At 46.4% G+C, this 139,344-nt stretch overlaps 11 protein-coding genes and 1 long non-coding RNA gene across 19 annotated transcripts in view; 4 read left to right on the top strand and 8 right to left on the bottom strand.

Annotated features, from left to right (window-relative positions):
- The window catches only part of LOC146678044 (CD81 antigen-like), a 28,607-nt gene extending 9,847 nt beyond the window's left edge, over positions 1-18,760 (bottom strand). The window contains exons 1-2 of the mRNA XM_085416736.1: positions 18,625-18,760; positions 8,474-8,588 (exon numbers count right to left, since the gene is read on the bottom strand). Coding sequence (XP_085272862.1) covers positions 8,474-8,588; positions 18,625-18,690 — 181 coding nt within the window. The 5' untranslated portion in view covers positions 18,691-18,760. The remainder of the gene's footprint in view (positions 1-8,473; positions 8,589-18,624) is intronic.
- Positions 18,761-29,791: 11,031 nt separating this feature from the next.
- Positions 29,792-38,588, bottom strand: LOC146678043 (tryptophan 5-hydroxylase 1-like). The gene is made up of 10 exons (XM_085415515.1): positions 38,433-38,588; positions 38,100-38,283; positions 37,912-38,012; positions 37,768-37,835; positions 37,484-37,680; positions 33,425-33,560; positions 33,119-33,245; positions 31,054-31,149; positions 30,521-30,654; positions 29,792-30,379 (listed from the first exon to the last, which is right to left on the bottom strand). Exons 1-10 carry the CDS (start codon positions 38,586-38,588, stop codon positions 30,202-30,204), a joined length of 1,377 nt encoding a protein of 458 aa, XP_085271641.1. The 3' UTR covers positions 29,792-30,201.
- A 3,514-nt stretch (positions 38,589-42,102) lies between these two features.
- On the top strand, positions 42,103-56,652 carry LOC146678042 (AP-2 complex subunit alpha-2). Of its 3 annotated transcripts, none has more exons than XM_085413659.1 (22): positions 42,103-42,317; positions 44,207-44,275; positions 44,907-45,049; positions 46,035-46,228; positions 47,140-47,269; positions 47,393-47,494; positions 47,576-47,684; positions 47,780-47,934; positions 48,576-48,740; positions 48,906-49,043; positions 49,127-49,309; positions 49,870-49,967; positions 50,228-50,459; positions 50,554-50,718; positions 51,093-51,229; positions 51,974-52,056; positions 52,195-52,285; positions 53,155-53,277; positions 53,635-53,751; positions 53,989-54,058; positions 54,564-54,698; positions 54,808-56,652. In XM_085413659.1, exons 1-22 carry the CDS (start codon positions 42,251-42,253, stop codon positions 54,883-54,885), a joined length of 2,784 nt encoding a protein of 927 aa, XP_085269785.1. In that variant the 5' UTR covers positions 42,103-42,250; the 3' UTR covers positions 54,886-56,652. The 3 variants fall into 3 exon arrangements, with proteins under 3 accessions (XP_085269785.1, XP_085269011.1, XP_085270590.1); XM_085412885.1 differs by having other exon boundaries at positions 42,104-42,317; positions 47,780-47,930; positions 48,572-48,740; XM_085414464.1 differs by lacking the exon at positions 44,207-44,275 and having other exon boundaries at positions 42,161-42,317; positions 47,780-47,930; positions 48,572-48,740.
- A 4,718-nt stretch (positions 56,653-61,370) lies between these two features.
- Positions 61,371-62,512, bottom strand: LOC146678041 (protein C19orf12-like). The gene is made up of 2 exons (XM_085410599.1): positions 62,425-62,512; positions 61,371-61,680 (listed from the first exon to the last, which is right to left on the bottom strand). The coding sequence occupies exons 1-2, from the start codon at positions 62,510-62,512 to the stop codon at positions 61,442-61,444; spliced, it is 327 nt and encodes a 108-aa protein (XP_085266725.1). The 3' UTR covers positions 61,371-61,441.
- An 8,106-nt stretch (positions 62,513-70,618) lies between these two features.
- On the bottom strand, positions 70,619-71,654 carry LOC146678040 (protein C19orf12 homolog). Its single transcript, XM_085410585.1, has 3 exons — positions 71,614-71,654; positions 71,326-71,507; positions 70,619-70,965 (listed from the first exon to the last, which is right to left on the bottom strand). The coding sequence occupies exons 2-3, from the start codon at positions 71,489-71,491 to the stop codon at positions 70,736-70,738; spliced, it is 396 nt and encodes a 131-aa protein (XP_085266711.1). The 5' UTR covers positions 71,492-71,507; positions 71,614-71,654; the 3' UTR covers positions 70,619-70,735.
- A 3,938-nt stretch (positions 71,655-75,592) lies between these two features.
- On the bottom strand, positions 75,593-77,550 carry LOC146678039 (uncharacterized). Its single transcript, XM_085410574.1, has 3 exons — positions 77,306-77,550; positions 77,129-77,221; positions 75,593-76,291 (listed from the first exon to the last, which is right to left on the bottom strand). The coding sequence occupies exons 1-3, from the start codon at positions 77,474-77,476 to the stop codon at positions 75,980-75,982; spliced, it is 576 nt and encodes a 191-aa protein (XP_085266700.1). The 5' UTR covers positions 77,477-77,550; the 3' UTR covers positions 75,593-75,979.
- Positions 77,551-80,501: 2,951 nt separating this feature from the next.
- On the bottom strand, positions 80,502-83,677 carry LOC146678038 (protein C19orf12 homolog). The gene is made up of 3 exons (XM_085411678.1): positions 83,437-83,677; positions 82,151-82,336; positions 80,502-81,192 (listed from the first exon to the last, which is right to left on the bottom strand). Exons 2-3 carry the CDS (start codon positions 82,308-82,310, stop codon positions 80,927-80,929), a joined length of 426 nt encoding a protein of 141 aa, XP_085267804.1. The 5' UTR covers positions 82,311-82,336; positions 83,437-83,677; the 3' UTR covers positions 80,502-80,926.
- Positions 83,678-84,832: 1,155 nt separating this feature from the next.
- LOC146678037 (tumor protein p53-inducible nuclear protein 1) lies at positions 84,833-86,208 on the top strand. Of its 3 annotated transcripts, none has more exons than XM_085409241.1 (4): positions 84,833-84,953; positions 85,474-85,617; positions 85,692-85,836; positions 85,955-86,208. In XM_085409241.1, the coding sequence occupies exons 2-4, from the start codon at positions 85,494-85,496 to the stop codon at positions 86,181-86,183; spliced, it is 498 nt and encodes a 165-aa protein (XP_085265367.1). In that variant the 5' UTR covers positions 84,833-84,953; positions 85,474-85,493; the 3' UTR covers positions 86,184-86,208. The 3 variants fall into 3 exon arrangements, with proteins under 3 accessions (XP_085265367.1, XP_085266993.1, XP_085266182.1); XM_085410867.1 differs by lacking the exon at positions 84,833-84,953 and adding an exon at positions 85,065-85,088; XM_085410056.1 differs by lacking the exon at positions 84,833-84,953 and adding an exon at positions 85,089-85,224.
- A 363-nt stretch (positions 86,209-86,571) lies between these two features.
- On the bottom strand, positions 86,572-93,125 carry LOC146678036 (uncharacterized protein F13E9.13, mitochondrial). Of its 3 annotated transcripts, XM_085408268.1 has the most exons (7): positions 91,484-92,424; positions 90,990-91,153; positions 89,900-89,982; positions 89,636-89,816; positions 89,398-89,548; positions 88,719-88,846; positions 86,572-86,816 (listed from the first exon to the last, which is right to left on the bottom strand). In XM_085408268.1, the coding sequence occupies exons 1-7, from the start codon at positions 91,663-91,665 to the stop codon at positions 86,626-86,628; spliced, it is 1,080 nt and encodes a 359-aa protein (XP_085264394.1). In that variant the 5' UTR covers positions 91,666-92,424; the 3' UTR covers positions 86,572-86,625. The 3 variants fall into 3 exon arrangements, with proteins under 3 accessions (XP_085264394.1, XP_085263872.1, XP_085263054.1); XM_085407746.1 differs by lacking the exons at positions 90,990-91,153; positions 91,484-92,424 and adding an exon at positions 92,988-93,125; XM_085406928.1 differs by lacking the exon at positions 91,484-92,424 and having other exon boundaries at positions 90,990-91,232.
- ccne1 (cyclin E1) lies at positions 92,502-98,923 on the top strand. Of its 2 annotated transcripts, XM_085405678.1 has the most exons (12): positions 92,502-93,360; positions 93,829-93,879; positions 94,050-94,131; positions 94,549-94,611; positions 94,714-94,880; positions 94,991-95,126; positions 95,408-95,554; positions 95,644-95,739; positions 96,329-96,463; positions 96,581-96,692; positions 96,778-96,935; positions 98,092-98,922. In XM_085405678.1, exons 2-12 carry the CDS (start codon positions 93,866-93,868, stop codon positions 98,260-98,262), a joined length of 1,281 nt encoding a protein of 426 aa, XP_085261804.1. In that variant the 5' UTR covers positions 92,502-93,360; positions 93,829-93,865; the 3' UTR covers positions 98,263-98,922. The 2 variants fall into 2 exon arrangements, with proteins under 2 accessions (XP_085261804.1, XP_085261172.1); XM_085405046.1 differs by lacking the exon at positions 92,502-93,360 and having other exon boundaries at positions 93,367-93,879; positions 98,092-98,923.
- An 11,559-nt stretch (positions 98,924-110,482) lies between these two features.
- LOC146678034 (uncharacterized) lies at positions 110,483-112,082 on the top strand. The gene is made up of 2 exons (XR_014911512.1): positions 110,483-110,985; positions 111,818-112,082. It is a non-coding gene; the product is annotated as an uncharacterized LOC146678034 (long non-coding RNA).
- A 36-nt stretch (positions 112,083-112,118) lies between these two features.
- LOC146678033 (uncharacterized) lies at positions 112,119-113,874 on the bottom strand. The gene is made up of 2 exons (XM_085403079.1): positions 113,581-113,874; positions 112,119-112,692 (listed from the first exon to the last, which is right to left on the bottom strand). The coding sequence occupies exons 1-2, from the start codon at positions 113,838-113,840 to the stop codon at positions 112,422-112,424; spliced, it is 531 nt and encodes a 176-aa protein (XP_085259205.1). The 5' UTR covers positions 113,841-113,874; the 3' UTR covers positions 112,119-112,421.
- Positions 113,875-139,344: the final 25,470 nt, after the last annotated feature.

Here is a 139,344-nt window from a genome sequence, read left to right as displayed (position 1 = left end):
GCTTTGTGCCGAGATCTTCTCAGATGTTACAGACAAACGTCCGCAGGAAGAATCCGTGGTTTCTCGTTTTTATTTGTCTGGAGAAAACAAAACTGCATCTGTACAGGCCCCTCGCTCCCAGCTCCACTCCTTCCTTGCCAATGAGATCGCCGCAATCCTCGGCGTCATTCGGCCATCTTGGACAGACTCCACCACCTCTGCGAGCTGCAGCAGGTGGAGAGGTGGTTGTTGAGCCACTATGCCGAGCAGAACCAGAACCTGGACCAACGGAAGGACGTGGAGCCCGCCAAAGAGGGACCGCTGTCTCTAATCCCACAGGAATGACTCACGGCTGGTCAGAGTGTGAAAGCCAAACCCGACACTAGGGCTGTGCGATATGACCAAACGCTCATATCCCGACAGACATTTCTCATCCCGATAATGATATAAATCCCACAATAATGCATTTTCTGTAAATTCTGTGAATCTCGGGCAGCTCGACTGGCGTGAAGTGTTTCCAGCTGCGCGTCGTGTAGCTGGAGTCGAGTGTTTTGACCGATGCAAACGGCCGCCGTTCTCTTAGTGAGTGTTTATTACACGGCGTGCTGCAGTCTGAGGTTTATTTTTTAGCACCCGACGGCTCTTTTTGCTTCTCATCCATAAACTCTCTGTATACTCTGTCATGTGATTCTTGCGCAGGTGGTTGAAGAGGTTTGCAGTGTTTGAGTCTGTGGTGGGGGCCGGTTTCCTGCATAATTTGCATAGTATCAGTTTTCTGGTCCGTGTTTCATAACCAAACCACGTCCAGTATAGGGCTGCCACGGTTACGTCGACTATCAAAATCGTCGACGCCTAATTTAATAGTCGACGCGTCACTTGAAGCTTTGTAAGATCCTGAAAGACGCAGGAATAAGTAGGTTGTAAGAGTGTAATAAAGGACTGAAACAGAAGATGGCAGCACTGCATCTACGAGGATGCCAGCTGCCGTTAAACCCCGAAGAAGAAGAAGAAGCAACCTCCGGCATCGTAGCTGTGTCCAAATTCAGGAGCCGCATCCTTCGGAGGCCGCATTTGTAGGCTGATTACGTCACAGCGACACGACGAAGACTGTCCAAATTCAAAGACTCCTCCCAATCCTTTCCCCCAGATTTGAAGGATGGGTCTGGTGTAAAACCTTCGTGACCCTTTCCATATCCCAGGATTCATAGCGCGGCCCAGCCAATTCACGTTTCCAACAATGGCAGCAGCGAGTTAGTTTTAAAATTACTCTTATTAATCTTTCTGGGTCACAAAATAAGCTTTTGACATATTTTCAGGCGAGAAAGTAGCTGTGTAAACATCAAATATCTGCTCGGTTTATCAAGACACCGCATATTTGCAAAAGTGCTTCGACGTTTTCGGAGACGTCTGCTACCCACCAGCTCGACAGCTGACCGGGAGCTCGAGGGTCACTGAAGGCGCCCGAGAACCGCAAACTCCCAACAAATCGTTTTCAGATCACCGCCGTCTTTCGCTACTCAGGTTAAACGTGATATATAAGTCACTTAGACAACCTAAAAATGTTATTGTTGGGCTTTTTTTAGGGTTTTATTTGTTTGTGAGTAAATCGGTTTGGCTGAGATTAAAGTTATTAGATTAAATAAAACTTTATTAATCCCCCGGGTGGTTTTCACACAGCTGTGGCAGCCCTGGTCCAGAACCAGAACAGCCTGTGGACGCTGTCTCAGGGTGTTGGCCTTTTGGAGCTTCAGGACTTTGGTTCCTTTACATTTGTTTCGTTCCTTCATCCAGTTAAAAATGTAACCGTGGTTCCACTTTCAGACTGATGGGTTCCTCTCCTAGTCTGAAGTCCCCCCACAGACTTCTCCTGGAAACCTTTACTTCGTCTGCTCCAACAACTTTGATTCAACCGTCCAGAAAACAGACGGTACCTTTGTGAGTCCACAGACGTCACCCTTACAGTCACTGTCTGTCAGTAGAGCCTGTAAGCTCTGCTCTTTGCCTCTGCCTCAGTCTGATTACAGCGGCACGACCGGCTTCTCCCCTGTGAGCAGGACTTGGTGGTGGTGGGTGGAGATCTGCCTCCACCCGGCTCTCTGTGGGTTAGCCTTAGATTTATTATCATTTGTCTTTTCTGATGAGCACAGAGTCGCTGCTTCCGCCGTCGTCCGTTTGTTTCTCCGCTCGCTGCTGAAAATAACCTCGGAATTTCCCTCTGACGATCAAGCCTTTATAACCCAACCTCCAAATATTTTACCCATGTGTGAAGTCATCTGGGGATTGTTCATCGTACGGTGGAAACCTTCCCTTCTGCTGCTTCCTGTTACTTTTTTCTTTTATTACAGCTATTGTTAATACAGTGGTCCAGCCTCGGGAGGAAACCCTGAATCCACAATGGAACAAGCGATAAAGACCTTTAAGGTGGAACTTCAAGGTTGATGCTAGAAACGCAGACATGGCGGTGCCCACACTTCCTGCCTGAACCCTTTCCCCCATAAAGACGACCTCAATGACAAATTGTGAATCCTCAGCATGCATCAATAAAGTCGTGCTTTGGCGACCATTAGAGCAGTTTGTGCGTTTTTCTCGGGGTATCTGCAGAGAGCACCCTCGCTCACTCCTGAAGCACAGCCAGTCGTTCTGGTCTATAAGCAGCCTCAGGAGAGCGTCAAGGGTTACTGAAGCCAGTCTTCAAGAGTCTATGACAGTCGACGGCATTTTAAAATCTGTGACTGCATTAACCAGCTGCAGGCAGCGCCTTCACTCACTCAGTGAAACCAAAATTACACAAACAGCTGCGATAAGCAGATGTGGTTTCTTTGGTTGGAAAAGGAAGTAGAACAAAAAGCCAAAAGGGGAATTTCTGATGTAATATTTGATTTCGTGTCATTTAAGAAAACTTCTGTATTCCCAAGAACAGAAATGACAAACATTTTTAAAATCCTTTTTAAACAGCGATGACGTGATGCGTGGGCATCAGCGAGTTTCCATAAATAAATCTGCACGTCTTTGGATGTGCGTTCCCGGGAAAGTTTAATCTGGAGGTTTCTGCATCAGAGCGACGAGTCTCCTGCAGATCCACCTGCAAAGGTTGGATGCTCTCTAATAAGAACTAGCCACAGTGACGCAGTCACATGACTAACCCGGTGGTGGTTTCATTTCTTTATTCCCAGTTCATGATGCACCATTTTTGTACCTTTGAGCACGAACCCAGAAAGGCACTAAAAATAAAACTACAGAGCAAAGTTAGTGGATGTGACGCAGGCTGTTGTCAGGGGAGGTTTTCAGTAAACGAATTCCCCACGTAGTGGAATATTTACCACTGCTCCATTTTGGTCCCTCCCGTGAATGTGGCCGAGGGCCGGGACTCTTTGGGACTTCCTGACACGTCGGTGTCATTTCAACTCTTGTGGGAGTCAACGTGAAACCAGGGGGCTCAGTTTACTCCTCTGGGTGCTGGAGGGGTCGCTGTGTGAGTGACTTGCTGCTGAACAGGAAACTGAGTGGAGTCAAGTGATCTGAGAGCACGAGAACTTCCTGAAGCCCCAGTGTCCTCAGACATTTACTGGAGATTTTAAAAAAAGAGGGTTTAGAGGCTTTTACTGTGAAAAAGGTGCATTTCAGGAAATGCTCTCCACATTTACCTGGGTACAGCTCAACTAGGCCCCGCCCTACACATTCAGCATTTTTAAATTCATAAAGTTTATTGCAAATATGAAATGTTATGTTTAAGATAAAGGAGAATATTTGGTTCCGAGTCATAATTTAAAACTTTCGATATAAACAAACGATCTATCTGCGCGACTGTCATCAGGCATCTGTTTCCACAGGATGTAATCAGAGTACGTCAGAGTCACCTGTCGACAGGTCTTTTATCGTGTACACGCCTGGTTTCTGTGAGACTGCAGTACTCACAGAGGGCTTTCATCTTCCACATCAGTGTCTTGTAAGAGTCGCAGAGACCGAGGACGTTTGTGCTGAATGACAATCAAGGTGTGAAGATCTGCGAGAGCTTCAAAGCTCACGATGGAGTCCGTGAGAGAGAAGTTCAGACCAAAACTTCAGCCGTCCCTGACCGAACGTTCGCCACGAGCCTCTGCCGCTAACAGCATTCACTCACACTGTCATTATAATGATTATTACATCATACACGGGCCTCGCAGATGAACTAAGAGTAGGTAAGTAGCTTACTCTTGAACTGAAACATATTCATACCGTTCTTCTACATGTGCGTCACAGCGCCATTAACGCCTCGCTCCAGAGCTCCGAGCGAGCGCCATGCTAACTTTCCATCAGCAGCAGCTGAGCTCTCAAAGACGACTTATGCAAAGAGGAATTATTCTGATCCACGCTCTTACTCTTGGACTCTTACAGAGCAGCTTTGCATGATTAACAGTTTGAAATATTCAAAATAATCCTCTGACACTGGGCCTCAGCTCATCCTCCACAACACGCCATTTTAGCTCCTCCCTCTTTGAGACAACTTTCTTTTAATTGGCTACAACTCACAAAGAAAAAAGGGTGTGGCTTCTATCCCGTTTCTGTGACATCATTCAGATCCAAGAGTAGAAAAAACACTATCAGAAACTTTATGTCTAATTGGAACATCTACCACTGGAACAGGAAGTACATGACAGGAAGTCATTTCAAAATAAAATTCTCAACGTTCCACTTCGTGACAAAGACAGAAGAGCTGTTGGGGACGATCCAGTGCAAGGTTTACAAAATGAATCTACGTCTGACTCATCAGGTTACACTTCTTTATTCTTTCCAGTAAGCCTGATTTTTAAAAAAGGCATTTGTACGGTCAGATAAAATTCTTACTAACTGTGCAACAAAAGATTACCAAACCTGCAGGAAACCAAACCCCTGACTCCTCATCACTGAGAAATCTGCAGTACGGCAGTGGAGGAAGTGAGAAATCGGGTTTGAGCAACATTCGTTTCTCCAGAATTCAAGAGAAACTCATTTTTAGAATCATGAGCACATTTCAAGGCGACTATTCAGGCGTCTGCCGCTGCTTCAGAACACAGTTTAAAGTGTGTGCATGTGTTTAATCGTGTAGAAAGGCGAGAGGAGGGTCACCGTGTCTGTGAGCGCCGGGAGAAAGGAGAGAAACAGATGTAGGGGAAAGATGGCGATCGAGCCGCGGAAAAATAAGTTGAGTTGAACGCTAAACACAACCAGATGGGGACGGAAAGCAGGAGCAAGCAAAGGAGAAGAAACTCTCGCAGAGGACGGGGGAGGAGGGGTGGGGTCACTGAGGAGGAGGAGCAGGAGCGAGTGAGGAATTTTTTCCTATCCCGACAGTGTTTTTTCCTCCCCTCCTCGGGAATGAGAGGGAGGCTTTATGTAATGCGAGGGTGCAATCATCGAGGCCGCTGCAGAGAAAGTCCCTGAGTGGATCCTCTCTAATGAGCGAAGCTTTTCCCCTTTAACAACCGCAGCCCGACGGCGCCGTCCAAACAGCCACGCCTTTATTTTCCCTGCGAGACGCTTCCTCACTTTTACTTTGCTAAATCACACCAGTTCTGCTTTTCCTGTAATGCCAGTTTTCATCTCTCTACTCCCTGCAGATGACTCACAGACGGGGGAACGACTCGGATCTCGTCACAGCCGTTTTTAAACGGGATCACGTGACGGCCTGTGTGCGCTCCATCAGCGCTGATCACAAGTAGCTGTTGGTTTGGGCGCGGCGGGCTGAGCTCTCAAAACAGCCTCTGACCTACAAGTCATGAATACCACAAGAAGTTGAGAGCGTTCAGCTTCACTTCCACCTGACTGTGTCACATGACAACCGCATTCATGCTACGAATCCCACGTTCCACCCGAGTTGCAACATGGCGCCGTTACAAAACCTATTCGTGTCGTCCTCTGATGGTTCTGTCAGACGGCAGCACGGCCCCAGGACCTGCCATGATACCTGCGCCAGCACACACCTGGCCTCCTCCTCTGGATGACCACACTGACTAAGTTACAATGAAAAGGAGGAGCTGTTGGGTTGCAAAGCAGCTTGCAGAGGAAACAGCAGCAACTGCAGGGAAGCTGAAGCAGCTTAAAAAGTGGGCTCTGAATGCTCCACCAACAGGAGTAGCTTCCATACTGTGTGTTTGTGACAGAACTGCACAGCACGAATGGGCCCGCCTCTCTGCACTGGACTCACTGGGATGTTCAAAAACCAGTCTGGCTTTCGCTGCGTGAGCATTTTCCTGCAGCCATTAGAGAACGGAAAGCCGTGTCCATAAAGTGATGCACATCATGGTGAGCAGCAACACTCTGCCTCTCCCTGTGGTATTCAAACCATGATTGATTGGTACAAAGAGGCCTGCAGTGGGCCAAGAACCCCTCCCCCCTCCATTACTGCAGCAGCTGCAGGCGGGATCGACATGCTCTGGCTTCACAGATCAGGCACGTCAAACCCTGAATCTGTGCGACTCAGCAGGAAATAACATTCATCATATCAACTTTTTCCATCCTCCAACTGTCCAGCGTTTCCTGAGCCCGTTCCCAGCTGACGCTCGACACGATACCGTCATCGCCGCGCTGCAGCGCGTCGAGCCTTTGCCATTGCTGCTCTGCAGCAGCCTCTCTCTCATCTACAAGGCGTGGTGGCCACTCAGAGTTCAGAGCTCAGTGTTTTTATTTCCGGTGACTTAAACTCACAGCAGCAGCCTCAGAAACATGTGAGAAGGCTTAGAAGCCATGCGGTCCAGATTCATGATTTCAGTCAGAGAAAACTGAGCTGCAAAAATCCACGACTGCAATTAAAGAAGCCGAACATTTGGAGGACGAGGATGTTTTAGTCGTGTGTCGGGAGGATTTAAAGTTCTGGTCAGGTTCCTTTGTTGGTTCTTGGTCCAAGAAAGAACCACAGGAGTTGATCCAGGAATCTTTGGAAGCACATGGAGAACTCCACACAGCGGGACCCCACCGGCGTTCAAACCCAGGCCCCTCCTACCACGCTACAACCTCATCTGGACGTTCTTCAGAACATCTGGACGTTCTTCAGAACATCTGTTGCACGGCTTTGGTCCAAAGTTTTAAACCCATTCGATTTCATCTCAGCTTTAATAAGAGCGAGGAGGACAACGGTGAGCTTTCATCGCAGCGAGCTGATGTGTTTCTCTGATAGATCCACATAAACTATTTATGCCCTGATAAGTGGAACTACTTCAGTCTGTGAGGCAGATGCACGATTGATTCATTATTAATGTTAAAATAACAACGTTAAACTTTGATAGTGCCTAATAAATAGGTATAAACTAAGTGTTAGGGACATGAAGGCTTTACTCACTAATATATTTAATCATGAGCTCAATAAAACTGGCACAAAACTGACCAGGTGAGCAGGTGCTCACAGAGGACAGTCCTAACCAGCAGGGGCAGCAGCGAGTCAGTCCCCATAAACATGTTTACAGCCTGAAACAAACTGTTTGGTCTCTGTGGATCATTTCCTTCCTCATGACTTCTATAACTCACCTGTTTAAATTGTATTAAAGTTTGCATTATTAGGGGCGTGGCCTCTTTGACAGATAGGTGGCTGAAGCTGCTAGCGGTTTGCTAGCTTCACCTGGACCGTGTTTGTGCTGTTGGAGCCTTTTCAATGACATCATGTGACCAATAATATGGCTGCTGTGAGGTCACTGCACGAACAGGACAATTTTGACTGGAAGTTACTGAGCTGCTAAACACCGAGGACATTTTCACACCTGTAGTTGGTTCACTCTGGCTCGAGTCCCGTGAACTCCAAGCGAACCAAAAATGCGTCGCTACAAACCATGTGACCATGTTCAGTCTGCTCACCGGCCAGATGTGTGGAGCAGGTGGATGTAGCTCAGGAGGTAGCTGGTCACCTACTGATCGGGGGTTCGATCCCTGGCTCTTCCAGTCTGCATGCCAAGTATCGACCCCAAGTTGCTCTCTGATGCGTCCAGCGGAGTGTGAATGTGGTTAGACAGCACTCAGTTTAGAGTCAGTGCTGGTGTGACTGGGTGTTGTATAGAGCACTTTGAGAGTAGAAAAGCGCTTTATAAGAATCGGTCCAGTTACCATGTGTCTGGGGTGGGAGCAGCAAAAGTAAATACAGGAGGAAGAATACGGAGAATTATCCTTCATCTCAAGGCTCGTTGCTAGCTAGCATCTGTAGTTCACACGGGATGTTTTTCAGCTCCAATGTCTAGCTGCATGCTACACAACCAGGTGCATCCTGGTTCAGATCGGTGCGAATCACACCTGCACCGAGCTAATGTTTCACATACATCCTATGATTGTAGCACTAAATGAATCCTTCTGCTTTCATATCTGCGGGCTGAGAATATCTAACAATGAACGACGGCAGGAAAGTCCGCTGATTTGTTTTTAACTGTTTTGACCTTTGCTGCCATGAACCAGGGCAGTGAGATTTTACCTGGACAAATAAAAGATTCATAAACAGACAGGAGCATAACGTGGTGAGCACACACGTGACATGAAGCAGACACAGATGAGTACGTACTGATGTAGAAGGTGCTGGGGGCGTGGTTTCCATCATATTCGAGACCCAGCAGGGTGGAGATCTTGGGGTCGTGTCTCAACCACAGGGCCACTCCCAGGATTACACCTCCAGTAAGCTGCAACGCAGAACACGGCACATGTAGTCATCCACATGAAAGCTGTTTGTATGCATCCACACTGAAACACCAAACTCACACAGCTGCACAAATCAGGGTGGAAGAGCAACAAGTAAAGTAATGGCTTCACTTCCTGTCTGACTGCAGGTGAAGCACTGAAAGTTCTCAACACAGCATCCACTCTAACTAATTCTTTCAGGGGTGTAAAATCCACAGTAGTCTACTTAGGGGGCGTGACTTACCCCCACCTGTTGCAGGTAAAACACAGACTGTAGATATGAGGCTCAAATGAGGCTCCTCAGAGAAACTGAACCATCAAAAACAGAGAAAAGTTGAACGCATCTTCATTCAGCCCATCACCTTCTGGTGTACACTCCACCATCGGTCTGAGAAACAAGTCCACACATCTGCAACCGATCTGAAGCGACACGTTCCCCCAGTCAGAGGAAATCTCTGTGAGGGCCTGATAACAACAAGCCGGCAAAACACACGTTTCCATTTCAAATTAAACACACACGCAGACGAAGACGACTGCAGGAAGAAGCGCCGTCAGAGTAAAGTCAGAGTGAGGAGGAAAGTTCAATGACTGGTTTCCTTCCTGTATCCATGACAGTATGTTGGACTGATGTAATCTCCAAATTCATCCAAAAAGATCAAGTCCTGATTTCTATAAACGCAGCTGTGATCTACACGAGGACAATAAGACCAATCTGCTGAAGCTGTGAAGCTGAAAAATGACGCTCATCATCTCCATTTTAAACTCAAGCTTCACTGAAACCAAAACAACCCCCATCTTCCTCCTCCTCCTCCTCCATTATCGAGGTCCATTCCAGCTCTACAGCATGCTGCTGCCTAGCAACCAGATCAACACCACGACACACGCACTTGGAGCATGACTCAGGGAGGCTAAACGGTCTCTGAGCTGTTTCCTAAGAAGCACTTAACTCTTTACCCCTGACAGCAGCAACCCCACCAACAAGACCGGTTTACATAACGGGTCAGCAACAGAAGTGAGCGAGGGTGGTCTGAGGGTACGAGCACGCCCTCGTTACGGAGCGTTTATTCGTTTCAGCGTCAGAAACCTGACTGAAGTTTGTTTAAAATCAGATGGGAGACGGCGGTCGGATTCGTAACTTCATTTTTCCGCTGCTGTTCCTTTTCTGATGGTGATGTGTCCTCATCTTTCACAACACGGGAGTGAAAATGTGCAGAACGTTCACATCTTACAGCCGTTTTTAGATGTCGAGCAGCTGTTCGACTCATTTACTGTTTCGTGGAAACTGTCGGTGTGACGTTTGCAAAGACAGCAGAAGCTCCGAATGTGGAAAAAGTTACCTTTATTGATGAGAGTCGCTGGACGCGCCCACCGCATCCTCATCGCAGTGTCACAAGTGCTTGTTGCTAGGTTACAAAAACCATCACTTCTGCACGTCTGACCCCATCACTTATCCAGGAAGTGAGGGAGAAAACAAAAACATGTCCGCCAGAGACACCAGACAGAGATCAGGTAAAGATAAACCGAGAACAGGAGCAGGCTTCAGGTTCCAGACTGAACAGGATCCAGAAAGTCCTGCTCTGCTCACGACACGGCCTCTGACAGGGTCGAAGAAAAGCGCAATTCAAGCCTCGCCCAGAATAAACCAACAGAGCCCGGCGGGCACCACGCCACGCGTAGGCGGGCTCGCCTCCACAGATTTAAAGCTGGATCAGGGAAACCCTTCAGCAGCCATGTTCACGTCTTCAGACTAGATCGCCACGCGTCCCCGTGAGGCTGACATAACGCACACCTGTCAAACTGATGATCTAACTCCTGATTGGAGGAACAGATTCTTGGCACGTTTACACAAAGCATTTTTATTCCAGTCAGGCTTTGAGTCCATGCGTCCAGGTAAACACGGATTGTGTCATAAGTCCCGCCCCTTTTGAAGCGCAGCAGATTTTCATTGATCATTTATCACCGAGCAGAGCCGGGAGAGCACAGAGGACTCTGACTGCTCAGGACGTCTTTCTTAAATTCTGACTCCTGCAGTCGTTAGTTAGTTTGACCAACAGTCCCGCCTCTTGTTGCCAAGTAACCTTTTAAGGTGTTTACTACCTTTGTCATTTAAAAGTACGAACGCAGCTTTATACTCTTGGCGAGGCGACGGGCAGTTCCAGCGATCGTCATGCGGAACGTGAGCTAAATGCACCATAATGTGGAGTCTCAACGAGCTGGATGCGGCTCAAATGGAGCACACCGAGTGGACGTGTTTCACGGAGCGTGGCGGTGAGACGTGGACACCCTCCCACTGTGACTGCACCAAGCTTCGTCACTTTCAGGTCGACAGGGACGTGAACGGAGGGAAGCGGCGTAATCCCCGACACGTTACTGAGAAGCGACGCGTCTGCGGCCGGGATGCGTCCGTATTGGTCGCTGATTGATTTCCTCATTGTAGCCGTTTGAATCAACGCTGTGAGGATTCCTCCACCAGCTGACGCAGAGCTCATCCTCCGACTGCAGCTGTGGTGGATGGATGTGGTCTATTAATCAATTCTGCCTTCATCACTTACTGGACAGACAGAAAATCATGACCACACCTGCACTCGTCTTATATTTATTATTATTAACAACAACAACAATGGATTGCATTTATATAGCGCTTTTCAGGGCCCTCAAAGCGCTTTACAATTCCACTCTCACATTCACACACTGGTGGAGGCAGCTACAGTTGTAGCCACAGCTGCCCTGGGGCAGACTGACAGAGGCGAGGCTGTCATATCGCGCCATCGGCCCCTCTGGCCAACACCAGTAGGCGGTAGGGAAGTGTGTTGCCCGAGGACACAACGACTGAGACTGTCCGAGCCGGGGATCGAACCAGCAACCTTCCGATTACAGGACGAACACCCAACTCTTTGAGCCCCTCAAGCTCCTTTTTTTATTCCTGTCTTGCTTTGCTGGGATGATGAGCTGTGGCCGATATTTGGATCACATTCATTTCATTCCTCATTAACTGGAGAACTTCCTTTGGACACGTATACGATGAACCCTCATCTTCTACACATATTTCATAAACAGACAAAATTCACCTAATGCTCAACATTTCCCGTTAGTTGACCTCAAACAACAAAACAACAGGGTTGGAACCAGCTCGACCAGGTGCTGGTGAGCACGTGAACCATGATTATGGGATCATTTCAGGACAGGTTGAAGGTAGAGGTTTGCAGCTCGATGCTCACCGAGCACTAAAATCAAAGAGAATGCAAACGTCACAGCTCAGTAAGTCGTTTGCTTTTTGGAGTCCGAGTCTCATCAGCAGAAGAAACTCTTTCCTGTTTCAAAAACGAGCTCAGGCCTCACTTTCACTGAGCAGAGCAGAGCCGCCTTCTCCTCTCTACACAATTGTTTAGAGAAAAAAAACATTATTCTAATAGCAGATTGGAGGCTTTTATAAAATATGTAATTTCAGCCAGTCCTGCTGAGACATTCCACTTCCTGTTGGTCCCATTGTGCAGACACTGCAGGAGCTCTGCCAGGAAAAACACTTCGTGGGATAGATAAAATGTTAGCTGCGGAGCACTGACTCAACCGTACTTCATAATAAATAAATGATCCAGTCGGACTTCCTTCCAAAGATCAAAGTTTGCTTAAACAGATTCTTCCTGTTTGAAGCTCTGAAACGAGCAGATTTGGACTCTGTGAGCAGATCAGCCAGACTTCATCGGTCTGCAGGTTACCGTTGAACGCGGGGAGCGTGTCTGACTCTACATTCAGCTTAACTTTATTTATACAGCATCAAAGCACGACAACAGTCACGTTAAGGTGCTTTACATTGCAGGTAACTACAGTAATATCACTAAGTGATGCAGGCTGTGTCAGTATCACTGGAGCTGAACCAGATGCGTTACATAAATGAAGCCTGGAGCTGGACTCGGAGGCGACACCTACATGATCACAAACACAGCCGACTCTGAGCTCTTACCTGCAGCAGCTCCTCCAGGCTGACCTGGAGGAATATGGAAATGACCGACGGTTATTCATTTACATTTTAATTTGTATTTATGAGGCGATATCGTTGATGTTATCACTGGTGACCGGTCTGTGGGTTAAAGTGCTCTCGCTGGAACTCTCGCTCGTTTACACAAACAGGCCTTCACAGCAGCTGCAGAGCCACGATCACGGCTTCTCCTCTTGCATACTTGCTCCACGTTGTTGCAAAGAATAACATCTTCATTATTTTAGCTGCATAATTCAACAACACCCAAATATGCACTGCAGGAATCACATGTGGTGAAATGTGCTGGGAGACTCCTGACAGGCTAGAAAGGCTCAGGTTTGCAGGCGCACGATGATGTGCAGCTCGCTTACTCCAGCGCCGAGTTACACCACCCAGACTCCACCCACCTGTAGCTGGTGGTCAGACATGAACACCGACTGCTCCGGGCTGTTCCAGTATCAGTGAACAAGCTGAGTGGTCTACACGCCTCCATCCCACTGTGGGAAGACCCACTGTGGCGAGGTCTTTATGGACAGCACTTATCAACATTTGTTTGGTTCTTTATTCGTTTCCTTAAACTTGTGCACAAACGGATTCGCCATCAGCGCTGAAGGACAATAAAAGGCAGCGACTGGCGAACCGTTACTGGTTTGGTGCTCTGGCCAGTTGGCCTGCTGGGATTACGAAATGGCTCGCCTGTGTTTGACTAATCCCATCACAGTTTGATCAAACCCAGAGTGACTCACAGCTGCTGCCGGAGGATCCTGATGCTCTTTGTTGTCCAAAAACAATTAAAGGCGTTAATGACGACGGTTTCGTCTCACAGGAAATCAGCTGGGACTCGAGCTCGTCGGTGAAGACGACTCCAGTTTGAGAAACCCGGCGGGCAGACATCCCGTTTGAGCGACAGCTTGGTGACAGTGGGAAGAAACCTGCAGCAGAACCAGGCTCAGGGAGGGGCGGGGCTCATTCACCTCGAAGTAGTGGGAAGTTAATCTTAGGACCCGCCCACTTTGCTTCCATTTTTTTTTCACCCGCAGTTGTCTGACATCATCGACTTTCTCTGGTCACTTCCTGTGTTGACGCAGCTTTATGATAATGCCCCCAAACCTCGGTTCAGTCAACCAAGCACACCTGGCACACAGGTACACCTTAGACCTCTGAAGATCTGATCTATATCAGACATGATGCCATGTTACCTAGCAACCAGCTACCAATGGACTAAAATGACCTGGCTTTAGATTTTATGAACCTATAACACTTTATAAAAGCTTTGTTTTCATTTCATGTCATTAACATTTAATGAAACCTTCGTCATCATCATCATCATCATCATGCACATGTGTGATGGCAACAGACTCCCACACCAGCTCCAGCCACACGGTTCCAGTTTATTACACTGTGTAAAAGCAGATGTGAGCAGATGTGCCAGACTGCTGTGACCCATCACCAGACACAAAGGAAGCGCGGCAGGTATCGGGATATTTAAGAAGCCGGGTGTGGTCTGTGGCGTCATGGTGGGTGCTCTCCTATTTCAGGGGAATGCCGGGACCTGACGGGGAGCCGGAAGAGGACGGGTCAGCGGGACAAGAAGAAGAAGTCTTGTCACTAAAAGCATCCACGTGCGTTTTGTACCACGCCGCCACTTCAGGATAACTGGAATCTGCATCCATCATAGCTGCTGCTCAGCTCGTAGTTCACAGGCAGAGAAAACACGGCTGCTCCGCCCAAGTCCTCGCACTTCAGCTCGAGTTTCCCTCCCACCGCTGTCTATTTCTGCCCGCCGCACAAGCGCGAGGCAGAATGTCGGGCATGCTGGGGGTGGGTTGGAGGAAGGGTGGGGGTCGGGATATGCGGCTCCTTTCCAAACCACCCCCACCCCCACATCCTGTTTGACGCAGCAAGTCACGGCGTTACTTTGGTTTGACTGTTTTTATTGTTTTCATTTCGTTTCAGCGATGATCCAGATGTTCTCCGGTCGGTTTATTTCACACGTTTGTTCGTCCCCGCCTTAAAACCAGTAACTGAGGATTAAAAAAGGAGTCACGATTAAACCCAGAGTTTAACTGTTTAACCCTGAAGAACCGTTTAAAGTTCGATTAATGGAGAAACAATCTTTACTTTTAAAGACTACGTTTAGTCAAAGGGGAGAAAAGTGAAACTGGGACATCTTACGAGCTCAAACACCTTCAAACTCAAAGCCCAGTTGGCTTCTTTCCCACGCTCTTCGTGCTACCGTGACCCGGCTGCTTGAGCACTGCACACACAAACTCAGACGTCTTTGATTTCTCTCGCTTTTTTAACCAAAATGGCGTCCTGCTCACTTCCAGCTGCTGCGAGGTCAGCTGCACTAACAGAGTGTCCGAGAACCTGAGGGAAGATCAAGCGCTTCATTTGGAAGTTGCTCAGCGCTAATGAGCAGGTATCTGTGCTAACTCAGCACGCCGCCCTGTCATCCAAACGAGGTCGCTTCTGGCGCCTGAAAACATGGCGGCAAACAGAACGCTAAGGCCGAGTCCAGAAACGCCCGCCGGGCTGTCTCTTCAGTCCAGCTTCACGCGCTCGTATTTTCCTATCAGTCGGTCCCACATTCCTCTGCTCCGGCTACACTTTTCCTCAGAAGGTCAAAGTTCAGGGTGCGCCGCTACGATGGAGTGGTATGCCTCAGTGCTGCGCACACACTTTGTACGAGCAGCTGCGGCACACGGTGAAAGTAAGAAGGTTTGGTAACGTGTGTGTGTCCTTAAACGCGGCGCTCTGACCATCTGCTGCACGCCTCCTCGCTCCCCGTGGACTGTAGCGCACGTCGCGGCGCTCACGCGTGTGTGGTACTCGTTGGTGAGCTACTCTCTGATATTTCTGGGCAGCATTTGGCCGTTTCCCACGTGGAGACCTAAAAATGCAACCTCCCGCTAAACGAGCCGCGAGCACGCGAGCAGAGACACCCGACCGACCAAACTGACTGTTCACGAGAAACATAACGAGAAACCAGCAGCTGCTGTGACGCTCACAGACCAAAAGGGATAAAAGACTCATTCAAGCACAAAGAGAAACAGGGTTTCTGGAGCAGGCAGGAAAAAACAGAATCATGATTCAGGTTTGATCGTTTCTACCTGAAAGTCTGAAGGTGTGAGAATCATTAACACAGCTGCTCGCCAGCCGCCGGGTTTGAAAGAGGGCGTGGCAGACCAAATAAAATGTGACTATGAAGATAAGAGCTGCAGCAGGCTGCCCAGCTGATCAGAACGAGTCAAACTGATTTGCGCTCAGCATGAGAACGTTTATTTCATGCGCACAAACAAAAGGAAGCGGCCGGGTCGGCTTCGGACCATCACGCCGCTGCGCAGGCTGTGGGGTCGAGCTGATCCTTGACTTTTTCCTTTCTCAGAGCTCTCGCTGTCTCTCCTTGACAGCGAGAGCTCTGAGCCACACTGACAGAAAGAGGCTGCAGCCAACAACTCTGATGAAAAGGCAGCAGGAGGGTTTTACAGGTGAGCTGCTGGAACAGAAACGGCGTTCTTCTTCTCCCCGGCGCACAGCTGACTGCTCGGCTGTGGCTCTGCGAGTCGGGCCTTTCAGTCAGAATCAGGGGCTATTGTGGGCCGGGCTCCAGACAGGATGACCCTGCATCATTCATCGACACCCCCACCACCACCACCATCATCATCACCTGTGTTTTTACTCATTTCTTGCTAATTATATTCACAGCCCGTGGAAATCCCCTTTAAACACATCTGTTAGAGTTCAGCCGCTGCATGGCGCTTGATGATTAGAGGAGCTGATAAGATAATGAAGCAGCCGCACGCTTGGTTGAATATGTTCAGGCTTCTACTCGTCCACACATGGACTGTTTATCGGACAAAACAGGAAAGATGACATTTTCCAACATTTTCCTGGGGGAGACATTAAATCCAGAGACCCCGTCTGAGACTGTGTGTGTGTGTGTGTGTGTGTGTGTGTGTGTGTGTGTGTGTGTGTGTGTGTGTGTGTGTGTGTGTAAATGGCGTGCAAACACACACTGTCATGCTTCGAGGTGACGACTGCACACGGAGAACTTCGGGGTAAGCCCGTTGTTTCAGACGTTTCCATTGCAGGAGCACTTTAAAAGGCGCAGACTTCCTGTTAGCGCTGGAGCGTGGACACGCCAGATGTGTGAGAGCGGTGGAAGCTCACAGGCTGCTGAGCTGCAGCTGCTTCCTCAGCTCCACTAACACTGATCAGCACTTTCATGTAAAAGTTCACACATTTTTAACTCTGCAGCTTCCTGAGAAGCGCGTACAACACTTCCTGTGACTTCTATTAAAGCGGCTGAAATCGAGCGACACACCAGACCCGAGCTAAACGTGGAGAATTATCCCAGCAGTGTGACACACAGCAGAGGCTTCAGTCACTTTATTCTTTTATTTATCAGACATTTATTAAAGTCTTGAAGCTCGTCAAAGGGCAACTAAGGGTCCCCTGAGCACGGCGTTTTAGTGAGAACAAACATAAAACATGAGGTGGTGGGGGTGGGGGTCACGAGGAGATCATCAGCTGCATTGATTCCAGGACTCGACGCGACTTTTTTAAAACAATAAAATCTAATTTTTGCCTAAATATCTAAAAGGTTTTAGAAATTACAAACACTGTTACACTGTAACGGGATAAAAGGTTCCACACTTGCTCACATACGCGTTTGTTTACCGTAAACAGCTGATAAGAAAATAGCTGTGTAAACATGTGAAAATAAAACTGTTTCTATGACAACAGCTTATCCAACGACCTAACCGACGGTGATGATAAAGCCGCTGATTTCTAAGTAAGTTTATCATCATATAACAGCTGCAGGTCGGCCATCAAAGGAGTGTCAAACATAAGGTCCAGGGGCCAGAATTGGCCAGGCAAACACTCTAATTTGGCCCACTGGACAGCTGTGGTAAAAGTGAAGGAGGGTTAAAGTTTGGACTTTTAACTGTAGTTTTGTTAGTGTCACAGATTTTCCTGCCAATAAAGATTTAGAGCCTTCAGCGCTCGACCGATGACACAAAGAACCAACGACCATCGCGGGATTGAGGTTTTGTTAACCCGGCTCACACAAACAGAGCCTGGCTGTGCCGAACCCGCTTCAGAGGCTGGTGCTGTGTTTGGAGAGCGGCTACCTGCCTGCTGCTGCTCATGTGGTTTGACACTAAGAGCGCCTCGGTCAGCTTTAGGAGATGTTTGGGGGTAAAAGGCAACAACGCCGCTCGCTGACAAAGAGCGAGCTGGGAGTGGCCATCACTGATACCTGCGAGAAACGGCAGAAGCCGAGGAAGAGCCCCGCCTTCCTTATGATGCCAAAGGATGATGCTGGATTTATTTCTGATTTAAAAACTCGCTTCTTGCTCTGGAGACGCTCCCGGTGGGACGGCTCAGACTCCTCTGTGGTGGCGTGTGGACTCCGCCCATGAAATGGTGCAGAGCCTCTGTTTGCTATGGAGGGTTGCTTCACTTTCACTTTTAGTAAGGATGTAAAACAGGGATCGTCTGACTTTCTGTTCAGCTTTCCAGGACTGCAGCTCGGCGCTCCTGGACTTTCCACAGAGCAGAGAGAAGAAACCATGAGCAGCAGCAGGGGGAGGAGGAGGAGATGACAAACTGCCCACAAATGTTTCCACCATCCATTACCCAACAGGCTTTGACTCATCCAGTGGAAACCCCTCCACCCACCCATCCTACCCACACACGCACGCACGCATACAGGAGGATGTAATCCACACAAAGCCACACACCAAACTTCCAGCTCCGACTTTTCCTGCCACACAAACCGAGCAGTGAACATCGCCCGCGGTCACACACCTGATCTGTCCCCACCTGTGCACGTCGGCGCACAGCACCCACACTTTGCCTCGGAGGTACAATGTGGTTACGTAAGCAGAGCGCGCGCACGACTCCCGCGCTGACGGTGATTTCCCCACCGCGAGCCCCTGCTGCCGACAATGTGCGCGCGCGCGTCCCGGAGCAGGCCTCGCGGTAAATGGGTGGGGGACGTGACGATGTCCAGCAGCTAGGGGAGACACACAGACACACGCGAGCGCGCTCACCCAGAAGATGAAGTTGAAGAAGAAGAGCAGGTATTTGATGCATTTGGTGCAGCCTTCCACTCCCATGATGCTCCGGGACTCGGTCTGTTCGGCGCAGAGAGGCACAGCAAGAGGAGCAGCAGAAGGACGAAGCGACGGTTCAGGAGAGAGCTCAACACTGGAATGAAGCTCGCACACCGAGGCAACACCCAACCCCTCCCTCCTCCCTCCGCCTGGCAGCCAAACAGCGTCCAATCGGAGAGGAGCGAAGCGCGGGCGCAGCCAATCAGAGCGCAGGGTGGTGAGAGCGAGCCAAACTAACCCATTGTGTTAATGAGTCGCAATTTAGTTACATTTTATTTACAAACACAGAAACAGACGGTAAACACACCCTCCCGATTACGTCATCGCCGAAGGCTCTCTCTTTCTCACTCACTGGAAGGAGACGGGGGTCACAGGGGCTCTCCCGGGGAGAGGAGGGGGCTTTCAGAGGGACAGCAGGGGGGCGTTACGGCTGAAGATAACAGAACAAAAAGTAATCAAACGAAACTAAAGCATTTTTTAAACCACTCGATTATTTCTGCCTCGTTTATGTTTCGTCTCTTTCTCTTTATCCAAATTTATCTGGAAACACATTTAAAACAACAACACTGACCAAAGAGCTGCGCATGAATCACAGGGTTACACAATATAACACACACACATGCACACACACACATAAGATAAGATAAGATAAGATAAGATAAGATAGAACTTTATTAATCCCTCGGGTGGGTTCCTCTGGGAAATTCGACTTCCAAAAAAAGCACAGCACCGACCAAAGTTACAGTTACAGAACTGTTATATATATATACACACACACACACACACACACACACACACACACACACACACACACACACACACACACATATATAAATACAGAGACAAATATAAATAAAATATACAAAGGGGATAAATAGAATAAATAGGAATAAAAAATAAAAATACAAGTGAATTGCACATTTCAAGTATTGAGTCTATTGCACTGTTGACTATTTACAAAAAGTATTGCACAAGGTATTGCACAGTGAGGTGCAGTTGTTCCCCCCTCCTTTGTCCTCCTGTTTCCCCTCCCTCTCCCCTCCAGAGAGGAGTTAAACAGTCTGATGGCGTGTGGGACAAAGGAGTTTTTAAGTCTGTTAGTTCTTGTCTTGGGGAGAAGCAACCTGTCACTGAACAGACTCTTCTGGTTGTTTATGGCCGTGTGCAGAGGATGCCCAGCATTGTCCATAATGTCCATCAGTTTCTTTAATGTCCTTTTCTCTGCCACTGTCACCAGAGTGTCCAGCTTCATGCCGACCACAGAGCCAGCCTTCCTGATCAGTTTCTCCAGCCTGGATGAGTCCTTCTTTGCTGTGCTGCTCCCCCAGCACACCACAGCATAGAAAAGTACTCCAGCAACCACCGACTGGTAAAACATCCTCAGGAGCTTCCTGCATATATATATATATATATGTGTGTGTGTGTGTGTGTCTGTGTTTAAACCCTTTAATGTGGTTGGCTCCATGACCACATGTTAGCCTTTTTGGCCCAGAGTGAGAGTTTCAATATTCAGGCTGCTGTATTGTGTGTGTGTGTGTGTGTGTGTGTGTGTGTGTGTGTGTGTGTGTGTGTGTGTGTGTGTGTGTGTGTGTGTGTGTGTGCGAAGTAGCCGACTTTATTTACAATGATTACAGATGTTTTAAGGCTGTAAAACCCGTCACTACACACTTTAGACACTTTTCTCAGACAGGCATGAACATTTTCAGTTTTCTCTCTTGTTTATACGCTCAAAGTTCAAACCTTCGTAAAAAACAAACAAACAAGTCCAGCATTACAGGATGAAACCAAAGACACCCGCACGTGACGACGTCTCGTCAACATTGTTGTGCTTGTTGGGGAGAAGACTGACAAACGTACAGTCCAGCACTTATGAGTCACACTGTTAGGATGGAAGATTTATGTAAATGTGACGAGCTGAACGCACTCTGTGCTGTACAGGAGACACGTGCACGGGACTGATGGACAGTAGGGGTGCAACGATATTCGTATCGATATTGAACCGTTCGATACAGTGCTTTCGGTTCGGTACGCATATGTATCGAACAATACAACATTTGTAATTTATTTTATCAATTTTCCTTCTGACGATGCTGTCTGTGTTGAGCGCTCAGTGAATCTGCGTTCGACTACTCCGCCTAGGCTGCACTGTCGAGCGCAGATCCACTGAGCGCTCAACACAGACAGCATAGTCAGAAGGAAGAGCGCAGGGCAAGCTAGCAAGACAGAAGTTAAGCTCTCCTTGCAACATGGACCTCCCCCACCCTCATTCAGATCTGGCGTTTGGAATTATTTTGGTTTTCATGTGACGTATGACCCTGAAGGTAAGCGAGTCATGGACTAAAGTAAAACAGTATGTTGGATGTGCCATGCAATGCTCAATTACATGGGTGGGAACTAGTGTGTTAGCGCAGTTAGCTCGTTAACGTGTTGGCCGTCTAGCCCCATGCACGGAGCGATCGGCGGTAGCTCGTTAACGGAGATTTGCCGTGTTGTGGCGTTAACGTCATTTCAACGAGATTAACCTGAAAGCACTAGTGGGAACACAACGAATATGACTGCACATTTACTCCGACATCATCCTAGTGCAAAGACAAAAACAACAAGCATGCTACTAACTTTAGCCGAGTCATTTAGACAGCTGTTAGCACATGATTCTCCTTATGCTGCTGAGAATATAGCCCAGAAGAAGCGGATAGTATAGCTTTTATTTTGGAAAGAGACATTTCTCTGTAATAAACTCTCTTTTCCAAAGATGAGTGATTCCTCAATCAGATACAGGGCTTGCAATATCGCTAGCCCGACGTCCTGGAGCTAGCGATTTTTTCAGTCGGGCTACCAAAATCTATCTCTTCCCTGCCCGTCGGGCTATTGTAGGAAGGAAAAATATATGTCAATGCTTTTGCATTCTTTCAGAAATGTAGCTGGGTAATTATGTCATTGGCATCGATGAGCCACTGTCAATATGTGACATATTGAAATCGCGTTTGAATTTGCGCTTGTTTTTTTGCTTTCACTTTGCAATGACAGCACTGATCTGTGAGTGATGATAATTTGTGCACCAATTCCTCTGACATCGTCTTATCAATCGTTAGCTTACTATGCAAACATGACAAGTGAAATCTCCCGCAGCAAGCTTAAACATGTGAGAGGTTGATCGCGCAGAGAATCGCTGAGCTTATGTGAGTGCGTGTGTAAAAGCATTTCAGTTCTGCTGAGCCAAATAAGACAGGTCAGGGTGAAGAAGTGACAGCCAAAGAAAAGCTTACCACAAAACGGAGAAGTTATGACAAATCAGACTATGAGGCAAAAAGAAAGTGCAGCTTTATGGTTTCATGGACAAAAGAATTTCTGTGGCTGCAATATGACGAGCTAAATAACCAGGGCTGCACATAAGTGGTCCGCAGGTGCGCATTCGCTGTCAAAATAAAAAACATGCACAAGGGTTAGGGTTAAATTTAAAAACTGTACTTTTGAGTTAAAATATATATTTATAATTTTAATAAATGACAAATTAAAAAGGCATGAACATTTTTTTGTATTGAAAAAATATCGAACCGTGACACCAAAGTATCGAACCGAACCGAACCGTGAATTTTGTGTATCGTTGCACCCCTAATGGACAGTGGTCCACAGCCAATCAGGACGCAGAACACAATGCGCTGTATAAAAAAAGACAAAAGGGGGAAAAGTATGCAAAATTGCACAAAAAAATCAGCGAAACAGCGAGGCTGCGAAAGATGAACCGCGATATAGACCGCCAGGGCTGGACTGGGACAAAACATCGGCCCACCAGGTATTATAGGAAAAACCATAAAGCCTTTGATTGAGAACAAACGCTGTTGTCACAGTGATGGACGCTGTCTTGTTGGTATATATGCATCAGTCTAATAAACTTAAACCTGCACCATCCTCCCTATTCTGGTATTCTAAACAGTACCTGAAAGTAGACTGTTGGTCGAGTTAACCTCCTGAACTATCTACAACACATGGTGAAAACCTGACATTGAGACAGAGAAGACTAGAGGTGAGACATGATCATTACTGATGACAGATTTAGATATATTTGCATAAACCATTCATTTGCCACATCAATAAACAGCATGGCAGGGCAAAATATTCTTTCTAACATGGCAACCTTTAAAAAGTGAAAAGTGACAGAAAGACAGGTGAGAAAGAATAAAACTGACTTTTTGATGGCATTTTACACACAGTACTGGTGCAGTATCTAGAAAATGTGGGAAATACTGGCATCATATACAGGGAGTGCAGAATTATTAGGCAAATGAGTATTTTGTCCACATCATCCTCTTCATGCATGTTGTCTTACTCCAAGCTGTATAGGCTCAAAAGCCTACTACCAATTAAGCATATTAGGTGATGTGCATCTCTGTAATGAGAAGGGGTGTGGTCTAATGACATCAACACCCTATATCAGGTGTGCATAATTATTAGGCAACGTCCTTTCCTTTGGCAAAATGGGTCAAAAGAAGGACTTGACAGGCTCAGAAAAGTCAAAAATAGTGAGATATCTTGCAGAGGGATGCAGCAGTCTCAAAATTGCAAAGCTTCTGAAGCGTGATCATCGAACAATCAAGTGTTTCATTCAAAATAGTCAACAGGGTTGCAAGAAGCGTGTGGAAAAACCAAGGCGCCAAATAACTGCCTATGAACTGAGAAAAGTCAAGCGTGCAGCTGCCAAGATGCCACTTGCCACCAGTTTGGCCATATTTCAGAGCTGCAACATCACTGGAGTGCCCAAAAGCACAAGGTGTGCAATACTCAGAGACATGGCCAAGGTAAGAAAGGCTGAAAGACGACCACCACTGAACAAGACACACAAGCTGAAACGTCAAGACTGGGCCAAGAAATATCTCAAGACTGGTTTTTCTAAGGTTTTATGGACTGATGAAATGAGAGTGAGTCTTGATGGGCCAGATGGATGGGCCCGTGGCTGGATTGGTAAAGGGCAGAGAGCTCCAGTCCCACTCAGACGCCAGCAAGGTGGAGGTGGAGTACTGGTTTGGGCTGGTATCATCAAAGATGAGCTTGTGGGGCCTTTTCGGGTTGAGGATGGAGTCAAGCTCAACTCCCAGTCCTACTGCCAGTTTCTGGAAGACACCTTCTTCAAGCAGTGGTACAGGAAGAAGTCTGCATCCTTCAAGAAAAACATGATTTCCATGCAGGACAATGCTCCATCACACGCGTCCAAGTACTCCACAGCGTGGCTGGCAAGAAAGGGTATAAAAGAAGAAAAACTAATGACATGGCCTCCTTGTTCACCTGATCTGAACCCCATTGAGAACCTGTGGTCCATCATCAAATGTGAGATTTACAAGGAGGGAAAACAGTACACCTCTCTGAACAGTGTCTGGGAGGCTGTGGTTGCTGCTGCACGCAATGTTGATGGTGAACAGATCAAAACACTGACAGAATCCATGGATGGCAGGCTTTTGAGTGTCCTTGCAAAGAAAGGTGGCTATATTGGTCGCTGATTTGTTTTTGTTTTGTTTTTGAATGTCAGAAATGTATATTTGTGAATGTGGAGATGTTATATTGGTGTCACTGGTAAAAATAAATAATTGAAATGGGTATATATTTGTTTTTTGTTAAGTTGCCTAATAATTATGCACAGTAATAGTCACCTGCACACACAGATATCCCCCTAAAATAGCTGAAACTAAAAACAAACTAAAAACTACTTCCAAAAACATTCAGCTTTGATATTAATGAGTTTTTTGGGTTCATTGAGAACATGGTTGTTGTTCAATAATAAAATTATTCCTCAAAAATACAACTTGCCTAATAATTCTGCACTCCCTGTACAGTACTTACTTCTGAAGAAATTATGATGGGACCCTAAAAAAATTACAATAATGGATTTCTATACATCTCCCAGCATCTGGCCCATAAAAACAAAAAATCACCATTGGGCTTACCGACCAGTCCACCTACGGGGACCGCTGTGTGTGTATATATATAAATGTGTGTGTGTGTGATACAACCATGTTCCACAGTTGTCGTGGCTTCTGTCTGAGAAATCTCTTTACATTTGAAATGTTCATCCCTGATTTATTTTGTCTTTTCCTTCCTCTGTTTGTCTCCTTGTTTCTGGATTTTGTTTTTTTGCTTCGTCCTGTTGAATTTTTGCTGTCAGCCTAATGAAAGCTTATCTTTCTTACTTTATCTGGCTAGTGTCCTGTTGTGTCCTCTCGTCGTTCCCTACAGATACCGAGACCACGAAGTGCTTCAAAACAAGTAAAAGGATTTGGAGTCATTGACGTGACAGCGTGAGAGGTCTGACTCAGCCCTGAATCCAAGTTTTACGTACATTTTGAGGTGCGTCACAGCTGGATATGACGGCATGCATCAGTTTGTCTCTGATGACTGAAAAGCAGATTTAGTGGCAGTTCCCACATGACTCATGAGCAACTTAAAATGTGAGTCAAACATTATTCCCGGGTTCCGGCTGGAAGGTTTGGAGTCCAGGGGGATTTCTCTCTGGCTGGCTGAGCTTCAGCTTTCAGTTTCATGTTGATTGAGCTGTACGGGGCTTTGTCACATCCACACGTGCGTATCTAAAATACACCCACTGTGGATTCAGGTTTGTGCGGTTCGTGTACAAAGTGACTCGAGCTCTGAAAGTGTAAAGAGTGTTTTTCATGATTGTTTACAAAAATGAGTCACATGCTGGGCCCGGATGATGCTCCAGATCCTGCACATGCACAGAAGTGGTGGAAATGACACAATCTGCAGTTCTTCCTGCACACGTGGCTTCAGGTAAAGCAGCCGTGGCTCTGTCGTTTATGCACATGTATGAAAAGAAAAGCCTCCGTTTGTTTTCCAGCTGTTCTTCTTTAACACACTGACTCCATATTTGTTCCTTGTCATCCGAGCGCCTGCGTGGTGAAGTCGGGGTTTTCCTACGACACCTGAAGATGTTCAAATTCAAGTCTGGTAAGAGTCAGAGCAGAAACATCTGCTCAGCAGCACCGAGTCACAATCATGGCTCCTCCTACTGGCCACAGGAAATCAACAATATGTGATAAACTTTATCTGATCTCCAACATCACCTCATGAGCACAGGAAGCGATTTGTTTGTGCAACAGCTAATAGTCAATAGAGCGTCTCGAGATGCTCCAGGAGAGACGAGCGTCTGATAAACTGAAGCTGTCGGCATGTTTGGGCTCTTCCACGTGACGCAGCAGTTTGATCAGACAGGTGCTGTGCTGCTCTTCAGCCGTTGGGTGTAGTTCCACCCCCCTTCGTGCTTTGGGTGGACGAGGAATGCTGTAGCCAATCACCTTCCAGCTGTGGGTTTGTAAGCAGCTGTTTGCAGTAACACTGGGGGACTTTGTCCTGGACTCTGCTGTGTTGTTGGAGTCACTGGTTTGTCTTTTTTCTGCTGTTGACAGAGACTGAGAGATGACCTCTGACCTTTGGTTTGTGAGCAGTGTGTGTGTGTGTGTGTGTGTGTGTGTGTGTGTGCGTGCAGCCCTGTTCTGAGTCTAAATTTAAACTCAGAGTTTTCTGTTCCTGTTTTTCAGGCGACTCTGATCACAAAGCCGTCAATGAGTCACCATGGCGACCGATAAATAAAGAGCAGAGACATTTTTAGCGAGGCCAGAATTATGAATACTGGTCGGTTCAGAGTTCAGAATAAATCCTCCGTGATCACTTCCTCTGTCCTGTCATTGATCACTGATCGATTAGAAAGTCAGCTGTGTTTTATGTCACAAATATTTCATGTTTGGAGAGATGTAAACTCTGATACGAGCTGTGAGATTCACAGGATGTGAAACAGAGAGTCAGGCAGGAGGGGAGGGGTCAGCCACCTGCCAGGTGAGGTTTCGTCTCAGGGTGAGCAAACTCAGAGACTCCAGTAAATCCTGAAGTTCTCCTGAGAAACGACTGAAATGCTGAAGAGCTTCGCCTCCTCGTCTCCATAACTTCAGGTATCAGGATGAAGCACGGTGGATAAGCTGTGCAGGATGTGGACGTGATGATATTTGAACAGATAATATTCATTCTTGACTTCAATACTCAGTGATTCCTAACAACAAGCACGGCTCTCATATATCAAAGCCACAACTTCATGTCAACCATTTTCTCTCGCTGCTGTTTAAATTTGACTCTTTGCTGAATAGAACGAGCACTAACAGTCCAGCTTCTCTGAACACTGGACCTTGTACACAAACTTCAGTTTTTCCCTTTAATATGACACCGCTGGCTTTTTAGCTGCCTCCACCAAAGATCCACCAATCAGCTCGGGACGTGCAGCGCTGTGTTAGCGTCCTTTCAGGCTCCTGGCAGCTCTCACTGCTGACTTTAAGGGCTCTTTGTGGACTCTGTCCTTCTACATGTGAGCTCGTAGTCTCTGATGAGCATCACAGTCAGTGACAGGACTTTAAATGATTGGTCAGTGTTTCCTGTTGGTGTGAAGCATCCTTCCAGTTTGCATCGGTCTGATTATACACACAGTATTTTAACTGTGATATACCTGAAGTGATGTACAGGCCACATTTAAAAGTTTGGTATCAAACTTTCAGTCAAGCGTGAAGTGAAACATGTTTTTAAAATGTAACTTTAGGCTGTTTTTTGCAGGAACACCCTAATAAGGTTTCATATAAGAAAAGAACTACATACAAAATCTTTACCTTCACTCGTTATCAGAAGCACAAAGTTTCTAATAATACGTTTCTGAGCCCAAACCCAGCTGCTCTAAACGCTTTCTATTCTTCGACCTGTCTGATGTCACAGAGGGAATAGGAGCCACACCCACCCGCCGTTCAAATCTTTTGGTTTACATAAGAAATGTATCTTACCTGCCCCTCCCTTCTTTCCCTCCCCATCTCCAGCTGCCTCCCTCTTCCCGCTCCACCACAACCACCCACACATGCAGGGCCTTGGAGTAGGGGTGTGTCACCAGGGTGCAGAGGAGGCTACCCCCCCCCCCCCACGTCCCCTTCTGGCTGCCTCTGCCTCAATTTTATCCCACAACTTAGACATTCACATTATTCACACTCTCATTACACATACATATAGGATCTTGGGGGTGGGCACAATCACGGAGTCCAAAGTACCATCAGGGTGTACACCTCACCCCTGGCGTCGTTGCCCACCTCTCAATTTTAAATACACGTAGACATTGAGGGCTAGCAGGAGGGACTATGCGCTTACCTGCTGCTCTCTGGCAGGTAGCTCCATGCCCTCCTGGGTTTTAAATGCACCTTAGAACACATATGCATCAACACTACAATGAGCGGGTGGAGGGAGGTTTGGAGTCTTCTCTCACCCCCATTCTCTGCGGCCTGCTGGAGCGGGAGGGCTAGGAGGAGGAGTTGGCCGTCCGACTGCGGTCTGGAGTGTGGGGCCTCCCTGCTGCTGCGGAGTCAGGGCGGTCTGCCTCTCCCCACCGCAGGGAAAAGGGTAACACCACCTGGGTCTGGGTGCAGTTCCCCCTCCAGGGGCAGGGGTACCTAGACCCGGCTCGTAGAGTACGCTTGGGGAGTGTGATCGTGTGTACAGCGTCTCTTTATGTCTGTCTCCACGTTGGTTGAGTGTGGAGTGAGTGCATATGAGAGCATGAGGGTGGGAATGGATGTTTGTATCTGTGTGTGCCTGTATGTCTGTGTCTATATGTCAGGTTGGGTGTCAGGCGCCACCTCTCTGGGGACACCTCAGGCCCTCCAAGGTTTGGAGGCCTATCTCCCCCCACCACCACTTCCCCTGCCAGTGGCGGACTCCCTCAGACATCGGTGTGTTGGTGGTTCTTTGTGTCTGGGGGTGGGCGTCCAGGTACACACCGGCTCACTCCTTGGCGGCCGCTTATCGGGGCCTGGGGCCTGGGGCTCGCTCGGGCCCCTTCGGAGGTGGGGTGCCCCCGGCCTCTCGGCCTGGGGCTCGGTCACTCAGGCACAGCTGGCTGCCGGCGGAGCTCACGGGCGCGTCACTGCAACTCCCCCTGACTTCTGCTCCGCGGCTGCTGAGTGAGCCCTCATCTGGGACTCTCCTCAGCTCTTACTGGAACAGTGGCGCGGCTGCCCCTCTGTTGGTCTTCCTTGGTCTCTTGTGTTCTGGGGGCCTCTGGATGTCTGGAGTTTTGATCTCCTCCATACCTGCTTCACACCCTGGAGGACGGGGCTGTGGCCCCCCCACACCCTCTAGCAGATCATTACATGGAGAAACCTTTGGAATACAAGCATGCTGATCCACACAGGTATGCACACGGGTGTTCACTGCTCGTAGACCCAAATTACACCTTTCTTGGCTGCTACCTCGAAGCACATCTGTCCTGCGTGCTGCACAACAACATTGAATATTTAGTATTTACTGCTGTTTACACTTAGCTAGATTAATGCGATGGTGTTGTGTTTAGTATGTTGCTTTGTTTTTTTTTTTTGGTCTTTTTTTGCTTGTTTTCTATTCTTCTCTCAACAGGTGATCCAGGAGATTTTTATTTTTTTTCTCCCCCCCTTTCTCACTGTCCCTCTCCCCTTCTGTTTTTCCTTTCCTTCCTCTTTCTTTCTCCCTTTCCTATCCCTCACTCATGTCTGTCCCGTCTGTAACATCTGAAAATAAAATATAATAAATAATAAAAACAAAGATCGACCAAATGGACCAATACGGCAATGCCACGATGATCCATTTGGCAAAATAAATCCATTGGGTATCCTTGTTGGTCTTCAGACAACAATTCTGATGGCTAAAGAACCAAATGGGACAGGCAAACAAAAAAGAAAAGAAAAAAAAAGAAAAAAGAAATGTATCTTAAAGGGGGAGGAGCTAAAGGGATGAGCTGAGGAGTCGCAGGAGGCCCAGCAGGTAAAGAAGGATTATTCTGAACTATGAATCATGCAAAGCTGCTCTGGGAGAGAGAGTCCAGGAATAAAAAGATGAAGCTGGAGATGAGCAGAGGTATTTAACCGACTGACATCTGTTCCCAGTCACAAGCTGAAGGTTCTGCTCTGTGACAATATATCTGTGAGCTATTTTTAACCAGCGAAGTGCTTTTATGGTGCTGCTGGTACTCTGCTGTGGATACTGGTGGGGTGGCTGAGTGGCGCCCTCTGCTGGTGTGAAGCATGCACAACTAAATGCTGCTCTTTGCACATCCAGCAACACTTTGTTGCTTTAAAAGTTGTTGTGAGGCCTCGTGTAGGTGTGTGCAGCTGATCTAATGGACACGGGTGCTGTGTCGCATTAAATGCCGCAGTAACTGAGCAGCAGCACAAACAGAACCAGGATCAGATCACTGCAGAACTCTCACACACGATTATGTGTATTTTATAGATCATCACACAAATTCACATGATTACAGACAGATTATCACGGCACACGTGCCGCATTTTTACAGCTCAGCCTACAAACAATAAATGTGTCCTAGCGAATGTTTCAGGAGGCCCCTCCCCCCTCAGGAGGAGGTGTCGGCTTTGTTGCAGCAGAAGTAGATTCAGAGCAGAAGCAGAGGCATAGAAGCGGTGTTCGGCTGTCAGCGGCTTTACTGTGAGCACCTCTTTACACGCTCTGCAGTTTTTTGCTGAGTCGGTTCAGAGCGTCTTCGACGATGTCCAGCTCGTGCCGGATGTCCTTCACCATGCTGTTGATGTTGTTGGTGTCCTCCAGAACGTCCACGCTCTGAGTGTAGGGGTCGTAGCGTATCGTGAAGGGACGTCGAAGGGTCTTGGCAAACTCCCTGCAGACACAGCACACACTTTACATCCTCAGCTGAAGCTCTCACATCGGCTCAGAACCAAAATCAGGGACAAGCAGGGACATACAGGGTCAGGGTTCACGGTGCGTCTCACACATCATGTGGGGAAAACTTGCAGCTCACCTCATTTTGTTCTTGGCTTCCTCAAAACTGTCGGCCACATAGTAAACGTGCTGAAACGTGGTGATCATGCACTCCTGGTTGCAGGTCACCGTGGGGTCAAAAGGAAGGATGTTGGCACTGCTGGACAAAGCGTGCTAGGAGGACAGACAGACACGTGCACAGATGTTTTAGATAGAGTCCAAACTTACTGAAACCTGAGTGCAGGTGACTGCTGCGTCAGGTAACTAGCTTAGCAACGGTTGGTGTCAGCTGGAGGACGCTCTGTGCTGCTTCTACCAAAAACCAAACACTGAGAGCGAGTCGTGAGTGCAGTGAAGTAAATTCTTACATGTTGAAGTTTTAAGCATCAAAACCTGGAAATACTCAAGTAAAATACAAGTACACAAAAATGGGAGGAGTTTTAAGATGGTGTTTTTATGCCATGTGGATTTTTTTAACCACTCAGTGGGTTTAAGAAAACACAAAAATCACTAATAATCTGAGTCCTTTTAAAAATCATCAGATGAAGGTGCAGTGTGGAGGTCGGAGGTCACCTGGAGTTCACTGACGGAGGAGAGGAGCCCCGCGCCGTACGCCCTCAGCCTGCCGTCCTGCTTACAGAGCCCAAACTCCACAGTGAAGAAGTAACACTGGAACAAACAGGAGGACACCGACATCAGCTCAGAGCGCCACTGCACGCGCTCAGTCAGCAGCGCTCATCTTTCTGTTTGGTAGATTAAAGCCTGGTGTGGATGAAACTGTGGACAGGTGAGTTCACTGAAATCATCTGCTTCTAGTTTTTCACATTTCGTTCCAGTATTTATATTTACTGAATCCTTCTTCATGTTTTCTGTTCATGTTGAGCTCAGCAGCATCACATTAGCGCTAACTCAGCATGCTGTATACACGTGTCAGTAGAATATTGTATTTCTTTAGTCAGTATAAGCTTTTAATGATATAAGTTTACTTGTGATAGAATGCTGCATGATGATCATTTCCTAGCTTAGAACTGATCGTACTTTTCATTGTTCTGGACGGATTGTTCTTTATGAAACGTGTTCTGATATTTGTATCTGAATCTTCCCACAGCGATAGTAAGAAGTCAAACAAGCAGTCCTGACCACACACACACACACACACACACACACACACACACACACACACACACACACACATGCTCACGTCAAATATATTCATTTTTCTTGTGTATAAATAAAGACAAGTGCAAGAACAGAGCGTGCATTTCACAGGGCCCCACTCTGATGTGAGCGCTCTGCGAAACGCCCTTGCAAGTTAAAACTGCAGCGTCTGTTTGTGTGTTTTCTCCTCTTAGACTCTCAGCTGAAGAAGTGTCATTTAGAATAAATCTCTTGACAACACGCATACTGACAATCAGCGGTTTTGAGTCTTGATTATATTAATTTATTCTTATTCTTTTTTATTTTCACAGTTTGCACCTTCGATCCAGGAGGACGATATTTCGTCCCACTGTATACCTGAGTGTATACAGTTGGGTTGACAATAAAACTCGACTTGATTCAAAGACTCAGGACAGGAAGGTTTAGGGCGGGGCCGTCACTGACGATGACCTTGGTGGGTTCAAGCTACCCAGATTATAAACCAGGTGGAAGTATAAAGGACAATGGTCCACCAGGGGGCGGACGTTCACCCCGGGGCGAGCGCACACTGAGAATCGCTCAAAGTCACCTGAACAAACTTTTCACATGAATATTTTGAACCTGAAGGAAGAATTTTGTAAATGCATCAGCTGCTGAGCAACACTGCTTATTATGAGGAACTCTGAATATACTGTAAGTAAGAATTGCTGTGATTGGCTCGTTCCTCACTGATGAGAAGCCTGGTGGTGTCACCTGGTGGTGGAGATGTAGAAATGCAGCAGAGGTTTGGAGCAGGAGCTCAGCAGGTGATTAACAGGACAGGTAACCACGTACATGCACCTCTATACATGCACCAGCCAATGACACGCTGCCACAGCTGTAAGATAAACAGGCGTGTTTCTGTGAGGATTGCCTGCTACTCAGGAGCTCGATTCTTACGGGGAGAGGGAGAGGAGACCCTGAGAGCACCTAATCCAGGTGTCCTTCACCTTTACGTGTCAGTCAGTGGTCTGTTTCACTCCTATTGGTAGTTGCCTTAATATTTAGACATGTTCAACTCAGGACACGCCCACTTCACAACACTAACTCCATATTTTGCCTCCAGCTCACTGAGGTCATCAGCCCAACCTCTCACCTGCTACTGCTGCCCTGAGTCTTCCTGTCCCCTTAAGAAGAACTGAGAACTTTCTATCAGATTTAAGGCCCTATTTCTGTCATGTCTGAGGTCCCTCATGGTTTCATTCCAGCTTTCTGTTTGCACTCTGTCTGTAACACTGTGAGAACTTTGTTAACCCTTTGTGACGTTTGCTGTTTTGGTTCTTCGTTTGCAGATACGTGTCCATGTAAAGCACTTTGGTTCAACTTCTGTGGTTTTAAAATGTTCTGTGTAATAAAACTGACTTGACAGCCTTATGAGCCAATCCCTTCATATGTGGGGGGAGCCATGTTGTTCCCGCCTCATCCAGGTGTATTTAGGGTGAGTCGGCGCTGCAGCACTCACCGTGGCCAGTTTGTTTACATCATCATCTGAAGCGCCAAGCGACGCCAAACCGAGCTCCTGAGAGAACTGAGCGAAGCTGGGCTCGGCAAGCAGAGGCACGTGACCCAGCAGCTCATGGCATGTGTCTCTGCAGCACACACACACACACACACACACACACACACACACACACACACACACACACACACACACACACACAAGGCTTTAGAAATATGAACAAAATAAAGAAAGACAATAAAACGGACTGTTATAGTGTGTGTGTGTGTGTGTGTGTGTGTGTGTGTGTGTGTGTCTTTGTGCACTCACGGTTCAGGTGTGTACAGAGGCTCTGAGCTGTGGCGGACATACTGAGTGCAGTGGAAGACTCTGAAGGCCAGGCCTGCCAGGAAGTCTCTGGGGGAGAGGTAACCGGCAACGGGCCTGATGATGAAGCCTGAGCACTCTGCTCAAACACACGCACACACACACACACACACACACACACACACACTGTCCATCTTAATCTAAACAGCGACCAAAAGATGACCAGTTAACCAAAAATAAGAAAGACAGAACTGAAGAGGAGTAAGATTAGACAAAGACTCAGGCACCAGGATGAGGGTACTGAGGATGGGAGAAAATAACAAAGGATAGAAGTAAAAACACAGAAAGGTAACAAGGACTTAACTGTCAAAATAAAACAGAGGCACAAAGATCAAACCACACAGAAAACAGGAAGGACGCAGGCAGAGGGGTTATTAGGGTTACCATGACAGCTGCAGTTCATGTACCGGCCAGCAGAGGCAGCAGCGAGTCAGTCCCCACAGACTCCCATGTTAAAACTTTCCAGCAGAAATAACCATGTTTACAGCCTGATACACAAACTGTTTGTTCTCTAGAGATAATTCCCCCTTAATAATAACTAAGGACGATTTTATAACTCACATGTTTAAATGGTATTAAGGCTCTAAGTTTGCATTATTGGGGGCGTGGCCTCTTTGACTGACAGGTTGATGGTGGTGACAGGTGGCTGTAGCTGCTAGCTGTCTGCTAACTGGATCTCTGGACCTTGGTTGTGCTGTTGGAGCATTTTAATGAAATCATGTGACCAACAATATGGCTGCTGTGGGGTTTATGGGCTCAAATTGTGGTCATAAATATTTTGTACTTGTAAATCAGGATTTGTATGTATAAAAAGAATTTGTGTGTGCGTAAAAAAGATTTGTGTGTGGACATACGTGTGAAACTCTGCACTCAAGCTTCAAGTTACAAGTACGAATTTTGACCCTATTTTTCTTCCTTTCAGCTGATTGGTCAATGTCATGTCAATCACAAATGTAACAATCCAATCAGAGAACAGATGGGTTTGGATGTCGGAGGGGCGCTTTTTGAACTGCAGGTCCTTGAAGGATAAAGGCTCCAAAACAATCAAACTGGTTTTGCCCATTATGTGCGAAACCAGAAAAAGTGCCTGAAAGCTGCAGTGGGAAACATCGGTGTCACTCTCCTTGTTTTTGGCTCAGATATTCAGCAGCTTGGAAACAACTGCTTGCAGGGCTCTAGGGTGCGACCACATTTTTCAATGGTGCAACTAAAAAAAATCCTACGTCGCAGAACTCTGAAAGTCTCCGTGTGGTCAACAACAGACAGACATTATGCCTCTATCGTGGTCTAAACCAATCAGAGATAGCCAGGGGCGGGACCTCTCTGATTGGCCGTGATCCAGTTGAGAGTGCAGGTGGATAGAGATAGTGATGATAAATTCGATTCTTTTTACTGAATCGAGTTTGAATGAGTCACTCACCAAAGTGAATTGGATTTTGAGTCATTTGAGTCACTGAGTCAGTTGACCAGAGAGTGCAAAAAATTTACATTTTCACTGAAACTTAATTTGTTTCTCTTTTCATGTAAATCCTGCTGCTAAGACGAGTGATTCGTTTATGCTACGATTCAGCGCAGCAAGGGAGGGGGTGAGTAACTCAAATGTGCTGTTAGCATGTTAGCAGAGCAATGCTACTGTGAGCTGAGGAGCTATTGTGTTGATGTGAGCTTCTACTCAGGGTTTTTTCTTCCAGTTCAGAGCAGGAATGTTTTTGTTAAGTTAATGTTTTTTTGACTGTTGTTTTTTCCCCCACAATTTTAATTATAAGTTAGATATATTTCTACTAATGATATTAGTTTGCTAACAGCAACAGGGATGAGTCAGTGAGTCAGTTGGCGTTTTGTGAATCATGATTCACGAGTCAGTAAAGTGATTCTCGAGTATTGAACGATTCGTTCATGATTCGCACATCACTAGATAGAGAGAGGTGAGTGGCTTGAATAAAGCGATAAAGCTCTCAAAACCATTTCAACAACAACCAAACAGTAAATGAGAGCAGGTACACGGATTCCACACAAAGACGTAAACACAGAGCGGACCGACGCATCAGAATCAGCTTTCTCTTTCTCGGCTTTCTCACCAGACGGCCCGTACACGGACACGCCGTCGGGGCTGAAAGCCGACAGCTCACTGATCCTGATGCATCGGCCGGTCCGCGCTTTGTGTTTACTGTTTACGTCTTTTTTGTGCTCAATTCTGAGCTGCAGGTTTTGTGTCTCTCCAACCAAAATTCACTGAAGCAGCAGCAAAAGAAGATCAAACTACGCTTCACATTTGATAAACGTCATCGTCATAAACATCATCAGTTGATAAACATCTTCTCTGACTTTTGCTGTTTTGCTTCCACCACGATAAAATCACACTTCATGCACAGCTCTCTCTCTCTGTGTACTTCAGGAACAGTTTCCCATCTCAAATCTAAATTTTTGCGTTATTCATTCGCTTATTACCCATATTGCATAATTTTATAATAAATGATCAGAATTATAATGTTTCTGACTGTCTGAGGCAAAACTGAATCGAATCAGGACCTCGTGAATCGGAATCGAATGGATTATAGAAATCAGTGATGATACCCAACCTTAGTGAGCAGCCTAGGCCCGACAGAGTGGATGTAGCTGTGGGTAATAAAAAAGATGAAAAGAACGATTGATAACTTTTTTGTTATGTCTCCGTCTGATCTGTCTGAAATTCATAGCCAGCTCTGACACGGTGCCATCAACCTCTGAGCGCTGAAAAAGCAGCAGTGTGTCCAGAAACACATTATATGCTGCGATAAATGCCCTGTGTCCCCTCTCCCCCCGGCCTTTCAGCAGCAAACAGGTCGTCAGAGTGATGATTAAGTTTAACATTGTCTACAACATTACCAAAGAGTGCCAACGCACTTTAAGCACAAGCAGTTTTTCAGTAACTTCTCTTTCTGGTAGAAATGTGCTTCAAATAAAGAACTTTGTGTTGACAAGATTGTTAGTTAATCATTTACAAATCAATAGTGTCTCTATGGACTGAATTTCCCCCCAAAAAGTGTTAAGCGCCCAAATTTTGCACTGAGAGACTGCAGCACTAAGAAAAAAAGTTAGGCGCACCAGTGCAACCGTGACAAAAAGTTAGTCTAGAGCCCTGGCTTGCATTTGACGGTCAGCGATGGGCAGTAACACGTTAAGGTAACACATTACTGTAATCTGATTACTTTTTAAAGTAACGAGTAAAGTAAGGGATTACTATTGCAAAAAAGTAATTAGTTCGTGGTAACAGACGTGTGCAGTTCAACAAGGGATAATGTGCAGTGCGGGAGAGAGTACGACCGTGCAGCATTTAAAGCGTGGAAGTACTCACATTACTTTGAGTTTGATTCCTTACAAAGTAACACAAACGTTCGCGTCTGCTGTGCACTCTGCGTGGAAAATGAAACCTTAAACTTCTGAGCAAGTACCGAGAATGCTGGCATGACCGCTGAGGCACACCTGCACCGGGCAAACCTCCACCCGCACCACTCCTGCTAAACACGTGAAAATAGATTTAAGAGCGACAGGACTCAGTGCTGCTAAGTTTTTGATTTTATTTATTTTCGGCTTTGTTTTACTTGCATCTATTAGAAAGAGTGTAAACACAAAACAATTATTTTATTTTAAATGCTGGAATGTGCAGAAAATAGGTTTAAATGTTAAACACATTTCTTCAAGTCAAAGACAGCTGCATACGATTTAATTTTTCCTTGATGCATAAAGTTAAAGATTCAAACTAATAAGACACGTTTTAAAGAGACTTTTTCATTAGATTCAGTTTTATATGATGGATCATGCAGAAAAAATAGAATTGGGCTGAAAGGTCGCTTTATTACCTATTCAGGTTGTGTATCGTGTTTTTTAAAAGTAACTAAGTAACTAATTACTTTTGAAAATAAGTAATCAGTAGAGTAATGGGATTACTTTTTTGGAGACGTAATCAGGAATTAATTAATGGTCACTTTTCCAAGTAACTTGACCAACACTGTTGACGGTTACCTTTAAGGAAGTGCGAGACGTCCTCCAGCTGGGGGATGTTGTCCTCGCTGTATTTGCAGTACTTGGTCAGCAGTGGGAGGTTCTTCAGGTACTCCCTGCAGGCGTGGCTCGGGTACAGCTTGTGGAGCTCCCTGAACACCACGCCCCAGGTACGCACCTCCTCTGCAGTGTAGTCCACACGAGGGATGGGCTCACCGCTGTGAGAGACGGAGTTAAAGGATGAAAGCCCTTCTAGGTTTTTATTATTAACTTCATTAATGAAAACATCCATAAGAGGAACTCACTGTTTGTAGTTTACAGCTAAATCAGAAAAATATTGTCTTCGTTTTCTGTATATGTTGTCCTTAAATCCCTGCAGGAACAGCAAAACCTCAGTCGGTTACCGAGTTCACGCTACATTTCAGAGCTCTGTCCGATGACGCACATACCGGATGATCTGCATCAAGTTCAGAGCCGTACATCAAAACCCTGTTTGCACACAGGTCCAAGTCTGAGATCTTCTTGGGGAACCACGGCACACCGGGCACATCTGAAACACAGTCAAGACACACGCAGACCTGTGAAATAACTCATTCCTATCACAGCTACTGTTTAGTCAAAGTACGACAAGGTGTACCGTCCTCGGGTAGAGCGGAGCCGTCGAACGGCGAGATCTCCACGATGTCCGTGTGCTTCCTGAGCAGCTCGGTGAGCTCCTTGAACTGCTCGTGGTCGGTGTCGCAGTCCACAAAGATCTCAAAGTCTGAATTCCTTCGTTTGGACTTCCGGGACTCGATGTGGATGAGGTTGACGTGTTTTTCCTGCGAACACACACACACAAACACACACAAACACACACACACCCAAAGAAGATGCTGTAAAAGCTTCTGATCACATTCATTCCTGGCCAGTCACATGCATCCTCAGAAAACACCATATCTGTGTCAACATAAAGAAAATGAAACCTCACCTGGAAAAGTTTCAGTGCCTTTATAAGACCACCGACTTCGTTTTTCAGAGTGAATATGATGGTTGTCGAGCCTCTCCCAAAGCTGCTGGAGACGGTCCTGTTGTCCAAAGACCTTCCTCTGCGAAGCTCCTTTCCTTCTGACTTCCTGGCGTACATGCTTCTCTGGATTTCAGCGATACAAATATGAAATTGATAGTGATGGTTCAGTAAGCTTGCTTTGGCACTGGCTGCATCAGAGAGTCGTCTGGTAGGAGTACGACGTGAAGGTCGTGACAGGATGAGTCTCCGGCTGTTCTGTCACTCTGCACGGCGGCTGCTGCCTTTATGAAGCTGCAGCAGAGGGGAGGGCGCTCCAGAGATGGATGTTCATCAGGAGGAAGATCAGCATCACGCCATATACATCACAACACACGACGCCTTGACACGTCACCACCTGTTCACTAATTGTTGAGTCAACGTGACGATAAAGTGTTACTGTAACCGTCCTTTAAAATACACGAACGCATGAACTTTACAGTAACTGTGAACGACTTACTGTTTGCTTCATGGCAACCGGTTTATAGTACTGTGTACTGTTTGTGTACAATGAATTAAATATTTACTGTATTTATGACACATTTTAATTGACACTGTTTCAGGATTAACATCCCTTATTAGTTATAACAATAGAAGCGTATGACTGTAATATAAAGTCCCAGGTTATACATATTATATTTTCAGTACCTGAAACACTCACATGTATCTAAATCAAACTGATAACATAGTTACAGTTTGAATGGAGAGAGAACAAATTATGTTGCAAGTATTTGAATTAATGAGTATCCAACATGTTAACGTTAAAGGCTGCATCATAGAGGACAGCAAACTTTGCTTTCTTTCACTGAACTCACAGAAATCACTTTGAGCTGCAGCTGTTGGTTCCTGCTCTTCTCTCTTCTGTTACAAATGAAGACAGTTGAACCCTAAATGCTGTAAACGTGGGAATGAAGAGATTCCTGTTTGTCTGTTTGCTGACTGTGTTTTTATGCGGTGATTAGCCACGGGACAAAATAAAAGAATTATTTATAAGACAGAAAACACACAAAATCTTTTCAAGTAACAAATACTTTAAAGAGCAGAGTATTATCAGTATCCTGACCTCCTGTCCTGGACTCTAGTTACACAGTACTCACAGGTGCAGACAGCTGAAAGGTGAACCTGGAGACGCTGTTGAGTCATTTTAAAGAAACTTCTGGTTATGAATGCAGAAATTATATTTATGGTTCTATTTTTTGAAAGTTTACCATCATTTTTTGTTCAGTTCTGTTTTAATATTAATTTTTTTTACATATTCAGCAGGTTATTTTTGATCTTTCGGGAGGTAAATGGACTGATTCTTATACAGCACTTCTCTACTCTCCCAGAGTACTCAGAGCGCTCTATACAACATGTCACATTCACCTTTTTCTATGATTTTAAGTGCTTACTGACATTCACACACATCCATACTCTGATGGGTCAGACAGCAACTTAGGGTTAGTAGCCCAAAGGCATGCGGGCCAGGCGGGGGTCGAACTACCTCCTGAGCTACAGGGGTTCGTATACTCTAATACAGACAAGATCCCTAATAGTCACGTGTAACTACAGTGTAAGGAGGGGAAACAAACTATAAATCTGTATCAGTGTTTTATTTTACCCAGATAATAAGACTCGGAGCGACCAGTCAGTGTGAGCAGACACTGATAATAATATTGCAAAAGGACTGTAAAGCGAGCCGTCACAGCTTTTTATTGATAAGACTTCAAAACCTATCAACTGGATCTCGTGATCAGGAGTCATCGCTCAGGACATCACCTCTGTCAGAAAACAGAGGGCGGGTCTGAGTCACCTGTGGAACCGAAGCCTTAGTTATTCAAACTGAACCAAATTCTTCTTTATTTTTCTCCAACAAAGAGCAACTTCAGTTTTACCAGCGGACGTTTTGCACAGGTGGCATCTTATCGCAGCATCATGCTGGAGCTCCTGAGAGCGACACAAATGTTTGTAGAAGCCGTCAGCATGCCGAGGTGCTTGATTTGAAACACCTGAGTGAAATGATTTGGACAGGTGAGGGAATGCTTTTGGCAGAGCAGTTTGTTTTACACAAAAAAACAAAGGTTACACTGTGAGTTAGAAGTTTCCACCAAAGGTTTCATCGCATGTTCGGTTGCATGTGGTCATAACCTCATACGGGGGGGGGGTAGCTCACATTGGCCATGTAGTCCGTCTATAACGAGTAATTGTAGTTATAGCGAGAGACAGGAAGTCTCTATCTGCTTCTCTAATTTTGTCTAAAACTGCAGCCTGACTCCAGCAGGCTCCACATGAGGCCTGGCGTATTTAAACACATTTACGGCCGGACGTGACCCTCAGCAGCCCTCTGAGATGAACGTCACTGATGCGGGTTTGCTGCTAACTGCAGCCATGATTTTCTGGGCTGCAGATCTGAGTCTGATGCTGCTTCTTTGAAAAGCTTAATGAGAGTCAGACTCAGAGTGTGATCCATCTACTGTCTGTTTATGCGATTAGAGAGCCCAGGCCTTTGTGCAGCACTGTCTGCTGATGCTGTATGTGTTTCTGTGCAGGCTCGTTTTTTTACTGCTTTACCTTGTTACGCACTGATCTTCATTCACATGAATGAAATAATGCACATGAAATACAAATATAACTTCCAGCATGAATCCGAATGCAAAGCCGACTCTAAAAATATCCCAAAATTACTCCAAAGATGCTAAGGCCCAGTAACGCTGCAGACCAGCACCTGAGGAATAACGGAATAAAATAATCAGAGTGTGTAATTCAAGCGAAAACTAGTGAGAACTGTGAAGGCCTGAGAAGTGTACGGTTTTAGGACTGAGCCTGTATCAGTGCAGAGACACGAGTCCATAATTACACTGGCTGTGTGAAAGGTTTTGTCCAGCCAGCTCCAAACGTTTGGACCTTGACGTGTCTCGGACTGTTTGTCACTTTCATTTGGAAAGTCTGTAATTACTCCACATAACTAAGACACATGTTCCACCATAGACATTACTGCAGTTTAACTGAGGCTCAAATAGAGACAGGAAGAAGAAGAGCTTCACACAGAAGGAAGTCTCTCAGTTTGAAAAATGAGCCAATTATTTAGACAGTGTCCTCATTAATTCATCGATATGCTTATCAAATTTCAGAAATTCATCCATCATTTCTCTTCCACTTATCCGATTCAGGGTTGTGTGGGCGCTGGGGCCTATCCCAGCTACCACAGGGCGGGAGGCCTGGTACGTCCAGGACGGGTCGCCAGTCTGTCACAGGGCCTCCAGAAATTCATCAAAAGATGAATCTCCGCCTTATAACCCAGCTGTTTGTCTTGATGTCATAACGTCAATTACAAAGAAGTTGGGGCGTTTATAAAAGTACATAAAAACAGAATGCAAGTCACAACATATCAAATGTGTAAACTGAAAAAATGAATAAAAGTTTTAATAAAAAAGACTGAGTGTGAAGACAGCAGTCTCCCAAACATCTGGGAGCTCTCCCGTCCTCGGTGCTCATGCTCCAGATGTTCTGGGCCGCTGAAAGGTGAGGACTGGGCCGGGTGCGTTCACTCAGTTGAGTGGGTAAAGCGAACATGTTTGGGACGCGGCCCGCCTTAGGAGGCTGGAACAGGGCGTTTCCGCGCTGAAGGGGACGCGGCCCGTCTGGTTCCTGTCTCGGTCATATGTCGGGGCTCCTGGTGCTCGCAGCGGCGGTTCCACAGACAGAGTTCAGAGTTCGAGCAGCGCGTTGTCCGGGTCAGCTGAAGCCCCCCAGCAGCGGAGAGGATGCCGGCGGTGTCTAAAGGGGACGGGATGCGCGGACTGGCCGTGTTCATCTCCGACATCAGGAACTGTGAGTTTGTCTCCTTCACCCCGCAGCTAGGCACGGCTAGCCTCTGTACCGCGGGGACCTCAGGGAACCCGCCCGGGTGGGGGACTTCGAGCCCGGGGTCAGTTTCCCGCCCCTGCCGCCCTCGTTCTGGACACATTTACCCCGTTAAAGTGGGATAAACTCCCGCCCAGCGCTCAAGCCTCCCCGGCTAATCATCGCTAGCTGCTAGCTGCTAACGTCACCGTGTCAAAGGGCGTGGGCCGCCGTGGGGAGATAACCAAACCGTCACTTTTTAACTGCGTGAGCTGCTTTATCAGGCCAACATGAGCGGCTCAGTGCCGCCTTAGCAGGTCGTAAAAGTCGGTGTGTAAAGTCTCCGGTCCACCGCCTCAGTTGGCGTTAGCTGGAATTAACGTTAATCGCAAAAAGTAACGCAAAACGGTAATCTGAGTACTCGCGAAAGAGCGAGAGGAGGCGGTGCTGCTCTCCAGGGGGGTTAGAGAAAACCAGCAGCGGGTTAAATAAAAGCTTGAAATGAGAGTGTGTCCGTGTTAGTGGGCAGGTGCACAGGAAAGGTGAGACGGAGGCAGGTAGACAGTTCCCGTGTTTCTGTTTGCTGGTCGTGGGAACGAGTTACAGCTACAGTAACTGAACCAGCTGCTGTGTGACGGTACGGCTCTGCGGTACCTGCACGATGACCAGTCCAGTGGCTTTTGGCCTCTTTCAGCATCCTTACACTCTGTGACAACTCTGACCCCTGACCTTGACCCTGAAACACTAAAGTCAGGTGACTTTCACCCACGTGGTGCCTTACAGCCTTTTCCTCTGGTCCCCTGTGAGATTTTGATAGGAAGTATCTTTTATATTGTGTTTGTGTTATTGTTGGGTCCTTACCTACAGTATAAACCCAGAGATGGCTGTTGTTGTGAGGTGGTGTTGTATAAATAAAGCCGCTGTTGTAGGTGACGGTGTTGCAGAACTGCACGTTAGTGTTCTGGGTGAGAAAACAGGAACGCGGCCTCAGAGCTTCCTGTTGCTGCCCCGACACAAACCGTCCTGACTGATTTTATTCTGCAGCGTCCGGCTGCTGCTGCTCTGCTGGTTTTGTTCATGCTGGCGTTTCAGGGTGACTTATTCTGAATCCACCACAGCAGCTTACTGTGATTCACAGTTCAAAATAAGCCTTCTGTATTTGATAGTGCAGTTGATTCAGGCCCTCTGTGTTCGCACAGGCTGTCAGTGAGTGCTCCCACATCCACTCTGCTCCCTTCACCTCTTATTATCCGGTCAATGTGAAATGTTGGCGAACGCTCATCAGGTTATAAATCACGTTCTTCACAACAAAGCACATGAAAAATGTTCCTACTGTCACAATCAGAGACTGTACATCAAGATGGATTTAGCTGAAAGGTAAATCTGACACAGAAGTGTCTTAAACCATCCAGCAGGGGGCGACTCCTGCGGTTGCAGAGAGAAGTCTGATTGGATGGAAGTCTGTGAGAAAAAGAGGCTCCGGCTCAGCTGACCTGAGCTCAGTAAACACTGTGATGATGGTTTATGGTCTCAGCCGCTGGTTTCGGGGCTTACTGAACAAAGCGTGATGTTCGATTTGGAGGTTTTGGTCACAACAGAGCGAGAAAGGAGCAGGAAGCGGGGAGGATTAGCTCTGGGTGATCCTGCTGCGTCATCAGGTCTACGCTTCAAAAACAGGCGGCCTGAGGTTCCTGCTTCTGGAGATAATAAAGTAAAGATATGTCACTGCTTCATCAGGAAGCTCTTATGTTGTAGTGTGCGATTAAACCCGGACGCCACGTTCCTCAGCGGGGGCGGGTCCTTTAAAAAAGGCAGGATGTTGTATTCATGAGTGATCGCAGCTCTGTGCATGCTGAGTAACGCTGATCTGTCTGCAGGTAAAAGTAAAGAGGCCGAGATAAAGAGGATAAACAAGGAGCTGGCAAACATCCGCTCCAAATTTAAAGGTAGGTGATGGAGAAACGAGCTCGCCGAGTCACCTGACCTGCTTCCTGCTTCCTGTCCCGACTGCTTTGTGTTGCCCTGTGAAACCTCACTGACTCTCTGGTTGCTGCTGTTTCTCCTGTTGCCACCTGTTCCTCACTGCCTATAATTAGTCTGCTGCAGAGAGGAGGCGATATGCGGGCAGGGAGTGTCCACATAGCGCCTCCTCTCCGCCCTCTCCACCCGGCATTCAGGCCTTTCCACTGTGTCCACATGTCTCTGCAACTGTGCTCCTTATCCATGAAGTACTGAGGCTGGCGTAAAACAATCTTTCTTCAGTTTTATTTGATGATGACGTTTCCAAACACTGAATAAAAGCCCAGTCATGCAAAAATAAAGATTGTGTGTTTGATGTTGCACTGCTGCAGATCCTGAACCTCCCACTCTCACTGGGTTTGGATTATTTGACTAGATTTGAATCAGACAAAGTCCACCTGCTTTCCCCTCAGAGCCTCAGCTGTTTGGAATAAAATGCTGCTGTTTATCACATAGACATTAAAGTGTGTGTGTGTGTGTGTGTGTGTGTGTGTGTGTGTGTGTGTGTGTGTGTGTGCGCGTGCGTGTGTGTGTGTGTGTGTGTGTGCGCGCGTGCAGGAGACAAGGCGTTGGATGGCTACAGTAAAAAGAAGTATGTCTGCAAGCTGCTCTTCATCTTCCTTCTGGGCCACGACATCGACTTCGGGCACATGGAGGCCGTCAACCTCCTGAGCTCCAACAAGTACACGGAGAAGCAGATCGTGAGTGTCGGAGCCGCTCGGCCGCCATGTTTCAGGGTTATCACGTGCGTGAGCGTCAGGACCGCCCCCTCACGCCGCTCTGTGGTCTCTGCTTCTGGGTTGATAAACACATTTGTTCCAAATGTTTTTATTGCAGTGCCGCTCGTTTCCCTTTCGCGGCGTCCTGGTGGGGTTTTTTTTAAACCTCTAATGAAGCAGGCAGTAATAACTGTGTAATAACAACTTTACCAACAGTGTTCTGGATGAGAGTGACGTGAATCGGCTCAAATCATTTCAGCTCCGAGAGACTAGATTTTATTTCCAGCTTTCCACCTGTCCCGTCTCTAAAAGCCCACACTCGCTGTGGTCGTATCTCTGGGTCAGACAGAGCTAGCTGCCTTTGACTTGAGCTCTCCGAGCGTCTCTGAGGGTCTGTGCTGAGATTCAGAGCTGTTGGCGGGCATCCTTCCTGCTGAGCGCTGGAGGCGGAGCTGCAGGCGCCATAGGCTATAAACTCACTGTGTAGGACCTCACCAGACTCCACTTAAAGTGTGACAGAAGAATGTTAATTTTGCTGCAAACGTAAATTGTTATCTCTGCGACCCTGACGTGGGGTAGCTGTCGTTAATCAGCTTCTGATCAGTTTTATTTCATTGATCAGTTTTTTGTTTCCTTAAAGGAAACGAGTGAGCGTGTGGAGGCGGATCATTGTCACAGCACGGCGTCCTCCAAAGCCTCAACGACTGTTCAGTTACACGAGTAATCCAGTAAAAATACTTTAAGCACGAGACTAACACGAGTTTGATAAATGATGATGATCGTCAGGGCAGCCGATTCGAGAGTCGCTGGGATCAGCTGATGTTTTGGTAACAGAGGCCACGCCTCCAGCTGCTCCGTGTGGGTGGTGCTGACGCTCCGGCTCTGCTGTGTGTGTTTGTGGATTTCCAGAGTCAGAGAGAGAAAGAATATCCCGTCACGTGACCTTTGCCGTGTCTCCTCCTTTCAGGGTTACCTCTTCATCTCAGTGCTGGTCAACTCCAACAGCGACCTGATCCGCCTCATCAACAACGGCATCAAAAACGACCTCGCCAGCCGCAACCCCACCTTCATGAACCTGGCCCTGCACTGCATCGCCAACGTGGGCAGCAGAGAGATGGCGGAGGCGTTCGCCTCGGAGATTCCCAGAGTCTTAGTGGCCGGGTTCGTTCTTAAACACGTTTTAGCTCAGAGCGGCTCAAAGTCCTTTAATATCAGTTTGTTTGTGTTGGTCATGAACCTGGTTCAGGGTCAGCTGTGGGCGCTCGTGAGAAATACGACGTCAATTATGTAGATTGTTGCAGCAGCGGTTTGTAAGGCACCAAATCCAACCTGACATTATCTGAGATTGACTGCTGTGGCCTGAAGCGCAGCGCCGTCACTCATTACACAGTGACGATCCACAGGCCAGTGTGTGGGTAACAGGCCGTGAAACAGATGAGCAGGCGGATGAATAACCACACACGCACATCTCCATCCTTCCAGTCATTACAGACAGCTGTCTCCTCACTCACAGCTGGAGTCAGCACTCGACCTCCATCCAGTAAAACGAGCGGCTGTTACGGGCCGTCGGCACTTTGGTAAATGTTTCCGGAAACAACCCTTAAAAGCGACGTTATAGATGAGGATTCGTGTTCAGACTGAAACGCACATGTTGATGTTCTGTTTGGGCCTCAGCCCACAGTCGACACTTAATCGGGGAACTAGTTCTTGGAGGAGGGATACTCTGACAGGGAAGTGGGGCCAGTGTGATGCAACAGAAATCAGTTACAAATCAAAGAACAGCAAAAAAATTGCAAACCTCCTTCTGGGCCTGACTGGAAGCGACGGATCAGATTTTTACTGGGAACAAGCTCGCGAGGCTCGCGGGTGAACGATAAGAAAACAGCGATCGTGGTGCATCAGCTTAATGAAATAACACAGAGCTGGTGTGAACAGTCTGAGCAGACTGTAGGTCTAAGCCTGTGTAATCTGATGTAGTCTGATTACCAATGGGTAATGTGGGCGTGTCCTCGGCTGCTCGCTGCTGGTGTTCTTCCTGTTTGGTGAACTCGTGTCGCCGTTGCTTCTCTCAGGGACACGATGGACAGCGTGAAGCAGAGCGCAGCTCTGTGTCTGTTACGGCTCAACAGGACGTCGCCCGACCTCGTGCCCATGGGCGAATGGACCACACGGGTCGTCCATCTGCTGAACGATCAGCACCTGGTGAGACTCCGCCTCCTCGTGGCGAGCTAAATACTTATATTTATCGTGAGAACGAGCTGATCGATGTGATGCCGTAGTTTAAACCCCGCCCTGAAACGCTGACTCTGCCTTCCTTTATTTCAGGGCGTGGTGACGGCAGCCACCAGCCTCATCACCACTCTGGCCCAGAAGAATCCGGATGACTTTAAGACCTCCGTGTCACTGGCGGTGGCCCGGCTCAGCAGGGTGGGTGTCCGTGTGACCCTCCGCGTCGCTCGGCTCAATCATAAACCAGCGGGGACGTTAATCTCCTTCCTGTTTGTTTAGATCGTGACGTCGGCGTCCATCGACCTGCAGGACTACACGTACTACTTTGTGGCTGCCCCGTGGCTGTCCGTCAAACTGCTGCGCCTGCTGCAGTGCTACCCTCCTCCAGGTACGGCACACACGCGTTAGTCCACCACGAATAAGTAAAGGTCTGAGAGGCGTAACCGTGGCGACGGGGCTTGAAGCGTCTGGTTTTCTTTGCAGAGGACGCCGCTCTGAGAAGTCGTCTCACCGAGTGTTTAGAGACCATCCTCAATAAAGCCCAGGAACCTCCGAAGTCCAAGAAGGTCCAACACTCCAACGCCAAGAACGCCGTTCTGTTTGAAGCCATCGCCCTCATCATCCACCATGACAGGCAGGTCATACACGCTTTGTTTATCCCCAAGTGTGGGGGAGAAAACAAAACATCCGTCAGTTTGCTTTTGCATGTGGGCGGGGCCAGTGCCTAGCACAGCTGTCATTGGGTGAGAGGCGGGAACACCTGGGCTGGCCGCCAGTCTGTCGCAGGGAGGGCGCAGAGACAGACCCATCACCTGTGATCGAGACGAAATGTAACAGGAATCAGGTTTGTGTGTAAAATGCAAGGCATTGCCATGGAAACCAGAACAAAGAGCTCAGTAAGTACAAATTTAACTCAAACACAAAGTCAGTAAGTAATAAATTAAAAGTACTAATTTAAGTTAAATGTTAAAAAACAGAAAATATGAGCTCAGTAAGTTACACTGAAATATTTAACATTTTAAAATGTTCAAATTTAAATGTACAAAGTAAAAATATGCAAAAAGCTCAACGTGATGAAATCAGATTAAAAACAAACAAACATGAGATGATGTCAGAGGGCTGAGCGAGCAGCTGCTGTGCAGATGTGCTGCAGTGTAGAGAGGGGTTCCTGGGCCCGGCCCACGTTCCTGACACGCGTAGCTCCGGTCGTCCTCGGACGTCATCGTGTTCGGGTGTCGTATCTGAGCCTCACGCTTGTCCCCCGTTGTCTCCCAGCGAGCCCACCCTGTTGGTACGAGCCTGTAACCAGCTGGGCCAGTTCCTCCAGCACAGAGAAACCAACCTCCGTTACCTGGCGTTGGAGAGCATGTGCACGCTGGCCAGCTCCGAATTTTCCCACGAGGCCGTGAAGACGCACATGGAGACTGTGATCAACGCTCTGAAGGTGAGTCTCGCTCAGCTGGACGTCAGTCGTCCGTTCCTCCTCAACTTGGACAAAACTCAAAGGTTTGGTTCGGTTCAATCTTTGAACACTAAAAACTAGTCTTGCCAATAAGTCTGACCTTTACTTTGAAATTCACACTTGCTTCCTGGTGTCTGTTCCGTGCAGACGGAGAGAGATGTGAGTGTTCGCCAGCGCGCCGTGGATCTGCTCTACGCCATGTGCGACCGCAGCAACGCCAAGCAGATCGTGGCAGAGATGCTTAGCTACCTGGAGACCGCCGACTACTCCATCAGAGAGGAGATAGTGGGTCGTGATGTCAGCACGTTTCGCCGTTCGCTTTAAGTGGCGTGAGCGCTCGTCTTCAGCCTCTGGCTTCTCTTCCTCAGGTGCTCAAAGTGGCCATCCTGGCGGAGAAGTACGCCGTGGACTACACCTGGTACGTGGACACCATCCTGAACCTGATCCGCATCGCTGGGGACTACGTCAGCGAGGAGGTCTGGTACCGCGTCATCCAGATCGTCATAAACCGAGACGACGTCCAAGGTTACGCCGCCAAGACCGTGTTTGAGGTGAGCCTCGCTGCTGTCCCTGAACGCTACAGAGCTCACCGCTGTTTAAGACTTGTGCGGTGAATCTTTGTCGAGCTGGCGCCGCTGCCAGCTTCATGCTCACGCGCGGTGTATTTGACATGTGGTCGCACAGGGATCCGACGGCACCGACCCGGCCAATCACAGTAGCTGCAGGCTGCACTGCTGTGACGTGTAGTTATATTTGCAGGGAGCAGCGTGTCGGGGTACGGCGCAGATTTAACTCGCACTTCTTTTCCCAGCAGACACGTTCAGAGTGGCTTCAGTCTGTGATCATGTGATCAGGTTTTATTCTGTCCGGACGTTTGGGTTTCTTTAAAGGCTCCAAACGGCTGTGTGACACACAAGTTTAACTGGCTCGATCATTGAACACTGAGGTCCTCACGGAGGAAACGAGTGGGCTTAAAGCTCTTTGATTGGTCGGTTGGATGAAGGAATCCTTCATGAACGCAGCTGTGATCCTGAATGTGTCTCCGGCCCGTGTGACTGGTTCGTTTGTGTCTTCTACCGTCTCATGAAGTCACTTCCTCTCTGACCTGCAGGCGCTGCAAGCCCCCGCCTGCCACGAGAACCTGGTGAAGGTGGGCGGGTACATCCTGGGGGAGTTCGGTAACCTGATTGCTGGTGACTCGCGCTCCAGGTACAAACCACACCCACAGCTGATCATCACAGTCCAGGGGATGTTTGTCTGGTCTCGTTGTTATTTGAGATTTTTATTAGAAAGAATAATAAATAGTTTCTGAGCTCTTCTCTCATTCTGGACGATTTTGTGACAGAATAGGAAAAATGTGCCGGCAGACTTTAGGAAACGTGTCATTTGTCAGTAAAGCTGACGCGTCGCTGCTGAAGCTGACGGGACCGCTCGCAGGTTTCACCGCGACTCTGTCTCCTCTTCCTCAGCCCTCTGGTCCAGTTCAATCTCCTTCACTCCAAGTTCCACCTGTGCTCTGTGCCGACTCGGGCGCTGCTGCTGTCGGCGTATATCAAGTTCATCAACTTGTTTCCAGAAGTGAAAGCCACCATCCAGGACGTCCTGCGCTCCGACAGCCAGCTGCGCAACGCAGACGTGGAGCTTCAGCAGCGAGCCGTCGAGTACCTGAGGCTCAGCTGCATCGCCAGCACCGACATCCTGGTGCGTTAACCCCCCAGCTATAAGACCCGCCGACGTGGCGACATCTGTCGTGAACTAGCACTGATGCTAACTGACTTCCTGTTTCTCTGCACAGGCCACCGTCCTGGAGGAAATGCCGCCGTTCCCGGAGAGGGAGTCCTCCATTCTGGCCAAGCTGAAGAAGAAGAAAGGACCCGGAAAACTGCCAGACATGGACGATAGTCGCCGCAGCGTCAACGGCAGCACGGAGCACAGCGAGAACACCGACACCACGAACAAGGTAACCACAGAAGCAGAGCTGTGATTGGCTGCTGTGAAATCTGCCCATACCTGTTTAAAAGCCTGCAGCAGGTCGCTATTGCAGTCTGCGTGCGCAGGCTGCCTTTAGCAGCTCGTCCTTCATCTTCAAACTCTGTCCGTCTTCTTCTTCACTGTTGGATGACCTTCTCCCTCCTGACAGGCCCCGCCCCTCCTCCTCTGATAGGAACATGGTGCTGTCAGCCTGACTTGGTAAACAGTAGCTGCACTGATGAGCGCGCTGCTCGATCAGCTGTGAATCGATTCATTGGTGAAAGCAGAGATTCAATCCTGGCAGGAGGGTGTAGTTCACACCTCCACCTGTTCTCACTTTGTTTGCTGGTATCTGTCTTCCAGAGCTCCACCCACTCTTTTACGGATGTCCTGAATCTAAACCCCGCCCCCTCATCAGGAGCCAATCTGCTCATCGACGTGTTTTCCGAGAGCTCCGCCCCCGCTGCAGCCACAGACGTATCGGAGGAGAACTTCCCCAGGTGGGGTTCAGCTGCAGTGACCTGCACTGATGTTTCTGTGAGTCTGTCTCGTCTCAGCGATGCTGCAGCGCGTTCAGGTTTGCAGCGTTGGTTCATGCACAGCTGTCTGAAGGCTGACCACTGCTGCAGCTTTGCAAACAACCATGAACTTTGACCTTTCTCACGCTAACTGAGGCCTGTAGAGACCGAGACTGAGCTCTTGGGTTTACCGTGTGACCTCAGGGTGACCGTGTGTCGATGGAGGTGCTCACGCCGCTCTCACAGCGCTGCAGAGTCGTCCACGAGGATGCCCGTGTAACGTGACATAAAAGTGTCGTGTTGTGAGTGTTGTGTGAAGCAGGCAGGTTGCACGTGACCTCGGCTGTGTGTGTGAAGCTGTGTCACGCCTGCTGTTTGCACACCTTGAACCAGACGGTGTGAAACTCTCAACATACAAACTGCCGCAGGTTTCTTTGCAGTGCCGTGCATCCCGCTGCTGCAGAGAGCGGGATGCACGGCCTGACAGGAGGTTAGCCTCTGACATCACCGAATGCTGCGTTTACCTCTGTACGCCGTCGTTCCTCGTTGTTAGCGATGCGAGTCATTCCAGTGGCCGCTCTGAGATCTGCACAAGATGAAGTGAATGAACAGATCGCTAAACCTGTGGGCGTGGCCGAGCTTTACCGCCGTGCTCGGCCTCACGATGTCTCTTCTTCACACAGACGTTTCCTTTGTGTAACTGTCGTCACGTTTTCCTTCTTCCAGGTTTGTTTGTAAGAACAACGGCGTGATCTACGAGAACCAGCTGTTACAGATCGGGCTGAAGTCTGAGTACCGGCAGAACCTCGGTGAGCAGCCGCTCGTTAAATCGAGGTTTAAAAAGCACAACCTCCTCCTGCCAGACTCAGGCTAAAATCTCGTTATCTTTGTTTTTTCTGTGAAGCTTTGTTATTATTGCTGCCTGACTTTGACGGTCACCCTCGCAGGTCGCATGTATGTGTTCTACGGAAACAAGACGTCCACCCAGTTCCTCAGCTTCTCCTCCTCAGTGAGCAGCAGCGACGCACTCAAGTCTCATATCCTTTCATGACAAACCTCGTAATTCTGCTTCAGCACAGCGAACCAGAGCACGAGGAGCTCCCACTTCAGCTCTGCACGACTCAGAAAACCACTCGGGGGGCCGAGGCGGCCCTGGAGAGGGTTGGGAAACTTTAACATCATGACCCAGGTGGCGAGTACAGCCGAGCAGAGGCGACGAGACCCTCTTTAAATATTTATATTCTGTTTTCTACAGAAATGCATCCGATTCTTTAGCATCTCTGTGTCTGTGGGCGTGGTGTCCTGTGACGACCGCGCCCCCCTGAAACAAGTTCAGAAAAACAAACGTCGGCCTCCAAAGTGCAGGAAAACCCAATCAGAGCAGATTTAAAATGCTGTGACATCAGAATATCTCCAGAGCGATCAAAGACGTCCCGGTGGGTGAAACTGACTGTGAGATACCCGCTGAACTTCCTGTTCCATCAGAGCTGTGGAAGCTGATGCATGTTTACTACCAGTCCTCTGTTTGTACTGTGTGTCTGTGCACTCACATCATCACGGCCGAGAGTAACAGGGAGCAGGTTTATAATTACAATAGCATGAAGCTGACCTCTGAGTGGAGCAGACTGAAACACCAGAGCAGACGAGTTGGACGTCATGCGCTCGCACGTTAAATCTTTGGTGCTAGTGTTTGTGTCGGGGGCCTGAACCGTAACGTCCTGCGTTTAAAAAGAATAAAATCCAGCTGAAAGTTTGAGTTTGATCACAGACGTGTGCACTCAGTAGTAGCACACAGTAGTCGGAGAATAACCCCGTGAGTATCAGGAAGGCTCACTCAGAGGAGTTTGTGTCTCTGATGATGTGGAGCTCTGTGACCTTCAGTAGAGTCCTTAACGGTCGCGTCCACAGCTGAACGTCCACTCGAAGGCGGTCGACCCCGTGATAGAGGGCGGAGCTCAGATGCAGCAGATCCTGAACATCGAGTGTGTGTCAGACTTCAGCGATGCGCCGGTGCTCAACATCCAGTTCAGGTGTGTGTGTGTGTGTGTGTGTGTGTGTGTGTGTGTGTGTGTGTGTGTGTGTGTGTGTGTGCGTGCGCGCAGGTATTAACATCTTCATGGGGACCAAAACTTGGTAGTTTACTATCCTCGTGGGGACCAAAATCCGGGTCCCAGGAGTTTGAAGGCATTTTTGAGAGTCAAAATGTGGTTTTAGTGTCAGGGTCACAGTTAGGTTCTGCTTAGGTTCAGGGTCAGGCATTCATTTTTGATGGGTAGGGTGGGGGCTAGGGAAAGCATTATGTCAATGAGATGTCCCCGCAAGGATATAAATACATACGTGTGTGTTTGTGTGCTCACTTCTGACTGCGTGTGTGTGCTCACGTTCAGGTATGGTGGGGCCCTGCAGAACATCGCTGTGAAGCTCCCCGTGATGCTCAACAAGTTCTTCCAGCCCACAGAGATGATGTCGCAGGACTTCTTCCAGCGCTGGAAGCAGCTCGGAGCGTAAGCGCAGCTTTCACTGATCAATACGCCGATCGATGGTCGATCGCTGCTGTGACTGAAAACACTTCAGCCTCTGAATTCGAGCGCTGACACCAAACATTTGTTCTGTTTTACGTCTGATCGATCTGAGAGAGCTCGAGTGTGTTTCTGTGAGGAGCTTTCAGGATTGGATAACGGGTCGGGGTTCAAATGGGTCACGTAGTAATCGAGGACTCGTTTCCTTCTGTTTGTCCGCAGTCCTCAGCAGGAGGTCCAGAAAATCTTCAAAGCCAAACACCCGATGGACACCGAGGTCGCCAAGGCCAAGGTAAAAAGACACAAATCACTTTGGCTGTAAACAAGTTTTTGTTCAGTTTTATTTCCGCAGCTAGAATCACAGCAGCCGCCCCCTCAGGCTGCTGCATGTCGTCAGGTGCAGTAAGATAACGAGCTGTTTGTGCTCAGGTGTCTAAAGTCTACTGACACCTAGTGGTCAGATGTTACACGCTGGAGTTTTGATGAGGATAAACTCCTCCTCTGACCCTCGGTTCAGGTGTGAGCCACCTGAGTCGTGCAGATGAGCCACAGAGTTACACAGTAATATAGCTGTATTATAGCAGTAATCAGATTACAGCATACGCTCTTCAGCCTGTGGAGATAAGACAAACGTGATCAGGAATTTGCTGCACAAACATCGAAGTTGAGGTCGGCACACAGGTAGCAGAGTGAGGCTGCGGCGTGGCGACCGCGAGACTCGCGGGCGTGCAGAGACGCTGACCGAAGCGTCCACGTTTATTCCCACGGTGTGAATATGAAAATGTATTTTTCTCCAGATTTTAGGTTTCGGTGTCGCTCTGCTGGACGGCGTCGATCCCAATCCTGCGAACTTTGTCGGAGCGGGAGTCGTTCACACGAAGACCACTCAGGTGGGCTGCCTGCTCAGACTGGAGCCCAACATGCAGGCTCAGGTAAACACACACACACACACACACACACACACACACACACACACACACACACACACACTCTCTGTGTGCAACCCTCACCTGTGTGTAACTCTGAGTGCTTCCTGTGCAGATGTACCGCCTCACGCTCCGGACCAGCAGGGACTCGGTGTCTCAGAGACTCTGCGAGCTGCTCTCAGAGCAGTTTTAGACTCGCCGCCTCTCACACCTCAGCTCCTGTACAGTGTAAAGTCTTTTTTATTTTTCTTGCTTTACATCTGAATGAATCCAAATGTATTTTTGCACACAGCTTTACTAATCACACTGCTTTAATCGTCCCTCACTGTGAGCGCCTCGCTGCAGGTCCTGACTCTGCCGCCTTTCCCTTTAGAGAACAATCCCACCAATCGCACGCCTTCAAACCAGAATCGCTCGATCAGAGGTCGGCGTCGTTTACCTCGGGAGGAAAAGCCGCAGCTTTTCTGTCTTTGGTGTAACAACGACTTCAGATGCTTGGGGCGGTTCTGCTTTTGCACATAAATTTTACACGATAATTCAGCAAAGACAAAAAGTCCTCGTAGAACACTAGCTAGGATCTTCTTATTGTGCTGGAGGTCATGAGGTCATGGGAGCGCGTCTGTTCTTCTTGTGCACCTCTGAACCGGTTGGCTCGCTTTCAGACACCAAACGGGAATGCTGCTCCTCCAGCCACGGATCCAAGCTTCCCGTTTGGAGCGGGACTTCCAGGGAGCCATCTAGGAATCTGCAGCAGGTGCAGAGGTGAACAAGGAGACGGCTTTGTAGGTTTGAAGGGGACGTGGCCCAAAAGTCATGAGTTAAAGGTGGCCTTTGACCTCGCCTCGTTCTTACCTCCAGATGGTCGAGTCTGTGAACGTTTGTTACTGAGAACATAAAGGCCTTACAAAGAGCCTCAATCACTGCCTCACACACTACGTTTGCCTTAAAGCACCGCTGCACTCTTCACATTTCTGTCGCTGTTTGCTGAATCTCCTGCGTTTGTGTGACGTGTCCTCATCCTGATCTGCGACGGCACACGTGACTAGTACAGAGCGAGCGTTCACGCGTGGGCTTCAGCCTCACAGACGTCGATGTGACAGAAAAAAAACGCTGTTTCCGGTGTTTACGCCTCACGCGGCGCCGTCACCGTTTCGGCTTCAGGTTCACGAAAAAGTCTCCATCGTTTTAAAGGAGACCGTCAGACGCCTCGCCTGCAGTGCCTTCAAGGTGAACTCTGTTCAGCCTCTTTTACACCTGTGCCCTCATCAGCTGCTGACCCCGCAGCTCGCCCCTGCTGTCAGCACACAGTGAGCCAGGTACTCTGATTACTGAAGCTCAGCTTTGTCTCTGCTGACGCATCAGCCTTTGTGCTAAACATTAGAGATGTTGGAGGAACGTCCTGTACGTGGCAGGAAGCAGCTTGTTGAGCCAGCAGGTGAAGCCTGGCCTCTCCCGGCTGCAGTTTGGCACACGTGAGTTTGAGCTTTCAGGAGGCGATGAAACGATGTCTGAGCGTTGGTCGGCCCAGCAGGAAGCTCTCAGCGTTCTTCCTCGTTACTGCCCATAGAGAAGTGTTCAATGCCACGGGCTCAGTCGTCACGGCTTCACCTCAGAGCGAGGAAACTTTAAGGTCTGACCTCACGCTGTGGCTTCCAGCTCTCGCCGTCGTAGCTGGACGTCCTCTCAGTTTCTGTCCTGAAGCTAATCTGTAGACGAAGTTTTGCGACCCGTTGAAGCTCCGTGTGGCGGCTCAGGCCGAAGCAGCCGCTCGTCGCGTTTCCTGAACTTTACGTCTTTAAAATCCGTCGTCGCTCCTGACGGACGCTCGCGCTCAGTCACGTGTGCCTCGCTGAAGGATCGCACGCCATCGAAGCAGAAGAAACGGCTGCTGATGTCACTGTGATGTCATTTCAACATCCAAATGTGTTTTTACAAATAAACATATTTTACAAACTAATAACCTGAAATCTGCTGTTTTTATTCAAAAAGGAAAAAAAGCCTCCTGGTAACTCGATCTCGCTTCACTTTGAATAAAAATAATAAAATGTTTTCAAACCTTCAAAAGTGTTTTTAGAAATGAAGCTGAAACTTCGCAGCACTCATATAATTGCCTCAGATTTGTACATGAATATCTGATTTCTTTTTTCTTACCATGAAAAGGGATTTTCTGTCTTAAATTCTACACTAATAAAAACGTCACATAACAGACGAATAGTGAATGATGTGTAGAGTTTCTCAATAATGTGAAAATAAAGCATGTTTTAAACGTTTTTGTTAGTTTTTCTTAAACCACAACATGGATTTACACAATGATTTATATGAAACCAGCCGTGCAATACATGGTTTACGGCTTCAAACAGTAACTTCTGTTGACAGCAAATACATTTTTCTCCACGACAGGATCGTCATCCTCCTTCCTCCTTTGAGTTAAACATAATGTTGTTAGGTTATACACTTATAGCACAGTTTTCATAAGGTGCCTGCATACCAACAATATTAGATTTAGTCTGGATGACAGAGACAAATCACAACAGTTGTCTCAAGGTGCTTATACTGTAAGGTCGACCCTGCAATAATACATACAGAGAAAACCCAACAATCATATGACCCACTATGAGCAGCACTTTGGCGACAGTGGGAAGGAAAAACTCCCTTTTAACAGGAAGAAACCTCCAGCAGAACCAGGCTCAGGGAGGGGCGGGGCCATCTGCTGTGATTGGTTGGGGTGAGAGAAGGAAGACAGGATAAAGACACGATGTGGAAGAGAGACAGAGGTTAATAACAGATATGATTCAATGCAGAGAGGTCTGTTAACACATAGTGAGTGAAGAAGAAACACCCAGTGCATCATGGGAATCCCCCGGCAGCCTACACCTAAAGGAGGATTCGGGGTCACCTGATCCAGCCCTAACTATACTTTAACGTCTTCCAGTCTTTCTTCAGTGTTGACCGGTCCCATACAGAGTGAAGAAGCCTTTTTCTCCTGAAAGTCTCCAACATGAGTCTGGAATGTCTCGGATTCCAGACTCTCTGGACTCTGGCTGTTTGTGAGATTTTAAACGAGCCTTTGTTTCTTGTATGTTTTCCAGAATATCCCGTCTCCACGCCTCCAACTGATCGATGGTGGGGTTTTTCTTACGGAGTGTGAGATTGGATAGTGGTGTTGAAGGCATATGTTTAGATCAAATCAAGTGTCTTAACTGTAATTTAAAAAAATATATATTTTTAGTGTTGTTATAAGTTTGACAACGTTGATTAAATGTTAGAAAGCTGCCATTTAGATAAAGACCTATCCTCCTCACGCTCCTCTCAAACCATATTTTAAAGCCACCACCCGATCTTCCTGCTGACGTCCAAACTGTATTTGTCCATACTGGGGAGACCAAGAGATACAGGGGTGGTGGGCTTTATACCACCTGTCACTAGTGGGGTTTTTGTTTGTTTTAAACATTTTGGACATTAACATTTTAACATTGATCGGTGATATGGGCATAGTTATCCATTGCTCAGGTGTTTCTTTGACTTACTTCAATAAACGGTCATAGTTTGTCAGTTGATTTAACATCAGTGGTTGGATAATTAAGTCCTATGTTGAACTGATAAAAAGGGTTTTTATAACTAGATTGAATCTTTCCACCTTATGTAAGACTGCTTTCTTAAAAGTAGAATGGGAGGCAGAGCCTTCAGTTTTCAGGCCCCTCTTCTGTGGAACCAGCTTCCAGTTTGGATTCAGGAGACAGACACTATCTCTACTTTCAAGATTAGGCTTCAAACTTTCCTTTTTGCTAAAGCATATAGTTAGGGCTGGACCAGGTGACCCTGAATCCTCCCTTAGTTATGCTGCAATAGACGTAGGCTGCCGGGGATTCCCATGATGCACTGGGTGTTTCTTCTTCACTCACTATGTGCTAACAGACCTCTCTGCATTGAATCATATCTGTTATTAACCTCTGTCTCTCTTCCACAGCATGTCTTTATCCTGTCTTCCTTCTCTCACCCCAACCAATCACAGCAGATGGCCCCGCCCCTCCCTGAGCCTGGTTCTGCCGGAGGTTTCTTCCTGTTAAAAGGGAGTTTTTCCTTCCCACTGTCGCCAAAGTGCTTTCATGGGCTCATATGATTGTTGGGGGTTTTCAGTATAAAGCACCTTGAGGAGACTGCTGCTGTGATTTGGTGCTGTATAAATAAAAAAATTTTCATCATCATTGTGTGAAATTGCAAATGACTGATAAATGTGTTTTGGTCAAATTGAGACATTCTGATCTGTGTGGTGTTCCTTAAAACTACTGTAAGTTTCTAGGGGGTCTATTATTAGGTTTCCTGAAGAATTATCCTAATTGCTGTCTCAGACTGTGATGTCTGAGTTCTCCGTGCCCATTGCCAGCCTTTTCTCCTTGATTGTAATAAGATGTTTTGAGCCAGAGCGAGCTTTTTCTCCGCTTTGTCAGTGGGTAACTTGTTATATTTTGCTTTCAAAAGAAGTAAGTTGATTTGAGTAGTTGTAGTCTTTATTTTTAATAAGCTGAAGTTCCAAGAGTTTAATCTGTTTTCCTGAAATTTCCATTTCATTTTTTCTCTTTAAATGTTGGAGCTTGTAAAGCTGATTAATTCTCCTCTCCTCCCAGCTTATGTTGGTACTAGTTTGGCCAGTATTTGATCCAAAATCGATGCTGTTCTGGTTTTAACGTATGTAATAAATTCAGCGTTTTGTTCCGTCTATATAAATGGTCTGATTCTTATAGAGTGCTTTTCTGCTCTCCTGGAGTACTCAAAGCGCTCTATACAACATGCCTCATTCATGCATTCACAAGTGCAAACTCATCTACAGTCACAGTCCGATGAGCGCATCAGAGGGCAGCTTGGGGTCAGTATCTTGCCCAAGGATATCTGACATGCAGACCGGGGAAGCCAAGGATCGAACCACCAGCCTTCTAATCAGTAGATGATCTGCTCTTCCACCTGAGCCACCCACCCGTAAATGCTAACAGACAGGACCATGGTCACTTATAACTATACAGCTGTGCCAGCAGTTTTTCATTTGTGATAACAGCTCTCTTGACACAGGGAAGTAATCTATGGGGGAGCAAGTTTTTAATGTACTATAGTGACACGAGTATTCCACTTTTCCAGGATTCGGTTCATGCCACACCTCGACCAGGCAGTTTGCTCCATTGCTTTTGCTAATTCGCCACTGCTGCTCTCCAGACGTTCTTCAGGTTCTTCTGTCTGCAGGCGGCGGCGCTCTACTTTCTGCTCGATCTCTCAAACTGGTGTGTTGTGACACAGGTGGTCATCTCACCCATTTTACCAATGCTGTCAATGCTGGACTTAAACTGCGAGCCAAGCGTCCTCAACTCTCTTAACGCTACCTTCAGTTCCACCATCCTGTTAGTAGCACCTTCATGTTGTTGTTCCTCTGAAGGAATTTTGGGGGGTTTGCGAGCTTTGACATAGCTCGGCTTACTTTGGTGTGGTTAGTTGAAAGTTTCAAGGTCATGCTGAGCCTCCAAGCTGTGCCCGTGTCGTTCCACGCTAAGTATCCCTGACAGGATTTGTTTCCCATGCGTTGCGAGCGGGCTTTCCAAATCAGGGACAAATGGCATCCATCATTCTTGATTTTCAGTTAACAAACACTTCTTATAGTGACTAACTACTCCTGAAGTTTTGGAGCTCTTTGGAGCTGCAGTCCCCAACCCCCAGGCCATGGACCGGGCCACGAAAGCTGAACTTGGTTGGCTATGGTTTTTAAGGTTTTTATCGTTTTTATCATTAACTTGGTTCCCTGGGTCTTTTCACGTGTGTTATGAATAAATCTTTTTTGGTACCGGTACTGGTTTTATTTTGTTGTATTTATCCGCGACACCTTAAAGGCCGGTCTGTGAAAATACTGTCGGATTTAAACCGGTCCGTAATGCAAAAAAGGTTGGGCACCGCTGGTTTAGACAGTTTCAGTGGGATCCAAATAATTATCAGCCAAACTGTCCTGTTTTTGTTTTTTAATTTATCCCGTCCGATAACAGGTGAGAACAATAAATGTATAATTTTCTGTTGTAACCCACAGACTGAACGACAGTGTAACGACACTCATCTTTCACCTTTTCACTAAAGTCAAACGTCACTTCCACCTCTAGTTGGTTGTAATGGAGGCGGAGTCAGCTGGGTCCACTCTCCCTGCCCAGCGCGTGCTAGATCCCGTCGGGGATAGCCACCGTGGTACGACACCCCCGCATGTAGAGAAACTTTTAACATGAAATTTTGAGTCACAAAGACAGAAAAGAAAATGTTATTTCCATGTAACTGTCATGCTGCGTTAAACAAATGTGACAAGTTTTATCACGAATACAAAAATATGAAATAAATAAATTTGCAGATGGTACTCGAATTATAACTCCCAAAGTCATTTTGTTCAGTATGTGCGTGACTTTGATTTCAACCTACTCTACCTACAGTTTCAAGTAGATCTTAAACTGAACCGGCAGCTTGTATCACTTCATCGGGTCTTTCAGCATCATCGTCGGCTGCACGTGTACATCCATAATGTACACGTGCAGCGCTGCACCTTCAATCATTATAATGCGAACATTTGTGGAAACACAAAAAGGCTCATCAGTTTGTTTTATTTGAAAAAGATGAAGAAAGATTTTCTCTCCTCTGTGTGCTTCAGGGTTCAACATGAAACCTCTTTATTCACAGAGACCTGACTGTCATGAAAAGTCTGCAGGCAGCCAGAACTCACGGCACACCTGTTCTCAGGTTAAAGTTTTCACCCTGCGCTTTAACTCATCAATGATTGCTTTCTTGAGAGGAATGTCTTTCATCACATAATCAATGAGGCCCTCTACAGTTTCCCATTTCAGATGAACTAAAATAGCCATGACTGATTTAAGGAGCTCGTCCAATTGAGCAGGAGGCATCTCCCGCAGGATCTGAGGCAGAGGCTTGAAATCGTCACTGGTCTTCCAGCTGTAGATGCCTCCGATGGCTGCACCTGGAAGACAAGAGGGTGGATGGAGAGTCACATATGTTGCTTTAGGAGCTGTTTCTCTTCATTCCTCACCATGGAAATGGCCACTGTGTCGATTCGTGTTATATTTTTGACGGATTATTTGAATAATGTTTCCAGTTAGAAATATTTCTGCCTGTCTTGAAGAGGATGTTGTAATAGTAATTTTACAATGTATGTTGAAGAGATATTACTGCCCTCTGTTGGTGTGTCTGTGCATTACAAGCAATAAAAGGTGTTCGTTAAAAACATCAGAGGAGACTGAGAGTAAATTATATCTGATGGGACTGAGGTTCAAGTTCATCGCATGACTGCTAAAATGCTTCGGTCCCCTCAACTCCACAAAGCTTCAAAGAATTTTCACTTCATTGCAACTTATGTGTTGGTTTGGTTCAACAGTTCCCAGCAGAGAGCAGAGCGATGGAGACTCAAAGTTTACCGCTCACAGTTTGCTGATCTGCACTTAAATGGACAAAAAGTTCACGTACAGCAGTTTATATTTTTGAAGTTGAGAAGTTAAAGCTCTGTGTGAGGGATCATTTTCTCCCAATTCCACATACCTATAGATTTTTTGAACATGGCAGTCTATCAGTCCAATAACCCAATAAAATAAAAAATCTGATTGATTTTGTCCAAGTTCTCACTGTGTCCTCGATTCTTTCGTTTCATTTGGCCCAATCATCAGCTGCTTTAATGTCTGCTTCACAAATGGATAATTGATGTACTCACCCACAGCAAACCCCGGAGGTCCACCAACCAGCCCACCAACAACCGCACATCCTCCGGTCTTAATTCCTCCTTTCACCGAGTTCTTCATGGTGACCTTGAGATCTGGCTCAGACCATAATTTGTCGAGCAGTTGTTGGAGATCTTTTTTTATTTTGTCGTTCATCTTACTGATGAAGTATTTGGGTAAAATTCTGTCAGTTTCTGCCTGGATGTAACTGTGATGTAATTTTACTGTCAGAACAAATTCAGTTTTATTCATAAAGCAGCAAATCACATCAGGCCTGTAAGGTCCAAGCAGCAGACGTTCAGTCTAATATTTAATCAGAAGAAAAATATTCAGATTTATTTGTAATCATTGATAATATTTTTGACTGTTAAGTTGATTCATGTCGCGAACTTTTAAAAAGCACTCCTGACTCGTCCACAGCAGTGAAAGTTAAAATAAGCTAATATAGACGACATGGATCAGCTGGTGCGATCAACAATGACTGATCAAGTTTAAGTGACAAGTAGCAGAAAGACAGAAAAGCTGTAATGATCTATGTTTCTTACCTTTGCTGTCCTGAGAGGAATGAAGCACGAGCACAAACACACACCTTTATAGCAGGTGTGTGTTTGTGTGTGAGGTGTCAGTGTGTGAGTTTCAGTTTCATTATTTCCATCATACAACTATAAATACTGCAATACTTTCATCAGTGACTGCAAAATGTCTGAAATGATTTGAAGCTTTGTAGTTTGAGCTCAGGAGCTCTGTTGGCCTTTTGGCTGCCCCTCCCTCAGCCTCCACTCCAGGTGCTGCTCATGAGCATCGTCTGATTGTTGGGTTCCTCTCCAGCGTTGCAGGGTCTTTACAGCCTTACAGTTTAAAGCTGCTGGAGGCGACTGCAGTTGTGAATTGGTGCCGTGCAGTAAAAGTGAAATGAATTTAAAGTTACAGATAAGCACAGATGTGTGCTCAGCTGGATTTCAGCTTCACACCAGGGTCTAAATCCACACTCTTCTGTCGCGCTGACACAAAAACACCTTTTATTCTTCACTTTTTGCTGAATGTTACTGGAGCGGTTTGTCTCGTCTCAGTTTGACAGAAGGATCCAGCACCATCACTCCGCCCTGACATCACTGATGTCGGCTGTTGTCTCTGTGAATGCTGGAAGAACACACTGGGAATTTTTCACTCGCAGACGTCTGCTTTTGTTTGTGGGCTCATTCCAGAGACCAGGTTCAGGTAAATATCTGAGGGTTTTCATCCTGAGATGAAACTCCAGGTTTCTGTTCAGGAACAAGAGCTGACCTAAACTCATCAGCGTCTGAAGATTAAAGCCAAAACTGAAGGTCCTTAAACCTGCACTCTTTTTAACGGTCAGCAGGGGGCGGTGGATAGCACGGCACGTGGTTAAAATAAGAGGCTGGAGGCACAGAGAGCCAGTGCTGATGAACACAAATAAATGATGCAGCTCAGCGGGGGAGATGGATTCAACAGCAGCCTCTGATGGTAACTCTTACAGACTGCTGCGCACAGCCCGGCTTCTTTCACTACAAATGTTGGATGAACACGATCAGAGCCGACTGAAGACTCTGATTGGCTCTTCTGGAACAGAAACAGAAAGAATCTGATAAACCTGCTTTCTGGAGCAGCGCCTGGCATTTACCGGAAACCTGAAGCTCACTCGCCTTCATATTAAACAAGCAAACAAAAACTTTAAGCTCTGACTTGGTGACCAGCATTTTGTTTAGTTCATTCATTCACTGACTAACAGATGAGTTGGTATCATAATCGTTTTTGAGACAATAAGAAATGAAAGTACCCTGATCGAGTCACATCTGTGCCGTGTGCTTCTGAACTGTAGGTGTTTACGGCGTCTCGGTGCTTCCAACAGACGCTCCAAACATCCAAACCTGTGTGATCACGTTACCCACTCTGTGAGGTGTAAGGACCCTGCCAGTGTTCATTAGTGTCTTAATATAAACCCATTTACCATATTAGCACATCGGTTTCATTTCTTCAGGACGTTACTGGACTGGTTTATCTTGTGTTACTCGTACAAACCAAACCGGACCCTTAACACCGGAACAACTGTCACATGTTAGGAATTTTCACTTTCAATGTGAAACGATATTTCACGCCAGCCGACACCTTCGGTTGGATACTTCTTTAGCTTTATACGCACGTCTTTCAGGACTGGGTGTTTTTCTTTCTTTCTTTTTTTTTGTAAGCCCCACAAGATGGAAAAAGCCTCGTATCAGTTTGTGTATTTTCTGTCAAAATTGGTGCACGGTGTACACATGTTGAGAGATTTGTAACTGGCATTATACCTCTACCAAGCATAGCCCAGATCAATTGCTTCAAACCTGAAAACATATGTTCAATACATCATTTTGGGATAAACTGTGAAGTATGATGCGTCTCTAAGGCATTTTTCTCTGTAAAGCTGATAAACAAGAAGCCCTGATGCGTTTCTCATGATTTCTTTTTTTTTTTTTTTTTTGCCTGTCCCATTTGGTTCTTTAGCCGTCAGAATTGTTGTCTGAAGACCAACAAGGATACCCAATGGATTTACTTTGCCAAATGGACCATCACGGCCTTGCCGTATTGGTCCATTTGATCGACCTTTGTTGTTATTATTTATTTTATTTTATTTTCAGTTGTTACAGACGGGACAGACATGACTGAGGGATAGGAAAGGGAGAAAGAAAGATGGAGGAAAACAAAAACAGAAGGGGAGAGGGACAGTGAGAAAGGGCACTTAAAAAGAGAAAGAAGAGAAAAAAAACCTCCTGGATCACCTGTTGAGAGAAAAAGAAGAGAAAACAAGCAAAAACAACAAAGCAACATACTAAACACAACACCATCACATTAATCTAGCCAAGTGTAAACAGCAGTAAATACTAAATATTGAATGTTGTTGTGTAGCACGCAGGACCGACAGCGCACAATGTGCTTTGAGGTAGCAGCCAATAAAGGTGTAGTTTATGTCTATGAACAGTGAACACCTGTGTGGATCAGCGCGCTTGTATTCAAAAGGTTTCCACATGTAATGGTCTGCTAGAGGATGTAGAGAGCCATAGCCCCGTCCCCCAGGGCATGAAGAAGGCATGGAGGAGATCCAGGCTGCAGGCATCCAGAGGCCCCAGAGTGCGAGAGCCCAAGGAGGACCACCGGAGGAGCATCCGTGCCACCCTCCTGGGAAGAGCTGAGGAGAGCTGCCTGCCGGCTCTGCAGGCAGCCAGCTGTGCCAGAGTGAACCGAGCCACAGGCCCAGAGGCTGGAGGCCCGAGGGCCCCCTTTGCCCCGGAAGAGGCCTGACCGAGCAACAGGCACCAGGCCCCGCCAAGTAGTCACTGGGAGTGAGCTGGTACATACCTGAGCGCCCAGCCCCGGACACCAAGAACCACCAACGCAACCCCTGAGGGCATCAGTTACCAGCAGGGAGTGTGGTGAGGGGAGATAGGCCTTGGAGGGCCTGTGCCTGGTTTTAATGATGTCACAGTGTAGATTCCAGGTGCAACACCTGAGATCCTGAACCCTGAAGTGCAGGACCAGAAATGCTCCCGTAGTATTACGCTGTCATTTTAATGTTGGCTCAGCTACACCTTTAAAAGACTTCCTGTTAATGTTTGTGTCCTGATAACTTGTGTGACATGACCAGAAGTTCTAATATCGAGCTCCATGTACGAACAGTATTTCCTGCTCTCAGCACTTTTTTGTTAACTCTTTGTTGTCTAAGGAGCTTGGAAAGAAAAGCGTCTGGACACCTTAAGTTGCTTGAAGACGTTTCACCTCTCATCCAAGAAGCTTCTTCAGTTCTAAGGTCAAATGGTGGAGAGACCCAGATTTAAACCTAGTGGGAGATACCCCCCACAGAGGGACAAAAGGACCCCCTGATGATCCTCTAATCGCCTGAGCCAAGGTGTGAAACTGGGTGTGGGTCACAATCAGCCAGGGTTTCGGGTGAGTTCATTGTGAAACCTGGCTCCACCTTATCATGCGAATTCCTGAGGTCAGATGGCCCAGGATGTGAGTGGGCGTTAAGGCGTCTGGGGATGGAACTCAAAACTGGATTATAGATGGCAGAGAGTTGGTATCGTAAACCACCGCCTCTGTTCAAAGATGGTCGCTCACAGTGCACATAAAAGGTTTCCTTCACTCCTCTTTCAAACCATCTGTCCTCTCTGTCCAAAATGTGAACATTGGCATCCTCAAAAGAGTGACCTTTGACCTTAAGATGCAGATGGACTGCTGTGGAGGTGGCTCTTCTATGTTGTGCCATGCGCTTGTGAAGTGGCTGTTTGGTCTCTCCAATGTAGAGGTCTGGTCATTCCTCGCTGCACTGTACAGCAAACACCACATTGTTAAGTCTGTGTGTTGGAGTTTTGTCTTTCGGGTGTTTGTGTCTGAGCGTGTTGCTGGGTCTGAAATGCACCAGGATGTCATTGATCCTGATTGGGACCCACACCCAGTTTCACACCTTGGCTCAGGCGATTAGAGGATCATCAGGGGGTCCTTTTGTCCCTCTGTGGGGGGAAACTCCCACTAGGTTTATATCTGGGACTCTCCACCATTTGACCTTAGAACTGAAGAAGCTTCTCGGATGAGAGGTGAAACGTCTTCAAGCAACTTAAAGAAGTCCAGACGCTTTTCTTTGCAAGCGCCTTTGACTACGATGACCTGGATGACTGAGAACCTTCACAGACTTAACTCTTTGTTCTGGATGTTGTCACAGAGAGGTGAAGGTGTTTTTTTGTGAGGAGCAGCCAATCATGAGTACTTTTTCTTAACCCCCTTGTTGTGTGCACCCCCACTGTTAAAGTGAATTGTTAAATGTTGTCATTTTTATGCTTACCATCTCTACATTGTTTCAACTCTGTGATCAAAGGAATTCCTTTGTCCCCCTCCCCAGCCTCTCGAGGTTCTGGGGAGGCTGTAGTGTTTTATCACAAGCACATCTATAAGACACAGGAGGAGGCAAAGTCTCTGTTCATGCTTCTCATCAGGGCCAGCTCGTCCATCTTATTCCGGAGTGAGCGTACGTTGGAAAGGAAGATCCCAGGAAGAGCAGTTAGCAGTCCGCGTCTTCTCAGACGCACGAGTGCACCGGCTCACTTTCCTGATCAAAGTCTGTAGTAAATCTGCTGCAAATGCGACAAATATTGGAAGTAAATCCACAGTGTTTTCTGGCATTTTCAACTCCTCACTGCAGGCATGTCATGTGCCTGCCTGCTTCAAGTCCTCTACCATAATCCCTGTCCCCAAGAAACCTAGGATTACTGGACTAAATGACTACAGACCCGTGGCTCTGACATCTGTGGTCATGAAGTCATTTGAGCGCCTGGTTCTCTCCTATCTCAAGACCCTCACGGCCCCCCTCCTGGACCCCCTGCAGTTTGCATATAGAGCCAACAGGTCTGTAGACGACGCCATCAACATGGCCCTACACTTCATCCTGCAGCATCTGGACTCCCCAGGAACCTACGCCAGGATCCTGTTTGTGGACTTCAGCTCTGCCTTCAACACCATCCTTCCAGACCATCTCCGAGGCAAGCTTTCCCAGATGAATGTGCCTGATCCCATCTGCCGGTGGATCACTGACTTCCTGACGGACAGGAAGCAGCATGTGAGGCTGGGAAAGAATGTCTCGGACTCCCGGACCATCAGCACTGGCTCCCCTCAGGGCTGTGTTCTTTCTCCTCTGCTCTTCTCCCTGTACACCAACTGCTGCACCTCCACCCACCAGTCTGTCAAGCTAATCAAGTTTGCAGATGACACCACCGTTATTGGACTCATCTCGGACGGGGATGAGTCTGCCTACAGGAGGGAGGTTGAACGTCTGGTGTCCTGGTGCAGCCACAACAACCTGGTGCTGAATGCCCAGAAGACAGTGGAGATTATTGTGGACTTCAGGAAGCACACAGCTCCACTCCCCCCCATCATCCTGACTGACACCCCCATCACCTCTGTGGACTCATTCCGCTTCCTGGGTACCACCATCACCCAGGACCTGAAGTGGGAGCCCACCATCACCTCCGTCATTAAGAAAGCCCAGCAGAGGATGTACTTCCTGAGGCAGCTGAAGAAATTCAACCTGCCAACACGGACGATGATGCAATTCCACACTGCAATCATCGAGTCCATCCTCACCTCCTCCATCACCGTGTGGTACGCTGGAGCCACTATCAGGGACAAACAGAGACTGCAGCGTGTTGTGCGCTCTGCTGAGAAGGTGATTGGCTGCAGACTCCCATCTCTGCAGGACCTGTACACCTCCAGGACACTGGGGCGTGCAGCCCGGATCTCAGCTGACCCTTCTCACCCTGGACACAGTCTGTTTGACCTGCTCCCCTCAGGCAGGAGGCTCCGGTCCATTCGCACCAGAACCTCTCGCCATAAGAACAGTTTCTTCCCCTCTGCTGTTGGACACATGAACAATAACCGTATGACTGTTCCCACCACTAACACATGACCCTACGCTGTGTTCACTGCATCATTCCATGTTTGGCACTGATCACCACCTGCACTCATGCACATATCATGTATATATCTATCTACTTAGCACTTTTAATTCTTATTTTTATGTCTATTTAAGCGTTATCTGACAGTATGTTTGCACTAAGTACCGCAGCAATTTCCTAATGTTGTAAACCTGCTCAACATTTGGCAATAAAACCCTTTCTGATTCTGATTCTGATCCTTGTGAAGGTTTGTTTCATGTTTGGTAAGCTTCCTGCCCTTTTTATGGCTTCACTGTGTTGTGTATGGTGAACCAATACAGGAATTGAACCATACATTGGGTGTGGGGGAGATTACCCTCTTTATGACCAGGATGTTGTTAGAAACAGTTGTGATCAGGAAGTCACGCACACAGAGACACACACAGACATTCTTGCACACGCGCACACACACATTCTCACATGCATGTCCTTCACGGGAATAAGTCCCAGGGTCAGTGGGGTCTAAGTTTAGACCCAACACCCACCCTACTTTAGTGTTCTGGTCACAATTGACCAGTTAGTCTTAACAGCTCTTAAATTAACATAAGAAACGTCAGTTCAGTGGGCCATTCAGGGGGTTGGAGGCCAAATGGGGTGGAGGTTGGATTCCAATTCATTTTCTATGGTGTTTTCTATGGCCGGGAACATTAGAGATGTAACAAAGTTGATTAAAACGTTCAAAATTCAACTAAAGAGGTGCTTATCACTTTCATATAGTGCATACTGTGGAGGATGTCATAAGACCCATAGGCAATCGGATGTAAAACACAATATTTATGGGTTTTATCATTTGTAAATTGGTCAGATTTGACCCAAACATGACAGGAAGGTAGGGGGAGGAGCTAAAAGCGCTTCTTTCAGATGCAATGAGCTGAGTGGTTGCACTGAGGCCCAGGATCAGATACAGACTGTGAATCGGAGCTTAAATGAGCAGAATGGATTACCTTTAAATGTTCCATTTAATGTAAAAACCTGAAGAACAAGTTCAGATACTTGTATTCTCAGTCAGTGCGCAGTGTAATGGTACAGAGAAATTGCAGACCTCAGAATGGACATCCTGTCTTCTCTCTGGTTTCACACTGAAGTGTTTGCAGGATTTCTGCTGGACTGGTCTGATTACACTCTCAGTGTTTCACTGAAACACAAGCTTTTCTGCTTCATCTTGTTCACACACTTCAGCCCAAACATTCAGCTCAGATCTCGTGTATCACCTCGAAGTTCTTAAGATTTCACGGGAAACCTAAAGCTCTTTATCACCTTTGCTTTTAACTGCACCCTTTGGTTACACCTGGTCTGACCTTTCAGCTTCATTCAAACAACTTTAACATCTGAGTTTGTTGAATGTGGGTAAGCTGGTCATGTGCTGCGTGTGGATTTTACACTCGTTTTTTTTCCATAAACGTGCTGTTGATGTTCTTCAGCTGCACCTTCTGACGTTTCTTTGTCTTCCAAACCCAAAAAGGCGAGCAGGGAGCTAAAGATGAACATGCCGGAGGAAACTGATGTCTGACCTTTAGGAGCTGTTGGTCTGAGAAAACCGGCTGCCAACTTCAAGTATAATTCTCCATATTTTACATTTGCACAGTATGTGGAGTACTTTATTCAGGAGAATGAAATCATTTGTAAGGACACAAAAATGTTCAGCAGTTTTTTTCTTTTATTTGAATCAGAGTGAAGAAAATACATTGACTTTCTACTCCGGCACAGATTATCTCTAATTTATGTTTCTAACTGAGAAATACGTCTGGTTAAAATTCACTGACTGTGTTTGTCCATCACGAAGGCCAACACACACACAGAGTCATAAATGTTAAGACGCCTGTTCTCACATTAACATTCCGATTAACAAATTGATAATTGTGGTCTTGAGATCAGGATTTCTCATCACTTTATCAATGAGGTCTTCAGCAGTTTTCCACACCAGGCCACGTAAATGTCGCCTGATTGCGTTGAAGAGCTCTCTCCTCTGGTCATCAGTCATCTCCCCCAGGATCTCAGGCACAGACTTGAACTTTTTACTGGTCAGCCAGCTGGAGAGGCCACCAATGACTCCACCTAGGAGACACAGAAGAGAGGGTGAATGGAAAGTCAGAACCAGGTTTGGTATCCAGTCTTGTTTCCACAAAAAGGTTAAGTGTTTGAATTATCCCAAATAAAAACATCAGAAAACACAGCTGAGGATTTTTATCTGTTTAATAATAGATTTATATTTACTGTGAACAAGTTTCGTAAAAGCCAAAGAAAAATGATCCGATTTATGGTTTTGTCCCCGTATGTGTTTCTCCTCCATGTTATCTGTTCAGATAGGGTTAGGGTCTCATTGTTCAGAAACAATGACTTTATTTTGTTTTTATTTTCTTAGTATTACCCACTGTAGGAACAGTTCCCTCTTATCTGGATCATTCATTCACTCACCAACAGCAAACCCCACAGGTCCAAAGAGAGCCGCGCATACTAATGTGCATCCTCCCGTCACAACTGTTCCTTTGAGGAGGCGCATCCAGGTGTTTCTCAGCTCTCTCTCTACATCAGGTGATAATTCATGAATCAGTTTTTCGATATGTTCATCTTTCGCTTCCATCTTCTTGGTGAATCTCCTGTAAGAGAAAAATATGATAACTGATCACCGAGAAGTTCCTATGAACTAAAACAGAATACACATCCATATTAATAATGCAGCATGAATAAGAATAAACGTCTTACCGTGCTGTCCTGAGTGTGCGAGCTGATAATCTGCTGTGCACAGAAACACTGACCTGAGCATCCCGCTTCCACTTTATATCAAGATGTCTGTGGGGCGGGTGGAGGTGTAAGTGGCTTCCAGTTCTTCTTAAGTTTCATTATTACCTGGATTGTCTCTGCAAACATCCAGTACATAATGCTGAAAATGTGCTGGTTTGTCCTGTTTTACTCGTACAAACCAAACCGGACCCTTAACACCGGAACAACTGTCACATGTTAGGAATTTTCACTTTCAATGTGAAACGATATTTCACGCCAGCCGACACCTTCGGTTGGATACTTCTTTAGCTTTATACGCACGTCTTTCAGGACTGGTTTTAATGATGTCACAGTGAGACTCCAGGTGCAGCAGTGCAGAGGAACACCTGAGATCCTGAACCCTGAAGCTCACCTACACATAAGTATGAACTTTGGACTTTTACAGTGCAAAGCCAGAGACGCTCTCGTACTATTACTTTGTCATTTTAATGTTGTGTCATAACAGCAAAGCTGTGTCAGGTAAATCACTCCTCCAGTTTAAATGAGCCGCACTGACAGAAGCAGGGATTGGTGCTTTGTGGCCTGTGAGGCCGGGTCAGGACAGGTGTGCCCACCTGTTGGTGCCATACTCTACACCCTTCTGCTGCTGATCAGTGTGCTGTGACCCTTAAGCTGTGATAACCTTTGCATTAAGATATGTGGTCCAGTATTAAAGATGAACAGTCCATAAATATCTTTGTTGGGTCCACGTGACACTAATTCTCTGCAACAGCTACAAGAGCATCTTCTGTGCAAACTGACGTGGGTCCAGTTTACCTTTCACCTCACTAAGAACACGATCTCTTCTTTAAAGCTATTCATTGCAATGGATTTGTTTTTGGTACAGGACCTTATGAGGACACCCAGGCTACGAGACCAGTGTGGACCATAAGAGATTTGGGACTGGTGTCTAAAGACAAAGCTAAGCTCTTTCCTACACTCCCACGATCCTACCAGTTAATCCATCAGGCTACCTGCTTCTGTAATACTGACCTTTCTAAAGGTTCCTCCCTGCTCAGACACAAGCTGCTCCATAATGTAGCTCTGTTACCTACTGAAGTCAATATTCCAGCTGCACAGCTTCATAGGAAGCGAGTCAGCTGAAAACATCTGGAGCATCAGCAACAGGACGCAGCAGAGCCAGGACTGCTGCCCTCCTCAGCTCACAGACCATCACAGGCTGATGTTGAAGAAGAGGAAGCATGGAGCTGTCCCACTTTACAGATGTGTCGCTGCCATCAGAGTTTCTCATTTTAAACATTTGATGTGTTTTCTGTTCTACTCAGAATAAAATCTGAGTTTATGAGATTTGGTAGATACCAAAAACAGCTCAAGCTGATTTCTGATTTGGTGAAAATTGGGTCAAAGTCAACCAAATATGAAGATCAGTAAAAACTTTATATTGCCCACAATTTTTTATAGATTCATCAAATTTCACAACAATATACTAGGTCTTCCTCGACATCATCAACATCATCGTTTATTTGTATAGCACTTTAAGAACACACCAGGCAGACCAAAGTGCTGAACAACACAGAACAAAACAACAACCAAATTAAAAATACCATCAAATCATTACGTACAATAAAATAAATAAGAAGGTGTCAGTTTCCTACAGAGTTAAAAGCCAGGGAATAAAAATAGGTTTTCCATCTGGACTTAAAGACCTGCACTGATGACGCTTGTCTAATTTGGAGGGGAAGGTTATTCCAGAGCATCGGAGCCGCAATTGAAAAGGCACGGTCTCCTCTGCATTTCAGCCGCGACTTAGGGACCGACAGCAGCTGCTGCTCAGCTGAACGGAGCGAGCGAGGAGGAACATGTGGCTTCAGCAAATCAGATAAATAGACAGGAGCCAGACCATTTAAAGATTTAAAAACCAATAAAAGGACTTTAACACGAACCCTAAATTCAATGGGAAGCCAATGCAAGGAAGCCAGAACCGGAGTGATGTGATCGAATTTCCTACTACCGGTTAAACTGCAGGCGTGACAAGGTGCCCGACCCGACCCCTATTAAAAGGGAATTACAATAGTCCAGACGTGAGGTGATAAAAGCATGAATAAGAGTTTCCAAATTGGGTTTGGAAAGGAAAGGCTTAACCTTCGACAGGCGTCTGAGGTGATAAAAAGCTGATTTCACCACCCCATTTACATGGCCTTCAAAAGTAAGCGCAGAATCAAGTTTAACACCAAGATTAGTGATTGAACTTTTCAGATGAGTGGTCAAATCACCAAAATCAACCTCTGGGGTATCAGTAGAACGATGCGGGCCATATAAGATTGCTTCCGTTTTGCGACCATTAAAATTCAAAAAATTATTTGCCATCCATAATTTAATATCGCTAAGACAGTCAAGCAGTGATTGACATGGGGAGGTATCCAAATGACTAAAAGGTAAGTAAAGCTGACAGTCATCGGCATACAAATGAAATGACACTCCGTGTTTACGAAAAATCGCACCAAGAGGGAGTAAATACAGCGAGAAAAATAATGGCCCAAGGATAGATCCCTGGGGCACACCCCAAAGCAGAGGGGCCACAGAGGAAGCGGCCAGCCCCAGCTTGACACAAAAACTCCTTTTGGAAAGATATGATTTTATCCATGACAATGCCAGATCAGAAATTGCCACACAGTGATGTAAGCGGGAGAGCAGCAGGTCGTGGTCCACTGTGTCAAATGCAGCTGTCATATCCAATAACACAAGCACAGCATATTTACCACGATCAACAGACACGAGTACCAAGGTTGGCTAAGCCCAAGGTCAATGTTGACCTTTCAATTCAATTTTATTTATACAGATCACAACAACAGTCGCCTCAAGCTGCTTTATACTGTCAGGTCGACCCTACAATAACACACACAGAGAAAACCCAACAATCATATGACCCCCTATGAGCAGCACTTTGGCGACAGTGGGAAGGAAAAACTCCCTTTTAACAGGAAGAAACCTCCGGCAGAACCAGGCTCAGGGAGGGGCGGGGCCATCTGCTGTGATTAGTTGGAGAGAGAGAATGAAGACAGGACAAAGACATGCTGTGGAAGAGAGACAGATTAAATAAGTAGTATGAGAAATACATTGTGTGACACACTCAAAAAAATAAGTCATTGGATGAACTCAATTGGACTGATGGCAGGTTTTCCACGTAATACATCTATTTTGGTCCAACCTAATCTACATACATCATGACAATTCAATTAAATTGAGTCAGTAGAACACAATTTCGTAAATACTGCTAAAATGAAAAAAAGTACATTAAAATGATGTGAAAGGTTTTGGTTGGTCCAACTCAATACAATGTCATTCACTTGAGCTAGATTTTCATTGCATTGAAATCATTATTTTGAGTTCAACTAAATCATAATTTTCATTACCAGAAAACTAATTTAATTATTAAAATAATGACAAAATGAATTTGTTTTTACAACTCAGGTTTATTCACTTGAATTAAAAGCAGAAACAGAATATTTTGTAAATAAACATACATGTCACATGGTCAAATCAACCTTAACAAAAATCAAAGTGCTCACAAAAAAGTGCTGACGTACATTTGTAATGAATGTCAAATCTGAATAGCACACACCTCTGTACTACTAGGCAATACTGAAAACAAACTGGAATCTGTAAAATCAGATTTCACTTCAGAATCATTGTATATATTTATAGTGACACTTGCAAATTCACAATGATAACCTACTAAACATTGCAATTCACACCATAGTATGGCAGTCACTGAAGATTTGAAACAACCCAACAATACATAAATACACACACACACACACACATATATATATATATATATGTATATATATATATATATACATATATGTGTGTGTGTGTGTGTGTGTGTGTGTGTGTGTGTGTGTGTGTGTGTGTGTGTGTGTGTTTTCATGAAGAACATTTTTCTGTTACCAAGGGGGGAGGTATTTTAATAAAAAAAAAATCTTTCAACTTTACTTCTCCAAAACCAATTACATGTAAACATTTACAAGCTTATAAGAACGGGAAGACCAACTTTAAAACACTGGAAGACACAAAACTTGTCAACATTTTTCTATTACCTTTGCAAATCCCAAAAGCAATCAAAAAGAAAATGGTGGTTACAACCATGAAACTTTTTCTGAGCTAAATCCCCAGTCCTTTCATCCATCTATAGTAGTACAGATTAAAGGTCACATCACTCACAACATAACAGCAGCCAAAAATAGACAACTTCCATTTGGCCAAAAAAAAGAAAGAAAAAAAGGTCACAGTTTGAACAAAAGATATAAAAAGGCCAAAATCAACTTTTGTGCTGGGTCTTGTTTGCCTAAGCAAACATCTTCATTTTCATTTGCTGCATCTTTGTACTGAGCCTTTGTCCATCCAGATTCATCAAAATCTTCTGACAGAACTCAAAAGTGTACTTGTGGTCATTTGGATAGCTCAGATCAAGTGCATAAATCAGTCCAAAGAGGACGATGAATGCCATGATGACACTACCGAGGTTGTTCATAACTGTAGTACCTTCAATGACAACTCCAACATCCTCTGGCTCCTGAATCCCTTCTCTTCTGATGGTGTAAATACCCATGACAGTTGCTGCAGTGGACCTCAACCGTTCATCCTCAGTGGAGGAGGTCTGAAAAACAGGTTGTTTCAGGTTTAAGGGCTCTGTCACTTGGAAGGGGACATATTATGCAAAACTCAGCTTTTGTATCATTTTGTGCTGAAACATAGGTCTCTACCGCCTCTATAAACACTCCAAACATAAATAAAACCCGTCAATCTGTTTCCTATCAATAGTTTGGGTTCAGGTATTATGTACCTACCTTTGGGAGGGGCTTGATATAGAGCAGGAGCTCCTCCAGTGTCTATCAGTGTGTGTGTGTGTGTGTGTGTGTGTGTGTGTGTGTGTGTGTGTGTGTGTGTGTGTGTGTGTGTGTGGGCTGGGTCAATTTCCCTTATTTCATCACAATTGGGAACCTTTTGAAACAGCTTGTTTTATGCACATTATTCCTGAAACCAGGAGATTGCTGTAATGGCAGTGACACTAGTTAGTGTCTTGATGCAATCTGCTGTGTTCCTTATAATGAAGACTTTTTACTAATTGGCATAATAAACTGAACTCCATTGGAGTGTTTACTTTCTGAAGTGCCTTGAGATGACTGTTGTTGTGATATACCGCTATATAAATAAACTGAATTGAAACACTGACAGAAAATGGATGAATGTTTTGTCCACATTTACTGTGTTTATAGAGGCAGTAGATACCTACATGGCAGCACCAAAAGAATGAACAATTGAATTTTTGCTGAAACGATCCCCTTAAAAAGTGCTCTCCAGTGCAAGTTTCAACAATGACTATTAAGAATAATACTATTTCACAATTATATTGTCTCTTTTGAATATATGAGGATTTTGTGTGCGATGAACCTAACTCAAATTGAATCTAGAAAAGAAGGTGTGATAAGCGTACCAGATACTCCTTGAACAGTAGGTCTGGATCTTCATTAAAGTAGATCACCAGGCTTTTAAGAGTATGCTCCCTCTTTATGTCGATGTCATCATACTAATGCAAGGGTGGAAAAAAAAGGGTGAAAAAAATGGAATTGATTGATTGCATTTAATTGATGGGTTTATCATTAGTACTGACCAAACTACTGATCGCCATGATATCCTTGATCTTTTGGCCCTTTGCTCCTTTGCTCCCCTGAAAATTTTGCATCAGCTTGTCTGTTAAATTGTCCAGCTGAGCCAAGAACTTCGCCTGCAGGGGTTTTGTAGTGATCTGCAGGAACTCTGCATTCACCTGGAAATAAAACATACACAAATATAATAAACTAGAAGTTTAAATTAGGGTTGCCAACCGTCCCTTAAAATACGGAATCGTCCCGTATTTCGAAACAAAAGTACACGTCCCGTATTGAGCTAATAAGGGACGCACTTTGTCCCGTAATACAGTGAGAATCAAAAGTAGTCTATAAATGTTAATGGGATTAACGCTTTGTTTGAAAACATAATTCCCAGCCCCTCTCCTGCTTTGTGACCAATGAGCTGACAGCACACTTATGACAATTCGAGTATGACAATTCAGATTACCGCTCATCTCATTGGTCGAGGAAAGGTCGCTTACAGAGAAAATACCGGAAGACAACAGATGACCACAACAACAAGCATGGCCAACAGGGAAACAAACGCCGACACTGCGGTGCAAGTCTCGGATGACAGTACACCTAAAGCTGGGCAGACACTGTGCGATTTTCAAACTGCACGATTGACTCGCAGGGGTTAGAAGTTGGTAGGTCACGATGTACTCTCACACTATACCGCCCGATGCTCTGATGCGACCTGAGTCACACTGTGCGTCCATAACATGAAGGTTATAACAGAAAATCTGTCGCTCCCTCTCTCTCTGTCTTTCACTCACACAGACACACCACCACCATCAACTTTGCTAAATTGCTAATGAAAAACATTGATCAGGCAGCTGTGAATGAGCAGCAGTGTAGATCCAACTGTTTTCACGGTTGTTGTGGTCGTGATCATTTTGTGATGACACATCGAAAAGGCTCGGATGAGCTTTCCAAAGTTCTACAAGTTGTGCCTCCATCGCTTGTGTCCAGATCACACGCTGCACAGCCGTGCTGCAACGTCTTTTTCACCGACGTTTACGTGTTTGCGCGTGAGCAGTGTGACAAACTGTGGTGACACCCTCACGAGCGACTGATGATCGGGAGCTGGTCGTGAGGTGTTAATCACTTCTCGTTACCCCACGTATACTACACGATGAAGGCCAAAATCGGTCCGATCACTCAAAAATCGGCTCAAAATGGGCCAAAAACCGCACAGTGTGAGCCCAGCGTTAGAGCAGCAATGTTTGTTCAGAGAAAGGGAAGAATGGGAAAAGGAAAACACCTGGCTGGAAAAAGTTAATATGGGCATGTGCAGTGAATATCAGCGCTATGTGGCCAGAAGTGTGATAATATAATTTATTTTGTGTAATAAACAACTGCAAGGATAGATGATTACAACAAATAGATGACTAATACATAAAAGTAATACATAGATGAATAATAATGATGAGTTATGATGCGTAATCATGGGAACAAGCGGGTTTACAAACAGGAGCAGCTGATTAGCATTAGAAAAGCTGAAATAATACCTCAACTGAAGCCAATTGTACTAAATGCACTAAATGTGCACAGTTACAAGAATGATTTTCTTTCTATTGTTTTCTATTATTTTAAGTTAAGCAGGACAGAGTGCTTTTAAAGAAAGATTTACTTATATTCTCAAAAGTTAAGCATGACAGGCTTCTGTTTAAGAAAGAGGCCTGTTTTACTGTGTTAATGTTTTCATTTTGAGCTAAAAATAAATGGCTAAATGATCACTTGTTTCACATGTGTTCATATCACAAAGAATATGCATCTGCTTAAATCAACTTCAAGTCAAATGGTTAAAAAAATAATTTCACACACAAAAAAAGAGCTAGAAAATTCACCACACTGGGAAGGGTGAAGACAACTGGGTCGCCCGGCCCTGGCCACGAGGTGTCCCTTATTTATTTTTCAGGGAGTTGGCAACCCTAGTTTAAATACAGACTGCTGAATCAACACACTGAAAGCTGCTAAACATTTGAACCATCAGTGAAGTTTGTCAAGACCTAAACTGTTTTTAGCTGAGTTTAGGAATATATCGCCACCTGTTGCTTTGGCATGTTCCTTCATTTTTGCGTTTACCTGTGGACGGGATTATTTTTTAAAACGAAAACGGAAAATCTCCATTTTCAAAAATACCTGTGTAAGTGTGGACGTAGCCGAAATCTTTTATAATAATAAATAGGTTTGAACGTCATGGGAGTGCGCATTGTGCTGCCTGCAGTTACTCTTCCGGCCACATGGTTCGCTTTTGGTAGCACCCTCAGTAAACTATGTAGTGCTTTTAAAGACACCTCAAAACGATACTTTCTACTAGAAAATGGCATTATATGATAATAAACACAGAATACCACATTTTTAGATTATAAAAAGAAAACAGTAAGAAAGAAGTTAGCTATAGGACATCATCTTTCATTGAGCACAATGGCTAGCTGCTAATAAGCTAGCACACGCTCCGACTTAAAAGTTGGCAGCTACACAATTTCTCCTCTAAAACAAGGCACTTTTGAAAAGACCTGGCTATATTGTCAAAAAAAAATAGTATTCAAGCAGAGAAGAGAATGGTAGCACCACCAAAAGTTCAAAAAACAACTGTTACAAGCTTCTATGATAAATAGCATTATAGATTTAGCTGATAAAGAAATACACAATTGGATATATGGAAAAATAATATGTTACCTTACCTGAAGGTGTAGTTTTATCCAAAAAGTACAGAGAGGCCAAGAGCAGCTGGATTCATTTAGGTGATCCTGAAAGAGCGCAAAATTTTCAAAGGCGGACCGTTGTGTAACTCAGTAACTTTGTGTTCTTGTGACAAAGACTGCTTTGAGAGAAAATAATTTAGGTTCACCACACGAATAATAATTGCAGTAACGCTGGAGTGCTACATTTGCGTTGAATGAGATTAAAAATAATGTTTAAGCTTAAAGAGGGGCTTGAATTTATTTCTTTGAGTTTACAAATACTTAAGTGCAAAAATGTACTCCTCCTACCCCCAGTGCCCCAACAAACTCATTCATTTTGTGTTCAGAATCAGCCTCTGCTGGTTTTGAATAATTTTAGGTTTACACAAAGAAAATCAAATTAATTTGGTATTTTTTAATTGCATTTGTGAAGAACTAACATAATTTGCATGTGTTCTTTGAAAGGAGGACCTGAATCTGTTTTTTGAGTGCAGGCGACGCAGAGAGCTGTACAACACAGTTTTTATTTGTCCAATGCAACGTCCTGCAGTGTCACAATGATGTCATAACACGCTGCAATAAAAACATGATAAAAAACATCAGAGGTGTAGTACCAGCCCTCGGTCTTCGGGGGGAGTAATCATTTTACAGTGTACCAGCTGAGCTGTCAGTCATCAAAGCTGCTGAACAAATATTGAATGAAAAGCTTGAAATCTGAGAGCAGGAGCACTCTAAAAAGACCCTGATGCAGAGTGTGCGAATGAGCAGATTTTCTAATCCAGATTAAATTACACGCTGGTCCCATTCAGGGATTAAAAAAGCCAAAGTAACAAAGACATCAGTGCTGCACAAACATTGCTGAGAACTTCGTCTGTGTGAGCTGCGAGACGTCCGTGATTCAGTTCAAAGGTCAGGTCCACGTGGAACCATCCCTCAGTCCTTGTAGCGCACCTCCGCTCTCAGCTCCTTGGTGACGTAGCTAATTAAGGCAGCGGCGACCTGCTGCTGGAGGGTGGAGTTCCCCATCACGAGCGAGACGAGCTGGGCCGCGTCCGTCCAGTCCAGGTTCCCCAAGACGGCCGTGATGGACTCGTAGAGCTGCCTCTGCTGCGGGGGAGGCAGCTCCATCAGGATCTGAGGCAGAGGTCTGAACTGCCCGCTGGTCAGCCAGCTGCCCAGGAGACCGCCGACGGCGCCGCCTGACAGAGATGCAGAAGAAGAACACCAGCGCGTCAGAGGCGCACACACAGGCGTAAACAGGCTTAAGTAACAGCTGTGGCCGAGGTCAGCGACAGCGACGTCCAACTTTAAACGTCTAAAGCTTTAAACACAGGCTGTTCACATCAATACATTTATTGATTGATTATATTATATCTATTATGGAAAAGTTAAGATCAGAGCGTGTTAAGGCGTGTGCTTTCAGGCCATGCATGTGAGCACCTGTGAGGACATAAAGCCTCCTGGTGGACAAACTTGTGACTCCCCTGTTGAATTATGGGCTTCGCCAGAGTTTCAGAAAACTTGACCTCTGACCTTGACCTCTTATCAAATGAGATGTTAGTACACGCACCGTGCTGTGAATTTTAAACTCTGCGTCGCCTCGTTCTCAAGTTATCAGATTTACAAACTTTGGTGACCAAAGTGCGTCTGTGTTTCCATCAATGCAAACGACTAAATTCAGCGTGTGGTTAAAAATAATCGTCACACATGTGAAACGGCTCTGCCTTCACTGAGGTCGTTTACCTGTTCGTTCACACAGGTGTGCTTTAACTCTCCTGTCGGCCACACAAAGCGATTTACATAACGCCAGAGGCCTTTCAAGATGGCTGCTGTGTGGGGAGGACTTTGCTGGTCCAGGTTACTGAGGCTGCCCGCGTGACGATCACTGCAGCAACTAAAGCCTCCAAACGTCTTCTTACCTGCAGTTACTGCAGAGGACTCGAACCTGCTCGTGTTTACTGCCTTCTACCACAAAAAGCACAAATCCTCAGAGCGTGTTATTACTCTGACAGCTGTGGCAAACACGCGGCCTCGTCCACAGTCAGGTTTAAACCGACAAACTCAAACCCAGCGTCCTCCTCTGTTTCCTTTTATGTCTTTTTATCTCCTTCTGCTGAATCAGCAGATTTAATTCCTCCTTCTTCTTCTTCTACTTACCGACAGCGATCCCCGGAGGTCCGCCGAGCAGCCCGCCCACAAACGCAGATCCTCCTGCCACCATCGCCCCTTTGGTGGAGTTCTTCACGGCGACCTTGATCTCCTCGTGAGCCGATACTTCACAGCACAAACGCATGACGTCGTCCATCCGGGCGGGCATCTCTGCGACTCCACGTGGTGTCTTTCCTGAAAACAAGGTCCAAAAATGAAGAGGAGTGCAAGTAGTTATTCCTTACACAGCGATGCACACCTGGGACAGGTGAGCTGCCAGCGTCACAGTTTCACAGGTAAATCTGCTGTTAGCGTGTCGCAGCTGTCACATCTTTAATCGCATTTCTGTGGTTGCTGCATCATTGATGCAACAGTGTGTGAGCTCCGTGAGAGAGGCAGCGGTGACTAACGTCACACACAGCGTGTCACAGTAACACACGCGTGTGCGACACGAGGTCACGTGTGTACTGACTCCGTGTCTATCTGCGACCACACAAACCACCCAACCCGAGCCTACGCTGCTCAGCGGTTGCGATTTCTCTCGCATCTCCTTCTCTTCCTTCTGCTCCGCCTCCACCTTTCCCAGCATCCACCTGTGCCAAATGTGCAGCTGTATGATGACGCATGAATAGAAATAACATACAGTAGAAATGCAGCACAGACACAAAAGTGGAAGCAGCACGTCTGACCCTAAAATAAAAACCAGTTTCAGTTTTCCATCAGCTGCTGACTGTGACATGTAACAAAGAAAAGTGAGATTCAAAGAGCAGAGTGTCATCCACCTTCAGCCTGTTTGCATAAAACTGTCACGCACACGCGAGGCACGGAAAGGACCACAGCTTGGTTTCACTTTTACTTTCCAACGCAGCCTGAAACCATCAGACGGCCTGTGATCATTATAATTACTCGAATAAACCACATCCACGGCCCTGCTGCGTTATCTTTCGTGTTTCTTAGGGGGCTGTCAGAGCTCCGGGTTCAGGACAGGCTCCGTGTAAACGCGTCGGGCACAATCACAGCAGTTGGACTTAAATTAGACGGTTTCTGAGCGGAATTTGGTGGGACGGGCTCGGCAGTGACAGGTGTAGCACACCGGCAAACAAGAAGTAACTACAGAGTCAGGACGTGAACATCAGCTGCTCTGTCTGATTCACAGAGTCGGATAATCTGAACCGGTTGGATTCAACTGCGAACTCGGGACTTTTTTTTTACCGACCACTCAGACTCGTTCCCCTCTCTGTGTGAGGCTGCAGAGGTCAAAGGTCACACAGCTGATCGGAACACATTCTGCTTACCTTCAGTCCGTCACTGTCCGCAAACTGTAGACAACTTCCGGCTCTGCAGATCAATGAAGGAGGAAACACACGAGCCTGTTTGATTCTTCTTCGCTGAACACAAACCGGAGAAACGGAGAGAAGACGGTCCGGTGCGCCGGTCCGCTCAGGAACTCACGTTAAAACACTCACGCTCTAATCTCACTCTACTTTTGTTTAACGAACGCATGCGCACAAAGTTTGATACGCTCAAAGAGCACATGCGCACTAAACAAGCCGGAGACCGGAGAAACTTCAAACAAAGTTTCTACACGGAGAGTTCTGATTGGTCGCTGCAGCTCGCTACGTCACCCAAGCCTCCACATTGGTCGCTTGAATTAAAAAGAAAAAAGAACTAAATTCTTTCTTCGTGTTTTGAAAGTCAGCTCGGTTCATTTCCAGCATCCTGCAGCGCGCTGTGGTCGTTTCTGTATATAAGGATTTAGATTGTTTTGATATTGTGGTATATTGTTCATTGTGTTGCTCGTATGTTGTGTTTTAAATTGTTGTGCACTTCGCTCTGTCCTTCACATTTTACTTTATTAAATATTATGATATTTAATTATCTGCTTGATTTTCTTATTGTATTCATTCTGTTTAGCTTTGACCTCCTTCGGCTGTTTGTTTGGTCGGATGTTACCGAACTTCAGACCAGAGGACGTTTCTGTGTTTTATGTTTGACTCATTTCTTCTTCTTCTGCTGAATCGAAGAAAAATGAAGTAAATCGGACCTCGCTGTCCTCACCTGCAGTACCTGCGGCTGCCACCAGGAGGCGCCGCCCCCTTTGTTTTAATATGTGAAGCGTTTGTTTCATTGAAGCTGCGTCCCACACACGCCCCGAGTGGGGTGAATGTGGGACTCGGGACCTTGTAGCTGTCACAAACATTCATATCTGATCCTGCGTCTGAATCCTGTTTGTCTTGTTTCCTGTCTGAGAGCAGAGGGACTATTTAACCTCCTCGCATCCTAATATCACCGTTTCATAAAGAGAAACAGAGCGCGGTCCAAGCACCGGCACAGCGAGCTGGAGCAGCCTCCGCGTCCATCACTGACATGTTTACATTTATGCTATTTGCATCTTTATTTCACGCTTTCTTCCTATTTTTACTTCCTGTTGCGTCACACTGCCACAAAGACGTTACCCTCATCCGTGTTTGTGATTGCTGAGCTCCAGATCGCTGAGCGCGCGGGTTAACCCAGCGAGCAGATAACCTGCTTCCGGTGACCTCTGACCCTGACCGGTACGCTGAGGAGTGACCTCAGGCCTGCCGGGTCTGCCCGGCTGAACTCGGCTCAGTGCGAGGATCGGGGCAGGGGGCGGGGCTTTGTTTGTTTACGTGTGATGCAGTGAGATACGCTCCGCCTGATTGGGTGGATTTTGGTGACGTTTGAGGCAGCGGGGGAGGAGCCTGTGTGAGATAAACAACCTGTGGATGAAAACAAGCACAGAGAGAACCGGAAGCTTCAAAGCAGCGAAAACATCGACTTATCGGAGCAGGTGGGTCTGAATCTTTAGTTACACCCACGCGTGACCTTTGACCTGCACGCGGTTAGTGTTAGAGTCTCTGTTCCGCCGTACCTGAGCACGGGCAGGGTGCTTGTTCCAGCTGGAGGTACACGGAGTCCTGCCGAGGTCTGTTTCTCACGCACGCACAGAGGCGCGTGTCTGTTAGTGAGTGCGTGCACTTCTGTTGTGTTTCACGCGCAGATGTTTCTGTAAACACGATGAAGCTGAGGGTCACGTGATGAAGCGGAGCTGCAGTCAACATGTAAGCAGGACAAACGCACAGGAACAACGGTTCTCAGTTTAATAGAAAATAAAGTTTTATTATTTTAAGATCTTATAAACTGCAGTTGAGCAGTAATGTGGAAACAGGAGGTGAAAGGTCACGACCCGGCTTCCTGTCTTTGTGGAACATCACCTGGGGTCAAGCTGCTCAGGTTTCTGAGGCCTCGGCGTCATGAGGGAAGCTTTTTACCTGTGATGATCTCACCTGTGTGCTGCTCTTTATCCACAGGTGCTGTCAGAAACGTCGGGATGATCGGAAAGATTCTTGCTCAGCTTATCGGGAATGCCAGCGAGGACCAGGAGTCAGCAGGAGAAGAACACGAGACGCTGCGGGAGTTCGAGGACGAGGGCTGGGTCATCGTTACCCTGCCAGGTGAGAAAGTCAACCTGCTTCAGGTGTACACGCTGTAGCGCCGATGCTTCTAAACATCTCTGATCCTCATGCAGAGGACGGGCTTCTGTCGGCTCCAGACGGGGACCTCCTCGAGAACCTGCTGATCGAACACCCGAGCATGTCCGTCTACCAGATGAGACACGGGGTGGGTGGAGCCGAGGAGGAGGAGCCGGGCTCTGATGAAGAGGAAACCTCAAGGTTATGATGCTGACGATGCTTTCATTCAGATAATCTGAAACCAGTTTTACAAACACAGAAGAAGACAGCAGGGCAGGTGGGCGTGGTTTATAATGTGGCTTCCTGTGTGTCTCTCCAGGCCTGTGGCGGTAAGGCGGCATGTATCCTGGCGTCTCGCCGCCTGGGGGCTTCCTCTGCCGTACAACATCCAGCTGCCGGTGGCGCAGCGTGCTAGGAGCCGTGCTGAAGGCAGGAAGCTGAGCCGCGGCGCCCTTCACAGGCAGAACCTCACCAAGACACGCTTCTGCCCTGCAGAGCGGCGCTACGGACACTTCAAGCAGCCCTGCCAGCGTCTCTACAACTACTGACTCCGATATCGGCGCCGCTCAGGCTTCACCTCGCCGTTACATCACGTGACATTCACCACTTCCTGTGCAGTAATCAAACAGCTGAAAGAACCACACGTTTTTCATTCTTCTGTAAACTTTATTGTCAGCAGGGCGAGCGCCGCGCGGCAGAACAGTCACTGCTCAGATTAATGTTGATGATGTCAGAGCTTCGTGCTCTGTCGCCGTGTTCAAATCTGTCATTTTGGCGGCTTCGCTCTTCTTCTTCTGCGTGTTAAAGTGTGTGATGAGTTGACCTCTTGACCTTTGCAGCGTTCCTGCTGCTTTTCTACTTTTTATTTGACACAAATGTGAGATTTTAATTTTTATTTGTGTGTATTTATAAAATGTTTTAAAAAAGCAAAATAAAGTTTTTGAGATTTTCTAAAGCTGCGGTCTGCGTGTCTTTATGGTGGGGGCTCGTTCACTGCCGGAGCTTCCGGATTTTCCCCATGAACCTCTTCACCTGCTGCGGGTCCACCTCGTTGGCCCAGTGCCCGCCCAGCTTAAAGTGGGAGCCCACTATCATCGCGTTTGCATCCAGGTAGCTCTCGACATTGTCATAGGTCACTCCTGAGCCAATCAGCACGGGGATTCCCACAGACTGGGAAACGTCTGGAAAAACAGAAAAAATCACTTTAATGAATTTCTATTTAAGAACACGTCAGCAGTCGAAAGCTTCGTTTCCCACCGTCCAGCAGCACACGAACGCATCTCAACCCTCCAGACTTACAAACCCTGAAGTCCACCTGAGGCTGTGAGCAACGAGGTTTAGAATTTGAATTAGATCATTTAGATTTCATTTAAACCTCTGAATATTACAAAGGAATCTAGTAGATCGCTACTAAACGCACTGCAGGCTGGACTCAGCACAGAGAGGCGTCGGGGTGAGGGCTGCTGTGGTGCTACTTCCTGCCTCTCAGTCGATATGTGACCCACCCTGATTAGTCACACCTGTTCCCACTCTGATGATCCTTCTGTTCCCTGACACAGTCCGAGTGTTTTCCTGGCTCCGTGTTGGGACCTGGTCTTTGGGCCGTGTCTCTGATACGTTTGCCTCGTTTACTGTCAGCTGTTTGGACCTTGGGTTGAAGCATTGCTAACTAAAACGCAGCCGCTGCTAGCATGCGTGGTTTGTTTATCTCGCCTGGAGCAGCCTCTGCTATATAAACATCATCACCGAGTGCTAACTCCTTGGAGCTCAAAGGTATCTGACTGCATGCTGCGCAGGACCTTTGGGTCGGTGCAGGACAGTGTGTGTGCAAACAGGCTCACTGCATGCATATTCTCTGGCTTCATAATGACTTTGCTCACCTGAGGCGTGCCCTCTCTGACCTGCCAGAGTCTCCTGCCTGTGCGCAGAGGGGTGTGGCAGATATAAGACTGACACATTAGAGTGTGACAGAATAGAAAATACGCTTCAGACGCCTTCACCACCTGCAGAGCTGCACTCAGTGAACCTCCGCTCACACGCGTGACCTGGTGAATGTGTCTGAACATGACCAGCACCTGTGTGTGTGTGTGTGTGTGCGCGCGCAGCAGTGGCATGTACAGCCCTCAGACTGTTTACAGGCTTGAGTGTCCGGCTGCTATAAATATCCTGGCTGCTGCTGCGAGGATGCGGTGCAGAGTTCAGACTCAGTAACCTGAGCTGATGCAAACCTTACTGACTGATTACTGCAGGATTTATGGTCCTGTGCATGAAGCTGCATGAAGCTGCAGAGCAGCACCTCAACGCTGATTGCTTAAATGTTTTAAACAGGAAATGGACCTACAGATGAGGAAGCACAAAAACACGGCACTCATCAGTAACACCTGAGGGCAGGTATAGCTCTGGGTTTATCTCAGTGAATGTCGGTGGAGCCATGACTTTCATTTCTAAGCTTTCGATAGGAAATGGACTGGTTCTTTTCTACTCTGATCACTTAAGGACACAGAGGGAAAAACGAGTGGATTTACCTCCCACAAACAGCTCAGGTGGGCTTGACCCCCTGCTGTGAGTGTGACATTTAAAATTCAGACTCTTTGGGCGCCGGTTTAGCTCAGTGGTTCGAGTGCGACCCGCGGCCCTCTGTCCCTCAGGGTGAGGGGGACCTCTTCTGGACAAACGGGGTAAAAGCAGGAGGACCTGAGGTGAGGGGGCTTAAAAAAATGTCTGATATGTTGTGAAATACTGTTCTGAGAATAAAGTGAAGTGTGCATCCGCCCACGCAGCACAGCTGATGAAGACACACCTGAACCCTGCAGAGCCAATCAGCTGTTTCTGTGCTGCATGCAGGTGAATCCTTGCTGCAGCTCTAACAGGAGTCACCTGACCTGAGATTTTAACTTCAGATTTTAATTTCAAAATAAAAATCCTTGTAATGTCTCCTTTTTATATTCTGCAGCGTTAATCTCAGCAGTGACGAGAAGCTGCTAGGATTCTGATTGTAGACGATGAAGTGATAAAATGCAGTGAGTGACGAGAGTCAGGCTAACATCTGGACAGAGTGTGCGTGTGCGCGGCAGGGGCGGGACCTTGGAGCTCCTCGGGGTCGGCCTGCAGTCCTGTGGCTGCTCCTGTGATGATGACGCCGTCTGAGAGGAAGAACTCAGCAGCACGCGCCGTCTCTGCGACGCTCACGTCTGACGTCAGGGCGTGAGAGCTGGAAACACACACACACACACACACACACACACACACACACACACACACACACACACACACACACACACACACACACACACACACACAGAGGCATGTGTGGATGTTACACACTGGAGATGATAAGTGGTTTGCACTGTAATAGAAATCAAACCTTGTGTGAGGTGTGTGAAAGTTTCATGATTTGCTGCTCAGTGGGGTGGATGCTCCTCCCACAGCAGCAGGTGAGCTGCCCTTCAGTGTGTCTGCAGTAGACACCAGAAGGACACCACAGGGGACCATCAACATGAAAGCCGCAGGTCCAGGCAACATCCAGGACGGCCTAAGAGCTCGCCAAGGTGCTGACACACATTTTAACACCTCTCTCGCCCAGGCTGGCCCCATTCACGTCCCAGTGCCTGAAAGCTCAGCTGTGACAGGCATGAATGACTGTTGGCCGGCCGCTCATCCTGATTATCTGCAGCTGTACTCAGACACAGGAAGTGTTTTCACGTCTTCTTGCATCACTGAGTACTTCATTCTTTACTATAACTGCACAGCAGGTGACCTCACCTGTGCTTCTTCTTGATGTCGGTGAAGATCTGCACGTGCTCAGCTCCGATCTGTTTGCGGTACCGCAGTAACTCCCCGGCGCCGGCGTTCAGGAGGCCTTCGTCTGCCACGTGAGCAAAGACGAAGGCCTCAGCCCTGATGAAGTCCAGGCCTGGAAGCACACAGCGCCGTCACTGTGCTGATCACACGTCCTGCATCTTTCCAAACACATCAACATGAACTGAATGAACAACTGAACCTGAAGCCAGAGCCACAGCCAGAGCCTGCTGATTGGCTGCAGTCAGGATCTGCGCTCCTATAGGCAGGGACGGACAGGCGGCCCTAACGCTGCAGCAGACGGCGGTCATGCAGGCGCTCACCTCGGGGCCCGCGCTCAGAGAGTACGGCACATCGTGCATGTTTTCAACGATCAGTCCATCCTGAAAGATTGGAGGTTCGGTTAGCGCCTCGCCTGTGCAGACTGCAGAGCTGTGAGGAACGCAAACAACGTGCACAAACGTACAACCCCTGCGTCTCTGTAGATCGCTGCCTCCCGGCACGCCGCCTCGCTGATTTCAGACATTTTCAAAGAGCCCAGTGGGCTACCTGAGGAAGAGGAGGAGCCTGTTATAAAGGGTCTCAAAGAGTACCCTCAACACTTAAGGATGTGGGCACCGATGTGCACATCATGCATGTACAAGAATACGAGCGCAAACTGTGATGTTTTTCTCTGCAGCTCCTCCTACTCAAAGTCACGAGTACACCTGGTGACACATCAGGACACAACCATGATCACCTGGACGAACAACAAAACACCGCATATTTACAGCGTGTCATTATTTATTCAACACTAAACCAAAACGCAGCGTGTGAGAAACTATCAGCTGCTGCTAATCGATGCAGGTTATTGACTAACTGATCATCAGCGGTGTGAGCGCCTCTGTAAAAGCAGAGCTTTGGTCTGTTTGCAGGGCGACCGTGTTCAGGTCTGTTAACACAATCCCAAAATATTCCTACGAGTGGACGTCCCAGCAAGTTTACCCCAAGGTCAGAGCGTGCAGAAAGTGTGTGTTAGTGTGTGAAAGGTCAAAGGTCATGACAGCAGAAAAAGTGAGAGCAGGCCTTGTTTGGACAGGAGAACGGGGCCGAGGTTCAGGGTTCAGGGTGGGTCATCGTCTGCATCGATGTACTTATTGTGTATTTTGTTGCCGTGTATCTTCGTATGAAGTTAAGGTCGATCGTACTGCTGCGAGTCTCAGCCTGCAAAAGGGATGTTTGATCTCGACTCACATTGTCCTGGTTAAATAAAGTTTAACTGCCCCGTCACAGGGCGACCACACCGGTGTGCGAGGCTGAAATGTTACACGTCTGACTTAATCAAGTTCATGTCTGAGCGCAGCGTACGCAGGAAAATGTCACATATCAGCTAAATCTGAGCCAATCAGAATGTGCGATGTTGTCTTAACCTGATGACGCGCAGGCCCACGCGAAGCTGGACGCCAGCTCACCCTGAAACCACATTTTGCAAACCTCTGTGCTCTTACTGACCTCCCCCTGCCACGACCAAACACTTCACCTGAACCTGGAGGACGCCGACAGGTGGACTCTGTTACCTGGCAACGCTTTCACGTGAATCATTCCGATAACGACGGATTTTAGACGCCCAAACAGCTCCAAAAACTTCATCCTTCCCTTTCTGTGCAGACGCCACAGAATGAAACCTGTTTGTGTCGTTCTCAGGAGGGGGTCATGTGACTGACCAAAGGTCGACTTTGTTCTGTTCACCAAACAAAAAGAGTATTTCAGCTTCACCGAAGACACGAACACAATCATCTCTGGAACAAGTTTCCTGGCTGTAAATCAGGGCCAGCAAATCAAATCAAATCAAATCACTTTTTATTGTCACATCACATGTGCAGGCACACTGGCACAGCACATGCGAGTGAAATTCTTGTGTGCGAGCCCCACAAGCAACAGAGATGTGCAAACACAACAACACAAACGAGCAAAAAAATGGCCAACCTGAAACAGGACGTGTCTCATCTATTTAACTTTTACGCTCTCTGAGGAAGCTGAAGTTTAACCATTAATGTTTGTCTGCACTCACCTGGCTCTGGGTTTCCTCTCAGACTCACCTTCCTCCACTTTCACCCACTTATTAAAACTTCTATTCTTCATATAGCAGCAAACCTCGAAGCTCCGTGCCGACCGCAGGAAACTCAAAGCAGTCGTTCTGCGCCTGGCAGCTCCATCACCCTCCCTCCTCTGCACATGCTCAAACCATCTCATCCTCTCTGACTCTCAGCTGCTCCTCTGATGGACTCCTCCTTCTCACTCCCAGTGAACGTCTGAACATCTTCAGCTCATCCTCTGCCATCTCCAAACAGCAGAGCTCACTGCTGTCTTTGAACCTTCCCTTTGTCTCGTGCTGCTACCCTTCCGTCACGAATCACCCCTGACATTCATCTCCACCCGCTCCGCCCTGCCTTCTTCACCTCTCTAGTGCACCGTTCATTGCTTTGGGTCCACACCAAGCCTCCTTGTCCTCCTTCCTTTGTCCAGAGGACACTCCCTGCAGTTTCCCTCAGCTTTACTTTCCCAGCATCCTTCCTTCACTCACTTGCTCTTCTTGATGTCCAAAGTCACCCTGCAGTCAACCATCCGATACTGTCCAGCTACATCCTCCCTGACACCACCTCAGTCTCATATCTCGCTCAGATCACACCTTCTGTACCTTCCTCCACCCCTCTGACCTCCACCCTGTGGGGCGTACACACTGACACCCTTCGACCTCACGCTTCATACTGGTGACCTTGCCTGTTACTCCTCACCTCCACAGCACTGCTCAGGCTCCTCCTTCAGGATTACTCCTGCTCCATTTCTCCTCCCGTGATCAGAGCTGTCTGTAAATCACGAGGAAGCCTCGGTGCTTCCCACAGCTCAGAGGGATCATCGTGGAAGTCTCCACTGTCCTGACCTGTGCTGCTGTGTTTGTAAATGCAGATGCTGAGCTCTGTTACGGGTCATGTCTCAGCAGCAGGAGGAAGGATGGTACCGATGTGACGTTATTGCATTTCCTGTATAAGCTGGTTATTAAAACCACGGCCTAATGAATTATCATATTCAGCCTGCAGCAACAACCGTGTGAGGACGCTGTCATGTGATCACGTGACCAGCAGCCACAGATTTGCTGACGTCAAAGGTTGGTTCGCCTCCTGCCACTTCATCAGATTTAATGGTGAAGTTGGGAGCCCGGGGAGGAGTCCGGAGGCGGCTGAGCGGGTCACTCCGTTACGGTCGGAGGCGGGGCGAGTACGGCAGCCCGCAGTGGACATGTGGGAGGCGATACGCTTCATTTTCCCGCTGAATCACAACCCGGTCCCGTGACAGACACTGAAGGTAACGCGCACGGAACCCGCTCGCTCACTTGCTGCGTCATTCTGCCCGCTTTGCGTCGTTTTCCGCGTCTTTCTGCGCCGCTTCTGCCTTTGTTTACATCTGACACACAGCCACGCGGTGCCCGAGCGCTTCCGGTCTGCGAAGATCCGCCCCTCGCAGCTGTCAGCGCGGCACTCACGCCCCCATTTTTACCGGCAAGACTAAAAACTCACCGTTTCCTTCACGCTCGCGACCATCCGCGTAGAGTTCAGCCAGCATACCTGCCGCGTGCCCTGCACAGGTGAGCGGCTGAGGTGACGCAGCTCAATGCGGCTGTAAAGCGGCGCAGAGGGTGGAGATTTAGCGCCAACTGGAATCTACGCCTCCTGACGTGGAGCTCATCTGCGCTCTGCGAGGCGCCAGCTCGGAGCAGTTAGCCCGGCCTAAGCTCAGAATCCCGGGCACCGCGAGCAGGAGAGCACCGGAGGACAGAGAGCACACACCTGGAGAACGCACTTGGAGAACCTGAGGGGAACCCACTGCGGGGTTAAACCTTCTTTTGGAGCTCTCGGCGGAGCAGGGTGAACTTCAAGGGAGGAACTTGAGGTGAGTTTCTGCAGCTGGCTAAAAGTTTGCGTGAGTAGAATTGGGGCTTGATTGCCTGCAGGGTAATGTGACCCAGGCTCCCACGTTAAACCCCCACGGTCTCCGGTCCAGACGTGGACAGCCCCCGGGGGTTCGGCTCTTTGTTGGCCGCTCCGTGTCCGCATCAGGCGGCCATGATGTGCAGCCGGACTCGGTAAAATATCGCTGTTTTCGGTTAACCGAGCCCCGTGGCCGCCTCAGACCAACCTTGCTCGGTGTGGCGTGGATGTCGGGGCAGTTTCCCGGGTCTCCGAGGTCCGGTGGGGGGGCTTTGGGGGCACTTGGAAGCGGCCTGCTGCCCCGCTCTCCGCGCCAGGCTGAGCCGGGCTTTGTCGGGAGGAAGGCGGCTCGGAGTGGGGGTTGGGGCCGCTGTACGTCGCACTTTTACGGCTGTTTAAGTCTAAATTTCAAGTCGTTTGTCGTCCACAGGTTTGCTCCCACGGACGCTTCCACGGCCCCGACTATAATGAGAGGAACACGGTGAGTTTGGCCCACGCAGGAAGAGCCACCAGGAGCTTTAGCCTCACGGGCTAACTAGCCTGTTGTTTCTGGACCGTGTGAGCGTTTACCCGTGCTAACCCGGGTTTGTTCGGCTGATTGTGGATATGGCAGCGCTCGCTAACAGCTGCTGTTTGCTTTGCTTGTTTCAGGGAAGACACAGAAGCGAAGAGTGCTCCTGCCCCCAAACACACCACAGTCCGACCGAGGAAGAGGAAGGCAGATGTTGCTATTGTGAGTGTCCTGAAAGGCTGGCAGAGGCTCCAGCAGGGCCCCCCCCACACACACACTCTGCTGGGGTGGGTCATTGATGTGTTTTGTCACAAAGAGGGTCACGCAGGGTTCCAACAATGTTGGACATCATATTAGAGCCACAGTGAGGAGAGCTGACAGAAGCAGTGGGCCTTCATCTGAGGGGAGATGGTGAACAGCACGGAGGCGCAGAGCGCGTCTTTAAGCTCAGGTTTTTTGTAACTGCAGCCCGAAGGTCAGCGGTCACCTGATCCAGCCCTAACTTATTAGCTTTGCCGGGAAGACGATTTGAAGGCTGATCACCTGACACCAAGCGCGGTCCACAGGAGGGGCGCCTCCAAATAACAAAAGCATGAGAACGATAACTCCAGGGTTCCTTCTTTTCTGTTTGTTCCTCAGGTTTTACCGGATCTGGATGAGGAGGTAGCAGAGATGACGAAGAAGAAGCAGCGCGAGTGTGAGGTGGGTCTAATTACCTGCAGCGACTCCACGCCCACAGTCTTGGAGGCGTGTGTTCCTCCTCCACCCTTCTTCGACTCTAACCGAGCTCTTCCTGTCTCCCAGCCGGGCTGGAGTCCTGCAGCTGATCGCGTGAGTCCGCAGAGGTGGATCTCCACGCCTGATCAGGAGGAGTGCCCGCTCGTCCCCCTGGTCAACGCCAGCTTTCCTCATTACAGCTTCCACACCACATGTGTGACACCCGTGCACCACGCGCCACTGCCCGCGCTCTGGTGAGTGGTGCTGATGGCTGCTCAGCCCTCAGTGGTCGGGGGTGTTTTCCTTTAATCTGTCACCTGTACCTGTCCCGTGTCAGCGATCTGTTTGACTCTGTGTCTGTCAGCTGGGCCAGTAAGGACGCCGTGTGGAACAACATGCTGGAGAAGGACAAGTCCTACACCAGAGACGTCCACATGATGGACAAACATCCACACCTGCAGCCCAAGATGAGGGCCATCCTCCTGGACTGGCTCATGGAGGTCAGTACTGAGTCTGTGAACCTGCAGCACCACCTGATCTCAGGTGTGTCTATACGTGAGATTTTAGCTTTACGCTAACCTTTAGCTTCAGGCTGCAGGTTTTACTGTGGACGATCCACGGCAGACGCAGCTCGGCGTCCCGGAAACCATGAAATCATTCATCTAAGAATAAACAGTAAAGATGCAGTCACCTTAATGTACTCAAGGTGTGTGTGTGTGTGTGTGTGTGTGTGTGTGTGTGTGTGTGTGTGTGTGTGTGTGTGTGTGTGTGTGTGTGTCAGGTGAGCGAGGTCTATAGGCTGCACAGGGAGACGTACCACCTCGCTCAGGACTACTTTGATCGCTTCATGGCCACCCAGAGGAACGTCCTCAAATCCACGCTGCAGCTCATCGGCATCACCTGCCTGTTCATTGCCGCCAAAGTCGAGGTGGGGAGGGCGGAGCTCTTCGGTACCGTGCGGGTGCTTTGTTGCGGCGTGTCTGCTGCGTTTCTTATCTTTAAATGTTTCTCTCCCAGGAGATGTATCCTCCCAAAGTCCACCAGTTTGCCTACGTGACAGACGAGGCCTGCACAGAAGACGAGATCCTCAGCATGGAGATCATCGTCATGAAGGTAAAACGCACGACCTGCCTCGGCCTTAACCGAGCTCTGAGCACACCTGTGTCCTCACCTGTGAGACACGGCCTCTGTGGCGTCATCAGGTTTCCTTTGGTTTCTCAGCTGAAGACTCGGTGACAATTTCACTGTTTGGTCCATTTAATTCAGCTTGATTTATGCAGCGTCAAAGGTGCTTTATACGGTCAGGTACAGAGAAGCCCCAGCAGCCAGACGGTCCTCTATGAGCCAGCACCTGGTGACAGTGGGAAGGAAAAACAGGAAGAAACCTCCAGGAGAACCGGGCTCAGGAAGGGGCGGAGCCATCTGAGCAGTTTAATGATGCTCATTGTGTTTAAAAAAAAAAATCAATTTTAGTTTGAATCAAGTGATCTCGATTCCTTAAATCCTGGATCTATTTTGAATATAAATGTATTTCGTCAGAAACAACACAATCTCAGGTTAAAGCTCACAAAACTATTCAACAACCAGCAAACGGCCAAAGCTGTGAACGCATCATTTCGTGATGTCATTCTGTCATCGCAGCCCTTAAACCTGCGTCAGATGGGAGATTTGGGTGTCTAACGTGGACTCGTCTTCTCTCTAGGAGCTGAAGTGGAGCCTGAGCCCACAGACTCCCGTGTCCTGGCTCAATGTTTACATGCAGGTGGCTTACCTGAAGGACGCGGACGAGCTCCTCCTCCCCAGATACCCGCAGGCCACCTTCACGCACATCGCAGAGGTACGCCGTCTGTTACCATAAATGAATTGTGCCGATGTGCTCGGAGACGAGCGTCTCTCGCTGAGGTGGGACCGTCTGTCTCCCGCCGAGTGTCTCTGATGGTGCGTCTGCTTTCAGTTGTTGGACCTGTGCATGCTGGACGTGCGCTGCCTCGAGTTTTCTAACGGCGTTCTCGCTGCTTCGGCGCTCTTTCACTTCTCGTCCCTGGAGCTGGTGGAGACCGTGTCAGGTAAAATTCATTTTCCACACTTCCTGTTTGTCCCTGCTGGTGTGACTCCACCCCGACTCACCTCCTCCTCCTTCTGTCCGTGCAGCTCTGAAGAGGGTGGAGGTGGAGGAGTGCGTGAGGTGGATGGTGCCGTTTGCGATGGCGCTGCGAGAGGTCGGCAGCTCGCCGATGAAAACGTTCCCGGGAATCTCTGCGGATGACATGCACAACATCCAGACACACGCCCCCTACGTGACCTGGCTGGTAGGTCCAACAGCTGTGTGTGTGTGCGTGCGTTTGTTTATTTCCCCTCACAGTCACCGGTTTGTAACTTTATTGATAAGTTTGTCGCTCCGGGGCACAATTTCACCTTTAAAACAGCTTCTCGCCTTGTTTGGTTTCGTTCTTTCAGGACAACCTCGTGTCTCAGTTTACCGTGTTAACACAACTGATCTGAAATCAGACAAACATAAAATCAGTTTTATTTTTTACTGTAACAAACACAAACATGTTTAAAGAATAATTTTCATAACTTGAAATGCAAATATAAATTGTAAGTTTTCAAAACTATGCACAAGTTTTGCAAATAAAAAAGTTTTTTGCAGCCATTTACCGAAAAATGCAGCCAAGCATATTTTTTATAACCATTTCAAAGTATTTACAGAACAACCAGCTGTTCTGCATCAAATAAGAGTCACACAAATTTTATTTGTATTTGTGCCGCTCCAAAAAATAGTTTCTGTCCACTATAAGACAGAGGAGCACGTCCCAGCCTGACGCCTGCAGGCTGGGACGTAGATCCAGAGATTTTTTATCATCTCTGGATCTACGTGGCCTCTCGACACAAGATGAGATACCTTTATTAGTCCCACAAGGGGAAGTTTAAAAACTTGTCTATAGATCACTGCATCTCCATGTCGCCTTACATTGGTCGTGTGATTAGGACACGCCCACGTGTGCGTTGACCCCCAAAGCGTTAATATCAGAGCAGAAATTCAGACAGAATAATTTTGTAAAAATGATGAACGACGGCAGAAAAACGTGAAACGCGCTGCCACCTCTGGTTAAACGAGCTCGAAGCAGAAGAACTTCGTCGCGGCGGCGATGACCGATCGGCGCTTTAATGGTTGAAAAAAATGACATTAAATGCTCACACAAAAACTTTAAAGACAGGATCCAGAAAACTGCTCAGGATTGTTTCCGTTTCCTCCTGAGAGCCGAGGAAAACTTACGTCGTTTTTTCCAGCATGGGTTGCAGCGAGGTTAAGGCCTGAGCGGTCATCGCAGGTGGCAGATAGAGGGCGGAGTTATGTAGACTCCTGGGCGTGTACCGCAGGTGTCGATGGGGACAGGATGTAGTAAATGTGGAAAAAGGTCCAAACGTGTGCTTTTTCACATGCGTGTTCCTGCTGTGTTACAGGAAAAGGCGTACTCCTACCAGGAGGTGGAGCTGCAGTGTCACGGCGGCTGCCCCGTCCCCTCGGGCGTCTTGACTCCGCCCCTGAGCAGCGAGAAGACCGAAGAGCCGGATCGAGGCGAGGCCACCGTGGTTAAGATCAGAGCCAGCATGGAGTCTCCGCCCCCCCAGTAGCAGAGCGCTGCTGACGCCGGCGGGACAGGAAAGCTCGGCGTGTTGGATTTGAGTTTCAGCTGAGATTAAATTTTTAATTCCAGGGAGGGAAACAGCAGCGAGGAGACGCGTCACCGCCATGGGGACGTGCTTAAGCTCCGGTCTGAGCGCGAGCAGAAGAGACTTTGTTTTCATGCTTTTTATTAGCGGTGCTGCTGAACGCTCGGATCAAGTCCAACCACGCCTTTATTTTCTATGCAGAGGCCAAACTGAGGAGACCTTTAGTGCGAGCGCGCGCGCTTAAATCTATTAGTGGCCTCATTTGCCCCCAAACTATTTCTAGGGTCGTGTTTGGCTCTACGTGCTGCTATAAAGTGGGCTGAGCATGATGGGAACTGCGTGCGTGTGTGTGTGTGTGTGTGTGTGTGTGTGTGTGTGTGTGTGCGCGTGTGTGCGTTTTCCTTTTTAATGGGCACAGTGTGGCCATGTTCTGCTTGGGGACCAGTAGCTTGGCTACCTTGATGGACAGGTGAACCAGCCGGGCTTCAGAAGCTAAATGTTGACTGTCTTGAACTTTGACCTTTTTATCCCAAAAATGTCTCTACATGATTTGTTTTGTTTGTTTTTTAATGAAATGCTGCTACATGTTTTCCAATAAAGGTTTTTAAGCTCTTTGACGTGATGAGTGTGAGATGGGCGAGCTCAGGCTGCGCTCCACCAGGTGGCACTGTGACACCGTCAGACGCTTTAAGCTGATAGGAAGGAAACGGGAACTCTAAGAGCATCTCTGGCACTCAAACATGAGTTCACTGCATTCAAACAGGAGGTGAGGTGTTAGGATAACACAACGGTAGTGATGCTGACAAAAAGAGCTTGAACTGAAGATGTTCTGATATTGACTGGCAGTGAGACGGGATCAGAAATGAGTCCATCAGAGGGACGGCTGAGGGGGGAGGGTGGGAGAGGAAGAGCTCAGAGGAGGTTCATGGATGTAGTGAAGGAGGACATGCAGAGGGTTGGTGTGACAGGAGGATGCTGGGATAGGAGGAGGTGGGTGTTACACAGCAGAAGACTGAGAGGTTAAAACATGTCTGTATCTCACTTCTGCAGGTTTTCCTCTGATCTGAAATGTTTTTGCATGCAGGAAACACGCAGACCATGAAGCTCGGTCTGAACCTTTTACATCCTTCAGGAGTCAGTGGCCCACACTACACCTTTAACTGTAATTCATTATTATCAGGAAGTCCTAAAAACTCCCTGAAAAGCCTTCAGCTGATCCAAAATGCTGCAGCAAGAGTCCTGACAGGGACTAGAAAGAGAGCAGATTTCTCCTGTATTGGCTTCCTTCGCTCTCGCTCTGCAGGCCTACTTGTTGTTCCTAGAGTATTTAAAGTAGAATGGGAGGCAGAGCCTTCAGTTTTCAGGCCCCTCTTCTGTGGAAACAGGAGACAGACACTATCTCTGACCTCTGTTTCTCTCACATTGCTGACAGTTTGATGTGAGTTGTGCTGATTTTAGATTTAATTTGAAGCTCAGACCCTCCAGAACACAAACACGTGACTCTGATCTTCATGGGGAACTCCCAGAATGCACCTGCGGGCACAGGTAAAGTCACCTGAACCTGACTCAGCTGGGTGGAGAAACTCGTGTTCTGTTCTTTGAACTCTGGATTGGAAACACAGCATGAACCAGCAGATTAAAGCAGAGAGCGTGCTGGTCCGGTCTGTGAGCCTCGATGACGGTAGCTCAGCTTTATCAGACCGAGGGTTCACTTTGTCAGGCTCTGGGGACACGAGCTCCTCGGATGGAGAGCAATGTGGACGTCTCAAAGATGATGGATGTGCTCGACGAGGGCTGACGAGTTCTTCTAAAAGCAATCAGAAACTTTAACAAGTCTAAATTTCTGCCATTCCAGGTCCCCCCCCCCCCCCCCCCCCCCCCCCCCCGACCGCTCCTGAAACCGCTGCTTTGTTAAAGTTTGTTTATTTTAAAAGGTTTTTGATTTTGTTCTGTCAGTGCTCAGAGTGCTGGAGGCTAACAGCTACAGCCAATCACCTTGAATCTGAGCCGCCAGTTTGGACCGTTAATCAAAAACGCTTCACTGCGGTGTGACGTCACCGATCAGCTGCTGCTGCACCAACACCACCTCCGACTTCCAGGAGTGTCTGTGAATTTTCCCACTCAGGAATTCACTTAATCCTGACCCCACAGGAAGGCACGCTCGCTCCTTCAGGATCGTCTTAGTGAAGAGTGGGCTTGTTTCAGCCTCTCGAGGGTAAAAAGGCCTGACCGCTGGTCTCATTATGTGCCGAAGGAGCTGTGGATCTGCTCGCCTGGTTTCATGTCTTCACACAGGTGCATGAAAATAGCTCAGTGATCTGTCGCTGTTTTAATCAAACTTTTTATCAGGTTCCCTTTGGAGTCCCAGCGTCCGTGAGCCGCTCAGAATCAGACGATGTTTTTGTATTTATATGTTTGGGTGGGCTGGAGTTTTGCTTTCTTCACGGTTTCTAAAGTTTCACGTGGAGATGTGCTGGAGAAAAAAAGAAGCAGCTGCGGATCGGGGGGATCGGGATCCACGTCGGGCTTCTGGTGAAGCAGCGTGGTGGATGCCTCCGGGCTCCTGGTGGGGGTGGAGGGGTGGTGTTTCCTGCCTGTGTGAAGTGATGTTTGCTCGAGCTGAGCGGCGTCAGAACCAGGCCAGACCTCCCTCAGGGCCGTGCCACCGCCCCATGTAAACAACTTGCTCCAGTGTATGTTAGCAGACACTTTGATGTTAGCAGCTCTCCCGCTTTCTCTTCTCTTACTCTTAAATATTTCATTCATCGCATTCATGTCGCCTGGAACGGCTGCAGTCGCTCTCAGGCACCGCTTTGGGTAACGCACACTTTCAGCTCAGACTCAGTGAGTCCACTAAAGTTTGTCAGGTCTGCAGAAGCTTTGAGGGCTCGAGGAGGCGCTGGACAGGCTCCTGATGGTTTAGCTGGGATTGTACCTCCCTCTGGTGGACACTTGCGATAACTACAGTTTACCTGTGCAGGACTTAAATCCTGATGTTGTTATTGTTACTGAAGCAGGGTTTCCTTGTTGAGCTCAGTGTTCATCACCTGTGTGTGTGTATATTAAAGGTGACCTGTTCTGCCCTCCCTCCTTATCTGGTCCCGCCTCAGTGCAGCCCTTAACTCATCCTCTCTTTGAAATAAGCCGTTTTAACGCCAGTTCTCTCCTCATTGGCTGCCCCTCAGAAGTTCTCTTTAAGACAGAGACTCCAGCATGATCTTAAATGGGCGGGACCACTAAGAGCTGTCGCCCAATAACCTTGCGATAAAATCACCTCCTCCTTTTACTGTGAAGAAGCTTAAATATGTTAAAATGTTCACATTTACTAAACCGTGCGTTTATAAAACCGATGAGAAAAATAAGTCTCAGTTTCTCCGTGGGAATGCTGAGTAAATCGGCTCCTTGGACTTAACTACCTTACTTGTGTATAAGCGCAGAGCGTGTGATGCCTTTCAGTCCGACAGTTAAACTGACTCAGACCTGTGGCTCAGCTGATACAGACGATAATGATGCAGAACAGAGTGAAAAGTGCCACATCCCTCCTGCTTTGAATGCTTACACATTAAAGCCACCCACTGGGCCTGGTTGGACCCTTTGGTGACCCAGTTCTGGGCCCCAGGCTTTACTTTTAACATCTCTGGATTTAGACAGCTTCACATTTTGTTACAGACGTTTATTTCTGCTGTAAAATGATAAGAAAATAATTTGTTCTTAAACTAATGTGAAGTGAAAACATTTTAAAATTGGGGGAAAAAACAACACAAAACAGAATTTTATGTATTCTTATTAACATACATTTTTGTTATTTCCATACACACGTTCAAACAACAAAAACTAAAAAAACGGCTGCGTGTTTTATGTTTGTGTAGTTAAAGTTAGGTCTTGTATGTTGTTCGTTATCTCTTAAAACTTAGTGGAAAAATGAAGATGTGAACTGAAAACATTTACACACATTTACATTTAATTTTATACACATTTTAAAACATGTGATGCATAAAATTTAAGTTTTAATTCTAATAAATGACAAACTATAAGCCATTTTATTTCCATAAACAAATTTTGAAACTATTTTTGCTGCAAACTGAAATGTAAAATAAAACATGTTTATTATTTGTTAAAACATTCATAGAAAAACTCAAAATATATATTTTATTTCCATAGACTTATGTTCCTTTTTTCTTTAAAAAAAAACTGAAAACATTTAAATAAAAAAGAACAAATCACAGAACGTTTTATCTAAGAAATGTTTATGTTTTCAAAAAAAATGGCAATACAAAAAAAAATCATCAAAATCAAAATAGAAGATTACTGCTCCATCATCCGACCCGCAACCGACGACGCCACGAAACGACGCAGACTCGATCCTCTCGGCTCTGTTTCAGCAAATGTTATTAAAATATATCCGACCCTTCATTGGCCAAGGAAACATAACTGGCCTCACCATGACTCACCGTGTGATTATCCCGCCTTTAAGTCTGATGTCATTAGCCTTTTCGAGTCCAAATTCCGCTTCAGGCATACTTGCCAACCTTGAGTGATATATATATATATATATATATATATATATATATATATATATATATATATATATATATATATATATATTAGTCTGCAAGACCAGACTGACCAACCTGTGCACTGCCTGGATTGATTACAAGAAGGCCTATGACTCAATGCCCCACAGCTGGATACTGGAATGCCTAGAATTGTACAAGATCAATGGGACCCTAAGAGCCTTCATCAGGAACTCAATGGGGATGTGGCGTACAACACTAGAGGCCAACTCCAAGCCCATAGCACAAGTCACCATCAAGTGCGGGATCTACCAAGCAGATGCTCTGTCCCCACTGCTGTTCTGCATAGGCCTGAACCCCCTCAGTGAGATCATTAACAAGACTGGCTACGGATACCGACTACGGAACGGAGCAGTTGTCAGCCACCTCCTGTACATGGATGACATCAAGCTGTATGCCAAGAGTGAACGAGACATCGATTCACTGATCCACACTACCAGGCTATACAGCAATGACATTGGAATGTCGTTCGGACTGGAGAAGTGTAGTCGGATGGTAACAAAGAGAGGGAAGGTAGTCAGAACTGAGGGGATTGAACTACCAGAAGGCAACATTGCAGACATAGAGGACAGTTACAAGTACCTGGGGATCCCGCAGGCGAATGGGAACCATGAAGAGGCCGCTAGAAAGGCTGCAACCACCAAGTACCTGCAGAGGGTCAGGCAAGTCCTGAGGAGTCAGCTGAATGGTAAGAACAAGATCCGGGCCATCAACACGTACGCCCTGCCCGTGATCAGGTACCCTGCTGGGGTAATAGGCTGGCCAAAGAAGGAGATAGAAGCCACTGACATAAAGACAAGAAAGCTCCTTACCATGCATGGAGGGTTTCACCCCAAATCCAGCACCCTGAGGCTGTACGCTAAGCGGAAGGAAGGGGGCCGGGGACTGGTGAGTGTCAGCACCACAGTCCAGGATGAGACAACGAACATCCAAGAATACATTAGGAAGATGGCCCCAACTGACCGAGTGCTCAGTGAATACCTCAGGCAGCAGAAACCCAAGAAAGAGGAGGGAGACGAGGAACCATCATGGAAGGACAGGCCCCTGCACGGTATGTACCACCGGCAGATAGAGGAGGTGGCTGATATCCAGAAATCCTACCAGTGGCTGGACAAAGCTGGACTGAAAGACAGCACAGAGGCACTAATCATGGCAGCACAAGAACAAGCTCTGAGCACAAGATCCATAGAGGCTGGGGTCTATCACACCAGGCAAGACCCCAGGTGCAGGCTGTGTAAAGATGCCCCAGAGACAATCCAGCACATAACAGCAGGGTGCAAGATGCTAGCAGGCAAGGCATACATGGAACGCCATAACCAAGTGGCCGGCATAGTGTACAGGAACATCTGTGCCGAGTATAACCTGGAAGTCCCGAGGTCAAAATGGGAGATGCCCCCAAGGGTGGTGGAGAATGACCGAGCTGAGATCCTGTGGGACTTCCAGATACAGACGGACAAAATGGTGGTGGCTAACCAACCGGACATAGTGGTGGTAGACAAACAGAAGAAGACGGCTGTAGTGATCGATGTAGCGGTTCCGAATGACAGCAATATCAGGAAGAAGGAACACGAGAAGCTGGAGAAATACCAAGGGCTCAGAGAAGAGCTCGAGAGGATGTGGAGGGTGAAGGTAACGGTGGTCCCCGTGGTAATCGGAGCACTAGGTGCGGTGACTCCCAAGCTAGGCGAGTGGCTCCAGCAGATCCCGGGAACAACATCGGAGATCTCTGTCCAGAAGAGCGCAGTCCTGGGAACAGCTAAGATACTGCGCAGGACCCTCAAGCTCCCAGGCCTCTGGTAGAGGACCCGAGCTTGAAGGATAAACCGCCCGCAGGGGCGTGCTGGGTGTTTTTTATATATATATATATATAATATTAGGGTTGCCAACTCCCTGGAAAATAAATAAGGGACACCTCGTGGCCAGGGCCGGGCGACCCAGTTGTCTTCACCCTTCCCAGTGTGGTGAATTTTCTAGCTCTTTTTTTGTGTGAAATTATTTTTTTAACCATTTGACTTGAAGTTGATTTAAGTAGATGCATATTCTATTCTTTGTGATATGAACACATGTGAAACAAATGATCATTTAGCCATTTATTTTTAGCTCAAAATGAAAACATTAACACAGTAAAACAGGTCTCTTTCTTAAACAGAAGCCTGTCATGCTTAACTTTTGAGAATATAAGTAAATCTTTCTTTAAAAGAACTCTGTCCTGCTTAACTTAAAATAATAGAAAACAATAGAAAGAAAAACATTCTTGTAACAGTGCACATTTAGTGCATTTAGTACAATTGGCTTCAGCTGAGGTATTATTTCAGCTTTTCTAAAGCTAATCAGCTGCTCCTGTTTGTAAACCCGCTTGTTCCCATGATTACGCATCATAACTCATCATCATTATTCATCTATGTATTACTTTTATGTATTAGTCATCTATTTGTTGTAATCATCTATCCTTGCAGTTGTTTATTACACAAAATAAATTATATTATCACACTTCTGGCCACATAGCGCTGATATTCACTGCACATGCCCATATTAACTTTTTCCAGCCAGGTGTTTTCCTTTTCCCATTCTTCCCTTTCTCTGAGGGGAACAAACATTGCTGCTCTAACGCTGGGCTTACACTGTGCGGTTTTAGGCCCATTTTGAGCCGATTTTTGAGTGATCGGACCGATTTTGGCCTTCATCGTGCATCGTGTAGTATACGTGGGGTAACGAGAAGTGATTAACACCTCACGACCAGCTCCCGATCATCAGTCGCTCGTGAGGGTGTCACCACAGGCGCTCACACTGCTCACGCACAAACACGTAAATGTCAGTGAAAAAGACGGAGCAGCACGGCTGTGCAGCGTGTGATCTGGACACAAGCGATGGAGGCACAACTTGGAGAACTTTGGAAAGCTCATCCGAGCCTTTTCCATGTGGCATCACAAAATGATCACGACCACAACAACCGTGAAAACAGTTGGATTTACACTGCTGCTCAATCACAGCTGCCTGATCAATGTTTTTCATTAGCAATTTAGCAAAGTTGATGGTGGTGGTGGTGTGTCTGTGTGAGTGAAAGACAGAGAGAGCGAGCGACAGATTTTCTGTTATAACCTTCATGTTATGGAGGCACAGTGTGAGCACTCAGGTCGCATCAGAGCATTGGGCCGTATAGTGTGAGACCTGCATCGTGACCTATGAACTTCTAACCCCTGCGAGTCAATCGTGCAGTTTGAGCAGGAGCTGAATAACGTGACTGAAAAAATCGCACAGTGTATGTCCAGCTTTAGGTGTACTGTCGTCCGAGACTTGCACCGCAGTGTCGGCGTTTGTTTCCCTGTTGGCCATGCTTCTTGTTGTGGTCATCTGTTGTCTTCCGGTATTTTCTCCGCGAGCGACCTTTCCTCGACCAATGAGATGAGCGGTAATCTGAATTGTCATACTCGAATTGTCATAAGTGTGCTGTCAGCTCATTGGTCACAAAGCAGGAGAGGGGCTGGGAATTATGTTTTCAAACAAAGCGTTAATCCCATTAACATTTATAGACTACTTTTGATTCTCACTGTATTACGGGACAAAGTGCGTCCCTTATTAGCTCAATACGGGACGTGTACTTTTGTTTCGAAATACGGGACGATTCCGTATTTTAAGGGACGGTTGGCAACCCTAATATATATATATATATATATATATATATATATATATATATATATATATACACAAAAAACTTGAATTTTACAGTGTTTATAAAATAAGTTATTGTCACCGTTATTGTTGTCGGGCCGGAAACAGCGGGAGTGCCCAAATTCAGAGGCTGCATCCAATTGAGGACCCGGCGTTTGCGGTCTAAGGCTACGTCCACACGTACACGGGTATGTTTGAAAACGGAGATTTTCCGTTTTCGTTTTGAAAAATAATCCCGTCCACACATAAAGGCAGAAATGAAGGAAAACGCTGCTATGAACATGCCAAAGCAGCAGGTGGCGCTAGATTCCTAACCGTGCAGAAATGTTGGCCAATCAGAAGTCTAGAAGCCTCGGCGGGAAATAGTAAACAAAGATGGGGCATAGAAGCAGAACCGAGTCGTATGTGTGGAGGGACAGTAACTGTGTGTATATGTAAGCATTTCAGAATCAGAATCAGAAAGGGGTTTATTGCCAAATGTTGGGCAGGTTTACAACATTAGGAAATTGCTGCGGTGCTTCAGTGCAAACATACTGTCATAAATTACGCTTAAATAGACATGAAAAAATAAAAGTAGGAATAAGAATTAAAAGTGCTACGTAGAAAGATATGTGCATGAGATATACATGAGATATATACATGAGAATAAGAATTAAAAGTGCTGCGTAGAAAGATATATACATGAGTGCAGGTGGTGATCAGTGCCAATCATGGAATGATGCAGTGAACACAGCGTAGGGTCATGTGTTTGTGGCGGGGACAGTCATATGGTTATTGTTCATGTGTCCAACAGCAGAGGGGAAGCATTTAAACACTGCAGAGAGTAGAATTAACAGTAACAGTATTGTAGAAATTCATTTCACCAAAACAATAACGTGGCGCACAGTGTGACGTCAAAAAATGCGTACACCTTTGACGCTGCGTTTTCTGCGTTTTTCTCGTCCACACGTAAACGCAAAAACTGAGTTTTCGAAAATATCCACCCTGGCAGGCGTTTTTAAAAATCTCCGTTTTCAGTGACCGAGAACGCCGTTTATGTGTGGACGAAAGGTGCAAACGCATAGAAAAATCTGCGTTTTCAAAAATACCCGGGTACGTGTGGACGTAGCCTAATTGTGGCGGGTCCTCCGAAAGCCGGGTAGGCTGGAAGTGAGTGACTGTGACGGTCTATAGTGATGGGATTTACGGCTCTTTCGGCTCCGAACCGGCTCTTCAGGTTGTTTTGTTGCTTTAATTAATTTATTATTAACAATAATATAAAATTATGCACAAAAGGAATTACTAATGTAAAAAAAAGTGGTTTTATTTATATATGTTTATATATAAATATATGCAGTGGCCTTAGAGACAAAACACGTACACACTCCAAAACACATTTCTAGCTTTAACTGAACTTCCAAAACAGCTGCCTAGATCACTTAAATTACACAATTGAAAGCATATGTGTATTGTTTGTGTATTTATACACAAACACTCATATATATATATATATATATATATATATATATATATATATATATATATGTATATGTGTGTACACAAATAATTTACCTGTTACTACCACACACCACATCTGGTCGTTGGTACTTCTGAGCTTCTGAGTTTGTATGTGCTTTGTCTGTAGGGGCCACCGTAAATATACTTTTATTTATTCACTCCACATAAAGTGTAATAAATAAATCATATAATACAAAAATCAATTATTCACATTTCAACTTTTAACTATTTAAATTTTCAGCTTTTTCCTTTTACAAATTTAAAGTGAAACAACACAAAACACTGCAAACCACAACACAATTAAATATAAATTAAACTATGAAAACAAAAAGAACATGCATATTCTGTCATATGGACCTGCGTGAATAAACTTTCTGAATCCTTTGTCATCCGCAACTGAATATAGTTGTGGATGATTACTATACCTTTCTAATGTGAGTTGTTGTCCCTGCTCTCTCTCTCTCTCTCCCTCCCGCTCTGTTCCTGTGCTACTGCCAGTGTAACTACCGCCCCTCTGTATGGGCTCAAATTGTGGTCATAAATATTTTGTACTTGTAAACAGTGTTGCCAACTTAGCGACTTTATCGCTATATTCAGCGACTTTTTCTCTAAAAAAAGTCGCAAAAAAAAGACGTGAAAGCGCGTATCGCTTTTACTCTCAACAAGCAGCGGGTGCTGTAACGCAGTCTGTTCTTCTTTTACTCTTATGCTGTTTTGTGGATCACAAGGTTTAAAACTACTTATAAACACAAACACAAATTAACTCCACCAGAGCGCCTGTTTCGGGTCACTTTTACCGGTCCAAGCCCGGGTAAAGGAGCAGGGTTGGAATTGTGACATTAAAAAAAAAATTGCTAAAAGAAATTTAATTTGTAGTTCTAAATAAACTCTAAATGCATTTAGGACGTTTTTTACTCACTTTATGTCTCTTCCACGATGTTATTTCTCTCTCCAACAACGTAGGTTACAATTAGATTAGCATGACCAATTATGCAAATTAGGCGATGACGTCATTTAGCGACTTCTAGTGACTTTTAGGACAACCAATAGCGATTTTCCTTACTGAGGAGTTGGCAACACTGCTTGTAAATCACGATTTGTATGTGTAAAAAGATTTGTGTGTGGACTTAGCCAAAAACTTAGCCACCTCCGGCGGGGGGCAGTGTTGTGGAAATGACACAATTCGAGTCCATACCCTCTGCCCAGCGCAAAGCACAAGGCTCGCATGTAGAGTGAAGCGAGAGAGAGAAAGAAAGAAAAAAAACAACCCACGGCTCGCGATAGACTATGTGCACGTTAGCATATGTTACTTCCGGTGCGGAAACTCCTGTGGGGAGCTTTGTTTCCGGTGTCCTATTCGCGCCTGGTTTACGGTCCAAAACAAGTTAAGCAAATGAATGAATCAAGCGGCGATTTACATTTCTATAGATGTCTCGGGCATTTACCCAATATATCTGTAAATGATGTTCGATATTGTCGATATTTTTCCCCGCGCCTCAGAGCAAAAGAGAAAAGGGATTCAAATGTTATATTTCTCAGCTGTCCCTCGTTTATCGCGGGTGTTATGTTCTAAAAATAACCAGCGAGAGGTGAAATCAAGGAGCCAATTTTATTTTTTGACGGTGCAAAACGTTTGGTGGACATCGTGGACATAAAGCACTGCACTTCAGAGTCACACTGCTAGCATCGATGCAGCGATTCTGTACTGTACAGGAGAGACGTCACAGAGGAGATCGTCTGCAGCGATCAGGACGCAGGACACAATGTGACGTAAAAATAAGCAAACTTGCACTAAAAAATCTGCGAAACAGCGAGGTGAAAGGTGAACCGCGTTATAGCGAGGGACCGCTGTAATTTTGAAGGTAAGTCACAACATACCCTTCGTAAATACTAATGTATAGAAACCCTTACAATCATTCATTTTTGTGTGGCTTTTTTCAGGGTTTGTTAACATGCTGTGTAGGTGTGTACTTGACTAGCTGATCTCGACATAACGGGGAAACATCTGGTTTGACTGTTCTTCACCTGTAGTTTGAATGCTGAACATTTGCCTGTTTAAATCATGAGACCAGTCACTACACAGAGATGTGCTTCTGAATGTGGACGATGTGTCTTCTGCTGCAGTGATGCAGTTCTGCTTGTGTTGAGTGATGTAAACAACTGATCGATCTAAACGCTTTAAACGTCAAAACTGATCATTAGACTTTTTATGACACAACAGTGGTGAGTGTTCCCACCTTCTGCTCTTTGTAAATCTTTCCGTTTTCGAGTTTTGGACATGATTGTGGAGGATATCTTCGCAGTAGTGATTGACTGCAAAGTAAAGCTACCGGAAATGTACAACCCTACATCCGGTCTCAAACCAGGAAGTTAGCATTTTCTCGTGCACAGGGTCTATTAGGAGCCGGCTTGCGTCGTTCACGTCAAAGATCCGGCTCTAACGGTGTGTTCACACCGAACGCGATGGACGCGAATAGAGCGTCAGGTTTACATGTAAAGTCAATGGAAAGGCGCGATGACGCGCGATTGCGGGTCCCGCGAAAATTCGGAAGCAGATTTGCGTCGCGAAAACGCCAAAACGCGTGAAACGCGCGTCAGTGTAGCGCGTCTGGCGCGTTTGACGCGCGAATAAAACCACGCGCGTGAGTTTTTGTGTTGCATTTTGTGCATACGCGCGTTTCAAGTCTACCGCTCGAGTTGGAAAAATCTGAACTCCAGCGTCAAATCGCGCCGCGACAACCAATCAGGAGCCTGGTGACGTGGCTGTTACCTAGGTCAAAGGGGCAGATCCAGCCAAAGCCTTTCATACTTCAATGGAGGGGAAGGCTAATCAATGCGGTAGCAAACAACTCGGAGCTGTACAACACCAGCTGCTTTCAGTACCGAGACAGGAATAAAAAGGACCGAGCTTGGAGGAAGATATGTGAAGAGATCGGGCAACCTGGTAAGTTCATTCATTTCTCTTTTGAAAGTTTTCACTGACCCGGGGAAGCCGCACAAAAGCTAGCAAGCCACCGCTATTTTCCCACTGACGTACAAATACCGTTCTGCTTTTATGCATGTTGTCATTTAGGAATATATTTTATTGTTTATTAATAAACAGCACACAGTGGTCCCGCTGTTCATCCGTCACTGCTTTGCTTTTTCGCTGATTTTTTATTGCACAGTACAGCATTGCATTCTGCAGCCTGATTGACAAATCTCCTGCGCTTGCCAAATTTATCACGTTTGGTTTTGATAACCATCGCGTCCAATAGAAAAAACAGCACAAAAACACCCATAACTATGGGCCTCATTCGGAAATAGACACCTGCACCGTGAGGGAAAAAGGCGCACGAAAGTGGCGGGCAGATGAAGACAAACCGCGGCATAATAATACTTTTACGTTTTGCAATCTACAAAGGTTTGCACTTTGAGAACCAATTGTGAGAACTGTGACCAGGGGCTAGTTATTCTGAGAACCCCTGCAATAAATGAGGGACCACTGTCTACTCTACGATTATTATATCCAACCTGTTAACATTTAATACTGTATTGATAGAACCAACTGATTCTGCAGCAGAGCATCCCCAGTCCCTGAGCTCCTGCTGCTGCACCCACAGATATGTACAGCAAGCACTGATACCTTTTTAGTCGGTGGGTTCCCTTGTGATCACCTTTACTAAATATCTACAACCAATCTGATTATATCCTGTTATTGTTTTTTTTTTTTCAATGTTGAAATTAAAATCTAGTAGCAGCCTTCTCATTTCTTTGTGTTTTGTGCTGTTTTACAGGCCCACAGAGGAGGACGGCTCCGAGGCAGATGAGGGACGGGTCCCAGGACGGTCCATCGGCGGTGGAGCTGGCCATCCTGGAGTCCCTGAAGAGGCCACACCAGTCTCCAATGGAGCATTTCCTCCTCAGCCTTGTTCCTGCTCTGGAGAGCAGCTGGTCCTTTTTATTCCTGTCTCTCTGTAAATTCTTATATTTTATATATTTATGTTTAATGTTTTTCTGTTTGAGACTTTTAATATTATTTTAAATAAATGTTTATAATGACTAATGTCTCAGTTCTACTACACAGCAAATGTTGGCACACGACTTGACACATGTAGACTTTATTTCATATTATACTAATGACAAAATATACTGATACAGTGGGATGCAGAAGTTTGGGCAACCTTGTTAATAGACATTATTTTCCTGTATAAATCGTTGGTTGTTACAATAAAAAATGTCAGTTAAATATCATACAGGAGACACACACAGTGATATTTGAGAAGTGAAAAGAAGTTTACTGGATTTACAGAAAGTGTGCAATAATTGTTTAAACAAAATCAAGCAGGTGCATCAATTTGGGCACCACAAAAAAGAAATGAAATGAATATTTAGTGTATATCAATGTGTGTGTCTCCTATATGATATATGGGGTGCCTTTGTCTGGATGTGCTTCCCATCCAGAGCTGCACAGCACAGAGGAAAGTTCCAGCGCTCCTGGAATCCCTCTGTGATGGAGCGCCAGTCTCCAGGTGAAGGCACAGCCATGAAGTCGTCCACTAGACAGTCCCAGATGGACGTCGCTGCCTGGGGGGTGATCTGGCTCACCGTGGACACACCGACTCTGAAACTGAACGCGATGGTCCTGAAGGAGTCCCCGGTGACAAGGAACCTGGACAAAATTGTTCAAAATTAGTATTATGTGTACTGCAGTTACAAAATACATTATTCAAATTCCAAAATACTTTTGTGATGTCAGATTTAAATCACAAAACATGAATCTTACATAAAACCTTTTGTAATTATAAGGATAATTACAAAATGTATATTAGATAATATCTAAAACAGTTGTGTTTTGTTTTAACTTTAACATATCATAATTTGATTGGTAGCAACTTTCACAACTACAGTGAGCCAATCACTCATAATTCCTAAACATGTCAATCAGGTAGGAATGAAGTAAAACATTAATAGAAATAAAGAGTTGTGTGTTGACATGTAGCCCTTTCCTTGCTTAAATCATTAATATTTTTGAAAAATTAATCTGTGATAAGACAGCTTATCAAGATAGAACCATGTAACTAGAGATGAACCAAACTGTTCACAGTTTTATCTAACTCTGTTTTAATAAAGGCTGTGACCCCTGCTATAGAGTCTGACAGCTGCAGGGATTATATACAAATATTCAACTATCCCAGAATTAAACCAGGTCTAAATAAAAAGGAGTGAGTATCACTACAAAGGTTAACTCAGTGGTCCTAATGCTACAGTTTGATATCAGCAAACACCGAGCGCATACATTGATGTGACACCACAGCCATGCTATCATTCAAACACTGATAACAGCATAAATCGAATTAAATCGGGACTTGATGAGAGCTTCTGAGTATCACTAGAAATATTATAAAGAGTCGTCTCTGTACCACAGTTTGCTTTCAGTAAACACCGACAGCATTCACTGTTAGCATAGCACATCCATGTTAGCAGTGTATAACTGGATGGATTAGCATATTAGCACAGGTATCAATAAAGGACTACCGTATTAAATAGTTTTACTAACCTCAGGCAGACGGACAGGCGCTCTGCAGGTGGGATTGAGCGTCTGTAGTTGGTGTCTAGGCGGGCAATGCTGGGACCGACGCGGGAAAGCAGGTCCTCAAACTGGCCGACGGTGATAGCGCTGGAATCGGCCGTCATCCAGGCGCAGCTCCTGGAGCAAGTGGTGAAACTCACCAAACTGCTCACGCCTCTGGAGGACCTGATGGACCCAGGTATGGCGAGAACGTCTTTTACGCTGCTGCTCTGCTCTCCACAGTACATAGAGAAGGGAGACTCTCTCTTCAAGCGCTAGCTCGATAGCTGCCATCTTGCGAAACCAGGTCTGGCACAACTCCCTCCCACATTCCTCCCACATTTCCGGTTCACGCGCGTCAAAATATCATATTTTGACGCGCGATGGATTTTTCTTGGACACGCGTTGAGACGCGAATGTACACGCTTCAAATTAGGGGCGTTTTATTCACGTCCATCGCGTTCGGTGTGAACACACCGTTAGAGCCATTTCGTTCGCGACCGACACATCACTAACAGTCTAGCCTTCAGAATTACGCCACGAGCTCTCTCGGTGGAGTGAAAACCAGCCGTAAATTCTCGACCATCTCACACTTCTGTTTAATCAGTTTTTTGTTTGGCGTTTATTCAGCTGTGTGAAAACCCCAGAGGAACCCTCCCGAGGGATTAATAAAGTTAAATTTAATCTAATCTAATAACTTTAATCTCAGCCAAACCAATTTACTCAGGAACAAATAAAACACTGAAAAAAGCCAAACAATAACATTTTTAAGTTATCTAAGTGATTTATATCACCTGAGTAGAGAAAGACGGCGGGGGTTTGAAAACGATGTGCCGGGAGTTTTCTGTTCTCCCCGGCTCAGGTATTTGAAGTTTACACAGCTACATTCTCGCCTGAAAATGTGTTAAAAGTTTATTTTGCAACCCAGAAAGTAATAAGAGTAATATTAAAACTAAGTAGCTGCCGCCATTGTTGGAAACTGGAATTGGCTGGGCCGCACGATGCATTCTGGGATATTGTTTTTCAATTTTGTTGTCCGGGTGGAAAATTGGGAGAAATTCGGGAGAATGGTGGGTCTGAGAAATTTCAGGTGGGGCACTGAAATCCGGGATTCTCCCAGAAAAATCGATAGGGTTAACATGTATGTCTTCAGGTCCCAAAGTCAAATGAACACTGCGGCATCACTGAGAGTTACAAACTGTAAAGTCTTTCATCTGTAATAAAATGATTTATGATTTAAACAGAATTTATTAAATATAACAGAGTTAGAAGTTAGCAGGAAGTTAGTTCGCTAGCTTCCACCTAAGCATGATATAGCATGTTCTGACTGAGAGATTTCTGAACAAATTCAAACGTACAGCTCTGCTATCACTTCCAACATAAATGAAGACAGAAAACTAAACAGCAGTGACGTTTGCAAGGTTACTGAAGTTGTGCTAGCTTCTATATAGTGATGTGCTACGTGATCGCTAGCTACACAGCTATGTTAGCATAACATTAGCACAGTGAAGCTGGAGGATGAACTTTTTTACACTCGATAAAAGTTAACGTGAGGGTTCCCGATGGTTAGGGACAAATGCAGTCACATGGCAGGATGCTGTAAAAGGACCAAACTTAAGTCAGGAGAACAACTGAGATAATCCATCCACAATACGAGGTTAGTCATTCATAGGGCTGGGCATCGTCACTGATTTCTAGAATCGATTCTATTCCGATTCACCAGGTCCTGAATCGATTCGATCCACGATTCGATTCAATTTGATTTGAATCTGGGAAATTTTGCTTCAGACAGTCAGAAATATTATAATTCAGATCAGCACATTTACATATTTTTGTATCTATAAAAAGGAAGCTGACACTTTCCAGACTTTATCAAAGGTGTGAGCGTCACAGCAGAGGCCTTTGTGTCAAAGCAGCTGAAGATAAAACACAGAAAAACATGAAGGTGATTTTCCTGGCCTGGATTTTATAAAAATATTCTGCAGTAGATCAAAAATGAAAGAAAACCATTAATCAACTTGAACTTTACCTCCTAAGTTACAGCGGTTTTATTAGAGACACAGCGTTTTGCATTTTGCATAATTTTTAAAAGTTTAAATTTGTTCAGAAGCATATTGAACGGCAGAAATTAGGTTTTCTTTTCGGAAGTAAGTAAAAGGAAAAAAAAACATCGGCCGACAGCGCTGTAAACAACGGCGGATTTGCAAGCGAATAATGCAGAAAACAGATTTCGGGGATAGACGGGAAACTTCTTGAAGTACAGAGAGAGAGAGAGAGAGAGCTGTGCATGAAGTGTGATTTTTATTGTGGTGGAAGCAAAACAGCAAAAGTCCATGACGATGTTTATGTGAAGTGTAGTTTGGATCTTCTTTTGCTGCTGGTTTGGTCAATATCGTTTGGAGAGAGATCAAACTAACAGCTTTAGAATCGGCGCAAAAAGGATGTAAACACAAAGCGCGGACCCGCCGAAACATCAGAATCAGCGAGCTGTCGGCTTTCAGCCCCGACCGTGTCCGTGCCGTCGGGTGAGAAAGGCAACATCTCACTGATTCTGATCCGCAGGTCCACGCTGTGTGTTTACGTCTTTGTGCAGAAGCCGTGTACCTGCTCTCATTTACTGTTTTAAATGTTGGGTGGTTGTCAAAATTTTGTGACGTTTCACCTGAGATTCTGGAATTTTGGGCAAAATACATTTATATAAAAAAATCGATTCAGGATTTTAATGAATCGATATCACGTTATCCAAGCCAGAATCAATTTTAATCGATTAATAAAACCCACCCCTAGTCATTAATATACTGCTGCATGGGCTGGGCTGTAGTTACATCGGAAGGGTTTAAACACTGAACTTTCCCATACGGAAAAGAAATAGTAAAAACTTATATGTGATTACTCATGAAAGTGGCCACTTTCTCATTACTTTCATACATTGGTTTAGTAAGTATCCAAAACATACAAGTTTCATTGTATAATTTTTCAAGGGTTTTCACTCTTATATGCTTTTCATACAAGTTTCACACAAGACAGATACAAACTTTATAAGATTTATATATATCTTTTCCATATGGGTTAGGCTACGTCCACACGTACCCGGGTATTTTTGAAAACGCAGATTTTTCTATGCGTTTGCACCTTTCGTCCACACGTAAACGGCATTTTTGGTCACTGAAAACGAAGATTTTTAAAAACTCCTGCCAGGGTGGATATTTTTGAAAACTCAGTTTTTGCGTTTACGTGTGGACGAGAAACGGAGAAAACGCAGCGTCAAAGGTGTGCGCATTTTTTGACGTCACACTGTGCGCCACATTATTGTTTCGGTGAAATGAATTTCTACAATACTGTTACTGTTAATTCTACTCTCTGCAGTGTTTAAATGCTTACATATACACACAGTTACTGTCCCTCCACACATACGACTCGGTTCTGCTTCTATGCCCCATCTTTGTTTACTATTTCCCACCGAGGCTTCTAGACTTCTGATTGGCCAACATTTCTATACGGTTAGGAATATAGCGCCACCTGCTGCTTTGGCATGTTCATAGCAGCATTTTCCTTCATTTCTACCTTTATGTGTGGACGGGATTATTCTTCAAAACGAAAACGGAAAATCTCCGTTTTCAAAAATACCCGTGTACGTGTGGACGTAGCCTTAAATTTAACAGTCGTAATAAAAACTGAGAGAGGCCGACAGTCATCACTGATTGTTTTTAAGGGCTTGTTGAGATTAAATAGAACAAGATACAAAACATGAAAACATGTTAAAACCACAACAGCCTTAATAAATGCAGAGTAGTTTGGACCCGGAAGCAGGATTCATCAGGTCATCACTTAAAGAGCAGATAGAAGCTTCTCTCAGTCAATCCCAGCTACAACCTGTGCACCATAAAGCTCATCAGCTCTTCTAAACGCGAGACAGAATTTAAACAAATTAGTGGCATAAAAACGTGGGCACTATGTCTGAACATCAGAGGTGGAAAGTAACGAAGTCGAATTTTCAGGCATCTGTACTTGAATATTTATTTTTCTGATAACTTTGGACTTTTGCTTCGTACATTTTTAAACAAATATCTGAACTTTCTACTCATTACATTTCCAAACCCCGTTACTCTAGGTTCATTTATAGCGTTTCTACTCTGGGGATAAAGTGGCCAGAGGACTGCAGTGTCCGTAAGGTGTGTTTGTGTTGTGTAAGTTGTCTACTTTAGCATCGAGCTGGGCTACAGAAGAGGAGCAAGCACAGAGTAACGTCGTAATTTGAAATACAGCGTTTCTATGAGATCAACAAACATCAGCAAACACAAAATGTTTGTGTGCAGTTTGTCTCACAGTGTGTTGCAGCTAAAGGTCCAGCTGCTTATTTCACAGGGAGAGAAAAGAAAGAGACCTAACTTAACTCAAAGATGGCGAAAAATAAGAAAGAAAGACAGGAGAGGAAGAACAGAGCTTAGAGTTAAAGGGAAGGATGCTCAGTGACGCTCGATACACTGCAAATTTAAAGCTTACATGTCATAATTTTCATCACATTGGTATATGATGTGTTTTGATAAATCATGTGTTTTTATTTAGCTATACAAACCTGCGTTATTCAAATGTTGCATGAAAACACTGGGTAATTTTATCCAGGGTAATCAGATTACTGTGCAATAATGTGGTGAATTCACAGCTCTGTGTTGGAGTGCTGCACAGCAGCTGTGGTGCTCATGGTCAGATGCTGGTACATCAACTGTAGCAGAGATGAATTTGCATTTACCATGTTTAGATTAATTCACTGAATTCCAACTTGACGCTACTTGTATACTGTCGAGTATAAAGACACGCCCACAAAGAGCAGCAGGTCAGCTGATATCCACTCGAAGCCACCTGCTGAATCCCACTGTGACCCCTGACCCACGTTACTGTTCAGGTGTGGAGGGCAGGTCACCCTCTGCAGAGCAGCCAACAGGTATTTATTTATCGCTGCTTGTCTCCTACATAAGAGATTCAAACTAAGTACATTCATTATTTGTATTCTCATGTGCTGATATTATTTTATTCTTATATTGATTTAGCACAAGGTTCAGTTCCCTTTGTACAAACGCAGTGAGTAGAATCGTCCTTCAGCTTTTTACTTTCGTACTTTGAGTACATTTTAGAGCCTGTACTTTATTACTTTTGCTTGAGTAAAAAAGTTGCTTCAGTACTTTTACTGGAGTATTTCTTAACACGGGTATCTGTACTTCTGCTTCAGTAAAGGAGGTCTGTACGTTTGCTGTTGATCGTACGTCCTGTTCCTATAAAGGTCATTTGTAGACCTCTGTGAGTCATACCTGTGATACTTTTAATAAATATACCCTCTTATAAACATGGAGCAGAGATAAATGGTATATACAAGCATCAGACTTTGGAGATCGCTACTCACTGACACATTGAACCTTTTTATACCCGTTTAGGATCCTATTTATTTATTACTGCTGAGTTTAGTTTAGTAACTCGATATCTGTAGTTCTGATTGAATGATGTATACAGTGGGGCAAAAAAGTATTTAGTCAGCCACCGATTGTGCAAGTTCCCCCACTTAAAATGATGACAGAGGTCAGTAATTTGCACCAGAGGTACACTTCAACTGTGAGAGACAGAATGTGAAAAAAAAATCCATGAATCCACATGGTAGGATTTGTAAAGAATTTATTTGTAAATCAGGGTGGAAAATAAGTATTTGGTCACCTCAAACAAGGAAAATCTCTGGCTCTCACAGACCTGTAACGTCTTCTGTAAGAAGCTTTTCTGTCCCCCACTCGTTACCTGTATGAATGGCACCTGTTTGAACTCATCATCTGTATAAAAGACACCTGTCCACAGCCTCAAACAGTCAGACTCCAAACTCCGCCATGGCCAAGACCAAAGAGCTTTCGAAGGACACCAGGAAAAGTATTGTAGACCTGCACCAGACTGGGAAGAGTGAATCTACAATAGGCAAGCAGCTTGGTGTGAAAAAATCAACTGTGGGAGCAATCATCAGAAAATGGGAGACATACAAGACCACTGATAATCTCCCTCGATCTGGGGCTCCACGCAAGATCTCATCCCGTGGGGTCAAAATGATCATGAGAACGGTGAGCAAAGATCCCAGAACCACACGGGGGGACCTGGTGAATGACCTGCAGAGAGCTGGGACCAAAGTAACAAAGGTCACCATCAGTAACACACTACAACGGCAGGGAATCAAATCCCGCAGTGCCAGACGTGTTCCGCTGCTGAAGCCAGTGCATGTCCAGGCCCGTCTGAAGTTTGCCAGAGAGCACATGGATGATACAGCAGAGGATTGGGAGAATGTCATGTGGTCAGATGAAACCAAAGTAGAACTTTTTGGTATAAACTCGTCGTGTTTGGAGGAAGAAGAATACTGAGTTGCATCCCAAGAACACCATACCTACTGTGAAGCATGGGGGTGGAAACATCATGCTATGGGGCTGTTTTTCTGCCAAGGGGACAGGACGACTGATCCGTGTTAAGGACAGAATGAATGGGGCCATGTATCGTGAGATTTTGAGCCAAAACCTTCCATCAGTGAGAACTTTGAAGATGAAACGAGGCTGGGTCTTCCAACATGACAATGATCCAAAACACAGCGCCCGGGCAACAAAGGAGTGGCTCCGTAAGAAGCATTTGAAAGTCCTGGAGTGGCCTAGCCAGTCTCCAGACCTCAACCCCATAGAAAATCTGTGGCGGGAGTTGAAAGTCCGTGTTGCTCGGCGACAGCCCCAAAACATCACTGCTCTCGAGAAGATCTGCATGGAGGAATGGGCCAAAATACCAGCTACTGTGTGTGCAAACCTGGTAAAGACCTATAGTAAACGTTTGACCTCTGTTATTGCCAACAAAGGTTATGTTACAAAGTATTGAGTTGTATTTTTGTTATTGACCAAATACTTATTTTCCACCCTGATTTACGAATAAATTCTTTACAAATCCTACCATGTGGATTCATGGATTTTGTTTTTCACATTCTGTCTCTCACAGTTGAAGTGTACCTCTGGTGCAAATTACTGACCTCTGTCATCATTTTAAGTGGGGGAACTTGCACAATCGGTGGCTGACTAAATACTTTTTTGCCCCACTGTATGCTGTGTTTTTACTTGGTGTTACATATTTAAAATTTCTCTGTTAATATATTGTGTTTTCTGTAGATTTATGATTCTCTGTAACTGATTTTAATTTTATTTCTGGCTTTTCTTTTGCGGTGCTCTGGAGCCAGCACATAGACGAGCTGCATTAGTGTGCATGCACGTGCTCTGTCCAGGGAATTGAAATGAATTGAAGTCTTTGAAGAGAAATATAAATGTTAAGTCACGTGATCTTATGGCACATTATTACCTCGTTATAGCGTCTGTGGCTGCACTTTGATACGTTTGTGTTATATTTGGTGTGAATCAAGAAAACTGTTCATACAAATGTTCCTTTGATGTGCTTTTCCTGCAGTTTATAGCGTTTGACCTTATGCAGTGACGTTGCTGAGTCAAGTCTAGGGACTTTGACCTGAGCCCTCATTAACGCCCTAATAAGAGCTGGTTTCATTGGTAATAATTAAAGTTTGGTTCATTTCAGGCGTCGTTGCCGGGGCTTTGGCCCCAGTGGGCCCCCATAGTGTTCGGAGACTTCCTAACCTGGTTGAAGGTTAAATAAAAGTGCTGTTGTCGCCCTCTCACCCCCGACAAACCGGCAAGATCTCGTCCTGCTTTGGCTCCGTTGTCCCAGCTTAAGCAAACAAATACCTCGCTTAATTGCGCGTTGGGATTTGTGATTTGTTGGGGACGCGGCGGTCTTTGTTCGTCAGTGGGTGTCACGCTCGCAGACGCCGCCGTAGTATCTGTATCCTGGCGTATGATGCGCGCTGAGGGCGACACATTTGTAAATCTTAAAGCTGTTTGGTACAATGGAGCATGTGTGGATTAGGCCTATTTAATAATGCAAGCACAAAGGCTCTCTGTTATTTTAAGTCTTTATGGGATTTCATCTTGTGTGTGTGTGTGTGTGTGTGTGTGCAGTATCGACAGGAAAGGATGTCTCTCACACACACACACACACACACACACACACACACACACACACACACACACACACACACTCCCAGTTCCTTTCCCATTGTAATTCCTTTAATTAAAGTGATTTTATTCATAGGCACACAGCTGGCACCGGCTACTTTCCATTAGCCATCTGAGTGGCCGCTCGGTTCGGTGGGAGGACGCGCGCTGGGGCCGCTTCCTATGGAGCGCACAATACTATTTTCATCTCCCAGCTGAGTTTGTTGTGTGTTTTGAATTTATTAATCATTGATTTTAATGTGCCGCCTCTTGACAGTGGCAGCTACCCACGCATTAATTAATTCCCGCTTCCCAGCCTTACAAAATGGCATTTAAAAAACAATGAGAGGTCGGCCGGTGTTTCCTCTGACCTATAAATGGAAGGCGTCAAAAAGCAAAATGTCAAAATTTGCTTTTATTTGTTCTTCTCTTGGCACATTTTTATTGCCTGCCTTTTATTTGATAGAGCGAGATAGAAACGAGGTTATTTTAGGTGTGCGGGAAACGATGTGTAAATACAGTTGTGTCACCTTTAATATTCTGCTCGTCTTTTTGGGAGGTTGCGAAATGCAATAATGTCTCTTTTGTTAGGCACGTTTTCCCCGCGTGCACCTGCTTTGCATACGGCATCTGCCAGCAGCGCTCTCAAAGGAGCCCGGGGTCTTAAGTTGAGGATAAAGGTGCATTGCCATCGACAATAGGTAGTGTGTGTTTATCCTTTGAGGTCTTAAACAAGTACGTGTACAAAGATTTCCCTTCGCTGAATTGGCGGAAATAGAAAAAGGGAGATTAGATCTTAAATGAAGCATATGGTTGGTGGAATTTTTTGAATAGAGTTGGGATTTGAATGTATTTACGGAACTATATTCTTTTTTTATTTATTGAGCAGACCTGAATTGTTCATCCATTTAAATGAGTGACTGGTCTGCGTGTTTGAAGAGATAAAAGCTCGCTCTCATAATCCTTATTGACACTGCGGGAGGCGTAAAGACAGCTATTGGTAAGTCCCCGCAGCGCCCTGCCCCACAGAAAGAGCCTCATCCGCGGTTAAAGCTAAAGATTTCCTGACAGATTGCTCTCCGCAGATTGATTAGCACACGTTGGGAGAGAGCAACTTCCCAAACTGCGTGTCTCCGCGAGGGAGGGGGCGCTGGATGCGCAGGGCTTAACGCACACTTTGAAAAGCGTTCCCGCTCTCTGTTAAAGGGAGAAAAGGCTGTAACCCGACGGCGCCCCCGCCGAGCTGCGGCACGAAACCGCGAACGGTGCTGCCAGCTGCTTGAGATAATTCGCGTCACCTCTGTCGTGCTGCAAACAGCTGGAGCGCAGGGAGAAAGAACCCGGAGCCCGGCGAGGCCGGGAGCCGGGTTTACCGGCAGCCATGTTGGTTTTAGACGGACTTCTGAGCAGCAAAGCAAGGATAATCGTTCCCGTGCAAACGCTCGGTTTGACACGTTCAATTAGAAAACAATCGGCGCTTTGAAGAAAGACCGTCCCCGCTGTTAGTGCACCTACGAAGCCCCGAAGCCGCCGGCCTTCCTCCCCCTCCTCCCCTTCCTGCTCCTGGCCTCTGAAGGGGGAGAGAGAAAGCCATCGATCAGCGAGCGCCCGCCCCGCCTCCTGTCTCCTGCCTCGCATTGTTTTTATCTCATCTCGCAACCCTGTTGCCATGGCACTGAAGATGGCACTTCAACCCTTGTGCTTAATGATCTCTTGGATGATAGCCTACTCGTCAGACATTCATGCCCTGCTCTGTTGAAACGCTCGACAGAGAGGAATGAGCTGCACTGGTGGAGGGAGGGCTGCTTATTTGAACATTTTATTCCGAGCCTAACTGGTAGCAAACACGGTGTTATGGGTTATTTACCAAATGAGCTGTCTTAAACAGCTCTTTGTGCGCCCTTCCTGGCCGGCTCAGATGGACGCAGACAGACAGAGAGCTGCGTTGCTTTTGTTTCCCGGCGTTACTTTGAAAGCTGTCCCTCTTTTCTGGCAGTTCGGAGCTGGCTGAGAGATTAGCGCTCATATAAATAGCTGTCACTGATTTGACTAAGAGAACACTTTGTGTCATTATGAAGGCAGAAAATCCTAATTGGGGAAATTGGAACACAAAAAAGAGCCGAGCGTTCAATTCATATCCGTAATCCGCCACGTTGCATGAAATCGAGGGTGTCACGTTACAATGCTCGATTTTAGTCATCGCTGCGATTGAGACAAAGGTGGCGCCTGGAGCCATCACGCGGTGCTGCTAAGTGTGGGAATGTGCCATTTTCCGATGGCGCGTTTGGCATCCCGTCTGCGTTGCTGTGTGAGGAAGGCCTGCAGAGGGAGGCGCAGGAAGCCGCTCTGAATCTGCCCAAGGAAACGCTCGCCGCCCCTCCCCCCGTTATTTAAATATGGATTCGTGCGTCGCGCTCAGTCAGACGCATTAGCGACTGCTTATTGATTGAGATTCCTGGAAAAGAGAAGATCTGCTGCTCGGCTCTTTGAGCACAGTTGACCTGTTACTCGTCCGTCTGCGTGGCGAGGTGGCCCTCTGCGTGCTTCACCTGGTTATGCTCCCATCTTGACAGGTGTATTTTGACCCAAACCTACCCAAGTAGGCTTTAGTAGCTGAGGTGAAGCAGTGAGAGCAGAGCACATCCTACCTGCCTCCGGTGGTGATGTTTAGGCACTAAAATGGCTCGGGCAGGTTTGGGAGCCGGTGGATCTAACAGCAGCCGGCCCGTCCACGCGAGTCCGGAGATCAGTTAAGAACACGAGATGATCTGGGTAAAACCTTCATACCTTGACTATGACGCTCTCAGTCCTCTGCTGCTTTTATTTTGACAGCGACCCAAACCAAAGCTGAAATGTTTTCCTCCTGGTGTGACTCTGCATGTGTACGCAATATCTGCATCACCTTCCTGCCCCTCTAAACTCTCAGATTAAATGATTTAAGGACATATTGATGGATGAGTTAAACTCTGATGGAAGAGTGCAGTGACTTCTCTAAAGTTCGGCGAGAGCAGAAGTCAAAAATAGCGGCGTTTAGTTAAACGTGTTTAGTCTTCTGAACGCAGACAGGCGGTGATATGAAGCGACTTTATCCTCTCCTCCCTCACAATGAAAAACACACTCCTCTTTTTATCTGCTTTTATCTCCTTTTGTGCCAGAGAGCTTTAACGAATCAGCATCTTTATCTCTCCCCTCCTCCCATAATGCAATAGGGCGAATGCTTCCTGCGTGTCATAAATATGCTATTGAAAGGTCCAATTGAATTAAACTAAAAGATCTGGGAAGAAACTGGGAAGTACTCTCACTTTCCCCCTTCTCATTTTTGACGGCGGGAATTTCTGTAAATTGACACTGAAATGGTCTGTCTCGCCTTCCTCGCCCCCTCCTCCTCCTCTCGCAGCTCCTCCCGCCCCCTCGGCGCTGTCGGATAACGCGTATATTAAGAGGCTCTGGGCGAAGCGTGCCGAAATGGGCCGAAATGGGAATACAGTAAATGAGATGCCCATTGTCTGGCAGATAACATTTCTCCTCATCATAGTGCCTCGCTGATTTTTCTCCACATCTGACGCCTGATTGGTGGATAGACACCTCAGATTACCTGACCTTGGCTTTCCTGTGTCACACACACACACATGTGCGCGCAGTGCATAAAATCTGAATTTCAACCAAGTGTTGGCGCTCCCCCCTAACGTGGAGAGGAATGCTTGGATGGATGAAGGCCTCAGACTTGCAGGTGATAACGGTCATCTTCGCTGCTTCACTGTGGGGCGACACAACTGTATGTGGGGCGACCGTAGCTCAGGGGGTTGGGAAGCGTATCTGTAACCGGAAGGTCGCCGGTTCGATCCCTGGGCTCTCTGTCCTGGTCGTTGTGTCCTTGGGCGAGACACTTCACCTACCGCCTACTGGTGTTGGCCAGAGGGGCCGATGGTGCGATATGGCAGCCTCGCTTCTGTCAGTGCCCCAGGGCAGCTGTGGCTACAACTGTAGCTGCCTCCACCAGTGTGTGAATGTGAGAGTGAATGAATAGTGGCATTGTAAAGCGCTTTGGGTGCCTTGAAAAGCGCTATATAAATCCAATCCATTATTATTATTATTATTCACGCCCTGGTTCCAGCTGGAGGTCATCGCTCACTGAGGCCAACAGAATCACGTCATCTGCAAAAAGCAGAGTGGAGAACCACTGAACAGGAGAGCCTCCGCCGCTTGATGTGTAGAAATTCTGACCATGTTGAACAGCAGTGGTGAGAAAGGGCGGGCCTGACGGAGCCTAACTTACGTCCTTCAGCACCGCCGGAGGGGTCAGCAGTGATTACTCGTCTGTTATCTAACTACAGTCCTCCCAAAAAGTCGATTGCGTTCACCTGGACGTGGCGTTTCCAGTGGGAGAAACGTTTCGTCACTGAATCCAAGAGACTCAGACTCAAACGCTACGTCCAGATGCACGGGACCGACTTTTTGGGACTTACTTACCTGGATGATTGAGCGTGCGTCGAGACATTGTAACTACACTCCTGTTTGCATTTATTAATAATTTGGTTATAACAGCCTTCACTTCAAAATGTATGAAACGTGACGCACTGGCGGTTTCACCTCATTTCTTTGGGGTCAAAATGACTCCAGGTAAAAGTTTCCAATTTTAGGGAACGTCATTAACCATGAGACGACGCGGGTTTTTACACAATTTAGAAATGTTTCAGTTTCCATGCAGTCCAAGCTGGTGCTGCGGTTGTACCCCATCCTCCCTGACAGGATCCCCTGAGGAGTGTGCTCAAACACCCTCTCCAAGATCTCTTATCCTTGAGAGGATAAAGATCCGATCCAGTCCGAGGTTCGACTACCGGGACTCTCCGCTCTGCTGGCGATCTTATTAAAAACAGGAACCACTTTTCCAGTCTGCCAATCCCAAATCCGTATCTGTTTTCTCACAATCTTGTAGAGGCAGGTCAACATCCCCACAACCACCCGAGCACCCTCCCACTGCCTCGGTGAACACACCCATCCCATCCAGTCTAAAACAAGGTGAGAATATAAAACTACAATAAGTGTGTGGAAAAGCTCAGTGCAGCTGTGTGAGCGGGACAGAAGGAGCTGGCTGCGCAGACGAGCTGAGGTAAACCGTTCAGAGCTCCGAACGGAAACTCGGAAATGAATTCAAACATGTTTAAAAAATCATTTTCATACTAATTTCTCACACATGTGGCCGTTGCTGCTTTCCAGCACGCTCTGTAAATGTGGCGAGCGCGTGGGATGTTAGGCAGCCGAGGAAGAAACAGGAATTTCCGGCTGATACCTGTGAAATGTAGGTTAGATGTTTCATGGAACTTGCATCAGTGTTTAGTGATTGTCGTTTCTGCGGCAGCGCGGCATTATGGGGATTCTCTTCCTTCGAGTGGCAACTGTCAGGGAATATTTTGGTGTGTGTGAAAAAAGGGAGATGCCTTGAATACACATGCTATTAATAATTAACTCTGTGCTTTATTCCCCTTTGAAAGTTATTATGCAGAATTAATATTTCATACGGGTACAGGCCCTACATGACAACTGTGCTAAGACAAAGGATAGTAAAGGCGCAAAGTTTGACAAGTCTGTCTGGGCTTGCTCTAAAATTATTGGCCTTCATCTTATATTTAGCATTCAAGAGATGCCATGAGATGAATCTCTATTTTTGTTCCCTCTCCTATTCACCAATTCTTCTTTCCCACCCCTATGTGCTCCATTTTGAATGAACACTCGCAGCGCAGGCCTCCTCTTTGGAGATGGGGACTGTCATTAGCCCTTCAGGCTCTTGTGATCCACATCGGTCCTTAACACTTGGACCCTGCAGCCACTTGGAGATCTCCGGAGAGGTGGCAGCGCTCCACCTTTCCTCCGTGATGCTTCGGGGACGTGTCATCGAAGTGCGTCTGATGGCATCTCTCGCACTGATGCCTTTTTCGTTCTTTTTGTCATCTTTGCATTTAAGTGCGAGGCAGAGGGAGGATGTATGCCGTCAGTCGCTTCCTGAATCGTCAGGGCTTCGAGTTGATGTCGAGCTCACGGCACGCAGCGAATCTCGTCTCATTTAAGCAGTGAATTCGATATAAAAGTGTGCCGTGTTGGTAGCGTGTGGGATTTGACCCATAGTGTCGTAACCCTGTAAGAGTCACGTGACTATTGTTGCCAAATCTTTTAACCAGGAAGATAACAAAGCTTCGAAGTCCAGAAATGATCACGTTATCATAATAAGCTAGAAACATCCTAAAATGACAGTGGAAAATAATCAAACACGCGAGCAGCAGCTGTGGTGTTTCAGGCCGACTGAAGCTCAACGTGTGGTCACACCAGAGCTTTCATATTACACCAGGTGATACGTTTTAGCCCAAACTTCAGAGTTTTTCTACTCTTAGATCCGAGTCACAGAGAAAGGATAGAAGCCCCGCCCATCTGCAGCCAGGAGACAGCTGGCCTGCAAGGGGGAGGAGCTAAAACGGCCCAGGATCAGGTACAGAAGGATCATTATGATCTTTGAATCATGCAGAGCCGCCCTGTGACAGATCTGATTCGCTTTTAAGGGAAAAGCTGTGATTTTTCTGGGACGTTGTTAATCATGAGACCCGCAGTCGTGCTTTCTGCTGCAGCGCTCTGACCTGTAGCTCACACAGCGGGCCGCAAACGTCGCATCTCCCTCTTTAAATTTCAAACATCCCTCTGTCTCCGCACGCCCCCTCCCCCCTCGTCTCCCTCCTCCCCTCTCGTCTGACTCTCTTGTCTCATGATATGCCACAGAGAGACACAATTATCCACTTCATTTGAGTCGTGGTGCTAATGGCGGCCTCTTGGGGAGTTGGGTGATAGGTAGCAGTAATTGTAAATGGTGTAATGAGTGTGGAACGGCCACAATGTAGCGCTCCGCCATTACAGGTGACCCCCTCCTGCCCACCTCGCCGACGTCGCACCGACAACAAGTGAGCCCCCCTCCCCCCGCGGTCCTCCCACCTCTCCTTCAGGGTTCAGCAGAGACAGAGGAAACATTAGCCTCACAGACCATTACTCCCAAGTGGTTTGGCTGCTGCTCCTTCTCGCCTCGTTGTGCGGGCGGCCCCCTCACCTCCCCTTTCACTTCTCACATAATCGGACTTTTTTTTGGTTTTTGTTCCAACTTTTGAATTTTTGCTGATGGATGAAATTAACCCCGTCCCTCCTGGATTCATTTTGACGTTCTCCGCATGTTTAGACTTGAATTTCGTGGATGTGGATGGAGAGAGCACATCTGGAAGGGAAACGCTTCCTGCTCTGTGGATGTTTGAATGAGTCTGCACGTGGGTGACCAGGTGTCTCTTAATGCGAACCACTTTCAGTCCTTGAAAGAATCACAATCATCTTTGTTTTTGCATGCAATAAAATAATGTGTTTTTTTAAATAGGCAGTATATAACTTACACAAGTCTGTGAGACTCGTTGGCCTAAAACGAGCTGTGCTGATCCACAGCTCATCCCAGACCAAATCAATCAAACCTGAATCCCACCTAACATCCTCACAATCAGCTCATAAAACATTTTTACAGCATTTTTGATCCACATAAGTGCTGCACATGCTCATATTACCCAGCTCATATTAGCATGTGCAATAGTTAGCGACGGGTGGAAACAGGTGAAAGGTCTCCTTTCTATCTATATTTGATCCCAGAACCATCTTCTAGCTGTAATTTTGTCCAGATTTAACCACCAGTAACTTTACATGTCTTTGTTAAATACTCGTTTTAGAAATTAAAGTTTAAAGGAACTGATTCTGAGAGCTCATTCTTCTCAGAATGAAACTTTAACTGTGGTTTGTGCACAGAAGACTTGGTCTGAGTCCATGTGTGACCAGTCAGAGTGCCCATGCTGACCCTGTCTACCACCAAAAAACCAACAATGTGAGCATGAACTGGACCACGGACCATGGAAGGAGGTGGGCTTGTCTCACGTGGATGGCCAGGTGTGTGTGCATCGCTTACCTGGAGAATACCTGACACCAGGAAGAAGGCGAGCCGGAGGGGGCAGTGTGATGGTCTGGGGGATGTTCTGCTGGGAAACCTTGTATGCATCTACATGTGACTCTGACACGTCCCACTGACGTCAGCACTATTGCAGACCGTGTGCACCCTTACATGGAAACGGCGCCCCCTGATGGCTGTGGTCTCTTTCAGCAGGCTGATGAACTGAAACGGAAACGGTTCAGGAGCAGTTTGAGGAGCACAACAACAAGTCTGAGATGTTGACTTGGCCTCCAGAGTCCCCAGATCCCCAGGCGATAAACGAGCAAACGCATCTTTAAACGAGCAGCTTTGATGTTGCTTAGAGAAGGAAGAGGAGTGGCTCCTCTCCACTGGGTGATGACATCACAGCACCTGTGAGGAGACAGGTGAGCGAACTCGCCGACACTACCCAATTATCACAAGTGACACCGTGTCAGCAAATTAGATCGTTGCTCAACGACGCCTGGAGTGTCGGTGAGCAGCGGGAGGCCCGGCAGACCTCCGGCAGCATCCATCTGACACACACACACACACACACACACACACACACACACACACACACACACACACACACACACACACACACACCTTCCCTGCTATTACTTTTATGTCTCACACGAACACACACTCATGGACATTACCTGCCTCTCAGCCCAATTTACCTTCATGTGATTTATGACTTATTGCCGTCATTAATCAGCACACATGTGGCTCTGCTGTCTGTCTGAAATATTACACAACTTGTGCGAGGCCTTTAAATGTCTGATGTGAAGCAGCTCGACTCGTTTGGTGCTGCAGACAATTAAAGAATAAAGAAAACACACCCAGCTCGCTGCATGATGGAAAAGCTGTGCTCACTGGAGATGCCGAGAGCGTGCTCACGGCTCCTTAAACTAAGTCCAAATGAGTTTTATATGAATAAAAGCAGCTCTGTGTTCGTGTGCCGCAGGTTTGTCACACTGACGGTTGGTGAAATTATGGAGAAACAGTTCGGTCAATTTTTGAAGCAGTGGATCGATTGATTTGATCTCTTAAGTTACTGAACTCTGACCTATGAATCATTCACGCATTAAAAGGCTCCTCACCTGTGGCTGTGTTGTGTCTGCAGATAAGAGACAGCTGAGCACAGAGCTAGTTTTAAATTCATCTGTTTCCCAGCAGCAGTCGCACAAACACATCGTTTGTTCCCATTTCTTTAGTCGAATCTGTGAAAAATAGCAAAGAAAACATAAAAAGTTTGACATAAAAAGAGCTGTTAGCATATCTCAGCATGGTGTGCAGCTTATCCTTAAAAAATCTGAGGACACAGGACAGAAGAAGAAGTGTGAGACCATCTACAGCAGGTGAACAGAATCTAAAAGTCACCTAACAAACAAACCTGACGCAGGACCCGAGAGGTCCGCCCAGGAACATCTGGAAACATCTGGGTGTTTTATGTTTCATGACAGTGATCCCAAACACACTGCCACTCGGCCTCCCCAGAGCCAGACCTCAGCATCACTAAAGCAGTGTGGGATCATCCTGACAGAGAACACAACGTCCAAAGAAGAGCTTTGAGTGTCCTTCAGGAAGCCTGGAAACTATTCCTGAAGATCCTCACAGAGCCTGCAGAGAGCTGCTCACACTACATGTTCACCTTTCAGAACACATGAACTCTGTTTTTGTCTTATATGCTGTGTTTTCATGAATGTTTGCACGTTTGCTGCAGTTTCCCCAACAAATTTTAGAGAGGTGAGGGCTGGCTCAAGACTTTTGCACAGCATTGTGTCTCCTGAAGGTTCATATTAAACGCGGCCCAGGTTTCTGATGATAAGGTTAGTGCTCTGAACACTCGGTTTGTCACAGTTTTTTCTCTCGTCTCGCCCAAATGTCTCCACTGCTGCCGTTACTGTGAAGGAGCAGAACCCACAAACATGCTGGACGCAGGAGCTCGGAAAGAAAAGCGTCTGGACCCGAGAAGATCGAGGAGTGGTGGCGAGTCCCAGATTGAAGCGGAGTGTCCCTGAGGCTACGTCCACACTAATACGTTTTCATTTAAAAACGCATCGTCCACACTGAGACGGCGTTTTCGCTGATGGAAAACGCGGCGTTTTGAAAACGCTCTCGAAAACGCATACATTTGAAAACGATGCTTTCGTGTCACAGCGTGGACAGCGAAAACAGAGACTTTCTAAAATAATGACGCATGTTAGTCATGTGATCCAGTCATAGCGGAGGGCGTTATACAGCAGTTGTTTTGATTCCTCTCAGTTTTGACAGCCCCAAAAAAGATGAATATCTTTGTACGTGCTCCAGATAGCTTTTCTTCGAACGTAAGGGTTTTGTGTCGTTTCAATGTGGACGCTCAACTCTGGGAAAACGACTGAAAACGCTAGTGTGGACACGGCTTTTCAGACAAAAACGCCGTTTTCGAATCTGTCCGGGCCAGTGTGGACGTAGCCTGAGAGAGCTCCCTGAAACCTTCCTGTCAGCGTGACCCTCACACTCGGACTCTTGTCCTTTTTAAACTGGGATTGAGCTTCTGTGGTTCCATCGCTATTGTGACCTGACCATCAAAGTAACTGGCAAACCAGTGAGATCCCTCTAAACCAGCACAGAACGTCGACTTGTACGCGTCTCGTTCACAGTTTGAACCTCCAGCTGCTCGAGCTCCTCAGAGAAGCTTCGGCGCTCGATCGTCTGTCTAAGCTGAAGCTCTCCGACGAAGGCTGGATTCGGACTTTTCGCTGTTCTGCGCTGCATCTCTACAGACTGCAGAGGTAGTTCATCGTTAGACGGAGCGTGTGCGTACACATAAAGTGCGTAACGCTAACGGAGACTCTCCACCTTCAAAGTAAAAGCTGTGGCTTTGAAGACGAACGGCTCCGTTCATGATTTGTTTTTCAAGTTTCAAGCCACTCGGAGAGCAGTTGGTGAGCGACTGCAAGCAAGTGTGATTTTTGTGTTGTTTTTTAAAATTTTGTATTTTTTGTGTATTTGTGTATTTTTTTTAATTTTTTTATGTGTTCTGTGTTTTTTTTTAATTTTTTGTTTTTTATGTTTGTTTTTTTTAATCTTTTGTGTTTTTGTGTTTTTTTTATTTTGTGTATTTTTGTTTTTTTGTGGGGTTTTTTGTGTTTGTTTTTTTAAAATCTTTTTTGTTTTTTGTCGGTTTTTAAAAAAAAAGATTTTTGTGTTTTTTATTTTGTGTGTTTTTGGTTTTTTGTGGGGTTTTTTTTAAAATCTTTTTTTGTTTTTTGTGTTTTTTTGTGTTTTTTTTGTTTTTGTGTATTTCTTTTTAATTCTTTTTATTTGTTTTGTGTTTTTAAAATTTTTTGTTTTTTATGTTTTTTTTGGTTTTTTTGTGTTTTTATGTTTCTTATGGTTTTTTAAAAACAATTTTTAAATTTATTTTATTCTTTTGTTTTATGTGTTTTGATTTTATTTATTTATTTGTGTTTTTTGTTTGTTTTGTGTGTTTTGGCACTGACGTGCGCTGTTTCATGTTTGGTTTTGTAAACAAACTGAACCAAATGATATTTTGGTTATTTAATAAAATGTAACTAATATCTAAACACACCAACATTTAAATCCTCCATCTTCAAACTGATGACATCATTTCCTGTTATTGATGTCGCTGACATGTATTCTGGTGCAGAGATGCATTAAAGTTTTGGTGGAACAGCAGATTTTTCCCCTGAGCAGAGACGTGTTTGAGCAGACGTGAGAAATGACGTCAGATTAAAGCAGCTCAAATATGAAAATATATTTGTTCCATTAACACGTTTGAGAAGACTTGACAGTTTCCACGGAGCGACTCTGTGCAGATGGAGAAGCTGCTGCAGAGCTTCTTTCTTCCCATCAGATAAATGTTTGACTAAAGCTGCACGTTGGATTATTGTCTGATAATAATTTTACACTTTTATGTGTGTTGTTTTCTTTGAACTGCTGAAAATGTCTGAAGCGCGTTTCAGTGGCCGGGCCGTCGTCCTTTCCTCCGTTTCCTTTAAACTCAGCTGGGATTTGATTTTAGCCAATCTCTTTTGTTTTGAGCTGTTTTGTGAGTTTTGCGCCGCATCAGGATTTTTACTTATTGAGCTGCTTTGTTTTCTTTGGTCTTATTGAGCTTTGGCTGAGTTTACCTTATCGAGCCTTTTTGTTTTCACATGCTCTGATTTTATTTTGGTATTTCGTTCAGAATCAGAGCGTCTCGGCTTCCTGCAGCACGATCTGTTCAACATTTTTGCACGTTTGAAACATGTCACATGTTTTTCTTTTACTTGCGTCTCAGTGTTGGGTAACGGGAGCATTACAGCTCTTTTCTTTGTTATGGGGGGCCCACCGACTCCTGTCTTAAACTCCAGTTTAATTTTCTTTCACCGCACCGTGGGGTGTCCACATTATTCTGTCCACCTCCTGTCCTCGTTGTGCGGGACAGGGCGTGAGGTTGTGCTGCGTTTCATCCAGCAGGGGGTGCTATTAGTACTCGTTTGCGAGCCGAGGCCTTCGGGGAAAGACGGCTGAAATGCCAGCACTGCCTACAGAGACAGAAGGATGGGGGACGGGGGGCGGAGGGCGGCGTTGGAGCGATGGCGCTGGTCTGTGGAGCCGTAGCATCAGACATGTAGCGTTAACAGAGTCGGGAGAAGCTGATTGTTATTCAAAGTTCTGTATGTCAGGGTCGTTAAACGAGTCGATGACGGGGATTTGAGCTGCAGCTCGATCCCACGCCGCCGTTCCCGCGCTATTCCCTCAACATATGTGTCTGAATGGGAAATAAATCACGGTTCATCATCGGCGTCTCCAAACACTCCGTCACACTTCCATCTCCTCCATTCTCTTCTATTTTTAGGCTTCATGCAGACATTAAATCAGCCGTCCCTAACATCACCCCCTCCTCAGAATATTCTGGCTCTGGTCAAGTGGAAGAAAAAAAAACACCCCCCACTGATGTACAGTTAAAGAAACGAGCCCCCCCACCCCCTCCACCTCCCTTTTTATTTAAAGTGAGCGAGGAACATTATCAGGCTGGGCCCAGCCGAGCAGAAACATTCCCTAACCCCAACCTTCCTGCTGACCCCTCCCTCGCTTTTAACAACTGCCGACATAGTTTGGCTCTGTTATGTGATCATGCTTGGATGAAATCTGTCAAACAGCTCCCTGAGTTATTAGGCTGTCTGCGCCTGACCTTTCTGCAATCAAAGATATATGACTTAAGGGCTCGGATTTGCCATGGCAACGGCTCCAATTTGCCGCCGTGAGAAAAGGTCTAATTGTTGCAGAAATTTAATGATCTAGCCCCGACATCAGGGGCTGTGAGATTTTATGAACTGTTTACGCTATAATTTTCTTTTGTTAATGCATTCCGCCTTAACCCCTTCCCCGCTGGCTGCCTGCAGGGAGGGGAGGAGTGTGTGTGTGTGTGCGCGCGAGGGGGGGTCGGGTTAGGGAGGGCGGCGGTGATGAGGAGGAGGCAGAGGAGGAGGAGGGCTGGGAGGGGGGCGTTTTCTGCCCCCAACCTGTTAGCTTATGTGTCTGGCGCCTCTTTAAAAAGGGCAGTTTTGTCTTTAAGAAAAGCAGCTGCCTGCCGCATTATCTGCTCTCAGCGATGTAGACATCAGTAATATATTCTACAAGGTCAAAGACAACTGAGATTAAAATGTCTAATCAGTTAATTTGTTTTATTGAGAAGGACTGCCGTGTGATTGGACACACAGAGAGATAGAGGGAGATGTGGAGGAGGGGTGGAGGAATATGGAGAGATGGAAAGATGGAGGGGAAGAGGGTATTTTGACTGAGCTTGATGCTGGAAAATATGGCCGTGCCACTCAGTTAGAGCATGTTGATGAAGCTCTGACACCCTTTGTTTTTCTCCCTCGTCTCCCCCTCCTCCTCCTCCTCCCGTCTCGCCCTCTCCCCTCTCTCTCCACTCATTTTCAATCTATGGCACATTCATACAAGACTGATTTTATTAGTTGCTGAAATAGACTTATATTTTATATCTCATTAAATATTCAAAATAAATTCAGCATATTTGAGCTGTTCATACATATTCAGTTTCTGTAACCAGGATCAGAATATTTTGATTGAGCCCGTACAGCAGAGACACTTTGAATTTCTTTTTGTGTGCAGATAATTCCATTCAGAGGAATGAGTTGAATCACAATTGATCTCATTGTTTTCTTTTCCCCCCACTTACAATTAAATGAGCAGGAATATATTTCTGTGGATAAAGTGGCTGCAGAAGGTGTGTTTGTGCAGGCGAAAAATCTCGGCCGCCGTACGAACGCGCGACACCACCGCGATGACCTTTAGTGCCTCGTTACGACCTGTGCCGGCCTGCGATGGAGAGCTTTCTGATTCATTTCACCAAACGAGCGACACGCCGTGGCAGGCCGCCGAGCGGTCGGTCTGATGGTTTTCATTGTTCGAATAAAGAGTGTTCGGTGATTTCGGCCGACCGAAAACGAACCGGCTCTGAATGCTGAAGTCGTTTCCGTTTCGAGCATTTACACGATTCACACGAAACGTCTGACCCGAGGACGCCGCGCTGCTTTGGGGTGTAAAAACCATCAGATTTTATTATTTAAATCAGCAAATGACAGGATAGAATAAAATGCTTCCTCTCTCAGCTGCAGGATCTTTACACAGAGAACTGAAAGTAAAGAAATGAAAAAATACTGAATGGATGTTAAAAATCAAATTATTGTCTTTTTTATTTTTATTTATCTGTTACAGTTTTCTGAATCTAGAGGTTTCAAACATGTGGTCCACGGGCCAAAACCGGCCCGCCCAGTGAGTGAAAACTGCAGATTAATAACTGGAGTTTATGAACTCGGGGCTGTTCCAGCTGTGCTGTTTGCAGAATGCATGCAGAGCTTTGTGGATGATGATGAAGAAGAAGAAATCATCAATAATCACAAGTTTGTGAATAATCACAGAGACTAAATGTGCAAAAACATTATCACCATTAATCATCTGTGTTCTAAATGATGCTTCGTTAAGTGTGAACAACGGCTTTAACAGTCTGAGCTCAGACTGAGGCGTCACATGACGATAAGGTCATGTGACTGCATGGAAACGCCACGGCTCTGAATCCTGCGTGAGGAAAACTGGGATGTTTCTAACTGCTCATGAGTGATGCCGGTGAGGCGTGCACACAACAGTCTGATGTCACATATTAACATGATGTCATTGCGGCTGACCAATCAGGTTTGTGATGTCGTGACTCATTTAATGATATTTTTCTAAAGCTAGTGAGCCCAGTGTAGTGTGCTAGCGACAAACGTTCGGTTTACTGCGGGACACAGACGTGTTTTTCATTCCCGGACTCTCCCAGAGCAGCTTTGCATGATTCACAGTTCAAAATGATCCTTCTTTATATGATTGCGGGACGCAGTGCAGCCCCTCCGCTCATCCTCTGACACTAGCTCTTTTACCTTCTCCCACTTTAAAATAAACTTGAAGTACACCATAAACAGGTGGGTGGAGTGTCTGTGCCTCTTTGTGACATCATCCAGATCCAGGAATAGAAAAAGCCGTGAGTGTTCTGGGCTCACGGTGACTGGGAACTCTGGTCATGTTTAATCCGAGCCGTGTTTCATACGTGTGTGGATGCGGCTCAGACACGTTAAAGAGTTTTCAGTGAAGTGGGATCATTAAAACGTCTCCTCTCCTGCTTCATGCTTACACTTTGAGACAAATGTGTTGGCTGCTTTTTCCTCGTGAGTAAATGTGTGTCTGTGAATGTGACCTCCATTAGGAGCAGCTGAGGAGATCCATCCAGGGGCAGTTTGTTTTCCAGAGAGGAGCAGCAATGGCGGACGGCCCTTGATTTATTAGAACCATGCGCCCGGTGACCATGATGAAGTGCATTTCCATTTTAAAAGACTATACGGCTTCATCTGGAGAGGGGGGGTGAGTTAAAGAGCAGAGAACGGCTGATGATGAGAGAGCTGAAGACGAGCGGGGAAGTCGCCTCCAGATAAATTCTAAAAACATATTTTCCGGGTGAAACGATGTTTTTAGGAGGACGCCGATGTTAGATATTTAATCCTGTGTAAGTTGTTAACAGAGAGTAATGCCACATTCATAAGCATGAAAACATTTCGGGACAGTCGCTGCCAAACCTTTGCAATCATGCAAGGCTTGTGTGATGAAAGGAGGCGTGCACAGCGTGGACTTCACTTTTTAAACGAGCAACGCGGTGCACGTGGACACCTTCACACAGAGGCTGACAAACTGGCTCTCATCTGCGCAGTGATGGAGTGTTTCTTAAATGAAAATACACCTGTCTTTAGGACAAATATGTGCCACTAATTACCTGTCTAACCTAAATCTCTGGCTGCCAGATGTTGCAAAAACACAGAGAGACAGAGACAAATTGCAGCATGCTGTCGTAGCGCTGCACGTAAATATAGTAGTGGCTTAAATCATCTTTTCCTTGACCCTGTTTGGCTGCTTGTTCAATGTGATTCTGCAGCGTGCTGAGCCAGTAGGAACCTAATTGTAAAGATAGGCTAAGGTATCACAGGATCACATAATCTCTCTCCTTCTGTCGCAGCGCCTCTCTCTCCTTGGCCTGACCGAGCCATAAGCAGGATTACATTTTGATCTGTATCCTTGTTTCTAATTCAGATTTCTATTTCAGTTATGTTGACTTCTCCTCCTCCTCCTCTGTTGAACACACGAGTAGATGATGATCTGCTGAAGACCTTGAAAAACTTTCCATGCCGGAGATAAAGCGGGGCTCCTGCGGCTTCACGCGAGTTACATTCAGGACTCTTTGAAGCTGCTTAGAAAGACGTTCAAGATTAACTCAACAACCCAAACCGAAGGAAACGCTGTCGCTTCCTGACGGCTTGAGTTGAAGTGAAACCTCTGTGGGTCCCGCTGCCTTCATGAACAGTTGGAAATATTTTTGTATTCGAGATGTTTTCTGCCCTGATGACTCTGCAGTTTGGTTTGGAGTTAGCAGAGGTCGGCGCTCTGAACGCGTGAAGGACGTCTGAAAAAAGCTTTACAGCATAGACTGTACATAAAAGATGTACACCGCCACTATGACATCACAGCTGGTTTGTGAAGCTTGGCCCTCCAAACTTCAGAGACTGAGACCATGAACTCATCAGGAAGGTGTTCACAGAGCTCAGAGGGGCGTGACTACAAATGATCCCTGTGAGCGCCGCCTGGTCCAATCAGACGTGATCAGAGGATGAGGATAAAAATATAAGGAACTGATTTAGCACAGAGCGGTAAAATTATTACAATAATTATTATTATAAATTATTATTTTATTTCATTTTATGTTACAAAGAATTCAGCGCTGCCCATCTTTTACATACAGACTGTAGTTCTGCTCCTGGTTCTATCTGTTAGAGAAGGAGTCTGACCCCTGACCTCTGACATCACCAAAACGCTTGTGTGAGGTCTGCATTAATATTACCAAGAGGAACACAGTCATTTTCTGCTTTTAGAAAACCTCCCCTCGTCCCCGCCTCAGTGAAGTAGTAGTAATAACAGCACAAACAGCCATGTTCAGCTTTTACTTAAAGGACAGGATAATGAGACGGAGGATCTATTTGCTCGGCGTAATGTGTGTGTCTCCAGACGCTGGTAATACGCGTGGACCTCTCTGTCAGCCCGGAGAGAGGTGGGAGGGCTCGTCTTTATATCCTCGTCACTGAAATGCCTTCTGAGCACTGCAGGAATTTGGGAGCG

Source organism: Rhamphochromis longiceps, linkage group LG1, assembly GCF_057381845.1.
Source record: "Rhamphochromis longiceps isolate RC_006_pf linkage group LG1, R_longiceps_female_GT1.1, whole genome shotgun sequence".
Classification (NCBI taxonomy): domain Eukaryota; kingdom Metazoa; phylum Chordata; class Actinopteri; order Cichliformes; family Cichlidae; genus Rhamphochromis; species Rhamphochromis longiceps.
This window is presented reverse-complemented; position numbering and strand designations above follow the sequence as displayed.

Bases quoted from the DNA above. Each gene is read 5' to 3' on its own strand.
- LOC146678039 (XM_085410574.1), bottom strand. From the start codon at position 77,476: ATGTTTTATTTCCAGGTGAATGCAGAGTTCCTGCAGATCACTACAAAA. The intron at 77,222-77,305 runs GTCAGTACTAAT...CCCTTGCATTAG, and splicing joins TCATGGCGATCAGTAGTTTG to TATGATGACATCGACATAAA. The intron at 76,292-77,128 runs GTACGCTTATCA...CCTGTTTTTCAG, and splicing joins TACTGTTCAAGGAGTATCTG to ACCTCCTCCACTGAGGATGA.
- LOC146678041 (XM_085410599.1), bottom strand. From the start codon at position 62,512: ATGAAGAACTCGGTGAAAGGAGGAATTAAGACCGGAGGATGTGCGGTT. The intron at 61,681-62,424 runs GTGAGTACATCA...CTTGTCTTCCAG, and splicing joins ACCTCCGGGGTTTGCTGTGG to GTGCAGCCATCGGAGGCATC.
- LOC146678042 (XM_085413659.1), top strand. From the start codon at position 42,251: ATGCCGGCGGTGTCTAAAGGGGACGGGATGCGCGGACTGGCCGTGTTC. The intron at 47,270-47,392 runs GTGAGACTCCGC...CCTTTATTTCAG, and splicing joins TGCTGAACGATCAGCACCTG to GGCGTGGTGACGGCAGCCAC. The intron at 49,310-49,869 runs GTGAGCCTCGCT...TCTGACCTGCAG, and splicing joins CCGCCAAGACCGTGTTTGAG to GCGCTGCAAGCCCCCGCCTG.
- LOC146678037 (XM_085409241.1), top strand. From the start codon at position 85,494: ATGATCGGAAAGATTCTTGCTCAGCTTATCGGGAATGCCAGCGAGGAC. The intron at 85,618-85,691 runs GTGAGAAAGTCA...ATCCTCATGCAG, and splicing joins GGTCATCGTTACCCTGCCAG to AGGACGGGCTTCTGTCGGCT. The intron at 85,837-85,954 runs GTTATGATGCTG...GTGTCTCTCCAG, and splicing joins GATGAAGAGGAAACCTCAAG to GCCTGTGGCGGTAAGGCGGC.
- LOC146678033 (XM_085403079.1), bottom strand. From the start codon at position 113,840: ATGTACTGTGGAGAGCAGAGCAGCAGCGTAAAAGACGTTCTCGCCATA. The intron at 112,693-113,580 runs GTTAGTAAAACT...AATTTTGTCCAG, and splicing joins CGCCTGTCCGTCTGCCTGAG to GTTCCTTGTCACCGGGGACT.
- LOC146678038 (XM_085411678.1), bottom strand. From the start codon at position 82,310: ATGCCCGCCCGGATGGACGACGTCATGCGTTTGTGCTGTGAAGTATCG. The intron at 81,193-82,150 runs GTAAGTAGAAGA...CATCTCTGTCAG, and splicing joins ACCTCCGGGGATCGCTGTCG to GCGGCGCCGTCGGCGGTCTC.
- ccne1 (XM_085405046.1), top strand. From the start codon at position 93,626: ATGTCGGGGCAGTTTCCCGGGTCTCCGAGGTCCGGTGGGGGGGCTTTG. The intron at 94,612-94,713 runs GTGGGTCTAATT...CCTGTCTCCCAG, and splicing joins AGAAGCAGCGCGAGTGTGAG to CCGGGCTGGAGTCCTGCAGC. The intron at 96,464-96,580 runs GTACGCCGTCTG...GTCTGCTTTCAG, and splicing joins CCTTCACGCACATCGCAGAG to TTGTTGGACCTGTGCATGCT.
- LOC146678040 (XM_085410585.1), bottom strand. From the start codon at position 71,491: ATGGAAGCGAAAGATGAACATATCGAAAAACTGATTCATGAATTATCA. The intron at 70,966-71,325 runs GTGAGTGAATGA...TGTGTCTCCTAG, and splicing joins ACCTGTGGGGTTTGCTGTTG to GTGGAGTCATTGGTGGCCTC.
- LOC146678043 (XM_085415515.1), bottom strand. From the start codon at position 38,588: ATGTACGCCAGGAAGTCAGAAGGAAAGGAGCTTCGCAGAGGAAGGTCT. The intron at 38,284-38,432 runs GTGAGGTTTCAT...GTGTGTTCGCAG, and splicing joins AGGCACTGAAACTTTTCCAG to GAAAAACACGTCAACCTCAT. The intron at 31,150-33,118 runs GTGAGTGCTGCA...TGTTTGTTCCAG, and splicing joins ATGTAAACAAACTGGCCACG to TGTTACTTCTTCACTGTGGA.
- LOC146678036 (XM_085408268.1), bottom strand. From the start codon at position 91,665: ATGAGATGGTTTGAGCATGTGCAGAGGAGGGAGGGTGATGGAGCTGCC. The intron at 91,154-91,483 runs GTGAGTGCAGAC...TTTGGTGAACAG, and splicing joins GAGAGGAAACCCAGAGCCAG to AACAAAGTCGACCTTTGGTC. The intron at 89,549-89,635 runs GTTCAGTTGTTC...GTGTGCTTCCAG, and splicing joins GGCTGTGGCTCTGGCTTCAG to GCCTGGACTTCATCAGGGCT.